Source organism: Carassius carassius, chromosome 19 (genome assembly GCF_963082965.1).
Source record: "Carassius carassius chromosome 19, fCarCar2.1, whole genome shotgun sequence".
Lineage (NCBI taxonomy): Eukaryota > Metazoa > Chordata > Actinopteri > Cypriniformes > Cyprinidae > Carassius > Carassius carassius.
Genome location: NC_081773.1, coordinates 10,669,961 through 10,814,139, shown reverse-complemented (window position 1 = coordinate 10,814,139; position 144,179 = coordinate 10,669,961). Strand labels below are relative to the sequence as shown.

Sequence of the window (144,179 nt, the reverse complement as noted above, 5' to 3'; positions counted from 1 at the left end):
TACATGGTATCAGAAAGTAAATACATATTATTTCTGGATTCATTTAATAAGGATTGCATCTAAACAGGATGTATTTTCCCTTGTAATATTTTTTGATAACTCTTACATATTATATTGCAATATTATTTGGAATATCCTTCAACCATCTATACAGAAGGTTAATATTTTTTACATAAAATGAATCAATCAATTTCTGAGAAGTTCTTCTGGTAATAATCAAACTGCTTATAACAATTAAATTACTTAGACCTACGGCAAATGGTTTAACACTAGCCGAATGTTACTTTTCAGAAGGTATGGGCCCTATGCAACACATTTATGTAATAATAATAAAAAAAATGCACTATAGCAAACAGTTCTACACATATTTTAAATAAACATAATTTGGGTGTACTTACAATATTACTTTTAACTAATAGTTGATGGAGACCTGATTTCTCATGAAGCACAGTGAATTCACACAATGTATTTACAGTATACTGCCCAAATACATAAATTAAACAAATATTTTTTTATTAATTATTTTAATGTACGTCTATTTTTTGTTTTTGTTTTATTGTAGGGAAACAGAGTAAGAGTAGGAATACAGTTATGTGGCTAGAACCTTTGAGAAGCAGGGTATTTTGTCAGTTTGTAAGTTTGAAAATGTTTTGCCAACTGAGGTCTTTAGGATCTTCAGCAAAAATATTTCTGGGTGCTTGAATTTAATTGCCGTTTATCGTTATACCAGTGTGTTAGTGTTTTCTCAGCTGCTGGCAGACTGGACATCACAGCAACCAAAAACAGATTAATTATGGAACTGAAGACTGAAATATCCACTCTGACATCCAGTGCTTTAAGTGGGCCGGTACGCACTGGTACTCAGTACCGCCACTTCCAAATATAGATGGTTTCAACGGCAACAACATAAACAAACGTTACTGTGCATGCGCGCTTTTGTGGCCCTAACTTAACTTCCGGTAGACTTCTAAATAGAATCAATAACAACAGTCAAGCCCCTCTAGAGTAGATATTTTTTGATAAACAAAATATGTTTGCTGCGTAAATCAGGCGGACTTAATGAAAATTCAAATGAATTCTTTGCGAGCAGATGCTTTAAAGCGCGAGAAATAGAGGTTTCCCCAGTAACAGCTGTAAACAAAGCAGAGCTATGCTCACAAACGCTGCTTTACCAGGCATATAACATGCAAGTCTTCCTTCAGAAATACAGTGATATAAAAACACCTGTGCCTCGTTTTGATATTTAAACATAAATGTAAGGAATTATTATTATTATTATTATTATTAAATGTGCAGTACGTGCTCATGTTTATTCAATGAAGCCTTTTGGAAAATCGTTCAGTTTTAAGATCGTGGCGAGTCTCCACAAATAAATAAATGTATGGGAAACACAACCAACCACCTGAGCCCAACTTCAGTCTACAGCGTTTGTAGATGGCACCGCTAGCCAGACCAATATACACAACACAGACCGGAAGTTAACTTAGGGCCAGGCGTGTGCGCCCGATGAAACCGTCTATAGCTCTTGAGCGTACCGCCACCTCTCCGTGCGCCCAGAACGTGCTTTTAGCGTACCGGTACGCTCATTTGGACATCTGTTTTAATAGAGGTTTTAATCTTTTGCCTGCGCTGCCGCTTTCAGAGCGCCCTTAACAATGCAAGCTTCCTTATTCGTCCCACCAAGAGCAGAGACTACATTACCCATACACCCTTGGGTTTTACAAATGAAAAGTGCATCCGTCACTTTTGCCGCTGTCAGTAACAACTCAACGTGGCCGGAGAGGATGTGTGAAACGCACACACGCGGCTCGGTAAAAATTCTAATACAGTGAACAACACTTATTATGCTCTCCGAAAAATTCGGGACAGTCCCGAAATCTAAACTGTTGTCCCGAATCCCGAATCTGGCCCTAATTGTCCCGAAAATTATACTAAAGCAAAATCTATAGTAGTTATTGTCTGATAAACATTTCAAACTGTCTGCGAAGGTTGAGTCGTCCTGCAACCAGCCCCCGCCGGCTGCTCATTGGCTGCAGCATCTTTTTTCTAAGTTCTAAAAAAATACCGTAGGCGGCTAGGCACAATTTAGATATTCATTTATCTAATTAATCTATATGCACAAAGGCAATACAACCTTTTTGTCCCCTTTTTGTTTTAAAGCTTGATGAACAGAGCAAGTTGCTGCAGCTGCGAGGACGCGTACAGGAGTGATTGACAGGTCACGGCACTGTGTACAAAAAATATGTTTAAGCTCATTAGCGTTAGCGTTACAGAAAGGTCTGATTTACGCACTGTTACAACAGTATTTTTATTTTTATTTTTATTTTTTTTACAATGACATTTGAGTTCATGATTTTAATGTTGTTGTTTCTTGTGGCAGACTAAAGAGTAATGACAGACGGTTGATCTTTGAACAAAAATGTGTTTATTTAAGGTTTGAAATTCATTATCTTTTATTATAGGCTACAAAGTCTAATATCATAAGCCCCCCATCCCATCACCCAAGACCGCTGACACACCCCTTACCCCCACCCTCACCCCCACCGTCCCGAATTTAAGCCAATCTCATCTGGTCACCCTATTCTAAGGGTATTTTTTCAAAATCCGTTAAGACATTTTATTTATGTTCAGTAGCTCTTTCTAGCTCAAGCAAATCCACAAACTAATAAAAGGATTTATTATTTTTTATAAGGTCGTCTGTTGACTGCTGTATATAAAATCCCTTCAATATAGCTGTTGTTACCTCAGGGGATGAGGGGAGTAATCAAAAAAAAAAAAAAAACTATATATGTATATATATATATATATATTGGGTATAATAGAGTACCGGCACCTCTTTTGGGCCACTTAAAGCACTGCTGACATCTCCCTCTGCAGTGCTTATTCTTTACTAAGTTTTTGCAACAACTTCTGTATAATGTCCTTTTTTTCTTACAAAGGTAAGAAAGAAGAGTCATTTCTGGACACTGTAAAAAAAACATGATTTTTGAACGTGAAAATTGAAAGTCGTGATATTTGCCAAGTATGCTAACCCATACTCTGAATTTGTGCTCTGCATTTAAAGGCAGGGTAGGTAAAAAAAGTATAAAAAACTTTTTTTCCAAATTTGTTTAAACTTTATTTATATATCAATACATAATTAAAATGTAAGTACTCTAAAAAAGAAAGTATAAAAATCGAGTGTCTGTAGAACTTTCACGACTGTTTTAAAGACAACTCATTATTTCCATTCACTCCACCCCCTCCCTTCTGGGCTCCTATAGATTATTTATCGTCTCTACTACGGCTCGCTAAGTAATGTTATGTTAGCTATATTACGCAGCTACGTGTGCTAATAACACATGCTTCATGAAAAAATAAACAAAAAAATATGTATGATCAAAATACAAAAAGAAAGATTTACCTGTCCAGCAGAAATAAAGCCATCAAGGAGTCACTTTTCAGCCCCTTGAGTTCCCTCAGTTCTCGCCATCGCTGGAAAGCCATGCCGATATTAACTCGCGTTTTATTTCTTTGTTTATCTAAAGACGTTTTGTTCATTGCCTTTTCTTGTACTGTTACTGTCTTCCTTTTTTTGCCTGGTTTGCCTTCACTAACTGCATAGGCCGGTACTCTGAATTTTGCTTGCTGTTTCTCTGCCATTGTTTTGGTATTCCTAGGATCCGTGCCCCTTGAATTCCTCAAATCAAACGTGCGCGCGCAAGTGGGCAGGTCATGTGTGGCAAAAGGGTGGTTGCCATGGTTGCGAGAGAGGGACAGTCGCCTAAACCAATCCTATGTTCAGTGTCTTGCTCAATAGCACTTCAACCATGGATATTGAGGCTGGAAGAGCGCTGTTCATTCCCGGCATTTTGGTTTTAGAACAGAGCTGAGTCATATACATCCGTGTGACACTCATAAATACATTTTAAGTTCTGTCATTAAAGTTAACATTAAATACATTGCATTTGTTGCTGTTACTAAGATGCTCATGAACATTTATTTATTGGTAAACATACATATCAGTCCTGTGTTTTACACTGTGCTCATTTGACATCAAGAATTCGTCATTTGTGTCATATTTGTGTGTGTCAAGTTATTTTAGCTTTTTGTTCTTGTTAATTATTTCACCATTGGGTAGGCTTACTTCTTTCCTAAAATCAAGTCCTTTCACCAGCACATTTAGCACATCGCATAGACCAAACTAAAAAAAATCCAGTTCACTAGAGAGCAATGTCTAGAGCCTGTCTAAAACAAAAAGAACTGTTAGATAGACTATAATACAGATATCAATGGCACATGTCTGAATGGAGATGACTGAGAGCTGTTCACTGCTCACCATAGGTCCTCTGTCCTCATCCTATGAAATATGCTTCTGGCAATAGCCTCTTAACCTGTGCTCCAGATGTGCTGTGCCTATGGACAAAAAATCAAAATAAGGTCTAATCACCCTCTTTGCTACAGTTTGCTGCTCTCCCGTATCCTATTTCACAGTTCAGTGATATCAAACCACTGTGGCTCCAATTTCAACCAAGAGGACTTCAGAGGGATATGTTTAAAAGGCCACACGCTCTCATGTCTTCAGTTCCCACACTTTTGGTAGCTGTGGGTCAAGAGATTGCACAATATGATATGATATAGGACTGATAAAACCCATTGTTATCTGTAACCACAAGGCTAGATCATCATGACATTTGGTGTCAAGCTCTCATTTTAAATAACTTATGGTTGATATAAAAAAAGAAGTCATACAAATGTAAAAGCTACACAGAGAGTGCACTGAACTCTCTGGTGGAAGAGGTGGAAGAAACGTCTCAGGTTACGAATGTAACCATGGTTCCCTCTCGAGCCGCAAAACCGATCCACCCAAATCTGGCCAACCTCTCTAACTCTGCCTCAACACCTTGGTGTGAAGGAGCCATTCCCCGAGCCTCAGCCCCTGCCTCAGCAGGATATCTGCTCTCACAGTGCGTCTCAAAACAGTATGTAGTACTGGAGCGCTCTGAAAGAACCGAGAATCAGTCTCCCAAGAGAGGAGGACTCCGAGCTCCAAGCAGCATGCTCATAGGTGACCCTTTCAGAAAAGGGGAGCGCTGCTAAACTAGCGCGAGAATTGCCCACACAGCCCCCCATGTTGAGGGGGCTTGAGGTGTACAATAAGTACACACCGGTTGGATGAAGCCCAAGGAACACCGGGGCTAATCATCTCAAGAAAGGGAACGAAGTGGAGCGCGTAACATTTACCGTACAGGATTTTAGAAAGTGCGCAGAATCTTGCGTGTACACTTACCACTTTACGTGGATTTCAGAAAGTGCGCAGAGTCTTGCGTGCACACTTACTACTTATGTGGATTTCAGACAGTGTGCAAAGCGTTAAGGTTACCTGGCAACCACAGTATGTGGGAGCTCACATTCAGAGAGACCTGTGAAGCCTGCTACCTGATAACCACAATATGTGGGAGTTCACCTACAGAGAGGCCTAGACAGGCCTACTACCTGTTACCAGATAACCACCTCAAGTGGAAACTGAAAGTAATATGGAACTCGACTCCAGGGAGGCCTGGTGAGGCCTACTACCTGACAACCACAAACCGTGGGAGCTCGCTTTTTAGTGGAAACGCACAGTATGTGGGAGCTAAATCTCCAGGGAGGCCTGGTGAGGCCTACTACCTGGCAACCACAATATGTGGGAGCTCGCCTTCAGAGAGACCTGGTGAAGACTACTATCTGAAAACCACAATATGCTATTTAGTGGAAACGCACAGTATGTGGGAGCTAAATCTCCAGGGAGGCCTGGTGAGGCCTACTACCTGGCAACCACAGTATGTGGGAGCTCGCCTTCAGAGAGACCTGGTGAAGCCTACTATCTGAAAACCACAAAATGCTATTTAGTGGAAACGCACACTATGTGGGAGCTAAATCTCCAGAGAGGCCTGGTGAGGCCTACTACCTGGCAACCACAGTATGTGGGAGCTCACCATCAGAGAGGCCTGATGAAGCCTACTACCTGATAACCACAATATGTGGGAGTCCACCCAGCCCCTCATGTTGAGGGAAGCAATGCTTGAGGTGTATAACAAATACACACCGGTTGAATGAAGCCCATGGAACCCAGGGCTAATCATCTTAAGAAAGGGAATGAAGCCGAGCGCGTAACCCCTACAGTACAGGATTTTAGAAAGTGCGCAAAGTCTTGCGTGCACACTTACCACTTACGTGGATTTCAGACAGTGTGCAAAGTGTTCACGTGCACACTGACCACCATGTGGTTTTGAGAAAGTACACAGGCTTAGCGTGTGTACAGAAAGGTTCCCAAGCATCGCGGAGGCGCTGGATCGCACGGGAGAGGTGAGCTCCAACCCTCAAGCGAGGGGAGCATCACCTGAGGCAGTACATACAGAGGACTCCGTAACTACCACCTCCCCGGATGCGCCAAGCGGCCCCTCAGGGTGACCTGGCCGGACATCCATGGAATTCCCTGCAGTGCTGTGCCAATTCTGATGATCAGCCAGGCTCCTCGGGAGGGGGTGTGGGATGGACAACCGCAGAGAGCTTGCTTCCCACGCGTGGGTCTCACATCCGCGGTGGGTGTCGCGCTCCGGGGGGGCGGAACCCACGCAGCGCGGCCGCCTACCGAAAGCCTGTGATCTTGGCCACCTACTCAGAGCACTGTAAAGGAAACTCACAGAGTTTGTTAGTAGACATATAACCACCAGCAACATAACATCCATAAGCAGGTAAAGCAAGGGTTACGTACTCACCCACCCTCCTGTACTGGAGTCCCGCTTGCGGGGCGCCCCCTTCTGGTCCGGACCATCAGTAAGGCGGTTACTATGAACATAGAACCAACCAAAATATCATAGGTCCAGGAAAGGAGACTGTTATGTGAGAGACTTTCCACCTAACCTCGATCAGGTGGAGAGCTGGTGGCTACAGGGGAATTAGGCAGGGGAGGATAAAAACAGAAGTTAAAACAGAGGTTAAAAACATCTGGAGCTACTATGTTTTTCTATCGCTCTGATCCGGGCGAGGACGCTGCCTCGTCTGAATCACGTCCCTCAGATCCTGCTTACCTCTCCGTGACCCGCGGTTCCTCTTGCCCCTGCCCTTAGGCGGGGGAGGAGCGCGAGCCGCGACACTAGCCTTCTGCACCTGTCTACGATCCTCAGATCGAGATGGGCCAGGACCCCTTTGTTGTGTGGGCTCGGACCTGGACCTTCGTGGAATGAAGGATTTAAAAGCAGCTGAGCGCGCCCTTGCCTCCCTGTACTTTTCGACCACCATCTCGACGGAGGTACCGAAAAGCTCAGAAGGCGAGACCGGAGCATCAAGAAGAAACCACCTTTCTTCCCTCCCGATGTCTGCCAGGTTCACCCACAGATGTCACAGATGGCCGCCATAGACCTGTCCATGGCGGAGGCGGCCTGCTTGGTAGCCCGGAGAGAGAGGTCTGTGGTGCGGCGCAGCTCGGCTACCTGCTCAGGTGGAAGGCCCTCGCCTGTATCCAGGTCCTTCAGCAGGTCAGCCTGGTAGGCCTGAAGCACCGCCATCATGTGCAATGAAAACACAGCCTGACCTGCTGCCGCGTATGACCTGCCATTTAAGCGGGATGTATCCTGGAGGGGCTTAGATGGCAAAGAGGGAGATTTAAGAGAGGACGTTTCCCCCACAGAGAGATAGCTAGCCAGCTCTTTTCTACAGGGGGCATCCTCTCATAGCCTTTTTCGTGCATGTCCTCGATATTAGCATAGCTCGTATGCTGAAACCGATGGATGCGAGAGGAAAACGGCCTCTTCCATTCCTTTTCGACTTCAGCATGCAAGTCAGGCAAGAATGGAAGGCTCACCTGGGCTGGAGGGCTATGGTCAGACAAATAACGCTCATTGAGGCGACCTCGTGACGTTACCTTTCTGGCACGCTTCCATGGCAAGTCTAATTTTGCCGTGGCGCAATCCATAACCTCTAACAGCTCCTCATACGCAGGGCAGGAGGATTGAGAAGGCTCAGCGTCAGCTTCTTCGCCACTCTCAGACATCTCCTGCTCTTTCTGGGTAGAACCCAGCAGAGCACTAACTTCAGTGTCAGAATGGGTTAATGACAACGCATCCTCCTCCCGAAGTTCACTCTCGTTCGCCGCCGGAGAGTGTGAAAGGGAAAGTCCCTCTCTACACTCCTCAGCGAGATCCACCTGTGATCCCCACGGGTCCTGAGCCGCGGGATCCAGATGACTGTCCCTCTTTCCTCGAAAAGAGAGAGAAACGAGAGCGGAGCTTTTTCACAGAAAAACGCTCGCAGTGCACGCAGATTGCCCCCTCAAGGACATCGCGCGCGTGCTCTTCGCCCAAACAAGAGACGCAAAGAGTGTCTGTGTCATCGGGTGTCAGATAACGCTGACACAGATGCACACACTGTCTAAACGCCTTGCTAGTGGAAGCTATGATGATAATAATAATAGATCGCTCTTACCATTTTGGTCGTTTCTCAGATGCACGCTTCAAACAAAACAGTCAATGAAGACGAAGAAGATGAGTGACGGGTCCTACAGGCGCGTATTTATAGTCGCGCTGGTAGTGACGTCAGAGGCTGTCGCCGGCCAACACGTTGGCGTTTTTCAAAGTATGCTTCAGACACGGGTCACGACGAGGTGTTCCCCATAGTGTCCCCTCAGAGGACACAGTTCGAAGTTCCCTTGACAGGGAACTGAAGTGCTTCAGTGGCAGAAGATCCTTACTGGACCACTAATCAACCCCTCATGAGAGCCACTGCTCAGCTAAAACTACCACATCTAAACACACTCCCTTCTAAAATAAACATACTTTCACACTGTTTTATACAACAGGAAGTAAAAATTGCATTACTTATACACAATATTGCCTGTTCCTATTTTTGCTAGCAAAGCCACCAAATAATTGACCATTGCATCTCTGAACAAAACAGCATTGGTTTTCGATCCTGACTGTATCGTTGTTCGTGAAAGAAATGTGAATGATTCAGTTAATCACTCATGAAGATCACTTGAGTTTAATTCAATCCATTTTAAGGCATTGAGAAATTATTTTCAAAAGAAAAAAATACTTTAGTTTTATTAGAAATAGATTTAAAGGCTAAAGGTTTTAAGGTTTTTTAAAGGTTTTAAAGGCTAAAATTAGTGACTGCAGGAAAACCTACTGCTAATTCTACTACTACTAATAATGATTATTATAAATGTTTTCATCCTATTTAGGAATAAAAGCTTTCATTTATAGTAATTAGAAGTTTTAGATATTTTGTGTAGAAAAAAGATGATTGAATGATAAAAATGATAAAAATAGATATAAGGTATTTATTTATATATAAGGTAAGTCATCTTAATTAGTGTCATCTTAATCTGAACTCACACAGCAGTCTATGTGATGACACAGTTGTATATCAACAGCATACTGTTATTTTGCAATGAGTCAAAAATATAATTTCTTTTTTTTTTCTTTTTTTTTTTCAGCATACAGTTATTTACATTGTCCACAAACCCTTAATATTCCAGAATATTCACTGACCTGAAATTCTAAGGCACTAAAAAGGGATTAAACAAACAAAATCTTGTCCCAGGGCATGATGTGGGTTTAAGCTGCCCTTAATGCACAGAATCTTTCAGGAGGATTAGAGCTGGTGTGGAGGTGTACTTGACAGATAAGAACACAATGTAGTCCCTCTCAGCAGGGAATACTGAACTTATTTATAATGAAAGGGCAAATAACAACCAGTTAATATTATAATTCATTCTGATCACATGTAAAATAAAAATGAATACAGCAAGACTAGATTGATACATATATATATATATATATATATATATATATATATATATATATATATATATATATATGTGTGTGTGTGTGTGTGTGTGTGTGTGTGCGTGTGTTTATTTAATTAATGTTTTTAATATTATTTTACTTTGCATCAAATTTCTTATAAAGACCTTACTCTGAAGTACTGTGCAGGGTAATCAGATCCCTGTATCACCTCACCACTCTGAAAACACTTCTGTTTTCTGAGTTTTGCAGATCAGTCATTATCACTGGGCACTTGTGCCTATGTAGTGATAATGGAGATTGCTAATAGGAGAGGTAAACTTTGTGACCCTGACTGGTGCTCTCTAACCCAGCGACTGCATCCCAAAGAGTAGCTCTCATTACTCAGCAAGCATCTGCCACCATCTTTGCTCATTATCCTCTTCAGTACAAGAGTGGCTAACTTCTCAGTTGAGTAGTTGCACTCAAGCCAACTCTCCAGTTCAGTGTGATCTCTGTGCAAGACAGCTACTTTTTTACAACAAATTGAAACAATGCAGCCAGTAGAAAATATTGCACATTAACATCTTTCAAACTGTTCATAAAGCTGCTGTTAATGAAAAGATAAACGGCCTCTAAGAGTGTTTTTTGAAAGAAGCTCTTCTAATAAGTGGATCTCAAAATTAAGTTCTTTTAAAAATTTCCCTAAAGAAAAAAAAAGTTTTTTGAATTAAAGACAATTCCTCCAGAAATGCCAATTCTGTAACCATTTACTTCACCCTCAACACACAAAACCTAGCAGGCACAGGACGTCAATATGATGGCAGGTTGATCTTGGACAGACGTTGCATTTTGTTTGAGAATGAAAATCGAGCTGACTTCACTATTTGACGCCAATTTCAAATTGACTTAACATTGGATTTTACACAACCTAAAATCAACAAATATCAACATTAGTTGACATTGGTAGTCGACATCAAATTAACACTGACATTAGATGTTGAATTGACAATGAATTTTGGTCTCCTGACATCGCAACCAAAATGTCAAGATACGCTCAATTAACTTCCATTAATTCACCCCCAGAGGTCATCATTCTCAACACAGACTCTCACACTACACAGTATTCCCTGGACTACATTTTCCATGCTCCAATTCACCAACCACATTCACCTCATAACTATCACACACAGCTGCCACCAATTACATGCACACAGCACAATCATCAGACATGCTTTATAAGCATTGGACTTCCTCTCACACACTGCAGAGTATTGTTCTGCGTATATCCCTCTCCTAGCTATAGCTGTGATACTAAAGCTTTTCCGTGTTAGTTCTCCTAGGGGGCTTTCACACTGGCAGTTTAGTGCGGAACGGGGCAGATCGCTAATGTGAACACTGTCATTGGACCCTGGTGCGCACTGGGGTACCGAACCCGAGACTACCTGGAGAAGGTGGTGTGAGTTCGGTTGCTCCCGAGCTGTGACACAGTTCGTGTGAATGTGCAAGCAACATGGACTCGGGTGCGCACTTGTTCAGGAAGTAAAGCATCCCACGCATGTGTAACACTGTCGATATCATTTTTTCCTCAACACACGAGAGAGCAGAGGTTGATTCCACACACTCCTAAAAGTCAAAATGAAATTAATTAAAATTAAATAATTAAAATAATTCAATTTAATTATTATATTGTGCATAATAGCACCAAAATAACAAAAAATCACAACTATGCTCAGTCGCGTTGTGTTCTCCGTGCGCTTTCCGTGTGCATTTGTGATGATGTAAGGTGACTGCAAATGCACCTGGGTTCGTTTCTAGTTTTCATAGTCTTTTTTCAGTTCCTTCTTTTCATTCTTGTTTTCATATTCTTGTCTCTGTTTCTAGTTTTCATATTTTGTTTCAGTTTCTAGTTTTCATAGTTTAGTCTTTTTCTTGCCTTGCCTTGTTACTCGTGTTTTGACCCTTTTGCTCTGGATACTGGATTACTCCTCTTGCTTAGCCCTCTGGATATTGTTCGCTCATCGAAGACCCATGCTTGCCCTAGGATTATTCTTGTGTCTTGCCCTATGTATACCGGTTTGCCAATGTTTGACCCATGCCTGTTATGACCACATCTCTGTCCAATAAAAGCTTGCATATGGATCCGCACATCTCATCGGCTCCCACGTTACACTAAATATAACCAAATATCCACATCTTATGGCATTGTGTGCCTGCTGGGAAAATTTGGTTCTACTGCAATACAAAGATCCTGATAAGCCCCTGTATAGTTTTTTGAAGGTTCTCTAACTTTCTCTTACTCAGTTAGTTTATTTGCGGAAAGGATTCAAGACTTTTTAACCCAAGAAAAGCATAAAAGTGATTCAAATCATCTTTTGCCATTGAAATAAATTCCAATTCATAGCAAACATATGAGAGTGGATTTTAATTTAAGGAGGAGAATGGGATTCCTCTGCTTCTACATAGCACCATTCAACAAAGGTGCTATATACAGTAGTGTTTCCCCATGATTGCAAGCCAGTGAACAACTTGTTGTGCTATTTATTCCGAACCTGTATGAGTTTCTTTTTTCTGTTGAGCACAAGAAAAGAAAGCAATTTTTCCATTCTATGAAACTCAATGGCTACATCAACTGTTTGGTTACCAACATTCTTTATAATATCTTTTTTGTGTGCAGCATGTTAGTCTATAATTTTATTTTTACATTTGTTAGGTCACCACTGAGTTCCATTGTAAATTCTATGTCCTAAAACAAAACCAAAGAGTTAGAGGACATCCATGAATGTGATGATTTCTGAAATAAACGTTTGCCAGGGAATCCCAACAGGCAGCTGAGAATGGGCTAATGACAGCAATTAGTGATTATAAACACACACAGCCTTATTCCCAGGCATTATCCATCACCAAAGAAACAATGTCTTCCATCATGGGAAAGTCCTTGATTGTATCTGTTACGTTCTACAGACTAATTTTATTCTGTATACATATGTTGTATGTCTTCCCAACCCCCCATTGCCTTATTTCTGTGCAGGTAAAGCCAGGTGAAGGTGATCTCCTGGACTGAAGGATGCTCGTTTGGGGAGTGGTCTTGTCAAAAAAATGTAAAAGCCTCATTGCGCTCAAGGGAAGAGAGTGCGTGTTTCTTTTGTTGTTTTGGGGCTTTGGCTAGTAGTTGGTTGTTTTTAAGCTTTGCTGCTGTTCAGTTGTGAATGAGTGTAAAACCTTTCGATTTAATTATTTGCCTTGCCGTTAACTTGTAAACATTGTTACATTGATATAGACACTAGTTTCTTTCTGTATTTATTTTGATACCAGTTGTGGAAACGTATCTTCTGTTTTCAATATATATATTATAACATACCAAAACGGGAAGTTCTAGGGAGTGGGTGCCCTCTTTTTTTATTTTTTAACTATTTTCTCCTGTTTAAACTAGAGAGGGAGTAAGGGAATTATATTGTTGTTTATTTCCTTTTTATTTCGGTTAGGTAAGTGTAGACTTGGTTTTTTTACTGTATTTTCTTTGGGATTTTCATCCACTCCTGAAGACTTAATACTTCCTTGTTTGTGTTACATCAAATAAATTGTTGTATCACAGTTATGTTGTTTATTTTTTTTTTACTTTAATGTTGCTTTCCCCTATCCTAGACTGGGTGGAACGTAACAGTATCATTCTCTGATAGCAAAGACAATCAAAACTAATGGATCTATTTTTGTCATTGATACAAATGATGCTATTACTTCTTCTCTAATGAGAACGTGAAATAGTAAAACAATAGTAAACTCCAACCTTAGCACCTATTCTTTGGTCCAATGATTTTGAACTCAGACTGTTTTTTTTCCTGCATTTGGAAATCAGCACCACCCAAATGATGCAACCAACAGATAAAGTAAAACAGTTGTGCGAATGTAATATTCCATGTCTACATTTTTTAAATGCGTCCCACAGTGCCTAAGCAGTGTGGACCTGTTAAGATAGCAGTGGTCTGAGCAGGTTAATCTGGGATTTTGAGCCAGTGATCTAAACCACTTCAAAATGCCTGAAGGATGGGATGATGACTCTCAATGGGATGATGCGCATTGACATGACAACCACTCTGATCTTAGTACCCACTGCATTTACAGCATGGGTCCAAGAGACTGAGTGCAGGGCTGAGCTGAAAAACTAACCAAAACACAACATCAGCGTGATGTTCAGGCCCTTTGGTTATTAGTTCATTATCATTATTCCAGTTCAGTTTTGTTTGATGTGCTTGAAACAGCTGCATTCCTGATTCTTTCACAAAAACGCTTCACATTGCCTGCTGTCAAAGATGCCATTAGCAGTTTGGTCCTGGTGTGATGAAGAGTGGAGACCAGATGGAAAACGCACAGATGCAGGTGTCTGGGTTTAGATTTCACACATTCCTCAATAGATGTAATTGCAAATATGCAATGAAATGAGAACACTGAGAAGCTTCTTCTAAAAACTAAAAGAAAGAAGAAGAAAAAACTCACACTGTGTGCTGTGCTTTGAATTTGTATTCAAAACTGGGAAGTGAGTAGGTTCTTTTTCAGTATTTTTAATAAACTCTGATCTCAAGAACAGATCAAGTTACTCAGTGCAAGGTTATTTCCTTGTCACTGCACTTTGGGTAGAATGATGAATGGCTCTAGAATTTCTACATCCATTGAGATTTTTCAGTAATACAATCCTATATAGTTTAAGAGAGGTGAAATGAGCACTGGCTACTTGCATTGCATTAAACTATGGTAGTATTTACACATTTGTTTCTTCAAAATATGAAAATATAAGTACACTTATAATATATTACAGCTGTCAATCAATCAAAAAATCATACAGATTTCTGTAAATAAGTGTGATATTGCACCCAACATTAAATTTTGTAATCACTTTATTTCTAATCACTGTATTTTCACATTGGAACTATTTTTTCTGTTCATATTAATTATTTCATATTTTAAGCACTTGTTTATAGTCATCTTTTTTTTAAGTACAATGAATCAAGTCCAATATACCAGATACCAATACTGATGCTGATGTCTCTCTAAAGAGAATGTAATTATTTATAATAATTATAGTATATTATATAAATATATTATGAACAATGTGACACAATATTCACAAACCCATTAAAATAAATGCTACATTTAACTTTGCTTTTTTAAATAGTGTGTTGTTTCTGTCTTTTAGCTCTCACTGTTTGAATAATTGCTATCAATTAATTTGTCCCCCACTTTAAAATTTATTTTGCACATTTGTTTTCATGATAAATTTGCACTCTGTTAGCTAGTTATAGACATCTCTAGTTGTTCTATATCCCATCAGGAGCCATACTAACCTGACAGATTATTCACAAATGCCGTTATTCACAAATCACTACAGATTGTACTCAAAGTGAAGGCAACAAAATCACTTAACATAACGGCTACAAGCAGATGCCCAGCATGACCCAGGCAGCCTTGATTGGAACTTCCACAGCCAAAGATCTTGAGCATTCACACAGTAAATTTTACTTACAAAATGTACATTCGTACCAGCTGGATTCTCATTATGAACAAAAAAGACCTGAGGCTGATCATCAAAATGTGTCTTTAGTGGTGAAGCACATACCCTTGGTTGAAGGGGATTGTTCTGTCCTGACTGTAAGGGAAAGAACAATGCTAAATGCAAATAAAAAAATATTTTAATATATATTTAAAAGTTGAATTGACATATTAACAGTTAACAAGGAAAATGCTTATCTTAATTTGCTTGCTGACGTTATTGACTTATCACATGTGCTGTAGTTTAGGCATCTTTTATTCACACTGTGGAAATAAGTTTGCATATTGTTGGACTTTTATCTTAGTATTTTCCATTTTCATTTTATTTATAATTTATTATTATTATTTCACTTAATGTTTATTTTATTCAAGGCAACAAACATGTTTTATCGTGGTTTTAGGTAACTATAATGACCCTGCCTGGTGCTTGACTTGAATTATTAGTACTTGATTAAGCTATGCTTGCAACATTTGATATTGCAGTGCCAAGCTTGACAACACAACCAAAGCAAGGTTGCCTTATTCAGACATCATGCTTTAAAAAGTTTTGAATTCAAAGGCGTCTGCATGCCTTAGCAAAGACATGACTGTTAATCATTTTTAAATGAATCTTTTATTATCAAAAAAGTCCTAAAGGAACATAAATACATGTGAAAAGGGGAAAAACTGTAATTTTGTTGTCTGTAGCTGTAGTATTTCCAACAAAAAATAAATAAACGTTGCCAGGGTGATGGCCAAGGCTAATCATATGCATCAGCACTAAAACTGCCTTTAAAAGCATCATTTAATTTTCTCCACATGGCCCTCATCTCCCAGGACATTCAACAGTATCTCTCTGATAACCCCAAGCAAATCCGCAGTCGGTTTTGCATAAGTATATTTCTATTATGTACCCAAGCAGGGACGCTTTTAAGCTCCTTGCACTGCTGTCAGCTGGAGAGACAATTGACTTTGAAGTCAACATCAGTTTGGCTCACAATTATAGCATGCCATCAGATTAATTCAAAACAGATGTGATTAATTTACAATGTCAATAACATTAAGAACAAAATGGACTGTGTGGAATTGGATAACATGGGTGAAGTTTCTGTCAGTTTTCCTTTCCCTTTCACTTTCTTTTAAATTATCACAACATGGCCGCATAACTCCTCTTCCTTTCCTTATCAGCATTATACCATAACCAAAATCCCCCCCCCCCCCCCCCAAATGACAATTTTAATTTCTCTATTTCTAGTCCCTGTTTTTATTGCCATACATTCAAGCTCATGGTAATTGTGCATGTCTCTGATTAAACACTTAACTCTATTCATTTTTTCCCCTTGCCTATCGGCATTAAAAATGCATCCAGTCTGTTTTTTTTTTGTTAAAAGCATATTACGCAAGACTCTAAATATATAGCTGTCCGCTGTGGCAACTGCAGTTTTCTTCGCCTTTCAACAGGGACTCGAGAAGCTTTTAGTGGCTCAAATGACCCATCCTCTTTCTCCAGCCATCAGCACTGTTGGTCAAAAAGCATTTACCTCTCCCTGGCCCTTCATCCAGAATAAATCATAACTGAAATGATAATATCTGTGAGTGAAGGGAACCTGAATACACATTTATTTTTATTATTTTTTTGTATGTGCTGCACATTTCAGTTTGTTGGAAATCACTGTAAAGGACTTTCTAAGAAGAAACCACTGCTGGATTTGCCAAAATAAATTATTTGAAATATAAAAGGAAGGCACAGAAGTAGCTGAATGCCTTTGAAAAAAATCTGATAACAGACTAACATTCAAAGGTTGACTGGTTTTAGCTGGTCTTCCAGCCTAGTCATAGTAGGTTTAGAGGCTGGTTTTAGAGGCAACCAGCTTAAACCAGCTATGACCAAGGACAGAACTATTAAAAGGGTGGTTGATTATGATTTCACTTTTTTAACTTTAGTTAGTTTGTGGCTGATAGAGCACAAACAACATTTTTTTTTAAAAAAATAAATCATTGTTTAAAGACTATAAAAAAGGTTGGTAGGGACTACAACAAGTTTCTTCCCGGGTTTGCAACATCACTAACTAATATGTTTACATAAATTCCTGCCCCCAGGAACATGAAACTCCACACTGGGCCAGCTAACCAATCTGAGCCTGATTGTGTATTTCTGAGGGAGGGGCTTCATAGAACCCAGAATTCAAGAAACCGTTTTGAGGAAAATAAAGGTAAAATATGTGAAAATAGTTTTTTTTTTTTTTTTTTTTAATGAAGCCTGAACACATAACACACTGCACCCCATACACACAATCAAGCCTTATAAAAAAAATTGGATCAACCATCCTTTTAAATGTAAATATAAATGTAAGAAGAAATGTTTAATTTAATGACTACAGTCATATGGTGTAACCAACCACAAAGGAAAATATGAATACCACATTTTCCTTACATATTTAGTTGTTTTGTAATTTAATCATTATTTTCAACAAAGCTGTTAAATATATTATTAAAAACTAAAATATATATATTACAAGTATCATAAATTATTACTTAATAAAAATCATTACATCTTGAACATTATATCATCTCACATAAAGCTCCAATTGTCTATTTAACTGACCTTGACACCCTGCATATATATCCCTATACTTCCATACTATATAGTTGGTGAAAAAAATTATTTTAATGTCACAAAAACAAAAAACAAAAGGTCACAAATGACCTACTACTACCTCCAGCAAGATTGTGAAGTGCACATCAAAGTCATATTTTTTTTTTCATTATTGTATCAGTACAGTTCTACCACCTTTAAATTTTTTGCTTTGTGCTCCCTAAAAACATTAAAAATCCATTTTAATTCTGAATTTAAAATCATCATCATTATAAAAAAAGGAATGTTTGATTAACTGTACGTATAAATTGCATTAATGGATCATCTTATGCCACTTAGTCAAAGAACACTGCAGTAATACATTTACATTTTAATTTAGTCATTTAGCAGACGCTTTTATCTAATGCAAGAGTCAGATGGTCAAATAAAGATGGAAGAGATGAGTTTTAAAGCCATTTCTTAAAGAAGTCTAGAACTCAGCTGCTCGAACTGAGTTGGGCAGGTCATTCCACCAGGAGGAACTGAACAAAAGACCAACAGCTACAAGTTCCATCGCCATTCAGCAGGTGACAAATAAAGATGAATGAACACTTTTAACTGTTTTATAACACCTGTTTCAGACCAGTTAGAGCTTCACTGTCACTGTTGTGCATTTGCCATGATTTCTGCCGAAAAGTCATTATGGGGACACAACATGGTGCCATGCTTGACTGATTGATATGAGAGTAGAGCATTCAGTCACAGCAGGGCAGGGTTTTAAGGGGTCTCTCTGTCCGTCTTTTTCCTCTCTTCCTTCTTCAGAGCAGATCTGCCTCATGCCACGTTGCCTGCTGCCCTTGACGGCCTATTAGATGAAAAACAGCCGTAATTACCTGTCATCACATACCCTGCCCTTGACCAAATGTGAATAAAAGTGGTTACCTCGTTTAATCCCATGGTTCCATATTTTGCAAAGAAACAAGTGAACTGCTACTTCCTCTTCCTTATTGTTATTTTGTCAAAAAACTGATTCAAGGCAACAAAAATTCACAATTTTTTCAAGCTGTTTCAGAAACAACAGCAAAGCAGAGCGAACAGCGAGTTAAATAACATGTACCTCTGTAACTGATTTCACCTTCAGTAGTTCTTAATTAAAAATGTACAAACAATTTTAAGGTCACAATAACTAAATGGGCTAGCTAAACCAGTATGTGGTAAGTCATACTACCTGTTTGTCGGTGCAAAAGAAATCTGGGGAGTGTTAGGGAAACCTGTTTGAAAACAGTCATTAATTTTACAATTCCCTTTGGTGCCATTTGTAGAGTAGAAGCGACACAGCTCACCTTTAAACTCACCAGTGGTTTTGTTATGTAGCATGTGATGAATGGCGACGCCAGGTACTGTAGTCACAGGAGGGTTATGTGACATAAGATAAAGCATGAAAATATACATGCACTAATATCAGCCATGAACTGAAATATGTGTATGACCTTTGCATCATTAAGAAGCTTGAATGTGTAGTCTCTTCATTAAGCAAATGAGTGATTGTATGCTAATGACTGTGCAAAATCCAATTTAATGGGGATCCGTCTCAATTTAATTGAGCTTGGAAAGACCCAGAGAGCAGCTGCGCTGTCATGTGTAATCCTATGTTCTTGTCACAGATAGAAACTCAAATGCACAAATATTCTCACCCTCTCTCTCTCTCTCACACACACACACACACACATACATTCACTTCTATCTAAATCAGGCCACTGAACTGTTTTTACACAAAGCTAATTATAAGGACTACAGAGTCACTCAAACCTTTTGCATTTCAGAATAAAAATGAATATAAAGAAATGTAATTTAAAAATCCATATTTTATTTATAAATTGACTTTCCACTTGAATATGTCTTCGAACAACTCAGGCTTATTGGAAATACATTGCTTCTTGCATGCCATGCGAAACATTCAAAGGAAATAAATGTCAAGTGGGTAAAACTTAAAGTGCATCATGTTTTATCCAAAAGATTGCTTGCTTTTACAACAATTGAGCTCTTTTATTGTGACTCAATTTTCCCATTTCTCGTAGCCAAGCACTTGCAATGCAGTAAGGTGAGCTACTGAGCAAGTTTACTGCATCAGGAAAGCCACATACGGTGCTAGTTATGTGAAAATATATTAGTTTTAAAATGATGCACTGTGGTACTTGTGTGTGAAGTCATTCTGCAAAGAACCATGCAAAAATGTGTCTTTATTAATTAACAATCTACCCCATGAATCAAAATATATTGGTCTTTTACTGCCACTAGTGTTCATTTCAGCTGGAAATGTAATTGAATGAATACTTTAGGTATATTTTTGGAGTTTCTGATAAATGTTTTGTTAGTTAACTTCTGGTGACAAAATTGTCCCCGAAGTAGAGCTAAATAAACACACACACACATGCACTACAAGAAACAGATAAATAGAGCAAAAAGCCATCTGCCTGACCGTTTAGAAGGGAGGCGACTTGGTTGAATCTCAACAAATCTCACAAGATGGGGAATATCATCAAAAGAACATGCAGAGATAAGAGCCCATCTGCTTCAGTCTCACAGCTCCAGAACCGGCCTTTCCTGCCAGCACTCATCTCCTCTATCTCTCACTCTCTCTCTCTCTCTCTCTCTCTCTCTCTCTCTCTTTGCAGCCTTCAGCTGTTCTTTAGTGAGCTCAGTATACAACAATGTATCACCAGAAAGGATGCTGATAGACTCAACTCTCAAGGTTCTGAACAGGTGAGGGTAAACACTCTGATAGCCATGGAAAACCCTTGGCAATGTTTGTCCAAAAGTGTGTGTGCACTGCAGAATGGAGTGTGTAGCTCTTGTGGCAGTATGCCCAGGCCAGAAGGGAGCAGGTGTAACAATTTTTGAATCAACCATCCTGAATAAAGTTAAATCAAACTGACTATTCATATCCAAAATGAAAATCAAGCTATAAAAAGCTTATTTCACCACAAATCATGTTTAATACTTATACGGAGGTCTTACAATCAACGTACGTCATTATTACACCATATTGGACAAACATGCTGTTATTAGAAGCACTTTGGGGATATTTTTGAGACAAGTGCACAAGCTTTTGCTTATGGATTAGTTGAGATGTGCTCACAAAAGTCTAAAGAGCATGAAACAAAGGATTCCATGAATGGTTAAAAGGGTGCTGCAGGTGTAAGCCATAGAAGGGCACGCTCGTCATTCATTTCTGTGTCGTTTACTTGTATCCAGGCCAATGTCAGCATTGATTTGTCAGAAGAAAAAAAACAAACTGAATGCGCCTCTTTGCTCCACTGTGTTTACCTGCTGTGAAACTGAGAGCTTTGGGTTCACTTCTTTGTTCACTTTTTTGAAAATGTCCTATCTACAGCACAACGGCCGCTTACATGTCTTCATGCTGCTTCATTGGTCTGTTCTTCTCCCCATGGGTCTCATTTGAGGAAGCTGCCTGCAATTCAATTGGAAAGATGTGCGCAACTGTTTGATAGGGCTGAACTAGCAGGGATCCAGTGGTCCTCTGGGCTTTAATCTGCCAAATAACATTCGGCCCACAATACTTTAACAACCAGCATGAGCTTTTATTTCCTCTTACACTTGCACGTAAAATTGCTGTTTTGAGCTTTGGCGACTTTTAATGACTTAAAGAAAGTAGCGCCCAAAACACCAGATGTCTGCTGCTTCTGGAATGTGTCTGCAAAATGCATAGTGCAAAATGCAAATGTTTTTATTAGTTTAAACTTTATTTCTGAATGCTCAATTATATATTATGTTAATACACTTTTGTTAACCAGGCATCAGGCAACTGCATCTAAAATCTTACTTAACTTTTTCTTCTTAATTAATTTTTCATCTGATTTGCATAAAGTTCAGCATTTTTTCAATGTTTTGATGCCCTCATGAATGGCCACGCTTTATTGTCATTCAGCTCCCCTAAAGAAATATGTAAAATGTACTCTCTGTGCCACTTTCTGTTTCCCCAGTTACTGACTGAATTATGTGCTGTGCTGAAACAGATGTCCATGCAGATGTCAAGTTAAGGTTTGTGGAGAAAAATTATGAACAATGAGCTTGTGCCGATAAACAGAACGTGCCAGAATAAGGAAAGTTTATAGCATATCTTTTATGAATGGGCATTTTGTATTTCACAAAAGTTTTACATCAAAGATCCCAATTCCATTAATTCACAACTCTCTTCTGAAGCGCACTGTGGATGTTCAGAAGCAATGTTTAGCTAAGCCGCATTTTGAACAGATTAGGAGTGGAGAGACAGTTCTCGTTCTTTAAAGATGAAGTGTGTACTGTATTTTTCCTATCCTAGCATTGTATTCACTGACAGCTAAGTAAGCCAATTGTTAGTTGATTTCTACAAATGTTGTTCTATTTGTTTGAGCATCAGTACAATGAAAAACGTTGCCTTAACTGATTGCACCAGTGCATAAGGCTCTTTTTCAGTGGCCTTGTATTTTTTTGTATTTGTATTTTTCTCATATGGAAAAAGATAAAACCATTTCCTTTTGAGTGTGCTCTAAAAATCAACGTCATTGCATCTTGACATGCAGTTTTGTTCAGTTAAAGCTTCAGCCCATTTCCTAATAACTCTCTCCATGATCACAGCACCCTGATCCTCCAGAGTCTAACAGCACAGTGACATCCATCTAGAATCTGTGAAGCACAAACAGTCTTTGGCCAGCTGACACCGCATCAGAATATCTCTGTTGGATTATTGTGATTGTATTCAGAAATGGATCAGACAGCAAGTGGAAATTCTGAGGCTGATAATCTCTAGCTTTTGACAGAGAATTGATGATAAATTAGATTGTGTAACGGTGTGAAAAGCCGATGAGGAGTTAAATCAGGATACATGTGAAGGATGACAATAAAACAGCACTACCTAAAAGACAGGCTAGTTATTAGTATGACATTCATATTTATTTGCCGGACCCTTGGAGTATTTAGGGCTTTTTTTAGGACAATGTGACAAGAAATTTTTTAGATACATTGGATAATTTTTTAGCTGTATATTAAACAGTCTAATCACCCATTATATGAACATACACAGTAATGAAATACCATTTCAACAAGTTGATAATTTGATGAGGCAAATTTATTTTTGTCATGTTATACCCCAAGGTTCAGCATTGATAATTAACACCGCAGAACTCAACATGCAAATTTAATGTCATTTTAAATAAACTAATTCTTAAAGTTACAGGAGAAAGAGCAGAGAACTTGAAGGTGAGACTGTGGTTGTTGTCGTTGTGTGTGTGTGTGTTTAGATAATTCTACATACAAGCAGTTTGGTCTTAATTAGATGTACTTCTACAATTCTGACAAACTGCAAAATACTGTGCTTAGACAACAAATTATAATGGAGAATGAATGTTGTTAAAGACTGCGGGGAATGGTGGTATACTTTAGAACCCAGACAAACAACAAAGATGAGAGAAACCCAGACAAAAAGCTGACAGAACAAAAAATAATGTGATAAAAGCAACTTGTTCACTCTTTATCATTCCCTCTGTAATTTAGGATTTCTAGGCATCTTGTAACAAGTATTAAACATCTTTCACTCTTGCATTTAACATTTATTTGACCCCCTGTAATAATCAAAACTCCATAACTATGGGAAGAAGGAGGCGGGAACCGGCGGACAATCAACTGAAACTTTAATAATCAAAATAAACACAAAACAGCGCAACAGCCCCTCGCGGACAACTGTCGTGCACAAATAAAAATCAAAACAAACTAAAACCCAGGCCTGGTCCTCTCTCGTCCTTCACTATCGTCGCTCCTGTTTTATATCCTTCCATCTCCTCCGTGGGACTCGAGACCGGTGGGTCGAACAGGTGTCGTTCATTTCCCAATCACTCCACCGGCCTCGCTCGTTCCCACGTCCCTCGGCCCCACCCCACTTGTCACATACCCCCATCGCCCCTCGCAGGCCGGGGGGTAGTCCAGAGACTGCGCTCTACCCCCCCCCCCCCCTCCCTCCAGGGGGGACCGCTCACGGGGACCTGCGGAAACCTGGGGGTAGGACAGACGAGGCGAGAGAAAAGGAGATGGAAGGAGGAGCGACAGAGACGAGAGAGGGGAGAGAGGAAAAAAAAATAAAAATTCCGGTTCCCAGACGCACTGCTGCTCGGCCCTCCACCAGCAGGGTGAATCTCCTCCGCGGTGCCTGGCGGTGGCACTGGACGGCCCTCAGCGGACGGCACGACACTCCTCCACCGCCCGGTGGACGGCGACGGCTCCTCCAGTTTTGGGCAGCCGGCAGGAGTCCCCCGTTCCCTGCTCCTACCCGTTCCAGCGGATGGCAGCAGGTTCCGGCGCCGACTCCTCCGCTCCCTCACGGACGGCAGCCGCCCCTCCACATCACGGGAGGCCGGCAGCGAGCTCGCCCGTCCCCGGCAACTCACTCCAGCCCACCGCCTTGAGCGTCCATGGCGGCACACTCCTCGCCTGCTCGACTGCACCGCGGATTCACCACAGCGGCGAGGGATCTTCAGCAGCGCGTCCCTCCTTCTCCCAGGCTTCGGCACCACTGTAATAATCAAAACTCCATAATCATCGGGAAGAAGGAGGCGGGAACCGGCGGACAATCAACTGAAAATTTAATAATCAAAATAAACACAAAACAGCGCAACAGCCCCTCGCAGACGACTGTTGCGCACAAATCAAAATCAAAACACAAACTAAAACCCAGGCCTGGTCCTCTCTCGTCCTTCACTGTCGTCGCTCCTGTTTTATATCCTTCCATCTCCTCCGTGGGACTCAAGACTGGTGGGTCGAACAGGTGTCGTTCATTTCCCAATCACTCCACCGGCCTCGCTCGTTCCCACGTCCCTCGGCCCCGCCCCACTCATCACACCCCCATTTCTTTTTCTCCAAAGAAACTTCATTTTTTTCAATTGTTTAAAATAATTAATATCTTCTCCTCTGTTCTGCCCTCCACACTCACACACACTTCATATGTTCTCCTGTTTACTTTTTAAATGGTTATTCAGGTGGACCGGGATTTGAGTGTGAAGGGAACAGAGAGGAAATTTAGTGCCAAGCACTGTGTCATGAGTTTTATCACACATCTTCCTCATTAAACTCACTCAACTAACTGCAGCTTCAGCTGTCTGGGGAACACACATCTTCTTTCCTCAAACAGGCTTTCCAAAGCCTAACCAGACATCCTCTCTTCAGCATCAAGCCCACAACTGCTGACAAACAAGAAACCCTACGAAAATTTCAATAAGCAATCAGGCTTAATGAGCAAGAAACGCTCACCCAAATGCTCCAACCTTCAAAGTGACTGCTGAGGATTATAGAAGAGAGAGATTTACATCAAATATGGCAAATATTCAGAAAACTCAAGAGTGCTGAGGGAAACACATACAGTATACAGAATACAGCATTTATAATGTATCACTGAAAGATCTTTACTGTAGCCTTTTACTGTCTTACTGTCTTTTTTTTTTGTAAGTATCCACAAAAACATATAAAACAAATATTGGTGTTATAGCCATATGTTTTTGTGCCTCAAAAATCCAAAATTAGAGAGACTTCATCTAAATAAAGTGCTGTAGTGTTTATGTATTTTTTGTAGGCCAGACAGGAACTTAGCACTGAAAAAAAATAAACTAAAATGATAGGATTTTGGCTTTTTGAATATTGCAGTAAATAATCTCTTCTTGACCACCTATTCAGTCCCTTTCATAGCAACCGCAAGAGTGGTATTATTGATGCTATTTGTGCTGTAGAGTAAAATGTGAAAATATCTTGAGCTTGTGTTAACAGACCTTATTTCAGGCATTTAATCAAACAAATGACTTTGGGCTGGTGGAAAGACGTCATCCCTGCAGCACTCGGTATGATCTCAGCTAGTTTGTTGAAAACTGGGCCATACTCAAATCTGCTAAAACAAATGGAAGAAAGACAAATCCATTCAGGTGCTCTCAGGGTATGGTAACATGACAAATACCAAGATTTCCTTCAATATGTAAAAACATTATGAAAACAAGAAGTCCTCCATCCTTGCCATCAAATTCATTGTTGCACTAAATGCAAATGTTATATTGCTAGAAGATTTGAGAGACCAAGTATGGCACCAGAAATATTGAGATCAGTTTCTCAAATTTAATAACTTTTTATTGCCGTATTAGAAAAATAAAGAACTAATATGCCTATGAGCATAGGAGTTGATGGCCCCTGAATTCATGAAAGAACATTATAATGTCCAGAGGCTGGGCATGAGTAACTACAGTTTCTGAACAGAGCATGAACTGTCATCTGTTTACAAAGTCAGTAAACTTAGGAGACAACCTCAGAACTGAGAGAGGACAGATAGATAGGTGGACAGTTATTATCCATCACTCATTCTTTCAGTGTTGATTAGGGTTTTACTTGAAACAGTGGGATTAACAGTGACGGCTCAAATAGGCTTGCATCAACTGTCTCAGGAGATGTTCAACAGGATTCAAGAGAGCAAACAGGAGAGACAATTTGTCTCTGTCCCATGGGAAGGTTTACTGATTAGAAGTGGATTTGCCAGTGCTTGGACAGAATAGAAAGTTTTTCTGATGCAAAAGAGCAAGACAATGAGGTAGAAACAAATTGTTTTTCAGATTGCCTTCATTGACTTTGGAATCAAAATCATTAATAAACTATGCTTCATTATTGTTATTTCATGCAATACATATGCAGTTTTTTTTTAGAATATAATATAAAATGATTTACACAATGATGATATTTCAATATTAATTAAATCTATTGTACTATTATTTTTTCACAGGCTTACAATATTTTATTTACCAGATACAAACTTTTTCAAATATCAAACAGAAATTATGCAAATTTTGTACCAAAAGTCATAATTTTTATTTTTGCTATTTGCATGCAATACATATGCAATTATTTTAAAGATGTTAGATTTCAACAACTATTTAATATATATTTCATTATTCTGTTTTAAAGGTTTATAATGTTATTTTATTTACTGCTATCACTAAGGATAGAAACGCATCACCAAATATGGTTCAAAACATGTTGCCATGGGCTTTATATCTCATATTTATTGGAGGGAAATAGTGAAAATTAACAGTGGAGAGAACTTCTGAGATGCTGAAAAATGGTTGAACTAAAATAACTGCTCGTTACAAAAGCTCACAGAGAATTTGTTCGCTGCTCACTGCTTACTTCGGAGAAAGAAAAAAGCATTTTTGCCTGTACATTGATAAAATGCTTGGCATTTAAGAACAACAGCGCTGTAAAGCACAGATTGAGCCCACATCAGACAATCTATAAAAGCACACAAACCAAATCACCAAAACAAGCACTTAGCACATCTGTCAAAAAACATAATCCAGCCACAATGGCCTTCCACTTATCAGCACAAAGCCCATTAGTATTCGCCGCCAGCGAGCATGCTGCTCTTTCTCATGATAATAGACTGGGGGTGGAGAGGTGATGAGAGGGAAAACCGATGGCGTGCCGTATTCCAGGTCAGTGTGGCGCACGTCCCTGTGATGTGGAAAACCATCTGCTGAGCCCCCATCTGCACAGTCTACAGCCCCATTTACATGGCACTTCATCAGCAGAGTTGTGTTTGCCAGCCCAACCTTTCCCCACTGCACTCGGCCATTCAAACACAAATGAGTCTGCCATATTCAACTCCCTCGAGAGTTTGACAACGGCCGCTGGGTTTTGTTACCATTTCATTTCCATATATTGAATGGAGGAGAAAATTGCTCGATTCTGGATCTGAGATGAAATGAGAGGGGGAGAAAGAAAGAGAGAGTCAGGAAGTACCTGTGAAATATAGCTACTCTACATTTGCATGCTTTATGGCTGGCTCTACCTTTAACGGTTTAATGTGCAGCTTCGAGGCAAAGTATTTCTACAAATACATACATTATGCACAGTATAGGGAGAAGGGGCATCAGAAGTGAAATAGTAAAATTGGTCAGTCCAATTCTAAAAAAAAAAAAAAATGGAAATTAAATTCCAATATCATAATAATGCTATAGCTGTTGGCTCATGAGTGTGAGGTGAACACAATGAAATTTGCACACTTTCAGACAAGAATGATCCATATAAAGATGACAGATTTGAACTGAAATGTTGAACTTTAAATCTGATAAAGGTATGTAGTTTACAAATTACAGTATTTTTTGTATGTTTTTTTTTTACTTTTTTTTTTTTTTTACTTTTGTGTTTGAATTTAACTGAAAAGTCAAAAATAGTTGGTATAATGGCAGGTTTCATTGAGAAAAATCACCTCATACAGAGGGGACACAAAAGGTCAACATATTCAATGAACTATATAGATTAATAACATTCTAAAACATATTGCTCAAGCTTTTGGAAAATGTAGAATCACAGCAACAAAATACGATTTTCTAAATATGACTACACCAGTGCTATTTTAGCATTGAGATATTATTATAATAAAATGTACATAAAAGCTGAATGGAAAATTTTGCCCCATATTTATGATGACAGACTGCCTATGCCTGCTTAGCCCAATATTTATCCTACTTTCATCACTCTATTTTGGGTATCTTCTGTTAAGCACTTCGAACAATGGAACTCTGAAAAGTTACCATTGTACTATTCTCTCCTAAATCGAGTTGCTCATTTGTCACAAGTGCTTCGCTAAAATGGAGTAAAACACTGCTAACATTTGAATATGGACCGACTGCAGATTACAGTAAAGTACTTTTGTTGGAAAAAAAACATTCACATGAATATTAATTATTTATATTTATATTTTCATCAATAATGAATAACCACTTCATATATTAACGAGTTACACTGCGAGTCCTGTTTAAGAAGCTTTGGACTTGAATGGAGATACAGATTTATGCCTTTTTGTAGTTATATTTCAGTTTCAAATGTATTTTAAAGCAGGATGTAAGTGGATTCTACAGGTTTGAAGTGGATTATAAAAACATACTAAAATAAAAGCATCAGTATTTATGTTGATCTTTTCTTTCGTAGTCATTTATCCATGGTGCTTCAAGGTCAGAGCACTTCAGGCTTGACAGGACATGACACTTCACAAAACTATTACCTTTATCAGATTCAGAGTCTCATATGACCGCTGAAGTCATTTACAAGAAGATGCACGTGACTCACACCATCATGAATGTATTCCTACCCAGGAGGGCTAATAACACACACAGAGCAATAAACAACTGCGCTATTGTCAATTCATAAGGTATAAATGATTGCCGGCCATCAAATGCACACAGGCCTCATACAATTCATATCAAGCACATTTGAATATCAATTTCAGCCTTTCTTTTGCAGCAGCATCCACCCATACAATTTCAATAGTATTCCTCTTCATTTGCATTGAGAATTTGACCCTGTCTCTTCATCATTGGTTTTCCTTGAAAAAGCACAGTTTGTGCACGGTTAGTATAATGAATGTCTGAATAGACTGTGGACTGGAGTCAGGGCCATGTTGAAGAAAAACAACAACCTCCAAAAAACAATCTTTGAGGAGAAGAGAAAAGCAATGAATATTTTACAGGGTGAGCGCAACGGAGGGCTCGGCGGGGTGACTCAGAGACATTTATGGAGCTTATCAAACCCAGATCTCCCACAGAGGTCTGCACACGGACCACAGACCGTTGCAGCTGTTTATAAGGTGAACTATTGGTGAGTTCCCGACCCAGTAGTGGCTTGATTTACCTCAATCAGAGGGATATTATTCCTCCAACGAAAAAGAAAAAAATTTGACTGTACTTCTGAAAATAAGAATGTTCAGTGGAGGGGTTTCTGCTCATGAGATTACAGACGTCATTCGACGCATGCGTCTGCTCGTGTGATTTCATTGAACTGACTCAGTGTGTGCTCAGTCTGCTGTGGGCTTATGTATTCAAATATTCATATTTTCAGAGGAATATGTCAACGTTGAAAAGGACACATGCAAAACGAAGCTGGAAAACCGAGAGCTCAAACCTGCTGTTCTGATTTTTTTTCAATTCTTTATACAGCACAAATTTATAATAGTGGCAATAAATGTCAAATCATAATTAAGATTGTATTTGTGTTTTCTCAGTCTAATTAAAGGAATATTTCACAGAGAAATGTAAATTCTGTCAGTATTTACTCACCTTCATGTTGTTTCATACCTGTATGGCTTCCTTTTTTCCATGGAACATAAAAGAAAAAAACCCACTCAAGAGACTATATGTTACGTTTATGAACTTTCTGTTTCCTTATTTGGTCTTCCTGTTCTTCTTTTGGTTTATTGATTGATCCCCCACCTGTCTCCAGTTCCCTCATCACCTTCTGTGTGCTTAAATACCCTGTCTGTTTAGTTCCTCCTCGTCCGTGATTGTATTAACACTTCTGTCTATGTATACTGTGATGTCAATGCTGTTATTTGTATGGATACCAGATATTGTATTGTTAGTGTAGTCTTCGTCTTCTAGTAAACTCCTAATTTTGATCCCAATCCTCCTCTAGCACTTTGTCTTTCGTTTAGCACACACCTATTTGTAACACTATATGCTATTTTGTTGTATGGAGCAGCATAAACATTTTTCATCACCTTTTGTGTTCCATTAATTTAAAGTCTTTCAATTAAGTCATTATGTTCATGTTTTGGGTGATCTGTGCTTTTATTGTAATTCTGTACGTCTTTGTAAAATCAAATATGGTCATACACAAGAGCAAACATAGTAGCATTAAAGTGCTGTCTTAAAAATGCAGTGTAAGGAACAGTGTGCTATATAAACATGACAGCACACTGTAAGGATCCACCCGCCAGCCCAAATAACAGAATCCAGTGGCCTGGTCGAAGGTTTAATGCGTATTTGGTCTTTTACTTGCGCTTCTGAATTTATCAGGATTTAGTTTAAATCCTAGTCTAGCTCCATGGTCAATCTGACTCCAATTTCATGTGATCATTAAATTTAGACAATGTTTCTATTTAACACTGATCACAAAGGTTGATTTATGTATCAATTTTGATATTTGATTATTCTGGACTCACTATACTTTCAATTATCCGCTCACTGGGGACCTAATGTCTCTTTTAAGTCTCACGCTAGTTTCACGTGGATCTTACGATCACAAATTCGCCAGTCTGATGCTAGTTACATATTGAAACAATTAGAAGCCAATTTAGAAAGGATAGTGCAATTGCGAATCACATTGTAACCACGTGGCAACTTTGCTCCTGCACAGACACTGTAGTCATATGGGCAACAACCACATGATCCACGCAGGAGACAAACAAATGTAACATACAGTAGTCACACATGTAACAGTTATTCTAATGTAAGGCACATGTTCTAAAATGTATAGCAAAGCACTCAGGTGTTTTAGAGAAACTTAACTAGACAATGTGCACAGGTAGTAACACAAACAACTATACAATGTGCTCTAAGGGCACAATGTGTTCAACGCGATTACATTTTTGAGTAAATAATAATATACCTGACTTCAGAAAGATACATAGTATGGAGCATATGAGATATACTCCACACTATGGGCTGATCTGACTACAGAATCGCCCCGTACTGTTTTGTCACTCCCCTTAAATACTCAGACCAGATAACAAAGAAATCCTCAAATCATTTGTAAAAAACATAACGGTCATTTTGGTTCAATAGGTTCCCGCAGTCACATAAGGGTCAAACCTGGTTGGAGTTAAACATTCTCAAAGACCCCTAAAGGGAGACACACCTCCTTCTCAGCAGAACACAATTCTACAAAAGTTCTTAATCTTTCTCATAATATAAATGACTATTGTGAAATTGAGACCATTTTACCAATCACACAGAGACCTTTAAAATTATACTAAACATGAAGTGGAAAAAACAACATTTTCACAAGATATAACATGGCATATCGATATTCTTGCTTTTGGAGGAGAAGAGTGAGAGTCAGAGGCAAGGAGGGGAGAGGAGAGGGAGGAAGGAGGTCGTAAATAGGTGTTGTTTGCACTCCTTGAAGATCTCTTTTCCAGATCAGTTTTATTGTTTTATTGCATGGCAGAATGGTATCTGTTTTCTGTGAGCTCCTGAGTTTTGGCTTGGCGAGTTAATTTCGTAAGGAAATAATTTAATTCAGGAGAAATCAGTCAGTATCTACTGCAGGTGATGTTTGCATCCTGACATCCCCTGAGGAATGATTTTTGATCTAACAGCCTGCAGTGCAAAAAAACTTTTGCTTGTCGTGTCTTCTGAATCTTCGTGTGGAAATATTTTGTCCTTGTCTAGCATTAAGGCAAGGCAAGGCAAGTTTATTTATATAGCACATTTCGTACACAATGGTAATTCAAAATGCTTTACATAAAAGAAAGTAAAATAATCATGAAGAAAAATAATAACAAAAATAAAACAAGCAATTTTAAAACTTTTAAAATGATTAAAACATTTATTTAAAATTAATTTAAAAACAGTTAGAAAATGATTTTACATAATAATAAAAAAACAGTGCATAAATATAGTGCATTTAGTTCGGACATAGCACAGTGCTCATTCAATAAATGCACAGCTAAACAGATGGGTTTTGAGTCTATATTTAAATGTGACTAGTGTTTTAGCACATCTGATCTCTTCTGGAAGCTGATTCCAACTGCGGGCGGCATAGTAACTAAAGGTGGACTCCCCTTGTTTTGTGTGAACCCTTGGTATTTCTAACTGACTCGATCCTTGTGATCTGAGTGCTCTGTTAGGTTTATATTCAGTGAACATATCTGCAATATATTTCGGTCCTAGGTCATTTAGTGACTTATATACAAGTAAAAGTACTTTAAAATCAATCCTAAATGTAACTGGAAGCCAGTGTAAGGACCTGAGGACTGGGGTGATATGCTCAGATTTTCTGGTTCTAGTCAGAATCCTGGCAGCAGCGTTCTGGATGAGCTGCAGCTGTCTAATGGTCTTTTTGCGAAGGCCGGTGAGGAGCCCATTACAATAGTCCACCCTGCTGGTGATAAAGGCATGAACTAGTTTCTCCAAGTCTTGGCTGGAAACAAAACATCTAATTCTTGCAATGTTTTTTAAATGATAGTATGCTGATTTAGTTACTGCTTTGACATGACTACTGAAACTAAGGTCTGTCTCCAGAATCACACCAAGATTCCTGACTTGATTTTTAGTTGTTTGACCCCTAGAGTCAAGGTATGCATTCACCTCGAGAACTTCATGTTTGTTTCCAAATGCAATGACTTCAGTTTTTTCCTTGTTTAACTGAAGAAAGTTCTGGCACATCCAACTATTAATTTCATCAATGCATTGGCAGAGGGAGTCAATGGGGCTGTAGTCAATTGGAGATAAGGCTATGTAAATCTGGGTATCATCAGCATAGCTGTGATAGGCAATTTGGTTCTTTCTCATTATTTGACTTAGTGGAAGCATATACAGGCTAAACAAGAGCGGTGCAAGAATTGAGCCTTGTGGGACTCCACATGTCATGGACGTCCACTTAGACTTATGCTCTCCTAGACTCACATAATACCCTCTCCCTTCTAAGGATGACCTGAACCATTTGAGTACCATCCCAGAAAGCCCGACCCAGTTTTCCAGTCTCTTTAGTAGTATGTTATAATCGACAGTGTCAAACGCAGCACTGAGATCTAGCAATACCTGCACCGATATTTTGCCAGAGTCACAATTTAAGCGAATATCATTTATTATCTTAATGAGTGCTGTCTCTGTGCTGTGATGCGGTCGAAAACCAGATTGAAAATTGTCCAGGTATCCATTTGAGTTTAAGTATTTGTTCATCTGATTAAAAACTACCTTTTCTATAATTTTGCCTATAAAAGGAAGATTAGATATTGGTCTAAAATTGCTCAAAATGGTATTATCAAGATTGCTCTTTTTCAGGAGCGGCTTAACAACTGCAGTTTTTAGGGAGTTTGGAAACGTCCCAGAAAGAAGTGAGGCATTCACCACTTCTAAAAGATCTGCTTCTAAGCAGTTAAGCACACTTTTGAAAAAAGATGTGGGAAGTGTGTCAAGACAGCAGGTTGATGATTTTAGGTGCTGCACTATGTCTTTCAGAATTTTGCTATCAATTGTTTCAAAAATAGACATAGTATCTTTTTGATATTGTGGCCGAATCTGTCTGACCTCTGCATTACTTGAGGATGTGCTAATCGCCTTCCTGATATTGATGATCTCAGAAAAGAAGGAAGCAAACTCATTGCATTTGCTGTCTGATAGCATTTCACTGGGAATCTGACTTGGTGGGTTTGTCAGTCTCTCAACAGTGGCAAAAAGAGTATGAGTGTTATTTAAGTTACTGTTTATAAGGTTCGAGAAGAAATCCTGTCTATCGGTGGCTAGTTTCACATTAAAAGCATGATGGCTGTCTTTATAGATGCTATAGTGAATTTCAAGTTTCGTCTTCCGCCACATCCGTTCTGCATTGTCTTTTCATAGTCTGAACTGCTGTTGATCTTCTCCAAACTGATTTCTGTCTGTTGTCTTACTGACTATTATTGGAGCAATATCATCAATAACATTCTTAACTTTTGAGTTGAAGGAATCAAGGAGAATATCAAAAGAGTCTGCAGAAATGCTTGGTGTTAAAGATATAGCCTCCATAAATAGTACACTTGTGTTCTCGTTTATGCATCTCCTTCTGACAGAGACAGATCTAGATTCAGTGGTAGCAGAGATCAATATATCAAAGAAAATACAGAAGTGATCAAATAGTGCTACGTCCTTAGTAACAATGTATGACACGTTTAGACCCCTACTGATGATTAAGTCTAGAGTGTGTCCATCTTTGTGTGTGGGTCCATGCACATGCTGAATCAGGTCAAAAGTGTTTAGAACCATTATCATTTCTTTTGTAGTTTTGTTTTCTGCATTATCTATGTGAATATTAAAATCCCCTGCAATTGCAAAACAGTCAAACTCTGAGGAAATCATTGATAACATTTCTGTGACCTCTTCAACAAATGCTGGAGAGTATTTTGGAGGCCTGTAAATAATGATAAACAGAAAGCGTGGAGCACCTTTCAGCACAATCCCTAGATATTCAAAAGACAAGTACTGACCAAATGACACTTGCTTGCATTGATAGACACCTTTAAATAGAGCAGCTACACCTCCACCTCTCCTACCAGTCCTGCAGACACTCATGTAAGTGAAGTTAGGAGGGGCTGCTTCATTTAGGACTGTTGCACTGCAGCTGTCTTCTAGCCATGTTTCATTTAGAAACATAAAATCCCGATTGTTTGTGGTTATAAAGTCATTGATTAGAAATGATTTATTTTTTAGTGAGTGAATGTTTAAAAGTGCTAACTTGATGGCAGTGCTTTGTGTCTTTACATCAATCTTAGTTTGATGCATAATAGGCCGCAGATTAGATGAGTTTGCCCTTCGGCTTGAGAAGGCCTTAGACTTTCTATCACGTGATAAAACTGAAATTAAGCAAGCAACAGGCAACACTGGGTTCCCGCTTGTTCTGTAAGCATTTGTGAATGTTGCTGCTATTATAGCGGGGACCCGACACATATCACTGAGAGCTTCTATCAGTTGTTTTTGGTTCACCTTCAGCAGATAGAGGGTTTGGGCCCTGGCGTTGTGGCAGCGGTCGAAGAGCTCTCAAAGGAACAGGGGCCACAGTCTTTGGTTGTTGGGGGGCCCGCCGTTTTTTTGTTGATATCTGAGGGCTAGCAGCGAATGAGTGAGAGAGTTTAGTCCCAGCATACACCAATTCACCATTTTCTGTGAGAAGCACAGAAGTGGAGATGCTGGAGAGAGGGATAATGTGTCTGGTGAGATGGGCTGTGTCTCTGGTGTTTCCGGTGGCTGTGATATGTTGTCCTGGCTTCCCTGGCTGTTTTCCAGAAAGTCGTCCTTGGGTGGTGAATCTTGTAGCTGTTTTGATATATCACAGTCTGTCTGTGAGGAGCTCTGTGGGCTGGGCTCAGCCGGGATAGTGTCCATCAGCAGTGCTTGTTTTGGCTGTATGGTGTTATCAGTGTCCTTGTGGGATATGTCAACCACATGATGGATCGGACCCGGTTTGTGTGTGCTGAATGGATTGACACACTCTGCTGAAGGATGACGGAGGGAGAAGTAGATATTGTCCTTAAGCACTCTAGCACCAAGTTTGTTTGGGTGGAGGCCATCCGGTTTAAACAGTTGTCTATGGCCCCAGAAAAGATTGAAGTTGTCGATGAAATTCACTCCTTTTATACTGCAAGATCTTTGTAGCCATGTGTTCAGTTCAAGCATCCGTGAAAACATATTTGTTCCCTTGCTGGGAGTGGTCCACTGATGAACGACTGAACTTTGAGTCTTCGAAGTGTTTCAAAGAGTTCACTGAAGTCCTTCTTAAGGAGTTCTGACTGCTCTTTCCGAATATCATTCTTTCCCACATGGATGATGATTCGATTTGCAGTCTTGTGCTTCATCAGAATGTTCTTAAGTTCCTTGTTCACATCAGAGATCGTTGCTTGAGGAATGCAGCATGTTGTTGTAGTCCTGCTACTCATGTTTCTGATAACAGAGTCACCCACTATCAGAGTCTTGGGCTCGGCTGCGCTCTGAGCTGAATGCCACTGTCTGCTTGACCTTGAGCGCCTGTTTGTAGCGGTGTAAGCTGCTGGCTGATCCAATAGATGTTTAATCATCACATTTGGGGGTTCCTCACCCGCATTCATAAATGCTTGAAATCTGTTCTCAAGATGTATAGAGGGTGGTAGAATACCAGTATTTACAAACCTTGTCATAGTCGAATCTGGGGTAGAGGAAGCGATGGCAGCAATACGAGAAACCCGTGACAATCTGATATCTCGTGTTCCTTTGGGTCTTGCTCCCTGTTTGAGCCATCGATTTGTGTGGCGATCAGTTTTGGCTTGTTCCTCTACACTTGGTATAAACTGTTGAGATTCAGAAGATTGATGGGACTCACTGGCTGAATGCTGAGGGGGTCCATGACGAGTGTTCCGTCTGTTTTGGAAGTCCAGAAAGTAACTTTGTTTCAAGAATCACAATCCTTTGTAGAAGTTTGCAGCAGTTCATGCAGCAAGTAGATCCAACAGGAGGCATTTTCTCTCTCTTCAGTTTGAATGTAGGCAGATGTCATCCCGTCTCAGGAATGTAAGCTGTTAGCAGTGGGAGACAAAGTCTTCTTTTTGTAGTATTATTCCAGTCCCAATGTTTTTAGTTTTAGCGTTTGTGCCAAAAATCTGTTGTTTGAGCACTGTGCTGATCTGCTGAAGTAAAAATCTTAGAAAAATCAGAGAAAAGTACAGAAATAAGAAGCAAAGCACAGAGCAGTAAGCTAGAACGTCCGAACGGTAGCAAAGCCGAAAGCTCACGAAGTAGTAAATGTGCTTCAAGTTATGTAATGATTTGAGCAAATACTACACAGCACATCTTGTGAAATGAATATTAATGATAATTTAAATTGTGCGGCATGTTAATGTGGGGTGTGGTATTACTTTCTAAGCGATCAGATTTAGAAAAAAAATAACCACCTACAATGCCCTAGTAACCACCCAGGAACCATACAACTACAAACTGAAAAAGCAGTGCACTGGCGATCGCCAAAAACACCCTAAATGCATCGAGGTTCAAGCATCAATCATGGGTCCAACATGACATTGAACAGTTTTTTGTGTTTGTTTGTTTTGCTTTCATCATCCACTAATGGAATTCAAAGACAACAATGTTAGAGAATTAATTTTTTTTTTTTTCAAACAGGCTAAGCTGATTTTGTGACATGGCTGTATGCACTAAAATATCATGACCTTTGTGAATTTCATCAGATATGACGTATCCATTGTTTGATCTGAGCTTAAGAAATCATGTTCAATCAAACAGAGAGTCAGCGTAAATCATCTCTCGTGTCTGTTGGTTAAACAAAATCTACTAAGTTTGATGTCGATTGCCATCTGGCTGGTTTCTTGATGGTTTCTTTCATCTGGGCAACTTTTCATTTGAAATTATTATTCATAATTACCATAAACGCTGTATCCTGAATCCACTTCTGTGGATTTCAAGGACATTTCAAGTATGATATCTTGATGACTGAGGCAAAAGAAAAACATTTTAGCTGTGTTTACATGGAAATTAGAGCACTGACAATACCAACACCTATGAAAAGCATTGTAATGTTAATGATGGTTAAAGTGGACCTGAAAAAGAAACCTTTGTACCAAGACACCTGTTAAACCTGGCAAGAGAACTGAAGGAAAGGATTTGGCAATCATGACCATAATTGCCAGGAGCATTTATGACTAATACCAGTCAAAGTAGCATGAATATAATTTGCATCAAATGTTTATGATGTGCTTTATTTATGTTCTGTGTTTTGGACTAGGATGAAGAAAACGCATTATGCTGACACCGCATAGGGTTCTGAATGGTCTTACGTAAGTTTGTGAAAGGCTTGAAAGGCCAGTATTATTCAGCACTTAAGAGTCAGCAACTATTAAATTATCAAAGACCAACAAAGCCTTTCCCTCTCCCAAACTACTAAGAATAGTGAAGCTAGCTGAATATGATAAAAGCACCATGACAGATTAAAGAAAAACCAATATGTCTTTATTGCACCAGCTACCATAGCTTCCTTGGTAGAGTAAATGCTAACAATACCACTGTAATGTGTTTGATTTCCAGGGAACACACATAATGAATAAATTAAATGTATCCCATGTCTGTTACTCTAAAAATTAAATTACTTTAAAAATTCAATATCTGAAGCACTGACCTCCTCCTGGATGACTCTGCTCTCTAAACACATGAAAACAGCTCCTTCATTGAGAATTAAATCTTCTCTTAGAAGGGTCTAAAATTCGACTTCATATATTGGTCAACTGTTTAGTTATAATGTGGCAAAGCAGGTTTAGGTGCAGAAGTGGGATTAGTTCTCCTTAAACCTGCACTACAAAATGTTATCCTCTCCATTGCCATCTGTGTTGAAAATATAAAATGGCAGGCTTAGTTTTACCTCCGTTGTGAGTCGACAGTCTCGACACTGCTCTTCTGCACAGATGATTCTGATATTTTGAGGGTGCATGGATGAATGTTATCACAATATCTTGCTAGCTACACAAAGATTTACTAAGAAGAAAATCCTACAAGAAGAACATCTGAAAAATATGTCATCGGAGCAAGTAGCATAAAGTAGCCACCACAGTAGCCTGACCATGATTTCTTTGTACTGACAGGACTATAAAATAATTCATTTGGAATAAATTAGCCCCAATTTCACAATTAATTTAATGCGATTTAACCCGTTCACTATGAATTACTATAGTGAATTGAGGTAAGGCAAGAACATAGTTTGCTCAATTATGGTATTTGGTTCACTTTTATATAAAAGGTTTTTCATATTGCATATATAATGACAGACAAGAACTGTGATTAACAGCAAATTAAGGACCATGTGAGGCGTAACAATGAGCACAGAGATTAAAGACAAATATAAAGTATAGTACTGTATTTATGGGTGTAGCATTTTCCTCTACATACAATATTTCTTTTAACACAATGAGTTTATCTTGTGAGAAAAGAGAGAGAGAGAGAGAGAGAGAGAGAGAGAGAGAGAGAGGTGTAAAAAGAACAATAAGAGCAAATATCACACAGTAGTTTCAATATTTTCAATAATCTCCACAATGGATTTGGAAGGGGACAGTAGGGTGCATTCATTCTGATCCCATAGACTTCCCGGACTTGAGTGTCCATCAGTGCTAAGTTCATCCTCTTCCTCAGACTCTTCCTCACAGGACTCCAGATAGTGTCCTCCCAATGCGTTGATCCCTGAGTCCTCGGAGTTGGAGGGCGAAGAGCAGTGGCCCATTTTTGGTCCTTTAACAGTCTCTTCAACAGTCTGCTGCAGTTTCTGTGGTGTCAGAGAGGCGGGATTTATTTGAGGTGGAGTGGGAGGGGCCTCCGTGTGAACTGGGGGCCGCTGAACGTAGCACATCTTGCCGTTGATGCGTTTGACAATGTAGTCATCGATAAACAGTTCAGCAATGTTGCAGTATTTGGGAGATTCGGGGCAAGGTGGAGGCAGGAAACAGGGGGAGATGCGGAGGAAGCGTTCAGTCAGAGAGATGGACAGATCGATGGTGTCGGTGCAGTCAGATGGAGCGGGTGGAACAGTTGTGCTGGGTAGCTGTGCCACATTGGTCATGGGCTGGTAGACATATTTGCCTGTACAGACAGAGTAAAAGGAGTTCATTACCTGGGTGTGTTAGAAAGTACATCGGAATTTGAGCATTACAATTTTATTATCTCATCAACACTGAAGCAAGCAGTAAATTGCTAATGAGCCTTTGAGAATATTTATGTAGCAAAGTGTGAATGTACTCACCTTCGGGCCTTCATATATATGAGATTGTTTCTTTATCTGATTTGGAGAAATGCATAATTTGCTCACTAATGCATCCTCTGCAGTGAATGGGTGCCATCAGATTGAGAGTGTAAACCACTGATGAAAACATCACAATAATACACTACTAATCCACATGATTTCACTCTAGAAACAAAAAAAAACATTAAGGTGTGCTTGATCTGTGCATATTTCTCTCCTGATTCAGATGAGAGGACTTTTTCACTGGAGAGAGCGATATTAATGATAGATGACTCATTTAAAGTAAAAACTTCTGAATGATTGATTTGTTTCTTACAAACATGCAGCTTTTCACTTCACAACATGTTAACTGATGGACTAGAGTTCATGTGAATTATTTTTGGATTATTGTGATGTTTTTATTAGCTGTTTGGACTCATTCTGACAGCACCGAAGATGATCAATTTGATGTCAAACTGATGTGAAGCTAAATTTCTCTAAATCTGTTCTGACAGAGAAGCAAACTCATTTATATCTTGGATGGCCCCTGGGTGAGTAAATACTGAGCAAAGTTTTATTTTATTTTTGGGTGAACTGTTCCTTTAAGTATTACTGAGGCATCCAAAAAAAAAAGTTACTATGCATTGCATTAAAACTCACAGGATGCATCATTATGTACAGTCTCTTGCAGTGCACTGCAGTATTAGTGCCAGACCTCTGGTCTGAATGTCATCATCATTTACAAATCAATCGGTTTTGTTTCCATTAAAGCACACATATCAGTATCTCACACAGAGAAAGTTATTCAAAAACCTGTGGCGTGCATCTGCATGCCGATGAAAACTACTGGCGCACACCAGTTAAGTTCATCTTTGGATTTGCTGTCATAAAAGACAGCAGATCAAAAAAAAAATTCAAATGTATTTCATGGAAACATATTTCATTACATAATAATAATAATAAAACAACAACTGTGCACATTCAGAGTAGTCAGAGATAAAAATGAATAATCCAAATATTATGCTGTAATCCACTGAGGTTGTATTACAGTGCAGCAATACTGCTTTCACAGAATTAATTAACCGGGCTTATTCTACACGTTGTAGCATTTTATTTTTTTATCACAGTCCACTAAGAATGTTAGATAATGTTTCTGGCAACCAAAAGAATCATGATTTAGTTATATGATGGTTTTCCTTTGAATCTTATAGTAACTATAACGCTTCTATGCAAAAATAACCTCTGTTGGTGATTGGTTAACCTCTCTGCGTATGAAATGAGAAACAGTCCCACAACCAAGCTGTTGAATGTTGAATAGGCTTTGATTTTTCTTTTCTTTTTTAATAAGCGGCAAGTTTATTTTTTTACCAAAAAAAAAAAAAAAAAGATTTATTGTTAGATAATGGTTCAGGGAGCATGAGGAATCATTTTCATGCATGAATTGGCCACCACAGAGTCCTGAGCTTAGCCCCACTGAAAGTCTTTGGTACACTCTAAAAATTACCCAACTGCTGGCTGAACCTATTGGGTCATATATTGGGTTGTTTTTTTTCACTGTTGGGTATTTTTTGGTGTTACCCAGCTGCTGGGTTAGTGGCTGGGTCAACCTCAGCCCATCACCGGCTCGGCAACACACCAGCACAAGGATCAGCTCTATTTTGAAAGGGATAACAGAGAACAAGAAGATGAAAAACTTGCATCAAAACATTACATGTATATGTTTTTATTTATAAAATGCTTGTTAAACAAATGTAAAATGTATGTAATACTGTAAATTCTATACTAATCAAAAAACAGACAATTCAATATGTCTTATGTTTTTGTCAATGGGTGTTCTTGCTTATTAATAAATGTTCATATTTTGATTATTACTGTTGCCTCTAGTAATTCTGTGTGTGATTTCCAAAGACTTTTCAATGGGATCAAGCTCAGGACTCTGAGGTGGCCAATCTTTCATCATTTGAGCCTGACGAAAGTTGACATCTGGATTAATCTTGGAATATGGGCATGAGTACAGTGTATACTGAAAGTTTGATCAAGGGACATTTGTTTGTCCCATTTATCATTTTGTGATTCAGGAGGGCGCTCAAGCTCCCTTTTGTTGAAAAATTGTCAAAATGAAAAGTCCAGAGAGGGAGAGACATACGGCATCATAATGCTCATTTCTGTTCCGTTCCATTGCACACATCTTGCAGAATTCAGCCGGGTGTGATCAGGACATCTATGCCAACCCTAATCTCCTGTTATCTAAGGCCCAGATCAACATCCACTCATTCACTCATGGCCTTTGACAGGAAGTCTCTTGTCTCATGTCTCTTTGTCTAACCGTCTTTCTCACATGCTTAGTCTCCATCTTTCTCTTTCACATTAGCATCCCCTTAATTATAAAGAAGTCATCTCTACAGAGATAACATATGACAGCAACCCCATCCATCCCATTTACTTCTCCAGGAAAGTAGAAAATAGCAACTGTCAAAATCTTGTGTCTATTGCTGCAAACAGATGACTGTGACAGGTTTTAACTAAAAGTAGTAACACTACTAACTATAAACCATATTTTAAAACCGCATGAGGGCAGCTTTTCCCATATTTGAGAGAGTGTATAAAAATATAATAATAACATATAGTATATTTTTAATACAAAAAAATTCCAAATAATTCCATACAAAACTGCAAAAATGACTTAAATGCTGTATCATGCATGCCAGGCAGCTAGATGGTGATGTCACTTTGTAAAGAAACTCAACTATAGACTGAAAGTGTATACGCGTGAAGTCACCATTTTCACAAACTCACATTTTTATAGTTAATACTGAGACGATAACAGTATCACTTTCAAAAACTTTCAACTGAAAAAGGTTTGAATTTTCAAGCCCCCAAAACGCTGTTATTGTCTAAATGAACAGCCAAAACACATTAAAAAATATATTTTTAGTTGAAAATGGCCCCTTAAGATAATTGTAAGCACAAAAATATTTTTTTTAAAAGCACAAAACTAAATAGATACAATTTAGGTGCTAATATGTACTTTTTAAAGTGCTAATACGTACCATTAAATATTAAGATGAACAATTTAGGAGTAAATAAGGTATAAAGCACAAAATGATTGTAGCCATAAAATTTGTATATGATTTCTGTAATAAATTCATGAGTAGAACTTAATAAACATGTCTTTCCGAGAAGCGCAGAGACAACATAAGAAACAAAAGCAAAAGAAACTCATTACTTTCTAATGAGATTCCAAACATGTCCTGTGAAAAGTGCAAATGAAGCAAACTGCAGGAGTGGCGACTATCTCAACTCAGCGGAAAACAATTATTTTGCTGTACTTTTCTCATGTGCAATCAACAATAGAGGTTCCACTTGTACGATTTGGCATTCATTTACAGACTTCTTTCGATTCTTTGTTTTATAAATCTGTGGGACAAAGGACCGGATCTCCAAGCCAGAACAGAGCTCACAGAGGAAATCAATGTTTGACAGCTGGAGCTGCAGGCACAGCGCCAGAAACAGGAGGCTTCCTTCTCTACGTTTCACACATGGCCACATAACATCACTGAGCAGCACGTACACGCCTGAAGCACAGACGCCACTCTCACAGCTTCTGCTCTCTCACCACAGCCCTGGATTTGCTCAAAGTATGACTGAATACTGTCAAACCCAAACAGAGCTGAGCAAAGCTCACCATATCACGTGTGGTGCTGTGGAACAGCAATATTAATAAATCATCACAATGTACACCATAACACAGCAATGTTATGGCTCTCACTGCATCCTAAGAAGAGGTAAGCAGAATAAAGACTTTTCTACAATGGAAACAGAATTGCATTTAAAAGGATTTAAGTTTTTTGGATACTGAGCACAATCTCAGTACTCATTCAGTGGGGTCAGTACATTTTTTTAATGTTTTAAAAAGAAAGATCTCTTTTGCTCACCAAGGCTGCATTTATTTGATTAAAAAGATACAGTTAAGATAGTAATATTGTGAAATAATATTACAATATAAAAACATTGTTTTCCATTTGAATATATTGTAAAATAGAATTTATTCCTGTGATGGCAAAGCTGAATTTTCAGCAAAATTACGCCAGATAATGAGCCACACATGGGGTTGTGAATAGCAGTTACCATTTGTGCTAGGTGTCATTTCAAAAGTCTGCAACACAGTTATGCATCAGCTCCAGGATTTCCAGCCATGAATTAACAAAGCAGGCAGACTAAACAATACATAACGGGGTGCGCATGTTGTGCTTGCAATTTTATGGTACATTTAGTGCTTTTCAATGGCGCACCAGTCAGTAGTTATATCACAGGGCAAGTGTGCTGGCTGATAAACCACGAGCACGCATTAACATAATGCTTTGTCTCTATTGCAATAACGCTAGATTAAAGCTGTCATAATGTGCACAGACTGATAAAGGACATACACGTATTAAAGAAACACTGAGTGTCTCCAACCATCCTATAATCCAAATGCATGATTTTGCAACTTCATATCTCATGTGTGCATTAATAAAGGGGAAAAACTATTACACCATCTCAATGTATGCTAACAATGATGAAGTAGTCATTAAACAAAGACTGCATAACTGCATTTGTATACCAGTATTACATTGTGCATAGAGTGTGAATTTGTGATGATTACAGACATGCTTTAATCGATCAAATAAATACATAAATAGTGTACCCTTTCTGTGCTGTATAAGTAATCACAAACATAGACCAACAGCTGATCGGTTACTAAAAATAAGCTGGAAAAGAATGGACTTAATCTAAAATATAGAGGAAATCAAAAATCTCTGGGTTGAAAGTACTCTAAGGGCCATTGAGGATAATATTATTTTATTATTTGATGGCTGAACTCAATACAGTTCAGTTCCCCCGACGGAAGTGTCATGGGAGGGTATTTAATAGGTTTGATCAGTTCACACAGTTCTAAAGGCCTCGCGCTGACTTTTACCCTCCCTTAAACACAATGAAAGCTTTTACAATCACTCAGGAGCTGAACTCAGTCAAAGGGACGTGAACTAGGGGAAGTGAACATCCTGCTAAAGGAGCGGAGCTGTCGCTTCCTGTGTATACACCGATGGACGGGTCCAGGGTCATGTCAAGCTAATGACTGGAGAATATAGAGGTGGCGTCAATGTTCAGATGAGGTGATGTCTGCTTTGATAAAGTCAGATATAAAGATTTGCTGTGGAGATATTTGTGGGGAGATATTCATGGCTGACACATCTTGTTTACTAAGAAATTCTCAGAAACATATGTAGTCATATACTGCTGGACAAGCATCCAAGCGACACCAGACAGCAGTTTCTGATGACAGCACAAGCTCATAAATGTTCCCAAAGCAGCTGTGACAATAAATAAGAAAAACAGGTTGTGCGATCATACACACAGCGCATGGTATTTATCAAATAGATGTCATATTTGAAACCCTAGATTCATAAAAATAGTGAAGAAAATGAAATCTTGTGTTCACTATATAACCTAGTTTTCCTGCAAGATGATCGACAGCAGAATATTTCTTTCTGCTACATGTATAAAATGTTTGGGCAGTGATCTTTAATCATAATGTCAGCTGCATTATTGTCCCTTTGTTGATGTTTTTGTGTGACTTGAATGATACTATTTCTTATTTCAGTGTAGTAGACACTTAGTGTTTTATCAGGTGATGTATTAAAATAGAATGGAGTGGAATAGAATGCATTTGTGTGTCAGAAGGAGGCCACTTACAGTGACACCAGCCCAAATGGCAGCACCAGTGCAGTTTGAAACACTTTCCGTGGCTGTGTGTCGCGCAGATGGACAGTCCATCACAGGGGAGAAAGTCCGGTCTGCCTGCACAGCTTTTGGCCAGAGCTTGAGCTTCATCTAACTTATCACTCTTCAAAGCCTTTTGAGCTCCGGTGTAAGCCATGGTTACTGGAAGAGAAGAGACATGCAATGAAAATACACCGCTGAGCTCAGCGTTATCTACTGACTTAACATGCATTACAAATTGGAAAGTTTTAGTCTAAAATGTTAAGGGAAAAAAATGTGTTTAGGACACACTTTATATGAAAGTGCCCATACCAAATGTAGATTTTACATTATTATATAACATTACCATGCAAAATAATTGATGTTGTGTAAAATATTAATGTATTAAAAATAAATGAAGAACTGCAGAGTGTTAGTCTCCAATAATAAGAACTACAGACATATTTGAAGTTTGGTTTTGCTTACCTTATTCAGGTTTGAGCACTTACAGCTGATGATGATTTCCTGCCATCACACAATATCTGCATTAAACTTCCCACAACATCTGTATTAAGATCCCTGTAGCCGTACGGAATATGAAGAAAGACATTTTATCCATTTAAACTGACAAATAATGCGGATATTCCTTGGGTTTCATAGATTTTCCAGAGAAATGTCAATTGAATTGAGTTAAAACAACGATAGCAGCCAGATCTGTATTGAGGAACAATGGTGCACGTGACGGGTCCTGGAGCGTCCGCTATTTAAAGAGGAAAAACAGCTAATCAAAGCAGCACAGACTGAAACTTATGCAAAACAAGAGCCCGGTGGTGCGTGAGCTCCTCGCGCTGCTGTCTGAGAGCTGGGACTGAGAGTCGCATGGCACGCTGACAGATATTATACTGCACGCAGCGGCAGTGGCGACACGTGACCAGCAGAAGGCGCTATAATCTCCCTTATTTACATTGTAATGTAAGGTGTACAAAGATCCAAAAAACGAGCTTTAGAAAGACATTCTAAAATAGTAATATAATAATAAAAACAATATAAATGAAAAAATATAATATTACAGTGATCTTAGTAGGTAATTATTATAGGGGTTAAATCTGAGCAAATATATGAAATGTTGATAAGTTTTCGGCACTCTGTGGACATTTAAAACAATGTCGTAAAAATGCATTGTTTAATGATATATATTAGTGAATCTAGGTACTGATGCAAAATTCTGATCTGTACAAATAATTTGTGACCCTGGACCACAAAACCAGTCTTAAGTGTCAATTTTTTAAATGTGAATACATAGCCGAATAAATAAGCTTTCTATTAATGTATGATTAGTTAGGATCTGACAATATTTGGTCGAGATACAACTATTTGAATATCTGGAATCTGAGGGCTCAAAAAATCTAAATACTGAGAAAATGGCCTTTTTAAGTTTTTCCAAATGAAGTTCTTGAATCTTAGCAATGCATATTACTGATCAAAAATTAAGTTTTGATATATTTACGGTAGGAAATTTACTAAATATCTTCATGGAACATGATCTTTACTTAATATTCTAATGAGTTTTGGGATAAAAGAAAAATCTATAATTCTGACCCATACAACGTATTCTGGCTTTTGCTACAGATATACCTCAGTGACTTAAGACTGGTTTTGTGCTCCAGGGTCACATTTGGTCTTCATAGTTTGATTTCTAGACCGTCTTTGGACATAGTTCAAAGGGGTGAACAGGGGTTTAGTGGTTTAATTAAACAGCCTCAAAAATAGTTGAGTAGCAGCACAGAAGTAATAGCAATTAACTTATCCCTTGCAGCAAAGCACAAATCACATCAAACACACTACACCTCACAGAGCAGCTATTCCACATAGATCCTCAAAGCCAAATTAATTAAAAAGTTTTCCTCAAACTGAATGCACAGCCACATAAATGAAAAAAGCACATTAAGAAGTAATTCATCATAATGTTCAAAACATTAGTATTAATAGTAGTAAACATTAACAAAAGTATTATCACTTATTTAGCAAGGATGTATGAAACTGATGAAAAACTGACCATTAAAGACATTTATAATGTCACAAAAAGAAATTGTTCTTTCGAACTTATAAGTATAAAAGGTTCGACAAAAAATACTAAGCAGCACAACTATTCACAACACTGATAACAATAAGAAATGTTTCTTGAGCATAAAATCAGCATATTAGAATGATTTCAGAAAATCATGTGACACTGATAACTGATAATGGCTGCTGAAAATTCAGCTTTGCCATCAAATAAATAAATGAAATAAAATAATAAAATCTAAAGTAGTTATTTTAAAATGTAACAATATAATTTTTTTTTTTGATCCAATAAATCAAGTCTTACTGAGCATTGAAGAGATGTTAAAACGTTAAATCTAACTGACCTTAAACTGTTGATTAGTGTACACCGAATGGAAGTTGTTGTGAATGTGTATGGGCAGCTGCAAGCATCCGAGAACCATCTCATCCATGAATCCTTTAAAGATAAAATGCAACTTTTCTAATGCATTTTTACAGCAGGGTAAATGAAACACCAATGGGCCATGAGACCAAAGCTGTGCAAAAATGAAACTAGGTAATTTGTTTGGATTTATTTGGCTTTCTGCCAAAACTAAAGACATCTGCTCCTAAGAAATGCTAAAAATACAACACAGGAAATTAAAACCTCTTCAGGGAGAGATAATGAGAGTCGACGAGACTGGGTTAAGAGTTGAGAAATTAAATTCTTTATTAATAACAGCTTTTAGCAGTGTTTCAAAATGACAATTTGGCATGTTCCACTTTCAGAGATGGCTGTGCATTGTTTTGATATGTTCTCTCCATTTTTGAACAGGAGGACTGCCACAAGCCACAAGTTTTTTCAAAAGTGGACTGGGCTCCAAATGAGGCACATCAGGATGGGCTTGGTGATAATGCTCCAACCTCTGCAGCACTCTTTCCAGGCCCACCATGCTGGCGTAGAACATGGGCCCACCTCGATGCCTTGGAAAGCCATAACCGAATAGATAGATGACATCAATATCCTCGGGTCGGGCAGCTATGCCATCTTCCAGGATACGGAAGCCCTCATTGGCCAAGGCAAAAAGACATCTCTCAATTATTTCCTGATCTGAGATATTGCGCGGTTGAATGCCGTACCTGCTCCTGTACATCTCGAGGAGGTTCTGGATAAGTGGGTCAGGCTTTGCATTTGTTCCTCCAGGTTTGTCGTACATGTACCAACCACGACCTGTCTTCTGACCAAACCTGCCTTGTTCACAGACCATGTCTGGAATTGGACAGTACCTACGCCCTTGGCGCCTGCGTGGGGGATTTTTTGGGTCAAAGTCAGGACCGGTCAACCCAGATTCCTTCCGGATTCTCCAACCAACATCAAGGCCTGCAAGGTCAGACATCCTAAAGACTCCCATCGCAAAACCAAAGTCCTCCAGAGCCTTGTCGATATGTTCAGGTGTGGATCCCTCCTCCAGCAGGAAGGTGGCTTGATCCAGGTAAGGCTTTAGCATGCGGTTTCCAACAAAACCAGGGCAGTTTCCAACAGCGACACTTACTTTTCCCATCCTTTTTCCAAGGCTCATTGCTGTAGCGATGGTTTCACTTGAGGAACGAGGCCCGCAGACAACTTCTAGGAGCTTCATGACATGTGCAGGTGAGAAGAAGTGCATCCCAATCACCAGGTGTGGTCTGTCCGTCACACCAGCCAGCGCATCCACATCCAGACCAGACGTGTTGGTGCAGAGTACAGTGGTTGGTCTACAAACCTTGGACAATTCTTGGAAAACATGCTTCTTAAGTGCCATGTCTTCAAAGACAGCTTCAATAACAAGGTCCACATCCTTCAGGTCCTGTAAGCTGAGGGTGAATTTGAGGAGATTGAGAGAGGCACTCACTCCCCGTCTTTTGGCATCTCTCTCCAGCATGCCAATCACCATCTGCTTTCCAGTCTCCAAGAGTTTCTTTTCTGACTCTACAGCAATGACAGAAATTCCCACACGTGCCAGAGACACAACAATGCCTCTTCCCATAGTGCCCAGACCTAAAAGGGTGACAAATTGACGGTCAGTACAGAGTCAGACAAAACCACCAATTTAAAATAACATAGGCACAATTAGACTTGTTAATTGGCAGATGGTGAAACTGAGTAGAGCACAAAACAATTGTATGCATGATGGTTTGCACAGTGCCAGCATCTTTCCTCTGTGATAAGAGAACATCTCTGCTTTCTCAAACTTCAAACAAACAGATGTTTTCAACACTGCTGAAAATCAACATTAGCACACTAACTACCAATAAATGTGCATAAAGCGGTCCAAGATGAAAATGCTGAACAGAAATGAGAAAATGGTGGTTTAAAATTAACTATAAAAAAAAATTATATGTTTATAATAGCAATGGTTTCAATTAACAATATGGTTTTGTCCATACAATGAGAGTCAGTGGATCCACTTTTGTTCCTCAAATTATATTATTTTATAGTCAACTGAAGAAAGTAAGTCCTACAAGTTTGGAACATTATAAAGGTGAGAAAATGATGGCAGATTTTTTTACATATTTCTGTCTATCCCTCTACAATGCAGTGATATTTTATATTTATATACTATTATAGTTTTAGTAATATTTGTGATTAGCTTTTTTTTTTCATATTTAAATTTTCGTAATTGTTTTAGTGCATGTGTTTAGTAAATTTGTTATTATTATTATTATTATTATTATGTAAATACCATTTATGTTTTGTAAACACACCTTTATACTCTCAGGTGATTAATCAAGAGTCACATGACCTTTTTGGAGCCTAGGGTGTGCAGACTTTTGTTTGTTTGTTTTTTGGGGGGGGGGGGGGGGGGGGTTTGTCGACCACCTAATTTTGAGCATTTTGTGCTATTGATGTGCGTGCTTTTATTCTGTCTTTCCTCATTTAGTAATTTTAGTGCTTCAACTTGTTGCAGTCAGTTGCCAAGGCCAAGTTTTTAATCTAATATTTAAATTTTATATCAGCTTTATTCAAACTAACATAAATGTTTTAATAGTTTTGGTTAACAATAATAATCCTGGTACCATTCCCAGCTCTTTTGTTACCTATGATGGCTGCACTCCGGATCTCTCTGGGTTTGCTGTTGTTCCATTGCACTCCATTGGGTAGACTCCATTTCCCAGCAGTCCTCTGAGCAAAGAAACAGTACTGAAGAGCCTGGGCCTGCCCAGAGTTGAAAAGAGTGGCCATCAGTTCGCTCTCCCGCTTTATTCCCTTGCTGTAAGGCATTGTAGCGGCTGCCCGCACCGCCTGAATACAAGCCAAAGGTGCCATCACTCCCCGAGCCTTCTTTTTAACCTGCATGGTGACTGCTTCTAAGAGGGCATCCAGATCAGGAGGGCAGGGTGTGGTCAGCATGCTCACTCTTCGGGAAGACAGCGGTTTGCCTATTAATGATACACAAAATATGATGTCAAAATATAATGTGATACACATGTCAATGCTGAGTGGAAATTACTGAACCTTGAATATTGCATGTTCCCGATTGGTTTACAGGTTACAGATTAACAATGGAAAGTTGTAGTGATCTATATATGGTATTACAAAAAAAATACAATACTTAAATCATACAGTAATGAAACTGTCAACAAGTTTACCAACCAATATTCCAAAATAATTTTAGTAATCCATTAAGTTGAATCATGTCTGAAAGTGTATAATCATGTCACTCAGCACAGAAACACTACACAACACTAAACCTAGTGAGTCCTGTTCTGTCTGGTACACACTTCCTCATGCATGCACACACACACACACACACACACACGCACGCACGCACGCACACACACAGAACAGCCCATCAAAGCTGCATTTTTCTGAATTTATCAGGTTCTAAAGTTTGACTTCCTGCGTTACTAAAAGGATTATGCAGGGCGGTACTTGATTCAATATAGCTTCTAACTGCATTAGATTTATCTTCCTCTCTGGAATCTGGGTCACACGGATGAGACTTAAAGGGCCAGCAGAACAAGAAACCAACAGTTTTGTCCTGTTTTGAGAAGATAATATAAAGTATATTGATAGGAATGAGTATTTTGAATGGAGTTGATTCTCTAAATTTCTTTGGTGCAAATACTGCATGATTTTTCACTAAACCTAATTCACTAAGCTTCACCCATGAATTATCATGATGGCATTTTCACTGTACTGTACAATTGCTATGAGTTGTCCATTTCGTGTAACACATAAAAGCATAGGGAGTGTTCAGTTTGATGTCTAGTGTGCTGTGCTACACTGCATGATACAGATGTATCTGTGGTTAATCTGTGATGCTGTGGGCAGGACTTGTTTCACTAATGCTGTGATTTATTGCGAGTAAGTACTGTAGAGCTGGGTCAGATCCTGATAGGTGCATTTGACAGATGTTTTCTGTGACTGGAAAACAATATAAATCTCTGTAGCAATGAGAGCCGAGAGCGAGATTCTTCAGAAAGTATTTAGGGAGAATGAGTGTGACGCTTTTGACTACTTTTTACATGGTTCCCTGTTAAATAAGTAAAGTAATAAAATAAAACAAACACATAATAATCCTGGATCCACAAGTATTTGTCCCATTCATTGGGACATGGCATTTTAAATTAATTCTGTAAGTAAAGAGCAACAAGATGCATGACAACATTCCAACATTTGATTTGTGGCAAATAAATAAATAAATAAATAATTGGAAATCAGTAATAAGACACTCAGAGCACTTAATACACTCATAACATATTTTACGAGTAAATTAACGACTCTGCAGCATTTTGAACTCGAAAGCAATGATACAAAAAAGTATTGACTTAATTAGTAATTATGAACCATAAAAATTGTGCAATATATAAAAAAATATTTGTCATTAAGGCTGCATTTATTGAATAAAAAATACAGAGATTTTGTGAAATTATATTACAAAATTAAAACAGCTGGTTCCTATTGTAATATATTTATCCTTTGATGCTAAAGCTGAATTTTTAGCAGCTGTTACTCCAGTTTTCAGTGTCACGGTGCTCAAAAAGCATTTATTATTATTATTTTATTATGATGAAAACAGTTGCTGTGGTCCCACTTTATATTAGGTGGCCTTAACTACTATCTACTTAAACAGGGAAAATAAGTAGAATGTTCTTATTGTGTTCATACAGTATTGCAAAATAATTTTGCTGCTATTGAGGTGGGATACATGTAAGGTTATGCAGGTTTGGTGGTAGTAGTAGGTTTAAGGGTGGGTTAAGGTGTTAGGGATAGGTCAACAGTGTAAATAAAAATGTACTTTCAAAAATTTATTACAGATGTAATTACATGTTTTTTAAATACAAGTACAATGAAAAATATTTACAGTATGTACACAATTGTATCAAATGATTAATTTAAAGTAGTGCTGTCAGATGATTAATCGTGATTAATTGTATCCAAAATAAAAGTTTTTGTTTACATGATCAATAATTTTGGATGTGATTAATCGTTTGACAGCACTTATTTAAAGGTAAGTACATACAGTAGTAGTTAAGGCCACCTAATGTAAATAGGGTCCATTGCGGAAAGTGTGATACTTTTTTTTAGGAAAAACAGGATGTTAGAATTAAGAATCTTAATGACCCATAAACATTTGAACGGTACTGTGTGCATCAAGGGAGTGAGAGGTCTCTGCTGAGCTCTTTCAATGGAGAAAATACTGTTCAACATGATCTATCACATTCATGAGATTTAACTTCCATGCTAATTCTCAGCCATTCTCTTTAAACAAATTCTCTGTTGTCACATTTGAGGTAGAATCAACCTGTTTACATTCTAAAAGATTTGACAGTTTTGTACCATTTACAGCAGGTATTTAGCATTAGTCAGTGAATCTGTTTCCACCATACCTGCTCCGCAGGTCCATTTAGTTGACTGTCGTGAGGATTTGGCCGGGTTGATCTTCACTCAGCGTGTGATTACAGTGAGAGCATTAGCTGTAGCCAATCTTTAATCGCCCTCCAGAGCTTATCCTGACTCTAGATGAACCCTGATCTCTCCCTAAGAGTGTCACTCACAACATTCACATTACAAGGGATCTGACTGGCTCCCTCAGTCTCAGTGGGAATTTGTGGCCTGTAGAGTACAACGAACAGCTGCAATTACTGTAGACCTAGAAAAGCTGAATAATTTGACAGAAATATTTCAGAGTGTCCAGCAATCCTTCCAATGATTTAATTGCTCTCATATGATTTTTCATTACTGAGGAAATGGGGGGTCAAGAGAAGGTGAAGGATTGGCATTCATTTTTCAGAAGCTGCAGAGAGATTCTCTAATCGCTTTTTCAGACTGAGGGTGATTCAACACCCTCCAAGCGACAGTATAAACAATCAGTTTTTGACTCCACTTGACCACTTAGTTTTTTAAAGACAATCAACGATTCTAGTCCCCGAGTAAAAATCATTAGCATTTTGCATATTTTTAAACTAATTTGAGGTGATATAAAGACCATTTTATAATAATATGGAATTAAATCCTCAAGAACTTGACCTATTATTATGAAAAAAAGAAAACGTATAAAAATGTAGTTTGTTCAAATCGTTCCTCAATGCTCAGAGGGATCACAATTAATATTCTAATAATGTTTGTTCCTTTTCACATTCTTGAAAAATAGATCAAAAGAACAGAACGACTCTGAAACTCGTTGACAAGGATATGAAACATTAATTCTATTTGCTGTGACAAAGGATTTATCTGGTACGTCCCCTGACTCTGAATGCCTGCCAAAGACTCTGCTTCCCTTTACTGTTCAGGCTTTTATTATCCGTACTTCTGCTTTGCCAGCTCATGACATACCTACAGCTCTCAGGGCAAACTCCACAGCCACCTCACAAGCATTCTGTTCTGTGACCTGGTCAACGATGCCCAGCTTAAGAGCCTCCTGGGCAGAGATATGGCGGCCTGTAACATCAAACAATAATGCTGCTGTAGGTAAAAGGGAAATGAGCGATGTGGGGTGCTTTACTTGATTATTTTTCTGCTTAATATATTATGATAACAGGTGAGGAGAATCTCGTCATAATCATAAAACAACTGAAATCTGATTGCTCATTTGTTAAAGGATTAGTTCACTCAGAAATGAAAATAAATGACTCATGCTCACAGCGTTTCAGTCTTGTATGCTGTTATTTTAACAAATACGATTTTTAAAAAGAATGTTCATGCATGCCCCCCCCCCCAAAAGAAAATTTATATACCAATATACCTATAGATATATATGTGTGTGTGTGTGTGTGTGTGTGTGTGTGGTCGTCATAAATTGTAAAATGTTGTACAGAAAAAAGGCAATAGTGAAAATTCTTTCTGTTTGTGTTCCACTGAAAAAAATAAAAAATTCAGAACATATGTTTTGGAATGACATAAGGGTGAGTAAATAAATGACACAATTTTCATTTTTGGATGAACTATTGCTGTAAGCCCGAAGGCAAATCAATCAAAAACGAAATGCAATGCTGACACCTAGTGGGAAAAGTTTTATTTATTACTGAAAACACAATGTAGTTATTTATTGCTTTCATTTTTTTTTTTTTTTAGCACTTGCTAATTTGAAAATCTATTTAATTATTTATGAAATCTCTTTTGAATTAGCAGCAATGGCAGTTACAGAACATACAAAAAATAATTAGGGGACTGAATAATTTTTTCTTAGCCAATCAAAAATTTCAGAAACACTCTCCGCATGTCATGACTGTTATGTTTTCTACGAACGGTTGCAGAGAGGGCATGTGGTTGAAGTTAGAAAAGGGGCTGAAATCTGTTGGGGTGAATTGTGGGTGTGTCAGTAGGCTAAGTGTAGGATTTACCAGTGGTGATTATCTCTAGGGAAGCAGGAATGCCAATGAGCCTGGGAAGACGCTGTGTTCCCCCTGCAGCTGGCAGGAGGCCCAAAGTCACCTCTGGAAGTCCAAGACGTGCCTGGAACACATAATACATTATACACTACATACTCCGTGCATAAAACACAAAACAACAACCTTTCCCTTCTTTGGTAAACTTCAAATATTGATATCAAAGTTCAACCGATTAACTAGGGACATATCAGCACTAGACAGTGTTGCACAATATGTGCACAAGAATAAAAAAACAGTACAAAATGGTTTACCTTAAAGTGTGCAATACGATAGTGACAGACTAGGGCTAATTCAAAGCCCCCACCTAGTGCCACCCCCTCTATGGCAGCAACCACAGGTTTCTGTCCAGCCTCTATGGCATCCAACAAGGGTACCAACGGAGGTCCTCTTAAAGGGCCAGCAAACTCACGGATGTCTGCACCTGCACAAAAACACATCGTCATTAGATATTATTAGATTGTTTTCTTAAGGCTTGAACACACAGTGAGATGTATGTTTTCTGCATGAGTTTGACGGTGTGTGATCCTCAGTTGTATGTCCAGTTTCTCTCTGTAACTATTTACAATGTTGTGTGTTTTAAAGTCTGTTCAGATTTAAAAAGTCATATTCAGCCTTTACATAACTCAGCCAGAGGAAGTGTTTCATTGAAAGACTTTTATAATTATAATTATAATCTTCAACCTTAAATTAAAGCTTATGGAGGATGTTTATCTTTAATATTCTAACCTCCACAAAACCTTCCGTTCTCTCCGCAGATGACCACTGCCGTAACCTTCGGGTCATTCAGGGCATGCTCCATGCTCTTTGCCATGGCATGACGCACTGCAGAACTAAAGAGAAAGCAGATGTTCATTTCACTTTTGTTCATAAACTTAGGTGGGTTTATAGCAATGCACTTGACAAGTGGACATTTGTCTATGTGGACAAAACCATGAGTATACATCTTAGCATTTATAAAACGTTTAATACAAAGTAGTACATCAGGAAATATGATACAAGAGATTGTATATATTACTGGTTTTTCTTTTTTGTAAAAAAAAAAAAAAAAAAAGGATAATAATGCATTAAATGAATGCATTATGCTTTAGGAATAAGCAGGTTTACACTCACCTCAAGGCATTGACTGGTGGGTTGGTAAGAGTGATCAGAGCAACTGATCGTTTAACAAGTTCATATCGTGCCATTTTGTCGAGTTGAACGATGTTGTTGTGTGTTGAAAGAAACGGGGGACTTTGGAACTTTGGAACACAAGCAAACTCAGTGCGTCAGTGCAAATCACACCGACTCATTTAGTATTTGAGCTTGGACGTCGGACGTACGTGTCTTCCATGACATTTGACTTTCACGAAGAGTATAAAACACTGCAGCTTTGCCAAAAAAGTTATTTAAATAACATCTGGTCGCAACAGGGGACGGTGCTTCCATTCCCGGAAGCGAATTTACTAAATTGCTCATGAAAATTTATTAAGTAAGCGAGGCCCACCCAGTATTCTCTTTATTTGATTTGGTGAAAGACAAATGTAATTTACAATTTTTGAATTGACAAAATGTTAAAAAGAGCAAACTAAATAGTATTCTGAGTGGAACTGTTTATTTCTGAGGTAATTTATATTTTTATTTAATAAATTACATAAAACAATACCATAGAATGCTCTCAGAGAATATAATAAATGTTAATAGTTAAATATAATATTTGACTTTTTCTGGTTCTGTTTTGTTATACTCTGGCCATATGTTGATACATTTCTGTTTAGTAAACTGGCAAATTAGCGAATTCAACAAAATCGACGGTCTAGCTTATGAATATTAAATAGATCACGTGGCCAGGCACGTCAAGTATCCTACCAATCAGCGGCTATGAACGGCAGCGTGTATATATAAATTAATATTAGTGAGTTTGTCCTTCTCTTACGTAGAATTCGTAGTTTGCGGAAGTGAATTGGACATTCATTTCCTGTGCCCTCTAGTTACTCCGTCATGCGTTCCCTTGTTGGTCTGATCGTTGTAATATTGACGGCTACTTTTTACCTTTATCTTCTGTCCACTAATCTCCCCCCTGGACCTCAGCTGCCTAAGAAAGAGCATGAAGGAGAGTCGAGTACATCTAATGATGAGGAGGACAGCCCAAGTGAAATGAAGACTTCAGCCTCCAGGTGTGCTTCTCTTGCATGTGTGATAATGACCACTGTCTATCTGCTATATGCAGCTCTCACAGCTTATTTTTCATCCTTTATCGGAGGATGTATAGCTTGCAAAGTGTGAAAAACGTAAGTATGAAGCATTTCCAAAATGGATTCTCTCTATCTCCTACTTTTCTCCAGCTTTCATTTGTCCTTTGGCAGTGAAATTTGATCTGTTGTTGTTACCACGTTTATTCTTGAACAGTCCTACCTATTATTCATATCAGCGTTGTAGGTTTCAACCTCGCAAAAGAGTGATTCTTGAACTATCACCAGTGTCACTGAACCAGATGCATAATCATGAGAGATACTGTCCCTGCAAGTTTACTAATGTCCACCCTATCATGTGACTTTATTCTGGTCCAGGTTGAAGTTCCCATCAGACCTGAATGAGCTGAAAGAGATGGCAGAGCTGTTGCAGTTTTACAAGACCGAGCACACAGGATATGTGTTGTTACTCTTCTGCAGTGCCTACCTCTACAAGCAGGCTTTTGCTATACCCGGTTCCTCTTTCTTAGTAAGGAGAGTATAGAAGCATTATACTTAAATGGAGGTCAACTGCTTGAAAGAGTGTTCAAGCTATTTATTCCTTCTTGAAAGTGTGACATTTTCCTCATTTAGGCAAGTAGGGCTCGAAATGTGCATGCAATATTTCAACACTTAGATGTGTTTCAAAGAGCCTGTACAAATTCTGATGACTGTAATTATTTTCCATGTGATTCACCAAAAATCAAAACTTGTGAAACTCCATTTGTTTAAATGTAATTTGTAAACATTAAATGTAAATGTACAATATACACTATTAATGTTAGATACTATTTATACTTAGTTGTATTTATTTGCACCTCAGTGTGCGAACAGTCATTAAAAATTTTATATTTCATCAATACAGGTACTGTAGATATGTACAAAAAAATTCATAGGTCAGATTGAGCTCTAACACAAAGGGAAGAACTGTTCATAATTTCTCATATTTTTGTAGTTTCTAATAAACTGAGGTTTTATGTATTTAGTAGTTTTGGCAAACGACATCAAAACCAATGGAGGTCAGTTAGACAAATGGCAAGAGCATTATGTATAACGTGCACCTTTGATCTTACAACTTTTTTTTTTTTCACAGAACATCTTGGCTGGGGCCTTGTTTGGGACGTGGTATGGTCTTCTCCTCGCCTGTGTCCTCACTACAGTGGGCGCCACGCTCTGTTTCCTCCTGTCCCAGGTGTTCGGCAAACAGCACATTGTGAGACTCTTCCCTGGCAAAGTGGCCATGCTGCAAAAGAAGGTACATCAAGATGTCTGAAAGTACAACATACGAAGTATCATTGCTTGATTTTTGTTCATAACTTAACTAATTCAGACTTTTTTCCCAGGTTGAGGAAAACCGAAGTAGCTTGTTCTTTTTCCTGTTGTTCCTGAGATTCTTTCCCATGAGTCCAAACTGGTTTTTAAACATGACCTCCCCAATACTGAATATTCCCGTCACTCTTTTCTTCATGGCTGTCTTCATTGGTAAATGACAGTAGATGATATTTCAGAACATTTCCCTTAATGTTTGTAGAATTTATTTAAAACCTCTGTATTTGCTTTCAGGCCTGATGCCGTACAACTTCATCTGCGTCCAGACGGGATCAATGCTGTCTCATATCTCCTCTCTGGACGACTTGTTCTCCTGGAGTGTGGTGTTGAAACTACTGCTTATTGCCTGTGTTGCTCTGCTGCCTGGAGCTCTGATCCATAAATACAGCACTCGGCATCTCCATCTGGACGGCCTTGAAACAAATGGACTCAGTCAAGACAAGAAGAAGAAGAACAGATAAGAGACAGTCACTCAGCCTGCCTTGGCTGCTTTGTGGGTGGCTACTATTTGTATTTAAAATCTTTTTTTGTGGCCTCACATTTTTAAAAATGGAAATGCAATTTTTACATTTCTTTACTTGGAAGACTGCTCTGGTTTTACTGGCATGGGTTGTGATGTAAGTGAGAAAAATACTTTTTTTTGTTGACTTCTTTTGAATTTCTGTATTTATATGTAATCTTGGTGGTCTTGAATTCTGAATCCTGCCTTTATGTACGAGTCACAGAATTACTCATCTATTGGTTTTCACTTGCACAAAATTGGGTTTGGTTTGCACATCAGCTGTCTATAACATGCTTTTGTGGTTTAAAATATGTGAAATCGTGCTGCAAAGTAATGACATTTGAGGTATTTAATACAATTCTTCTGTATTTACAGACTGCAATAACATTTTGTATGTGAGTTACTGTCTTTGAAATCTCACAGCAGCCTTAAAAGTGACCTACCTCACTGAAGTTATTATATTTGAAATATGTATCTGAAATATTTAATATTTTACTTTCTTGGAGTACTTGTAAATATTAAAATGGAACATCGATCTGTAAATATTTACTATAGGTTGTGTTTCTTTATGGGGACGGAGGCAGTATGTGAAGTCCTGCCTAGTCACTCAACGGCCAACTTAATAATGGTGAATTAAAGCAAATCTTTTTCTATGTATCAGTGGCATTAGCAATGCTGGGAGCAGAATGCAGTATTTGTATTCACCGAACACCCACATCATGTGAGTAAAGTTGTTTATGATGTGATCAATCATCTGATAATAAACTCATTCCGTTACCTTCTTCCAGAACATTTTATAAAATTTTATCTGTGTGCTGTTCATTTCAAGCCAGTGTTCATATGCACAGGTGATCAATCTTATGAGTGCAGGTTTTTTAATTAAAGGAAAAAATGGCATCGCATTATGATTAGTGCAACTGTCTGACCAGGGAACAATGTCCTGTGTTTAGCAGGGAATTTAGCTCCAGCCTGCCTTGGAAATTACCAGGGCTGTCAAAAATCACTTCCTATACACTATCTAGAGCTGCACAGTTTTAATTAAGAATCTAATTGTGATTTTTCTGATTTAGAATTAAAAAAAATTGTGTTTCTTTGTAGGGCTGCGCTATTTTGATAATATATCACTATGGACAGAAAAATATAATAATAACCGTAGTAATAAAAATTATTACTTAAAAATGTAACAATTCCAAAAAATACTGCTTATTACAAAATAAATATTTAATTGTGAAATAAAGTATTAAAGGTAAAAAAATATTTTAGATTATAAATGTCAAATTACAATACTAATATTTATTGTGAAAATATAATCATTGTGCACTTATTCAATCCCATAATGCACCTCCATAACGAGTGTACTACTGATGTACACACAACAGCTAGCTGCTAAAGAATAACTTAACACATTAACAAGATGAACTTCAGACATGAGAATTTTATAAAGAATTTTTTATTGCTCAAATCCATGTTGATCAGCAGTACAGTTCACCTACATTTCAAAACAACATGGTTGTTAGCCAAAAAAAAGTCCCCCAAACCCATCTCACTACCCACAATCCAGCTGAAGGGACATGGCAGGCAGTGCAGCGAGCCCAGTCTCTGTTTCACACCGCTCAAAATGAACTGCCGTGAGAAGCTAGAGAGCTGCGTAGGAATGGATCTGCCGTGGTAAAGGCGCAAAGAAGTTTTCACAGCCTATGATTTGCATTGAATTCTCATGCATCGCTCTGATTTCCTTCTCTCGTCCCAAGTTAAACACGACTACAACGGTGCCGCCATACTGTGAGCAACTATAGCTGTGCCTGTGGTCTATTCTAATATCAAAAAATAAACATAGAACAGCACCTACCTTAAGTCTCCATTCACCCTAAAAGCTTTAAGGCCCAAAGAAGACCACGGTGAGATTTCATGCCAACACGACAAACAACAGCTATCCTAAACTGACCTGATTCGCTCACCTTATATTAGCTATGACTTTTGGCCTAAAGTTAATGCAAAGACCTCAATTCTTCCTAGCGTTACGTTACAGGATATCATAATGGATAGCGAGACAGCTTAATTATCAGACTACAGAGACAATATAACAGTGTGGTGTTAGTTAATGCACGTATTGACTAATGCTTCCTTAAAGTTAAATACTGATGCACACCTGACGAAGCCTCGAAATACAAACTCTTAAGAAAAGTTAAGAACCACTGTAGAACATTAGATAGGTGTCTAGTGACAGCGTGGCGCGTGTTACAGTAACAATAACAGTTCAAAGTGATCCGAGTTATCATACTGCTACACAAACCTGAACTCCATCAATGAGCAAACACCTGAGATTAAGCAGAAAGTCTATCATTCAGGGGAAATAATGGCCTCGTCTAGCTACAAGCCTTCACAGAGTCAAGAACCTTAAGAATCGTATTCAGCTTCTTGAGCGAAAAATTGCTAGAAATCAACAAACTGACCTATACTAGCAGATTATAGCTAACCTTTACCAATAGAAACACCTTCAGCACCTGATGTCTTCGCTACTCTTTGCAATTAAGTGTGGGCGAGTTGCTTCAGAAAGTAAAAAATGATTTACACAGGTCTACAGTAACACGCCACTATCAAAAGCGGTCAAAGGTTAGAACAGCTTGGAGTTAAGTCCACAGACAAATTGTGTGAACTACTGTATGAAAGCAAACCAGCCATCCCAAGTACACACACAAGGACCTAACATACAGTAGTGACTTTCCACTGTCTACCGTCTTGATTTGACATAGGCCTTGTTGTTTCAGCAGTAACACGCAAGGACTGCAACCGGCAACAGATCCACTGCAGATCTGAGGCGACAAAATACCTGCATTCGTGATTTTTGTGTAATTATGATTTACCAAACAATTATTCTGTGAATCACATCAAGAAAAAAAAGAGCTCTTTTATTATAATTTTTTTTTCTCCATTTTTTTTATTTTATATCAACCTGTTTTTGTTTTGTGAAAGGCCTTGATAAAAAAAAAAAAAAAAAACTTATTTAAAAAATTTGGTCAGACTGTAATTCCTGAATTTGGATGCATTTTTATAAAATGTAAAGAGAAAGCTGGCTTACGCCTCAGACAGCGCAGTTGCTCCTGAAGAATGCTTCAAATTAAGCCATTCTTGCTTGATATTCATAGTCTTTTTAACCATTTGTCACTGATCTAGACATCAGCACACAGTATCCACATTCAGAACCCCTTTCGGGCAGGTAAGTACCCCTCAAAGTAAATTCCCATACAGTTTTGAAAGCTTTAAGATCCATTCTTCTTTGTCAGATGGACCTGAAGACTTCATACTAGATCTTTATCTTGATCTGTTTTATTATTATTAAAAACAAAACATTCAAAACTTTCAGTTTACAAGGCATACAAAATGTGGGGAGGGAAAAAAGGGAACTTAAAAGATTGGACTGAGGTACCCTGACGCCTGAGGTAGATCACAATACTGACATGCGCACCAATCACATTCTGATCAAAGTGTTGCGGTGATTCATTACTGTTCTTACTGTTAGTATACTACCAATATTCATAGTCTACTTCCAAGAATATAAACACTTCCCTTCAGAATAACATGGCAGTGTTCCACCAAAAAAAGACTTGTTTTTTTCTGTTTGTTTCTTATTAATAGCTCTCATCACAAAATAGGAAAAAAAAAATAGATTCATAAATATTTCTCTCTCATTATATATATATCTATATACACACACGCATACACACAAATACACACAAATGGAAGCTGTGCGTATTGGCATAAACCTTCCGTCTGGAAGATGAGGCTTAGCTCTCATTGGGCGAGGAAGCAGTCTGTGATCACATAGACCGGTGACGTTTAAGGCCACGAGCTTCCATGGTCAAAAAGAAGAAAAAAAAAATAAAGGGATATCCATGCCTGCTCGTCCTGTTGAAACAGTCAATCAGTTTCCCAAAACAGCCCGAGTATTGGTTAAAAAACACAACAATAACAATCTTGCCGACTGACCAGCTTACTGAACATGACAGGGTGGTGCTCTTTCTAAAAGGCTGCTTATTTTACATTCACAGCTGTCATGCCGTTTAGAAAGCTCCCTGACTAAGAGATTTAAAGCCAAGCGCGGCCGTGTGTGTACCACAGGTCATAAGATGCCTCCTCGTCCCACATCAACCTGACCCTTCGATCACATCTTTTCGTCTCCTTTCGGCATAGATTAAGGCAGATTCTTGGTGCACATTGGATTTCATTCTGCCCGAGCCAGTAAAGGTGCGCTGTCTTTCAGACGCTGGTGCTTGCTTTATATTCTTTTCATACCCCCAAAAGCAAATAAGGGGTGTTGACTCCTAAGCCACATCTACCACATACCTACTCCGTCTCGTAATAACTGCCGCCACAAGAATGCGGTGGCGATGAAATGACTAAATGCAGAAAAACTAAAAAGGGAGTGTACGAGCTGGACAGAAATAAGAACAAAACTACCAATGATAAAAGCTTAAAAAATGAAAGATATGCACAGAAAGAGATGTTTTAACGGCATCCGTTGGCACGCAGAGGCTAAGTAACAAGAATCCGTTGAGCTGGATGGTGTTTCCCGAAAATGCAAACAGGCTAAGATATGAATATACGTTCTGTCATTTACATTTCCCAACTTTCTTGTTCCATCATCAAGAAATCTGAAAAACAATGTTATATGCGTACGCGATCGCATATGTGCACTACACGCCCGACGGCTTGTGCAGAACAAAAAGAAACGTGCTTCTGCTTTAGATATAACAGTAAATTTGTTCTAGTGTACTGGTTAGAATATGGCTGAGAATCTTTGAAATCGCAATCTGAGCATCAAAAAATAACAAAAAAGAATAATTATAAATCGGTTGCCTGCTACTGCTAGTGCACTCCCACACTTTACCTACCCAAGAAAACAGCAACACAACTCAGTTTAAATGAATCAGTGTACACGTGTTAATGGAGCTTCATATCTGTGTTAACCCTAGATTAAGCCAAAATTTTGAAGTTTATAAAGAAATTGACTGTGATGTTTCCCGTCCTGATAACAGATGTCCCATACCTATTCTTCTCAAGCTCAGGGTGTGTTTGAATGATAAAAGGAACACTTGTCTTCTTGCGCTTCCTTCCCCCCTCCCTCCCTCCCCAAGCTGGCAGTGCACTCAGAGCCTTCTGCCTGTGGCTCCTTCATCTCCCCCAGAAAGAAGTTCTTTGGTTTTGATCCCACGGCTGCTGGTCTGCCCGGCCGGTCCCCTTCGTCCGGTCTGGTCTGGTCTGATTCCAGTTGGGAGGGCTACATTCATTGGCAGGTACCCGCTGGGGATGCACTGATGGTCACTTGGAGCGGTGTGTCACGGAGGCGCTTTGCTGGTGCTTCTGCTCCTGTTGTTTCACCTGCTGGATGATCTCCCTGATTTTCCTCTGTGCAGTCTGTGGCAGCAGAGGAGAGTATGTTTATAGTGGTAAAAGTTTGATTTCAGGTTCTATTTAATAAGAGAGAGGTGGCTGAGTGAATTCGGCAACATACAGTAAGATAAGCATAAGCAAACAATTCATGTTTTGTCACTGTTGCATGCAACTGATAATCCCACTTTGCTTCCTGTCAGTTCTGATCTGTCCTGTCATAACTAAGGCAAAAATGCCAAACATAAATCTTAAAAATAATAATAATAATAATTAATTAATTAATTAATTAATTTACTGTCACTTTAAAAAAAATGTAATGCTGAATAAAAGTATAAATTGGTTACGTTAATTTTAACGACCCCCAAACCTAGTGGGTCAAACCTAGTTGACGAATGAACTTAAAAAATGTGACACTGGCATTAAACATCATATACATAGCTGTCAATATTGAAATGAAATGTACAAAGCCAAAAACAAACAAAAAACAGCCAATCAGAATATATTTGATGTTTAAAAAGTTATCTTATACCAATGAGATCTGACTTTAAACTGGGCTGTTCAGCTCAAGGCAACAGAATTAAAGAACAATCAGCTGACTACATATCTCCTAAAGTAATGCTGTTGACAGTCGTGGCTGGTTAGGATAAAACATCATAATAACATAGAAGAAAAGGGCACTTGTTTGCTGCTGCTTAAAACACAATGTGTCATGTTTTAAGAATTAGGATTGATCTCTATAGTAGTTACTGAACTTAAAATTGCAGCCCTTATAAACAATACATCAAGTTTAAAGTGAAAACTAACAATTGAAGTGATGTGTGAAGCATAACTCACCTGGCTGGCAAAAAAATGCCCACTAATTTTGACAAAGACCTCGTCGTTCTCATCTGGGGTTTGGTCCCGTGGCACTATGACCTCTGCACTGGTTAGGTTCTGCAGCTCGTTAACCTGAAAGAGATTCAGAGAAACAAGTTGATGACACCACACCACATAACAGTGCACCAAACAATAATGTCAGCTGAGCCTAAATGTGCAAACACTGTGGTTCAATCAGACTCATACAAGAACAAGCAGCACATATCCAGGTGCTCATTGGTACATCACGTCAAGACCAAGCAGCTGTGATTCCCTTGGGTAACAACTGCAACCCCTGTCTACTCTACAAATGACAGCCCTGTGGTCCGGGTCACCATGAATAGAGCCAAATATTTTCTAGAAACAAAACGTACAGTTCATGAAACATATAATAATCCTGACTGGAACCGGTCTCATTGATTTGGATCAGCCTGTCCTCTTCATGTTATATAACATAATATCCAAACTTTAGTAATAACCAAGTTTTTTCCCTTTAAAAATGCTTTAAAAAAAGCTTTCAATGGCATTTCAATGCTTTTAGCAAATTTGCTGTCCAAATTAAACCGAAAAATTAGTTGAGTACATATAAAAGGATTGGCAAAGACAATAACATTTCCATCATTTGCTCTGGTGGCATGTATTAGCTTTCTCAGGAACCCTTCGCACCACATTAACTTTGACTAATCAGTTCCCATTCTTTAACAATGACTGTTTCATTGTTCTTTGGAAAGCTATTATGGATTCTGAGAATAACTGTTAACTTTTGCAAACACATTTTTGACTTAGGAATATTGACTCTGCTATAAGAAAATTGGATTCGATGTTCTACACAACATTTTGTTCTTTGAAAAGGTGTAAACAGATAGTTTATTTTGAATCAGAATCCTATAGTATATCTGGCACTAGAAACAATCCCCTTTGAATAGAAAGTCTTACATTACCCAACTCAATGTAAATATGTTTTTCAGACACTGAAATAAGTACATAAATAAACAATCCCCATAGAACACTTTATTTCCCACCATTTTGTAATGTTTCATTCATTGTTTATTAATAAACACCACACTGAGGTGTAAACCCATTTCCGCTACTAGGGCTGTCGCGGTTAAGAAATTTCCCCTGCGGTTATTATGGGTGGCTCAATAGCACGATCTGCGGTATCACCGCCAGTTTTTTTTTTTTTTTTTTACATACCTAATTTATCCTGGTTTTGCTGCATACAAAGCTCTATCTTTGAGTTATGCAGCGTATTTTGTTGCTTTTTTAACTGACAGAGAGACACGTTTTAAAACATTTTTGTTTATTGTTAAATGCCAAACAGCAACAAGAACATGCGTTTTCCAATAATATTTTTTTAGAAATCAAAGAGTTCTAACATGTATTACACGTATTTGCGCGCGACTTTGGACAGCAGCGGAAATCTAGACTGATAATCGCGTCACCACTGGCCCACCAGGACAGTGGATTCGCGCTGGAGTCGATGCACTCCTCATGCAGATAGCGTGTGAGCTCGTTATCTGCTCACGCTCTCTTGGGTATGGGCACTGACGCGGAGGTTGTCCGTGACTACAGCAGGTATGCCTGTTACTTTCACGGCTGTATTTTACAGATTTCGCAAAGACTTCAGCTACTCCTAACTGTCGGCCGGTCTCAGCGGTTCTTTTTGATGTTGCTGCGCGATCTGATGCTTGAGGGGGCAGCTGCGCTGGATGACAGGGGACACTCTAAAACGCTTAACATGGCTTAATGTACTAAGACAGTGATATTAACAGACCAAACTCACTAAAAATCATACTAATAAAGTATACTATCTATAAAAAATCAGATGAGCCCTGAATATGAATGCAACTCGTTTAATAACACGTTAAGCCTTTTCCTCCGATAGAAAACCGTTATAAGAAAACGCTTAATGTACTAAGACAGTGATTTTTAAAAACCAAACTCAGTAAACATTATACTAATAAAGTAGTATACGATGTACAAAAAAACCCCCAAAAAAACAGATGATCCCTGAATATGATTGCGAGTCGTTTTATAACACGTTAAGCCTTATGATGGTTTTCTATGAGAGGAAAAGGCTTACGATTTGAATTCATATTCAGGGATCATCTGATTTTTTGTAGATAATATACTTTATTAGTATGATGTTTAGTGAGTTTGGTCTGTATTATCACTGTATTGGTAAACCAAGGTAAGCATTTTTCACGTTAAGCGTTTTAGAATGTCCCGATGACCTCAAATTAGATTTATTGCCGCATCACAGGAACCTTTTTGCAGCAAATTTAGCATATCGGCTCATCCATATTCGCTGGCTCGCCCTTTTCATTGGGTTGAAAGCCAAAATGTTCCCAAACTGGCGACGTGACATTTGATTTTGGGACGGGATCGAGCGCCTCCCATCGTTTCATCCAACCTGTCCTCCAACCAATACGCCCGTATAGGTCGTTTGTCCAAATCCCTGAAATACGACCCATCAGAGCGTATACTACAATTGCGCCCCTATTGGCAAAAGGTCGTTTTCATATTAATGTTTTCTACTCTTTTATTTGCACTCTGATTTGCGTTTCATGTAGCTCAGTTGGTAGATTATTGCGCTATACATTGATAGGTAATCATGCTACCATGGGTTTGATCCCAGGGAACGGATGTGCACGAAAATGTATGCTCAATAAATCATAATTTAGCATGATTTCTGTGAGGGTTAGGTTTAGGGGTGGGGTTAGGTGTGGTCATTCGAACGAATAAGCCACCTAGTAAAATATGTAGGAAATACTGTGAGATCGGTGTAAAAAGCCCACACATTGCATTTAAATAAACGTGCGTTTTGATTGGTAATGACGTTATACGTCATTTCATGACGACAGACGCAACGCGATACTGTCATTATTTTTACGCCCGCTAGAGAGCGCTTAACTTTAAAACGTAAATATAGGTCGTAATAAGGTGCTTGCACAAACGACCTATATGGTCGTTTTTTGTTGGAGGACAGGCTCGTTTCATCCGGCCTATTCAAAACAAACGAAGTGCCATAAAGCTACAACGGCTCGCGAGAAAATTACAGTTGTAACCATATTGTATCATTAATTTATTTAACATTGAATGCACAGTGACAAATTGAAAAAAAAACAAGAAGGCCACAGCCTCAAAAAAAAACAAAAAAAAACTGAACACTGCGGTTTCTATCTTTCCTCTGTGGTTTGCTTGTCAATAGCGCGGTATTACAATATTGCGGTTATCGCGACAGCCCTATCCGCTACTATGAAGAACATCACTGAATGTTCTGATCGTGCTTACAACTACTGTTTTACCATATTCTCACCGTTTTGCCACCTTTCCCAATGACCCTCCCAGCTGCTGAAGAGGGCACTTTTATATGTGTCTCCAGCTTCACTTCTTCTTTCACAGAAAAGAAATTCTCTTCTTTCAGTTTCCCAAATATCCTGCCCTGGGCCTGAAATGCAAAAGCAAAGACAATGTCCATTGTACAGGGGCATTATAGGATTACAAGAGAGCTAAAGGATATAAGTTATATGTATTTGATTCCTTTACCTTAAACTGAGCTTCTGGTGGGCCAGTGATGATGACCATCCTCTGAGTGACATCAGTACTCTCTGCAGGTGCGATCTGAACATAAAAAATAACACATTTATCTACACAAATATATGAATCAACATTATTTTCTGACATAATCAACAACATGCCACAAATCCTTTTATTTCTAGAGCTTCATCTGAAGTGTGAACCAATCAGGTTCAGAGATAGTTCAGAGATATTAGGAGATACTTTAATTGCTTGAAACAGACACCTAAAAATACACATGAACAAACACATACTGAATTATGGGTGGTGAACTATCTCACCCCTACTGTTTACCCAGCAACCCACAAGACTGGTTTAATCAACAGGGAGGTTACGGATGATTGGCTCAACCACACTGAGGCACTATGTCAAATCTGAGCATGATATGGTTAGATTCAAATCAAGGATCTCAGCAATAGGACACGGAAAATTTGATGGATTATTGTGCTTTACATAACAAAAACACAAAAAGAACTTTCATTTTACAGATTTGACATGACAGCAGTGGCGTTCCAGTAGGAAGGAACTCCTACCTTAATAGAGGCTCCTGCGAATCGTGCCAGTTGTTTAATATGTTGGCCCTTCTTGCCAATAATAGCACCGACAGCCTGAGTTGGAATAAAGAGGTAGACCACCTCCTGTTCGGGAGCCTGCTTTGAGGAGGGCAGAAGAAACATGCAAAATATTACATCCTCTTATTCAACAAGATTAATCCATCTGAGCATGTCTTGTAGAGTCATCCTTCTTAAAAGTGGTTTGGAAAAACGTCACTCTGTCTGTTTACTGCATTTAGTTTCCCCAAACCACCCACAATCCCACTGAGATACTGTTCACTTCAGCGCAGCCTGGAGGTCAAGCCCTGAAGGTTCACATAGGTTTGTACAGAGGCAAAAACAATCCATTCATCACTCAAATCGATGTTGAGGACACAAACCTCTTATCTGTTTCTAAAGGGCCTTATCTGCCTGACACCAAAGTGTAAACCATAGGAAACCGATGACTCATTGTTCAGACTCTCAGCATGAACCACAGTGAAAGACTGAAGATGCCAGAGAGCTAGTTAAAAGCATTTCAAGTCAACACCATTAGCTTGTGGTGCTCAGAGACAGAGATCATTATTTTGTTAATAACTACTAAGTTATTAAAATGACATAAGATGTTGCTGTTGCACTGGGTTACAGTAAAGCTGATAACTGTGTCAAGATTGGCTCATTAACAGATCACAGAAAGGGGGGTTTGGAATAAATATTGTGTAAAATATGTGGGGAGTTTTTTTTGTACATCATATTTAATAATAATTAAATTGTGTTGCACATACAATAAAATATACATTAGCATTATATCCGCCATCGCACTCTAGATATCAATATATGCTGTAAATATGATATGACATAAAATTGGTTGGCTGGAACACTGTAAACAGCGATCATCATCCAGAACCAGAACAATCCATTTTATTGGACAGTTTTAGTACTCACTGTGTGCTGGTGAGAGATGGCACTAGCAGGCGGGACACCGTACATCCCACCCAGCTGTGATGAGGGACCCTAGAACAAAAGAGACGCAATATGCAAATGTTTTACATCGAACATTTCACCAGCTCTTGTTTATTACACATAAATAATGAAAAGAAAGGAGATGTTCCTTAAAGGGATCATTCACCAAATGAAAATTCTGACATTTATTACTCGCCCTCATGTCATTCCAAACCCGCAAGACCTTCGTTCATCTTCAGAACACAAATTAAGATATTTTTGATTAAATCCGTGAGTGCGCAGCAGATACTGACATGGAAGAGAAGTAATTGTTGAATAAAGTCATTATTTTAGTTTCCTCTGTTCACAGAAACTATTCTCGTAGCTTCATAAAATTACGGTTGAATCACAGATGTAACGTGGACTATTTTAACGCTGTTCTTCCTACCTTTCTGGGCCTTGAACGTGGTGGTTGCATTGCTGTCTATGCAGGGTCAGAAAGCTCTCGGATTTCATCAAAAATATCTTCACTTGTGTTTCGAACTTGAACGAGGGTATTACGAGTTTGGAACCACATGACATTTTTGGGGGAACTATCCCTTTAAGTTAACCCGTCGGTCCATAGGTTCACTTTATGCTTTCTAATTTATTTTGCTTAACTTTCCTGCTGATTAGACCATCATGAATTGTAATGCAGCTCCAGGTTTGTGTAGGTTAAGTGCTGATCTATTGTTTAAATCAACAAAGAAAATTAACAAACTAATTAATTTAATTAAAAAACTAATTTAATACAAAATAAACTTTAAAATTTGGAAAAAAGAACCACCAGCTCTAATTCAAACAGAGAAAGCAGACCGAATGACAGAGACAGAAGAATCACTAAACACAATATATAAAAGGAACAGCTAAATGTGACATTCACTATTATGGACTTAAGTCTTCAAAAACACAAATATTTAAAATACTGTGTTAATTTGTTTCCACATTAATTTGGAGATTCAATGTAAAAATATATTTATGATTAAAAATGTTCATGTTAGGTGCAATATCATGTTGAACTACAGAAGCCTGCACTATTAATTATGGTCATTTTTAATAGATCTTCAGCACCTACATGAAAATATTCTTTTAAAAATAGACAATGCCCCATTTATTAAATGCAATCTTTAAAAATATATATATATCTTTATGATACAAGTGTTGTGTAACTGTGTATCTTGTTTAATATATATATTCCTTTTAGATAGTAGCAAAATATTCTTTGTAAATCTCAACTTAAACATAAATGTAATCAAATTAAATATAAAACTAAAGCTATTTGCCACTGCCAGAGCATTAATGTTTTTATATAAAACATTTTTTTATAGTTTGTTATTGAAAAACAGGTTATGCTCAGAGTCCATAGCCTCGATTATAACATTATAATGTGCACCTTTTGTGTAGAGATCTACACTCCCGCGGGATCCAATGCAACAGAGTGCGGCGTGGGACAACACTTGATGGGCGAGTGCGTAGAGACTCGTGTATGTGCGGGTTACGGGAGAATAAAATGATTCGTGGGACTTCAGCAAAATAGAAATATTCTAAACATAAAATATCTAGAAACATATAAATTGTCATCTATTGCACAAAAGCAACAAAAACAACTTATATAAGATAGAAATGATTAATGTGCAAGCATAGGCAGTTTCAATATATAACACGTGTTTGCAGCATTGAGCAATGTAGACAATACAGGAATATCTGTCGATTTCAGGAACGCAATGGCCAATCAAAGGTGTTTAAGTTAGAATCCACTCACCACTAAAATGTTCTTGTGCAGTGCTGAAAATTGTGTGCTTACGAATCCTCTCATTATAACATACACAAAGTGTAGACATTATGAAAGATTCACTGTGCATATTCTCATTGTGTTATTACAGAGCTTGATGAGATTGTGATGAACTGAGATGTTAGCTTTTTAGTGATAATATGGGAGCGCTGCTCGCATTCTGCCATGCCAAATTGTGCACGCAACAGCCCATGCTTGCTATTCTTTTGAAAATAACATTGAACAGTGGTTTGTGAATGTTGATGCTTATCCTAAATCATTTTAGCAGGAGTGTTCATGTGAGCGAACTTTCCCTCCAAAAGCTGCCATTCCTCATTGGCTCACTCAAGTCCTGATGGTGTGACATTGTCACCCTTTATAGATCACTGATCACCAGATCAGAGAAGTTGTTTGAGATGCAGAGCTGAGAGTCCTCAAGAACCCAACCTAAGCTTGTGCCAGGCTTTCAGCCTAGTCTTTCCACTTCAAGATCCTCTGACTCAAACTGGTCCTTTTTCATCAACCAACTTCAGCAAGGATCAACTTAAGCCTTCAGATTGCATCAGGACTCCCTTTCAGCAGTGCAAGTATCAAACTTAGTCTTATTAATTCATACAGTAAGTATCATTTGCACTTTTTTACAAAGGTGTTTGAACTAAGAAACTTTGAACTATGTTTCAGGCTGTAGATCTGCTAAATATTAATTGGATCCTAGCTTCATGTCTTTATTTCTCTTCTCTTTACTGCTTAAGCTTTAACCCTTCTTCCTATGCCAACTGTATGCGTGTGTGTGTGTGTGTGTGTGTGTGTGTGTGTGTATGTTAGACTGGTTTAAGTGTTTCTGTAGTTAATAAAGTCTTACTTGTATCACACTTGATGTTGTTCATTGTTTGCTCATAACTGGAGTCCCTTATCATGCAGATTTTGGCTACATGCTCTGAGTAGTATTGTACAGTAAGAAAGTTGTTTTCCTCAAACAGGAAAGTAACGTTCTTAAAATTGACAGACAGTGGACACTGAGATGTCAAGTAAATACTTACAGCAGATCTAAATATTTATAATTAATCATAACTAGTTATGATTGATTATTCATATTTCCCCTTTGAGCTAATTCGATACAGCGTTAATTAATGCGTTAGCGTGATAATGATGCGTCAACTTTCCCAGCCCTAATATATATATATATATATATATATATATATATATATATATATAATATATACTGATATTACCAGCTAGCTGGTGATAATACTAACTTTGACATTTAGAAACAGTTTGCAAGTATGATTTGTTATTGACATTAAATGCTAAAGTCACTAATGTAATAAAGAGAGCTCGATTCACTGTAACCAAAGAAGTGCAACAACAAAAACCTGCTGTAACAATTTAAAATAAATGACTAATCAAGTTTTACAGTACTTCTGAGGATGCCAAAAATCAGTGAATATTCATTTAGTAATGAGTGCTCTCTCACACACCCACGCACTCATTCTACCTTCATTAGTTCACGGTGTACAGTATATACAATGTGACTAAATATCAGGATATAGAGCACCATTTGATTTGCACTGAGAATTCAGATTAAATTTCCATTTAATTCCTGAAATGGAACTAGCAAACAGAAAATAATGTAGTACTTCAAATTTGATTTCAATGATTTAAATAAGTTATCAAATAAATTCCTCTTCTTGTTTTTAAACATACATGTAATTTTTTTTTATACATAATGCAATAAAAATATCATCAAACTCAACATTTGGGGTATTTCCACAAATTCACATAATTAATAATAAATGTTTAAAATGCAACCTACAGGAATTTGTTGTGTTGTGTGTCTATACTACACTTGATTTCTTCTTTTATCAATTTTTATATATATATATATTTATATACTATACTAATTACTTGAGACAGTAATGTTTTATACATATTATACAAAATAATATACATATACATTCTTATAAATATATATTAATAATTATTTGTTATATATATATTAATTGTTAAAATCTGAATGTTGACCTGCTACATGTAACACATTCCTGAGGATGCTGTAGTTCTATACTGTGGTTTGTACTCACAAGAAAAGGGTTGTAGCCAGTTGGGGGTACAGGTGGGACGCCTCTGGGCCCAGCAGCTGTTGGCAATACTGACAAACCGGTTGAAAAGATGCCCAGTGCGCTCAGGCTTAATCCAGGGATAAGGTTGGTTTGTTGCTGCAAGACATCATGGATTATGAATGATTACTCAGCTATCATATTCTATGTGATACTTACTCTCATTTGAGTTAAACAAATAAATTAGAAAAAGTTAAATACACACAGAATTCTCAGTTTCACTGTATTTCTGAGCTGTATGAGTCTTGTTTATTTGTTAAAACGTCTTGTAATATTGCTGCCGTCACGCTAGATGGCTCCATCGACCCGATGCATCATGGCAAAAGCTTTTAGATAAGAGTTTGTTATGCTGTTTAGTCTTGACAGGGAACTTCATATGTCAAATTTTTCATGTTCTGTCTGATTCATCTGCTGCGCCTCCTTCATACAAAGGGGAATGAAGGTTACAGGGATCAACTAACAGACAGTTTCACACGAAACTGTCGCAAAAAACACTTGATCCGAGCATGAATAATTCACCATATGCCTGACTGAGGACTGACTAATGCGTGAGTATAAATGAAACCGCATAAATTTGATCTGTGTAGTTGATAGAGGCCTCTTCCTCATCTGAAGATGAAGAGAGGCACTGGATGTGCCGGTGTAAATGAGAATGATGATGCTAATGTTGCAGTATTTGCTCTCAGTCTACGGCTTCACCTCCCTCAGACATTGGCAGTGACGTCATGCATGTTAACGGGGAATGGTTACATGTGCATGCACGTCTGTGTGAACGGCTGTTGACAGGATGACAGCGCGTTCTCCGTATGCACAGCAGGGGACGGACTGACTCAAGGCTGTTTCCTATAAACACAGTCAATAACTGAACATGAGTAAACAGACGAGGCATTTAACTGCCTAGGCTTCTATTAGACGCTGACTAAAGGGTGACGCACAATAAGCAGCTTTTTATACAGAGCATATCAGCATCTAAGGTTGGAGTTGAATCTGACATACTGATTACGGCATTTAAACAGTGGCTTAAAGATGGAAATCCCATTTCCTGTGTTCCACAAACACTTACGTTAATAGCAGCAATGTCATTCTCATAGGCTTCCCTCAGCTTTTTCATGATCTCCACTTCAGCCCTACAACAGGCCTCGATGCTCCCCTTCACTATAATGGTTCTCTCTGGGTTATAAATAGTTAAGTCCTGTAAACTGTGGAAAGAATCAAGAAAGACAACAACAACAAAAAGTTAAGTAAAATCATTGGTACATGTTTAAGATGCATACTACTTTTGTTCTGCACTGTTCCAGTTGAGGGTATTTTTAATTAAGCAAGGCAAGGCAAGGTTTTATTAATTATTATATTGTTGATATTAATTAAAATAAAAGTTTTTTCTTAATTTGTGACATTTGTCATTATTATTATTATTATTGTGTGCATGATGTGATCATATTGGTAATTACTATTATTATAATATTAAAATGTGTTTCAATCATAACAGCAGTCTGAATGGGTCAATTATCTTTTGCTTTTATTATTATGATCATGACTATTATATTGTGTGTATAATGTGATCATAATGGTATTGACTAATAGAAAGTATTTAAATTATTGCATCAGTCTGAATGGGTAAATATCTTCTGTATTATTATCATTATTATTATTTTATCATGCATATGATGTGATCACATTGGTTTTGACTGATATTGGGATTTTTTTGTAATAATTACAGCTCTCTAAATGGGTCAATATTTATTATTATTATAAAAAAAAAGAAATGGGGGGGGGGTAATTAATTATTCCTATAATTATTAATTGCCAATAGCAAGATGGAAAGCAACAAAATGTGTCCCAACTTTTTTATTTTTAATTGATCATTTACAATAATTTATTTTGTGCTTTTATGTGGTTCATGCTGAATGCACAAAGCGAGCACAACACCCACGTTCCCAAAATTTTGGGACCCCCAACCATTATGGCATGATTTCACTGAAGCAAAGGATAACAGAGATCTGACCCACGTCACAGAAAGACATAACACTAATTGTTTGCACTGCATCGCTCTTACTATATGTCGTTCTTGAACTGAATACCAAGACAAAGTGTAGTGCATCCCTGCAGTGATGAATACAGTCATCCTGAATCAACCTGGAAGTAAGTGGGACTCCAGGTGAAGAGCAAGTTATTCGAATCGGTATTGATGAGCATTGGTGAATGAGGCTGCTTTTAGAGGGACAGCGATGTAATGACGTCAGGAGTCCTGGTTAGGGCTTAATTGGGTGACTCACTTCCTAAGCTATCTGTGTTCCCAGCACACACTTATTTCTGGGAAATACATAAGACCACCTGTACTCTGATGCTCTGAACCAGATCCCAGCACTTAGCAGCCCATTACAAGAAGTCACATGTTCAGATCATGTTTTGATCAATACTGCCAAAGCAAAACACCATATTTCCTATTAAAACAACTCTCCATTGTGAACCAAGTAATCATGTATGTCTCCATACAGAAGCAGAGGAATATGTTCAGCTGAAGTGTGACAAAACATTATAGATTTTGACACAACAGTGAAACAATTATGAACTTCCCTTCCAGTTGAAAGCCATTAAATGCAACAGACACTTACGAGGAGATGGTAATCTTGGTCTCTGTATCCTCTTCAATCTTCTTCAGGTTCCTGCCCTCCTTCCCGATCAGTCTTCCGACCAGACTGTTGTGGGCCAGGATCTTCAGAGGAATATCCTCAGTTCTACAGAAGCAAGACCACAGGTTGGCCACCACAGAGATGTATTTAAATTGGTCCCGTGACTTCAGAAGATTCAGACTTACACCTTCGTGTCATCAGCCTCTTTCTGCATGATGTCCATGATCATGCGGCATGCGGCCGAGCAGCCTTCAGGAGTGGAGTGGATGGAGATTGGCTTCTCTGCCGCCCCCGTGTTCTCCTTACGATGGATGTCCACTCTATCAGCACGGGAACATGAGACAAAGCTTCATAGAGAGCTGACAATGTCATCAAGCATGTGTTTAAAATCTTTTGGAGTTAATGCTTACAGCCAAATCTGATGAATAAATGTGACATATTTCCAGGATATTTAGTGTGCAAAAAATATCTTATCAACAGATGATCTTAGCAATGAATATCATATATTAAATAAAATACGTATTCAATTTAAGCAATTCTGTGTACATTACCATTTAAAACATTTAAGCCAATAATTTTAAATTGGCATTTTAATTCAGCACGGATGCATTAAAATGATCAAAAGTGACAGTAAAGACATTTATAATGTTACAAAATAAATGCCCTTTTGCTCTTTCTGTATATCAAAGAATCATGAAAAAAATCACTGTTTCCACAAAAATATTAAGCAGTAGCACAACTAATTTCAATATTGACAATAATAACTAATGGTTCTTGTGTCTAATCACGTGACACTGAAGACTGATATAATGATCAAATTTAGTTAAGAGTATTCAGCAGAATAAATTTTTACATTTTAAAATAAATGTTATGTATGTAATGTAATGTAATGTAATGTAATATTTGGCAACATTATTGTTGTTATTGTATTTTTTTTTATTGCAGCCTCTTTCAAAGACAAAAAAAAACATAAACAACTGTAAAACCTAAGATCAAATTGGTTAACATCAGTTAATAAATAAACGAATGAACCAGCAGTGAGCAATATATTTTTACAGAATTTATTAACCTTTGTTAATGTTAGTTCACACTGTATCAACTTTACTATTAAGAGATACAACTTTTGATCTTCAAAGCTGTATTTGTAAAAGTTCAGCTTCAAAACTAAGGTAAATTCTGCAGAAGTAATGCTCATTGTTAGTTCATCTTAAATAATGTAGTTAACAAGTGAAACATTCTTGTAAATGTTTCCAAAAAAATCTTACCAAGCCCAAAGTTTTGAATGGTAGTGTATATCACATTTGTAATTAATACATTTATTATGCAATTAATTAAATTGGTAACACTCACTGTTACAATATAGGTTCTCACTATTAACTAGTTGCTTATTAGCATGCCTATCATTAACAAACTGGCTATTTGTTAGTACTTATGAAGCACATATTCTGCATGACCATATTCTCCATCTCTAATCCTACCCAATACCTAAACTTAACAACTACCTTGCTTACCATTAATAAGCAGAAAATTGGTTTAGTAATGTATTGAGGCAAAAGTCGTAGTTAATGGTTTGTTAATAGCGAGAATTAGACCTTAAAATAAATTGTGACCATTATAAAAATAGATGTTGTACTGATATTAACTCCATTGCACTGGAAGAATTCTTCTGAATCTTATTAACCACAGATGTCTCTTCCATACACTTAAGGATCTCACTCTCTCACTCACTTAGACTGTGTCTGTTTGGTGATGTTTTTGATGGTGAGCCCCTCCTTGCCAATGATGGCTCCCACAAACTGCGTGGGCACCAGCATGCGCAGGGGGAAGTCTGGCTGCTTCTGTCGGGGCCCCAGGGAGCCTGCAGAGGTCCCAGGCTGGGAGTCCTGTTCCCGTGGTGTCCTTCCACCCCGACGATTCCGGGTCGCAGGCAGAGGCGGAGCAGCATCCATATCCAAAATATAAGATACTTTAAAGGAGTAATCCTCAAAGGTCTGCCCTGTTAACTTCTCAACAGCTCTGAAGACACAGAGTGGGACGATTATCAGTAGAATGCAATGAAAGTGTACAGATGGTTTGTTTTGTACTGCTATTTTGCAAATCAAAAAATAAGGCAGGGCAGCATGCAGGTGTATAACCAGTGGCAGTAAAAAAATACGCCAATCATTAGAGCTTCTGTAGAAAAGCATTACGATGAAGAATTTATTTATATATATATATATATATATATATTTACTATAATGGGACTGATTTATTGAAATATTTTGGGATACAATTTTGTAATGCAATTACATACTTGTAGTTACTTTTTTTTACATATTTAAGTAAAAGTATTACATTTTATGCCACTTGTTATATTAATATTATTTATTTACTATTATAGTATTTACAATATTTTGACTAAGCTTTTTTATATTAAGTTTATTTTTAAGTTTATTTTTAAGATTCTTACATTTTAGCCTCTTCTTTTGTTGAATATGTCACATTCACCACTGCTGTTTCTGTATCAGTATTAACTGCAAAAAAAAAAAAAACATTCAGAGAGAGGAGAATTTATGAGTTAGAAAAAGGGAGCTCAATCATATTCATAGATGTGAAATGCTTCTATATTATGTGAATAACAGTTTTACACTAGTGCTGTGAAGAGCCACTTGTGTGTCTCAGTGTCTGCATATAAACTAAGGATTACTGTGCCATGACCAGATGTGTACTTCAGAGGACAAGCACAAAACAACCCTGACGTCTGTAGATCAAAGCCATCTGTATCATCTAAACACGTACACAATTAGGGAAAGACCTCCACTTGAAGAGTTCATGCAGCTATACGCATCCAACAGCTAACAATAGCACGCTGTATTACACTCTCTGAAGAGTGTGAAATGGGGCTAAATGAAGGTTGTTCCACATTACAAGAATTCCTCTTGGTTCATTTGAATAATTACAGACAGAAGCCACTGCAGAGACAATGTGCATGTGCATGGCATTTTTAAGAGGAGAGCCTGCCTTTTTATTGATTAAATGAAGTTGTGTGTCTAGAGGACCAGACAGTCTGTCTGGAAGAACAGTGGAAGTTGAGTGGGATGGCTGGGCAGAAATCCAGAGCTTCACACATGAAGAGAACCACAAAGCCTTGCTGTAAGACAGCTCTAGTGATCAATCTCAGAACCAATGAGTGTCACCAAAGAAGACACATCACTGAGAAAGTGCTGAGAAAGAACGACGAGAAGTAGCAATGCCCTTACATCATGCCGAGACAATCATATTTATTTCATAAGATGCAGCACGCAAGTAATACAAAAACACTATTTGTAAAAGATTTGTTTTATAAATGATGCTGGAATTATAATTATTACTATAGTCTTTGATTTCATTCATTCAGACTGGATTGGGAATTCTGTTTTTGAGACAATAACCTGTTTCCATCAGCCTGTTTTTATGTGCATTCTGATATATCACATCAGAAACGAGTGATGGAAGCACTAAATTTTTAATAAAAATCCTTTAATTTGCAAAAAAAGTGTTGACGCTCCGATTGAGGTTGTTTTTTACTTGTGCAAAATGGATTAATGCAAATAATGGGAGATGGAAACGTACAAACACAAAAAGTGTGACTTAGCGCTGTGGGATGGGATAACTTCACTAACTAAATGCAGTAAACCAATCTCGTTCCATAGCATTAGAAATGTTGTTATGGCCATTTTTGAAATGCCTTAGCAAAGTCTGTCATCAAAGTATTTCTGTATAATTGCCTCCCAGAACTGCGTTCCCAAACAGCAGGCATCTACCTCCGAAAGGAATGACTGCATTACTTTGTTTCGTCTACTAGCTCTGAGGTGCAAGTAATTTATTATAAATGAAAATTACTATATTCAGTGGCTTCTCCTACTTTTCTTAGTGATTTATAGTCCCATTTTATCAGAAAGTGACGATTTTGTTGTCTTTGACTCAATGGATAGAAACAGAGCTTATTTGCAAATGTTTTATGCAATATGTCTGGATCTATTAACTTTCAATGCAATTCATACATACAATAGCTGGGATAGCTAGGATGTTTTTAACATCATTGATCATTTCACAACTTAAATTCATTATATATTTTAATGTTAAAGAGTTAAAAATGTGTCTTAATATGATGAAAAAAAAGTTAATTGAAACTTTCAAGAAACTTTTTAAATTAAAAAAATGTTTCACTGCTTATTATTATTATTATTATGACAAATTATCCAATAATAATTTTTTTATCAAAGTTAATTAAGCTGAATTACCCCAGAACTGGTAATTCAAATAAAAAATTAATGAACAAAAGCAGTATAGTTAAATCTCACATATATTCAAGGTGTTAGAACAAGATTTTTAATTGATTGTTAAACCACATAACAGTTTTAAATTAAACACTTAAAAGTAAACTTGTCTTGGAAATCGCAAAAAAAAAAGTTTTCAAAACTATATGAAACCAACATAAATCGAAATAGTACATTTCTAGGAACTCTGCATATGTCAAAAATCAAAAAGGAACTCCAAGGCACTCTCAATTACAAAAGTAAAAGCCTTTATTGTTATGGCTTGGTCACATTAACCTTCTAAAAAACTCCAACGCGTTTCGGCTACATGCCTTCCTCTGGGAGTTAAACTCTGCATATGTGTTTTAAACAAAATTTCTGAAACGTATTCCTTTATTGTTGACTCGTGCACATTCTGATTATTACTAACATGTTTCCTAAAATGAGCGTGTCTTTGTCTGGATTATGAACAGCTGTTTGTTGTGTCTGATATCAACATACATTGATTGGTCATGTCAAGCACCACTGTAACAACATTAATTTAACACACAGATAAAATTATTTTTAGTCACTAAATCAGAGAGCCTTCTATCAAATCTCAAGTAGTCGCAGTAGTAGTAGTAGTAGTTAATACCAGGTATACCTGTCTCATACCTGTCTCAGCTGTGAGTGAGAAAGAGACTGCAGGCGCCTACCTCCCTACACACGTTACAACTGGAGCCTCGCCACTTCACGACTCACTTCAATCCACACACTGCTCATGTCAGCCAGAGCAGAGTTTATCCCTCTGTCTGTGACTTCCTCTCATTCACACTCAGTCGCAGGTGCCCTGCCTGTGTGCCTCCCTCTCACGCGCTCTCTCATTTGGCAAAGACAATTAAAGAGCATCAAAACTGAGACGTCTCCACTGGCAGCATGTGTTGAAGTGATTTAAGCTTGGATAATGTGTGATCTAAATGCACTCATTGTCTCTGTAGTCCACAGTCTGTTAGCAATTTAGACTCATCCACACTACATCAGCACATGTGCTGTAAGGCAAAGTCCCCAACAGAAAACAATCTTAATGGGTTCATAAATAAGCAATTCACTTATACTGTAAATATGAATTTGATTTACCATCCACCTGATACAAGCTGCAAACATGTTGATTACAAAAGTATTTGAAATTTTTTTGATGTAATTTAGCACTGCTTGTCAACTATGCAAACAGAAAAAAAACTTAGTATACTATACATGTAAGTATAATTACTTTAGACTCTAGCAACTCATTTACCTTGTTCCACATTTTCTACAGTACCATACTGTGCTAATAGGCTGTCAAAAACCTGCAATGAGAAGAGAAAAATCAGTTACAAACACAAACAGCAAAACATCTCATTAACTGTTTTTAGATTGAATACCAAAAAATAGGATATGGAAAATAAAATGAATAGTTCACCCCGAAATGAAAATGCCATCATTATACTCACCATTATGCCAAAGATCAAACCCTGTGTGCTATTCTTTTTCTGTTTAACACAATGTATACATGCACTATGGTTTAAAAGTTTGGTGGAAGTCTATTATATCTCATTTATTTGATTGAAAATGCAGTAAAAGTGTGATACTGTAAAAAATTGCAATTTTAAATGATGTTTTCTATTTAAAACATTTGATAACACTTTATTTAAGGGTCTCTTCCCTAGTTGCTTATTAGCATGCATACTACTAGAATATTAGCCGTTTATTAGTACTAATTCAGCACATATTAATGCCTTATTCTACATGACCTTATTCTACATCCCTAATCCAACCCAATACCTAAACTTAACAACTACATTACTGACTAATAATAAGCAGCAAATTAGGAATTTATTGAGGGAAAAGGCATAGTGAATAAGTGTTCCCCATTCTAAAGTGTTACCAAGCATTTATTATTTAAATCAATTTGAAGGTAAAGCTGAATTTCAGCAGCCATTATGCCAGACTTACAGAAATAATTCTAATAGGCTAATTAGGTGCTCAAGAAACTTTCGTACTATTATCAATGTTGAAAACAGTTAATATGCTGCTTAAAATTTGTTTTTTCTCACGTAATTATTTGATGTATTCAAAAGAACAGCATTTATTTGAGATCGTAATCTTGTGTAACACTAGTTTTTTACTGTCATTTTTGAAAAATCAAATGCTTCCTTGCTACAAATGTTTCTTTAATTAAAAAAAATCTTACTGACCCCAAACTTTTGAACAGTAGTGTAGCTCTCATCACACAAAACATGACCTGTTCATGCTCAGATTCAAAACTGGTGTGCAAATGTCACCAGATCAGCCACTTGTGTGAGTACTAATTGCTCATATGAGCCAGGGCTCACTGTGATGATGTCATCAGGATTTACAATCGGGTCACCAGGGCTGAACTCTCTCCAGTGTACTTGTGTGTATGGGTGGAGCTTCCTTAATCTAGTGTGAGTTAAAGAAAGAAGTGCAGCAGCCCAGAGGACACAGACAGAGTCTTGACCACACACACACACACAGTTCTCTCTGCCCGAGCCGTTACACACTCACCTCCCACTGGAGATCAGGAGGAATGTTCCGGATCTGAATCTTCCGACTCCTGTGGACACAGAAAGAAAGTGACAGTGAGACAAAAAAGAAAGTGAAAGGGAGATACACAGCGGTATTCAACATAGGTGCTACAGCGTGAAAACATACAGGCTGCCTCTAGATCAGATCCAACAGAAACTAAAGAAACAGTGGGACAAAACTATAACTTGAGTTATCCACTTGTTCTGACATGAGAAACCATAACCTCATTCTTGGAATATTGTGAACATGGTGATGATTTCTAAATGCTTTTCCCTTGAAACTATCAAAGACTGTGTCATCTCGCAAATCATTAACTAAGACAGAAAAAAAATATTAAGTGAACCAATTCTAATCACTCAATCAATGACTCTGAAAACACTATAGTCCAGCATAACATCTTTTATATTTTCAAATGTTTTAGCAAAAAAATAAAAAATACTGCTGTTATATTGCTACGTTTTGTGATATTGATATACAGTATATAAAAATATATTGTTGAAATTATTATTATGAAAGTATGAAAATATTGTTCATTTTTATGTTAAACGTGTGAAAAACATGCCTTGTATTATTTTTATATTTAGGCTAAAATGCTGGTTCCTCTGACTGAACAAAAAATTACTTTGTATAAACTATCGCAGAGCGAATATACACATATTGAAAAATATGATATCAAATATCATGATATAATATGCATTAGCCAACTCCGTCTTCACAACATTTTTTATATTAAATATTTGTGTGCATATGAGATTTTACACTATTACTTTTACACAATGGAAAAATACATTATCGATAACTCTATTGTTAAGGTATTTCTAAATCTAATGGATAACAAAAACAATGTATTCTGTATGAAATGGAAAAAAAAAAATTATTATCAGCTTCCAATTTCGACATAATTAAGCCAACAATTAAAAAAAAAAGTTTAAACTTGCCCATGTTGGAGCATTTTTAATATGGTTATTGTACAGTATTTTGATAAATCCATTGCCTTGCTGCCAATGAAGTCCAAAGTCTTTCTGCACCATTCTAAAATTTGCTCAAATCCTTTAAACCAATCACAAGCTCATCGTGTTCACTGTGGGCAACCGTCCAATGACACAAGCTCAGGAGAGAGAGAGCGAGAGAGAAAGAAGTGGAGTAGTAAAGAGAAAGCAGGTCTCATTCACTAATTTGCACCAGAGGAATTTGACTGTGTCTGCGATCCTTCATTCGTCGGGTCCGACGCTACCCACCAGCCTGTGAGCGTACTGACACCAAAGCCACACAAACCGCTCCACCGCAAGCTGTTAACAACTACATTAAAATAAGTGGAACCGAGCTGGCCAGAGGAAGAGATTTAAAGACAGGAAGAGAGAGGGAGAACCAGATCTTCAGAGACACTTTCACTCTCCATTCATTAGGGCTCTTCTGCAGGTAGACTTTGATAAGAGCAAGACGAATGCAGAGTAAACAGACGATAACAGTGCACGCAAGAGCCTTACAAAGATGCGCCAATCATTATTTTTCACAGTCCCGGACAGGAAGAGATTAAACTCATTCTTTCAGACTGAAGTGAATACACTGAAATGATGCCTGCATTTTCTCACCCTCTGCCCAGCACACTCTACATGGATTCGAGCACTCACACGGCTCTGTAAACCGTGACACTTCCTCAAGCCTGAACCCAGCTCTTCAGCTTCGGCTAATGCTGTGGTCAGCAAACTGTCAATCCTTTTAAGCCTGTTGAGAAGGGGCAATTTGGGATATCCCATTTGAGCATGGCGGTTCAGCTAGCTGAAGCCTCCAGCTCTTCATCCTGACCCTCCAATTAGAGGTTCAACTGTAACACCACATCTACAGCGGACAGATCGGCTTCACTTGATAAACTAAATTGCTCATATTATAATCAATGATGCTGTCTGCAGTGGAGAAGTCCATTACAGCTGGTTGTGACACAACTTGAGTTGACAGGCATGTCCTTTGTAGTTCTGATGCACCTGTAGTGTTACTCCAGCCAAGCTATTATCTCAGTCTACAAATAAACAGCTTTTCCTTGCAGACACTGTATTTTAATGAATTGAATGTTACAAAATGTATTTGTTTCTGTTCTACTAATTTAGATAATATTTTTACAAACCATTTGTATGATACAATTCAAAAGTTTAGGTCAGTATCATTTTATTAATAATATTTGATTCAGCAAGGATGCATGAAATTGATCAAACATTATAGTAAGCACATTTATAATGTTACAAAAGATTTATATTTCAAATAAATGCTTTCTAGTGATCAAAGAATCTCACAAAAAGTAGGGATGCACCGGTTGACCGGCCATAAATCGGAACTGGCCGGTTTTCGCTTAAAATACGCGATCGGCAATCGGCCGATTTTTCCGGAAGTGCACTCGCGTGCACTGACTACATTGTAATCGTTCACTATGTCATTTGTGTGGAAGTATTTCAAAATCTGTGCACAGGACACAGGCAGCCGATCAGTACTGGAAATGCAGAGTTTGATGTCTGAGGCACAGATAGCAGGAAGTGATCAGCCATTGGTGTACTGGCGCACAAATAAGAGCCTTTCCTGCGCACTGAAGCTGCACGAGCATATACTGTACCGGTCCACGCCCTGAACACGCGTAGACCGTGAAGAGAAGTTCAGCTCAACTTCTCACGTGTTGGATGAGAACTTGCATACACGTTTGAAAAGCCAGAAATAAACGTCAGTTCTGCATTAGGATGATTATTTTTATTTTACCTTAAAATTACATAGACTTGATTTGATTTAAAAATCACCTGCTGTAGCACACTGACAAAAAGTTTCATTCATCCAATTAAAACATTTTAGGGTAATGATTCACATCTATATTTGTTTACTTGAGACAATAAGTTATTTATTGTTCATTAGCTCAAGTAAAAAAATATAGATGTGAATCATTACCCTAATTTTTTTTTTAATTGGATGAATGAAACAATTTGAATCTTTGTTTTATTCGCACCAACATTATTTGATTTTAACATTTTGGAAAATGTATTCATATAGCATACTTTTATTTAGTCTCACTGGTTAAAGACCTTTTTTTTTATTTAAAACCAAATTTAAAAACTAAAATACTGAATGCTGATTAAGAAACATGTTATTGAATGTGTGTTGATTGTGTTGTTTGGATTATAGAACTATGCAGTTGTTGCCTTTAATTTCACATGGTTACAGTTAATCTTTTAATTTAAGGCCAGTTCAATGTAGTTTCAACCCAATTCAAAAACAAAAGCTAAATGCTGATGTCTGTACCATCTATGTTTGTATTGAATGTAGGCTACTTATTGTGCAGTACTTGTGTTAATTTCAGATGGTTACAGTTATTGTTTTCAATAGCCAAAAGCAAGTTTGGCCTATTAAATACCAAATATCTTGTTTATGCACACTTTCCTTCTTTCTTGTTTGTTGCTTAAAAGATAAAAAACGGAAATCGGTATCGGAATCGGCCAGTTTGCTTGTAAAAAAATCGGTATCGGAATCGGCCATGAAAAATCAAGATCAGTGAATGAAACTTACATTTTAATATGGACAGTCGTGGAATTTGTCAAAGTTAGCATAAATTAATCAAATCAAATCTCCATATGGACCAGTATCTGTAAATGTTAAGCCGCAAAAGTTGTTTGAAATATGAATCCGTGTTCTGCACGTCTCTGTGTGAATTAATGAATGGCTGAGACGTGCGGGTTTGTTTACTACATAGACTGAAGCGCATGTCGCTTGCATTAATTTCAGCATCTGAGCACAGTGCACCTGTATTTGATGCTCTGTAAACTCTTTGTAAAGGCACACGACTCACCGTCGCTTTACTGATAGCGCTGTTTCTCAAACATGCAAATAGAGAGAGAGCGAGTCTTACCACGCTGAATCGACACGCTATATGTAAACTAATCACAATAAATAAATCACAATATTTCTTCCATGTTTTAATTTTAATAACAAATCCCCTTTATTTACCAAAAATAAAATGTGTTTAAATTTCATAAATTAAAAGACAAATTAAATTTGGGTGAAAATTGTTTACTGTTTTTCATAATTATATAACTTGTAGAAAAACTTTAAACACAATTGTAAATAAGTATAAAGAATGGCATTGGTTTTATTTTTAGTGCTAAAAAGGTATTTTTTTAATTAGCATATTTTTGTGTTTTGCTTTGGTACCGAAATTGGTACCGAGAACCGTGGATTTTCACTGGTATCGGTACCGAATACTGAAATTTTGGTACCGTGACAACACTACATATTACTAATCAAAAAATATGTTTTGATATATTTAGGGTAGGAAATTTACTAAATATCTTCATGGAACATGATTTTTACTTAATATCCTAAAGATTTTTGGCATAAAAGAAAAATCTAAAGAAAAATTTTGACCCATACAATGTTTTTTTGGCTATTGCTCAAAATATACCCTAGCAACTTAAGACTGGTTTTGTGGTCCAGGGTCACATATGTAAGTGCAATGCATGGTAGTTAAGGCCACTTAATATAAAGTGGAACCTTTTATTTTTATTGTCAGTGGTCTCCCCTTGTATAAAACTGGTGAAGGCTGGATCACTGAATCAGAGGAAAGAAGCGGTTTGTTTCTCCATCATGCCTTGTGTTGAGGTCCAAGTGCCGACGACACAACAAGTGAACAGCTTCTTTTCTCTGTCTGCTCACTCTCTCCCTCTAACCACCATAACCATCCATGTTCTTTCCTTCTCTTCTCCTCCTCCATCTCTCCATCTCTCCTCCACCCTGCTGGGGTGGAAAAAGTGACAGTGCTCTCCACAACTCTTCAGGAGCTCCTCATTTTCAGCATGCCTGTGGCAGCACTGGATTACTGAGCCCTTCCTGGATGTGCACAGGCTCAGACGCACACGCCCTGCACATCACAGGAGGATCCTGGTAAACCTCTGCCTTTCTTGACATTCTTAAATGACATGCATATAAGGACCTTAAGCTGTCCACGTTGTCTGAGATGTGGCCTGGTGCATATGCTACATCACCTGCATGATGGTGCTTGCATGGGCAACACAATTTTGAGTCAAGCTTGCATCATTGCATTCTTGATCTTGTTTCCTCATTTGCCAACATTTTTGGGTTATTTTTTCCTTCATGTTCCCCATAAATTATGTGTTGAAAAAAAAAGGTCAAAAAATGAAATAATTGTACTAAATTGCTTATTTGGCTAATTTGAGAAATTTATTTTCAATTAATCAGTATCATGGAGAAGTTATGTAAATGTATGGTCATTTGCCCATATGCAATCATAACATTTACTTTTGTGAAAAAAAATATGCATATTCATTCGTACTTCACATTATAATGTCATAATTCATATCATTTAAATAAAATTGATAGTATGTTTTAGTGCTTCGCTTTTCATTTATTTAGACAAATAAAGGCTTTTTACTGGTTATCAGAAAATATTAACCAGAATTTTAATATTGTTGCATATGATTACAAACAAAATAAGCTTTAAATTAGTACATAGATGACCAAAAAATTATAATAATTACAAACTGTAATAACAAATGTATTTTTTTAATATTTTAATATCTGCTATACATTTAAAACTTATTCATATATACCAAATAAAAACTCTGTAAGCTCTGACCAATTTTAGGTATGTTTTTCCTTTTTTTTTTATATAGTACAGATTTTCAACCCATTTATCTGCCAATACAATGAACATAATATTATCCACTGGTAATGGTCACAATTTTTACATCCATAAAATAATCATTAAAAAAGTCACACAGAAAAATCACACAGAAACACATGCACAGAGAAGCAAAACTTGAATTTTGTATTTGTCCCACTCACACATATAAATAATGTCATAAATGAACTCAAATGAACACACAAACACTGAAGCAGATTCTGGATCTCTTAGGATCAATTTATGATGTGCCATCAGGAGGGGGTAGGTTTATTAGTTTGTTATTTTCGAATCTCTTCAGTGAGTATTTGTTTATATTTATGTGTAATGGAGCAAACCCAATGCCTTTTGAAACCAGTCTCACAGTCCCCTTCACCCCAGTCCAAAACCACCAGCACTAGAAGATGCAGGCTGAATGCACTGCTTACCATATGTTTGTTGAACGAACAACCAAGCTGTCTGCTGCTGGTTTAGAAAGGGTGCCAGACAACTAAATAAAAAAACATGCTTCTCAATTTCTGCCTTTGAATATCTGAGGGTGGCCACGTTCATTTGAAAAGCTAATATTTACAGCAGCCAGCTGCAGCGAGCAAGCTAGAAAACCAAGTCGGCGCACACTCTAGCATACAGATCCTCACATCCACGCGGATGGTGCGAAGGAACGTTCGCCGTGCAGCAGACGGGTCAGAAAAGGACCATTCACCTTGGGCCAGGACCTCTCAGACCTGCTAACGACCACCATCTGATCATCCCTGTCAGCCAGACGAAATGTTATTCACCATACATAAATCACCCGGCCACAACGCAGGCACGTGAGCAGGGGCGGCTTACTGGGCATCACACGTGTGCCGACAGAAAACAAGCCTTCTGCCTTTCCTCATTGGAGGATGAGAAAGAGGTGAACCTCACTGCTCTCTAATCCTCTGTGGACACAAAGAAAGGAAGTGGACTGATCTGGATCCATGCACAGGAAATGAGAACAGATCAGCAATCAAAAAGCGACTAACAGTTGGTTTGCATGTCTTGTTGTGATGAATTAAAAAGGTTCTCGATCAGCATGAACTCCGTCTGCTCCTGAGACATCTACACTGAAGCTTAAATACTACATGCTTCTAAGAAGGGCCAAGGTTTGGCTGGTTAGGAGGCTCCCATTAACCCCTCCAATTTGAACATCATGGCGCTTTTCCACTGCGTGGTACGACTCAGCACGGCATGGCTCCGCTCAGCACGGTTAGCGGATCCTTCGCTGGCTGTTCTGATTTAAATCTAGCAGTTGTGTTTGTGTAGCAAAGTTAGTGACACAGGCAGTGACGATTCTCTCTGGCCAATCAGTGATCAGCAGATTTGACACATCACATTTTGGTAACAATACTGTTCATTTGGAACCTCAACCGAGGTGGTACTAAAAAAAGTACCAGGTTCCAGGTACTGTACCCAGTGGAAAACCCCCCAAAAGTGAACCCTACCGAGCCGTACCATGCCGTACCATGCAGTGGAAAAGTGCCATTAGTGTACATAAAATAAAGATCTTTGGTACCAATAATCATCTTTAATCCTCATGCTACAGATCAACAGTAAGCTAGAAAAATACAATATTTTGCTAAATATAAACCATGCCATTCATAATATTTTTACTTAACTTTTTAATGATGTCTTATTTAATGTATGTTTAAATCCGTCATGAAATCAAGTTTTTATATCGGCCACTGACAGAATATAGACACAATCACATTTTTAAAAAGTTGATATAAACTGTCTTATGTGCAAATCAGATGTATACAACTCATATTTTATGTTTTAAAACATAAATAATTGTTTTTAATAGTTTATACTCTGTTGTTAATTTGAACCTTTAAGGCCAGATTTACTAAACGGCAAATTAGCGTGAGAGCTAATTCCAAAACAGCGCTGATGGGTGAGGAAATTTCTGCAGGTGATTTACTGACAAATTAAACAAATTAAAGAACACAGACACAACATCTCATTTACATATCGACCAACAAAATATACCAAGTGCAGTGCAAATTAGCATAGTTTACCAGTAATTTGATGAGTGCAAAAGCATTGATGCGAGTACCAATGCCAATGCGAGTAAATCCCATTGAGTGATTCATTTTAAAACTTTCCACCCATAAATTTTGTGTCTGAAAGGGGAACTCCTACAAATGAATATTCTATAAGTTCAGGCACAAAAATAACTCTGTCCATGCCTTTTCAGTGCCAATTCTTTACTGCGCATCTTTATTAAATCCTGACAGTATTGTTTTAATGCCAAAATATGGTTTGTGCTACCAAAAGCTGTTAGTAAATCTGGCCCTTAAAACTGGCAGGGTTTCCTTGTCTACTTCACAACTTTTGTTTAGACACTTTTTTTCCTTAAAATTTTTTGGACCTGTATTATACCTGATATCCAAATGGATTAACTCAAGAGTTTTGAATAAAATTGGGAAAAATTGTCAATATCCAGCCCTACCATTTATTGTTGCATCTTTGAATCTAAATCCATATTAGTCTCATGGGAGGAGCAGACATTATGATGGGTAACATCCACAGGAACAAAAAATGCACTCATGCAAAGATGAGACATAGTGTCTCCACTCCATATGGGTCGCAGGACACATACACTCACACACTCATAAGGGTGTGCAGAACTGACACCAGGCGGCAGCTCACAAGCCACAGACGGCCAATGTTCCATGTCTGTCCTATACATCCCACAGTGTGGCCTCATAAAGACTCAAAGAAGAAGAGCTAAGTTGGCAGTTTCAGGAACGTTTGCTCCCTCCTCAGATGCATGAAATGCAGCCCTACTTCAAATGTCTTGTACTTGGGCTGTAAATATAAGCAGCTGCTTTAAAAAGAATTACATAAATAGTTTAATAGTTTCGGATTCATATGAACTTTAAAAATCACAATGGGATCCCCTCAGTTTCAGGAACCCCTATAAAAATGTGCTGGTGTTCTTGAGATTTTTACCGATTCGTAGGAGCACATAGAAAAGATGGGAAGAATGTTGACCTGCAGTTCTTGAGAGTCAGGAAGAACATAAGTGAAAGTGTATAAAATTTGCTTTCTAAAGACTGGTCACAGTCAGTTTATTCTATAGATAGTTTTATGTTTCTCTACCATTGGAAAGTTTTTTTTTTTTTTTTTTTTAAGAAACATACTTTTCTTCAGCAAGAATGTAATAAGCAAAAGTGACAGTGAAGATTTTTATAATGTAACAATATATATACATTTTTTTTCATATAAACAGTTCTTTTGAACTTTCTATTCATCAAAGAATACTGATTTTAATGTATGCATTTCTGGTCAAATACAACAGCATAAGAACATACAGTAAGAGACTTTCAAAAACATTAAAAAAAAGTTTTTAGTCATTTAATGATGACTACAAAAAAATATTTAGCATATTATATTTTACAGAATTTATAATATTTTTAATTATTTTATATTTAAATATGGGCTCTGTGGCTTAAAATTCTGCAGTAATAGTATAATACAACAAGCATTCAGAGTGCAATCAGCTGAGGTTAACACCTCAACAGAGGGTCACTCTTCTAGTCAGATAAGTTGCTGAAGATGGGGCTGCGAGTACTTTAGCACAAATGTTTTGTCTGCCTTGAGATAAACACAAATGACTTCCTCCCCTCTGTTACAACTGACTGAGCTTTCAGTGTTTCCTGAAGTCACTACAGAATTTCTCATGACAGGAACTAAAACTCGGAACTGTCCAAGTGTCACTAGAACACTGTGTACCTTTCTAACAGCAACAGAAGAAAAAGATTATGCCATGCATTTCAAGAATAAACTCATTGAGTGCACAATTTTTTTGGAGAAGCAACATCTATTTTGAAAAGTTGGCTCAAAAATCCAGTCATCTCTAAAGTATGAAAAACAATTTATATTTAATTTCTCAGATCGGAATAAATGTACCCATGTACTCAGATTTACATTTACCACAGAGTGTAAGGAGAGAGAACTCCTGCCAAATAAACATCACAGAGTAAGGCAATGTTTTATACAACGTGCTCAAATGACACCAAAAACATTCAATGTGATGAATGTGACCTGTGACAATGACGTTTATCGATCACTGCAGAAACCTTCCTAACTATTCTGATCTATACTGCCCTTTATTCTGTGCCTTAGACATTCCTATAAAAAGACCATTGGGGGGGCAACACCATCTAACCCTCTCCATCTCTTTCTCATTTGCTGTGGCTCACTCTCAGAGCGAAGGTTAATTGAATGCAGTGTTTTCACCTGCATGGCTGAGATCCTGCGTGAGGCAGATGCTCCTCGTGGGTAAATGGAGGCAACAGTTTCCTGAGAGGCCCTCTGCTGCTGTCAATATTCACTCACTCAAACCAGCAGTCAGACAGTCAAGCTCTTAGGAGCCACTCATGAACTCCTAAACTCAGTTCATGCAGGAAAGGTTTATGCAGCTGTTTAGAAATCTTTAGTACTTGGGTTGGTTCAACCAAAAATGAAAATTAGCTTGTGTTTTACTTACACTTGATGCATCCTATGTTTATATGACTTTCTTCGTTCAGACGAATCCAGTCAGAGTTATATTAAAAACTGTCCTGGCCATTCCAAGCTCTATCATTGCCGTCAGCGGGTGTTGCAATTGAACAGTTCACAAGTCATCAAATAAAATGACTTTTTCTCACTTCATCTATCTGTCATACACAGCAGCCGTTACGTCGAATGATGTGGTACGCAGGCATTGCATGATAGTGACGAATGCAGAGAGAAAACAAAACAAAACGCCGTCACGAGTTAGAAGCAAAAACCGAGGATTTGCAAAGAAATAAACTGAGGAGAGGAGACTGGTTTTACTTTGCTAAAGTAAGGAACTTTGCTTCCTTTGCTCCTTTACACAAACTCACAAAACTAGCATATCTAGTTTTTATATCACATAGGTGCTGCATCATCTGCTGGAACGGCTTCCAGATATGTTTATTACGTTTGAAATATGGATATTTATCTTATGAAAACACATGCACTGGCTACAGAAGGCCTTTATTCATTCAGGGTTGCATTTAATATCAATTTAACATGTGGGGTAGGGGTCTGGGTACAAGGTTGTAAACTACTGGTCTAGTCAAAGTATTTTATTATGTTCAAGCATTTAACATACTTTGAATTAATGATTCTCTGTTTCAGATTGGACAAATCACACCATTTAAATTAGGGATGGCCCGATCACTGTAACTAATTAAATAAAGTTAAATCAATCCAATTATATATATATATTATATATACACACACACACACACCACACATACATTAAAGGGATGTGGATCTCCATAACTGAGGCCGATGTGATAGGCATCTCTATGTATACCCAATGATACGCTACATTAAAGATACATTTGAACCAGCTGCCGATGTGATTCAATGTCATTCACCCCTTTTATGATGCAGTGCAATCTGATTTCGAGTTGATTAGATTGGTCTAGCAAATTAATTATGCTATGCAATTTAATATTACTAGAGTAATCGTAGACATTGGTAGATGTAATCACTGCAATGGTAAACATTGTAAACAAGCTTTGTGGTCACAATTATGAATGAGTTACTACTTATATAATCTTCTTGTATTTTATATGTATAATAATCAGAATACCGTATTTTTCGGACTATAAGTTCATGTAAAATTAATTTTGATAAATAAGTCGCACCTGACTATAAGTCGTAGGACCAGCCAAACTATGAAAAAAAGTGTGACTTATAGTCCGGAAAATACGGTAACTGCAACATAAAGAAGAAAAATAGATAAGTTTAGAAAGCATGATGCTCACGATGTCAGAATTAGGGTTGGGCTGATAGACGGTGCATTGTGATCCCCCCCTTTACCCCCAGCAATCTGTCGCATCTTAAAGGCGCAATATGTAATTTTTCTGCTTTAAAAATAGCAGATATCACTATATCTATGTTATATATATTTTTTAGTTGTGTACTTACATTATCCTGACAGTTTCCACGAACTTTCAAATCCGGAGAAAATTATAGTTTAATTAGAAGACACGGCACGTTTCTTTATTTCCGTTTTGTCGCCCGTCTATGGCGTCATATAAACTTTGACCCCTCTAGTTTATCTAACTTCCTGCGGAACCGCCAAATACAAAGGTGAACAGAAGCAAAGACGAGACGAAGAAGAAAAAGTAGTAGCTAGCCTTGATCGAGACTATTATATTTTATATTTATATTGTTTATATTCGTATTTATACCTCAATCAATAACTTAGTTATGGATCATGATTATGCTTTGCCTGCACGTTCTGTGAAGCGCAAACGTATGGGTGAAATAAATGACCCGAGAAGGTTTTGGGACAAGAGAAGCAACAAGACACGGGTAAATATTGGAGGTTAATTTCCAAGATAGAGAGAGCTTCGTGACAAGCTGAAACTACAGAGAGATGCTTGCATTCTAATAAACAGGTATGCATCCATTCAGCTAACTATATCTATCCGTATATTTTGTGAAACTTTGATGTCTTGTGTAAAACGCAGACGGACTAGCTCTCATGTAGAGTATAATGTAAATCTACATTTGTTCTATATCTAGCTGGATAAAGTAGCTTCAAATGAAGTTCACTATCTTGTTCGATATCATAGTATAAACGTAATTATAATTATTAACGAAAGGCAACCGTGTTTTTTTAACATATATTACTACTAGCTAGATGGAATATTGGTTTGATAGGGGTCTGATAATTCATATATCTCTCCGTTCGAAAATACGTGATTGTCAAAATACTAAGACCGGCGTCTCTGCTGCGTGCCAGAAGCGTGGCGCGCTGCTGCTGCTGTAGGTGACATAGAGGGAGACCGCTGACAGACCAGGCTCTTGTCTTCATGACAACAACATCTATACTTCATGTTGAGCATAAATATAAAGCCTACTGATAAAGGAAACCATCAACAGTATTGACGGCAAAATAGACTATGTTTGACAGGTGCAAAATTTGAAAATCGTTAATTATTTATTTATTTTTTTAATTACATTTATATCTGAATTTATGTCAACCTATAGACTTTCAAACATCAAAATGTCATGAATTTATATGTATTTGTGTACAAAATTACATATAAACATATTTTCCTATTATATTTTGCCTGGAAACGCTTCCAACACGTGCGCGTGTCGCGTGAAAAATAGGCGTCGTTCTATTTCTAGCATGCACGTGTTTTCCGCACACACGTCTCAAGCAGGCAGTCTGCAAGCTCTAACCTATTAACATGGGAGCCGAATTAAAAACTGACACGCCACGCAGCTGAGACGCTTGCGCCACGCATCCAGTGTGTCGCCGGCCTCAGTTAAAATGAGTGAGGAATGTGGGGAGCGACAGAGCGCGTGTTCCAATGAACAATAACTCCCATGAGCCTACGCTCTTTCCCGACGTCATCAATGTACGTCTTATGTTATTATTTTGATTGAGTGACCCCTGGTGGCCAAAAATCCCATACTGTACGTTTAATACCGTGTTCGGCACAGCCCCTAACAATCGTGAATTGTTTAAAAGTGCGCATTAATTTTGTTTCACAGAAGCTTGATAACATGTGAGGCTCTAGAACAGACCTCACTGGTTCTGTCGCATCATGCACGCACATTTGAGCGTCTTTTTTAATAGCGGTTGGCAAACTTACTGGAAGGTGCACACCACCACCTATTGCACGACACCAGCATGACAGCTAAAATAAAGGAGTAAAATGAGATCAGGCTTAGGATAGCGTTGATACAGATTAGTTAAAAAATCTCAATCCCAAATGTCCTAAAAATTTTAATTGTCAAGATTTACTCAGGTCAGCTGCATGAAGTCATGACAACATAAGGGTGAATAAATGATAATTACATAATTTTCATTTTTAAATAAAGACCATTTTTGAAAATGTACTTTTCACAAATCCCCTCCATGAAATGTAATGTTATACAACAAAAAAAAAAGTGAGAAAAAAAGTTTCATATTTTCAGTTAAGCTGCAGGATAACTGACATAAAATTTGGTCATCACGTTTTCTGCCCTACAGTAATCTGAAACTACTTCTTACAGAAATATTTTATTTTTGAATGTTTAAATATTTATAGATTAACCAAAACACTATTTTAAATGTACTCTGTTAAACAACTTCAGGCACTTTGTCTCCCCTAACCATTCTCATCTCACCCGTTGAAAGTCCTCCCTGCAGGCAATACTGACAGTCAACGTTGAAATAAATTAATATTTTGTGAAGCCAGTAACAGCAGTAACCAATGACTAGGTAATTAGTGTTTCTATACAGTAAGTATGTGTTTACCCTGCAGGAGGATGCAGAAGTTATTAATATTAATACTAATAATACATCTCCCATAATATACACATACACTAAACCATAAAAGAAGTGAGACAGATTTCTGACAGTCAATGACAATGTATTTCACAACAGTTAATCTTTGCAGTAAATACAAATGCAGACATATAAGATGAACATTTTAGTCCAGTGCAGACACTCTTGCTACTGCTTTACAGAGTGCATACAAGATTATGTTGTTAACTTCATTTTACAACACAGTGCTTACTGCTGCAGGCGTAACTACAACTCGAGCAGCTGCACTGCAGCTCACTCACACACTCACACACAGATCACACAGCAGCACCCTGAGCAAGCCCCACCCACTGACTGGCACAGCCTATCAGAGAGCACTACACTATCTTCCAATGAGAGACAGAAGAGGCAAACCAGTGGCAAGAGTACGGTCAGAGCGATTGGTCACAGTTTTCAAATTCACAAAACTGACACTTAAAATGACAAAACTTTAAGTTATATTTAAACTAAATTAATTATCATTTCATATAATTAACACTAGTCACAAAAAGCTAAAAGAATCAATCGTGATAATTTAATATAGGGACCATTTCTCACTATTGACAAGTTGCTTATTAGTATGTCTAGAATTAATATTTTGGCTTTATTAGAGCTTATAAAGCACATATTCAATTCAGCATGACCATGTTCTTCATCCCTAATCCTACCTTATACCTAAACTTAACAACTACCTTACTAACTAGAAGTAAATCAGCAGTTTATCAAGACAAAAGTAATAGTTAAGGTTTATAAATTGCGAGAATTGGAAAATAAAGTGCAAACTAATTATAAAAAAATATATATTTTTTTCTAATTACTATAGTACATAGAACTAGTAAATAATAAAATGAAAATAATAAATAAATTTCATTTCAGAAATCATTATGCATGCATTATTTAATCTCTTTAAATTAAATAGTGTGATATCTTATATATTGGCATTATATTGTCCATCGGCCACCCTGCTCTCTAATAATAAAAAAAATCTACACATCGCTCTATAAAAGCACTGTAGACATTTACATGAAATCCAGCATGGAGCCAGGAAAGCAAGACAGAAATTACTACAGCACACTGTACCCTGCAGGTACACTGTGTTCACTGTTTGCTTAAATGTTTAGCTGAAGAGATCACAGGTTTTGGAGGAAGGCATTGTTAGTGCACTGATGCATTAAGTAATCAGCGTGTTGGGAGTTTGCTTTCAAAGCATGGTGCAGCAGAGTTGTTGTTAGGTAAATAAAGGTAAAGTCTGCCAGCTGTTTCCAGTACTGCTCCATTTTATGGGTCAGTCACACACATACAAAAACCTTGGCAACACGAATCTGCAAGTATTTATCAGTTATTTGTGCTTTCATTTTCCACCGGTAACCATGATCTGTTTGTTCTCCTGTTTGAGAAATCCCTGCTCTAAATAGCGGCCCCATTAGAGAACACAAAGAGTTCTTCTGGTAAGAAGCTTGGCCACTTTGCTCCAGGATATTAATGGTTGAGACAGGAAGGAGTGTTTACATGAGGCATCCTCACTGCTAAAAAAGCTAATAGAGTTGTCCCTTCAATAACATGAAATGATTAATGTCTATCTAAATTACAGCTCGAAAATAATTCTAATGTTTTAGTTGAACTAATTACACAATGTGTCTGTTAATATGCATGTCAGTTAATACAACAGCATATAATATTTGCTGAGAAAAGCCTCTAATTGAACATCATTCAATAGTAATACATTATTGTCAAAAACAAAAGACTTTTGAAGTCAATTCATTGTTTATTTCCATCACTGCTGAAGACAACCTTATTAAACAAGCCTAAGTGGATTTGCTGGACTTAGCTGGTCAGACCTTCCTATTGGGTGGTTTTACAGTGGTTTTGGACCGGCTAACCAAAAAATAGCTTCAACTAAGTGCATATTCACAAAAATATGGTACTTCAAGCTCTGACAATAACAACTGTATCACTAATCATGTTACATTGCCTGCCCTACACTCTCAGAAAAAAAGGACAAATTCGTCACTCTACAAAAGCTAAAAGTTACATCTTTATGCTTTATCTACCCCTAAAAGGTACATAATATTACTTTAAAAGAATATTCATACCTAAAGTGACCATATTAGTACTTTTCAAAGTGAACTGCCAGTTTTGACAGTTTTGTCTCTTCAGTATCAGCAAAAGGAAGCAGTCTTGAATTAATCAGGTCTGTGGAAAATCCTAAATCACTTCTTGTCATACTTTATGTGACTTCATGTAACGAGTAAAAACTTGAAATGAGATTGAGTTACCTCATTTAATGCGTTATCCAGTGCCTTAGGCTCTTACTGCTTAGAAAATGCTTTTATTTTTCTTCAGGAATATGTAGCCTGTTTCATTGGGATTGTCAGTATAAATAATACTGAGAAACATGCATCATGGGGATGAGAAGTGAAACAACAAAATCTTATGCTACTCAGAAGTGCAACATATTCAATTAATCATATACCACATTCGTTAATACATTCCACATCTGTCGTATAGTACAAAATCATCTGACTCAGAAGCTTCTAATTTGATATAGAGCAAATATACTGACAACATGTTGATCCGAGTATTTTCCCTGAATTTGTAATTGTGATTATTTGTATTTACAAAAAAAGAATGATAATAGCAGATATTTCTGTGATTTTACAAAAAAACAAACACACGGCTGACAGAAAATATTAATGCAGACCTGTTGATGATAAAATATAGTCAAGGCTTTCTCAATATGTAATTATTGAATTATTTGTTTGATTATTTGTGCAGGTCTAATCAAAAGGCCAACAGCAGAGGAGCAGAACCAAACTGAGCAACTGAGAACACCAACAGTATTTTAACAAGACTTGGGCTGAAACGATTCCTCAAGTAACTCGATTACAAAATTTGGAATGAATGAATCCAAAATAGGTCATTGCACTTACATCAAATCACGATATGGACTAATATCTGTAAATATTAAGCCGGGACAGTCTATTTAAATATGAATCCAGCATGTTCTGCGTGTCTCTGTTAAGGAATGGAGCAGAAGCGCATCTTCCTTTATCACACACACGGAAGTGTGCGTGACGCTCGCGGTAATTTCAGCATCTGCTGTCTCACTAAATAAGGACGTGAACACATGAACAAATTCTCCAGAACTGCACTGACAGTCACTTGATGAGGATTTGACCGTTTGATTTGAGTAAAACTAGCATCACATCACATACACAGAACTGTAAAGGTACGTAAACCCGTCAAAATAAAAGTCCTGTTTAGTTTAAAAACAAGTACTTGCCAGATATGTATTACTATTGTTCAGCAGAATGTACATAGCCTACTACTAAAAAAAGGTTTTTAAGGTTTAATCACACATTTCTTCCATGTTTTATTTGTAATAGTGAATCCCCTTTGTTTACCAAAAAGTTAAGTTTGCTTAATTTTCAATAATTAAAAGATTAATTAAATTAATGTTTTATGTGTTTAATGTTTAATGTGCATCTCAGAAAATGCTTTATTTAAAACCCCAACTGAATGGCACTTAAATGCACTTAATTTATCTGTCAACTTTATTGTCATTGTTCACAGTACAAGTACAGACCGAGAAACAATGGTTAATAATTAAATGTTTATTTTTGATGTATGCATTCTATGCATTTAAAAAATAAAAAAATAAATTCTAAAAAAACTTAGTTGTTAATTTTAAGAGACCCAGGAGTCTTATTTTCTCTTGCATAATTAATATTGCACTTTAATTAAGCAAAAACACATTTTATCCGATTACTCAATTAATCGATGGACTTTTTGGTAGAATACTCGATTACTAAAATATTCGATAGCTGCAGCCCTAAACAAGACATGCAAAAACAGCAAAGAAAGTTGTAGAAGGCATTTTAAAATGTTAGTGTTGACAAAACAGGGATGTGTGAGAGAGACTGCAGCTCATCTGAAACCCAGTTGGCGCAGTCAACGGGCTGATGATAGCATGAACTGCCCTTGGCAAGCTTGTGGTTTTTTCTGAGCCTGCGCTGGCACACTGAGACAAGTTTCTCCACTTCATAAAGTGATGTCCATCACAATCCACCAGTGCACAGAGAGTTATAGGCCTTCGAATTCAAAATATAAATCTCTCTGTCTGAATACCATATAGCAGTCTGACAGTCTGCAAAAGGAAGACAAGTACTGTCCAGCATCATGAGATGTTACAGAAAAGACCTAGTCCCGCAACAAACAAATACTCATATGTTTACAATGCAAAGCTCTACCAGCTTATGGAAATTATGCTGTAAAAGCAGATCATTAAGACTGCAAGTATTATGATGCAAGAACTACAGTACATTAACATACTGTATGCCTGCCTACATTTATTTATGAACAGCAACTGACCCTTCACTACACTCCGCTCCATTTAGTCACAACAAGCTTTGAAGAACGTCCCATAGGGCTGAATCTGAGATTGCTATGAAAAGTGCTATGTTCAGTAAAGCATACTCAATAAGTGAAAGCAACAAATGGATATTTATGGAATAAAGCAACAAAACGAAAGGCCTAGCAAATAAAAACCTGATACCTGATAAAAATATCAAGCTTACCACTAATGTTCAACATGTTAGCTCTCATGTTTAGCACATATTCCAGCAACTTCAGACAGTAGATTATCACTGAAACACTGATTCACAAACTTCAGCCTGTGAAAAGCATCACACATCTTCATGTTCATAGCAAAAAAAAAATGTTATATATATATATATATATATATATATATATATATATATATATATATATATATATATATATATATAGAAACAAGCAAGGACATTTATGTCTCTACATTTAACAAAAGGAGCAATAACGGTCATCCACGGTAAAACAACTTTTTCACCTTTAGGAGGGACACTGTTCAAAATCCTTCGATTTTTAGACTAAACTAATGAAGATGTACCTACACTTTACAGTAAGATAATTACCCAAATTACACATGCATAACTGGATTTATCATAGCACCATATGGCAGCACCAACTGCTATTCAAACAGTCTGCTCTGAGTTTTACTTTCATTTTCACTTGAATATTCTAGAATTTAAACAGGCTTCTTTTGGCATCTTCATTTGAGCATGAAACTTAAAATAAAATTTCAGTTATTGTAGTTTTCCAGTTATATAGTGCATTTTCAGTACAAGTAATAAATAACAAGTAATCATCAGTTTATAACTGCAACATTAATTAAAAAAATAACGTAAAAATAATACATCAACATTTAGATTACAATCTTAAAACTTTGAATTATATCTCTTTTTTTAAGATTTAGGTGTCAAAGCTTTTTTTTAATCTTTTTTTCAATTTTACATATTTACATGGTTTCTTTTGTAAAACGAATAATGAAAGTCACACGTGAGGTTGAGTAAATGATGACAGGATGAACTATCCCTTAATGGGTACATTTACAATAACACACTTTTGACAATATAATGCCATTTTTGTAAATCTAATTTTTAAAAACCAAATATAAATCAAATAAATGGAGTCTTGAGACCACAAGAGACTTCAGATTTAGGCTAACTCAGACTCCAGTTTAAAGTCCTCATGCTTGATTCAGACTTGTGAATACCTCTGGAAATCTTTACAGGCATCAAATCTCATTGTCAGATTAGCCACAAAAATATTATGTCATTTTGGAAAAGATTAAGTTGCTTCAAGTGTGGAAAGATTTGAACCGTCACATAAAAGTGAGTGCCGAGCAGAACCTGAGTGGTTTGCCGTCTTACATTCACAGGAAATGACAAACAAACGTCTTGCTCTCAAATAAGCAAGACGTGATAGAAGTCGGCAAATATTGCATTTCTAAATATGCTTTCAGTAAGTTTGCCGTGGTCATTTTCAAAGCACTGAAACTCAGTGCTAACTGAAGTCATTTTGTATCCTAGCAACATGTCTGTTAGGGAACAATATCGCTGAGACAGTTAGCACTGTTTGCACTCTCAAAAGAGAGAAAGAGAGACTTTAATGAAGGACCAGATGGGTCAAATGGACGTAAATGTCTTTTTAGATTTGAGTTTCAACAAATTCACGTCTTTGGTCTGTCCAAGGCCACCGCTTAAGTCCACATGTTATTTTTCCACAGGGGACTGAGTCAACAACATGATCCAATAAATTCTGAATGAATCACTTAATGAACTTGTCAGCTGAGCCACAAGTCAGTACAGGGGAATTTGAAATGAATGCTTTGTCACGGTTTGTGGCTACCATTTTTGGTTCCTTAGATTTCATGTTCATCTTAAACACTCAATGGCTCAAGTGTTATGTAATGTGACAGATCAAATTAAAAAGGACGCAGATGCAAGTTCAAGGAAATGCAATCAATTACGTCAAAGTGCGGTGAATTAATTTATTTTAATGAATGAGCAGCAATGGTCATTATTTAAAGTATTATTGCATACCAGGTGAAATGTAAAAATATATTTTCTATGTGTATGAAACATTCAAAAATAAAAGTTTTCTCTGCAATATTATCAAGCTTTGGAAAGTGTGTTTTGTTTTTATCAGGGTCATTCTTTGTTGATCGCCTGAATGTTTGTTGCAGAAAAATATAAGTGCGCAAATGTTCTGTCATTTTTCACAACACAGTCAGCTCGTGGTTAAGTCCACCAACTTATATCTCATTTACAATAATTTTATTTATTTCTGTTTATTACTGTCGTGGTTTATATAAAAATAGAAGATAATAAAATATATTACAATTAATAACATGGGTTAAACTGCACCGTAACATGGGTTAAAAACAAAAACCCCATCACTCTCCTTCTTGGTCAAATAGCCATTGATGCCTTCAGTGTGACTCTACAATTTTCATAGTCATGAAAATAAAGAAAACTCTTTGAATGAGAAGGTGTGTCCAAACTTTTGGTCTGTACTGTAGCCTATATATACCACTAGCATATGTAATAGCCCTAAATCTAGCATACTTGAAAAAGACACAAGCTCTTTATCTTTAACATGCTGGGTTTGTTGTGTTCAAAGCATCATATCAGAACTCAACCAATCACATGTATATTTTGACAGGCCATTTAGCATAATTTGGTCAAATTTTTGATCTTTCTGCTTCAATTCTACTTTCTACTTTAATTCTGTGTTACCTGCTTTAAATTCATAAATAATTATACAGTTTATTAGTACTTTCTGAGTAAAAATTGTTTCAAAGTAAATCCTACATCAGTGTATACAGACACTCCACTCCACATGACCTTCATCTTCAGAGCTGCTCTGAAAGTTCAGTAGCGGTACAGTAGAATGTACTTATCAAAATAATAACACAATTTATTAAAACTAGAGATGCACCAATCGAATGGTTAGGGACTGGAATTATCCAATTTTCCATCAAGTCTGCCGATTCAGAGTAGGGCTGTGCAGTTAATCCAAATTAATTGACAAGCTATGCAATATTAAAACAGTTCAAAGCATTCAAACAGAAGACGCGGAAAAACTCAACAGAGAGTTCGCGTGCCAAGTTCAGTGCGCACACGGAGAGCCGTGCAAACACCAAAACAAGCTATTCTTTGCTTCCTCCAGCGCCTGAACGAACTAATAAACCTTGGCAGTTAAAAATAAAAGCTCAAAAAGACATGAACCCCAGCTTCGGCCCTGTACACCGATCGCACTGCTTCAAGTAGAACACACAGCTGCTGCTGCCACCTTATGACACTAGATTTACACTTCAAATTAGGTAGTCTGTCTTCGATGACAGTAGCTCATTGGAAAAGGATTGAAAATGCCCTTCAGTTTGTTTGCACTAATAAATGCTGCTGCCTGCTAGCTGCCATCACCAATAAAACCTTCTTCCATGTTTGTTTGTTTTTCTATATCGTCATAAATATTGTTATCGCAAATATTTTTGAAATATCGTGATATAATTTTGAGGCTATATCACCCACCCCTAATTGAAGATGATAAGCCTTTTTAAATTATTCAGAGTAGAACATTTTAGACAAAGAATTGAATTGTATTCTGATCCATTCCAGTTTGGTTTTATTTCCAATGATTGCAAATGGCCTCTCACTAGCATGATTATTTCAAGGGGCTCTTTCTCTGTCCCCGGCCTGCAGAGTCTGTCGAACAGGCTAAATATTTATCAGGGAGAGTTTCATTCAATGTACTCATTGACTGATTCCCACAATGAAGGCTGAAGCAGAGGCGTTTCAGTCTGCAAGCGGGTGACAAAGACACTGTAGAAAAACGGTGTAACTGAAAGACGTGGCTGACATCGTTTCGTCCATTGTCAAATACACCCACAACAGACTATCTGTGAGTACAGCACAGGGCATAGAAGCCCTCATGACTGAGCTTTTTGGCTTACTAATAATGCCTGTATATATGTCACCAGCACTGTAGTAGGTAGACTGTTCTTCACCTCTGAAACACTGCCCTCTGCCAGTGACTCTCAGAGCCAGTGCAGACATGCAAACCAAGAGAAGAGCCCTTTGGAGAGAAGAGCCATTTGGACAACATCAGCTAATGATTATCCCAATGTGACTCAATGAGAATTTAACCATCATCAGATCAAACAGCACTTTTCAAAACAAAATTTTCACATAAATTGACTGGTACAAAATGTCAGGTTGTATGGTGATGGTCGAATGATGATGACTTTTGTGTGCAAAGATCATACTTCTTATTAATGCGTCATTAACACATAATTTTTTTTTTAATTAATATTATTTACAATATAGTTTTATCTACCTGCTATGACATAAAGGCATTTCTTTATGCAAAATGTATTACAGTCTTTATATTAATCAAACAGCAACAACAAACAAATCACTCTTGATTAAAAAGCTCTTGCAACTTTAATAAAGAATAATTGTTAATTTATACAGTCCAATATGCAATGCTGTTTTACATTTGATTAATTTATTCAATTTCTGTACCTAAAAACTTATGCTAGACCTACCTAAAAAAAAAAAATCACTGTTTATTGTTTGTAGCTTTACTCTATTGTATTTATTTGTGCTGTTGCTTGTAGTTGGATAGAATATTCTTTTTCTTTTTTTTATTAGAAAGTATAGTTTTTCCATAAACATAGCACATACAGAACTGTACCGAAACCGTGAAACAAACCAAATTGTGAAAAAGTTGGACCGTGCCACCTCTAGCATGTGTGTGTATTTATATTTACATAAGACATATACTCAATACACACACACACACACACACACACACACACATATTACGTAAACAAAACATTTTATTTTGCATGAGATTAATCATTTGACAGCACTAAGTTTTATCAAATAAATGCAGCCTTGGTGAGAATATGAGTCTTCTTTCAAAAACATAATAAACTCTTACCTACCCCAAACTCAACTGCCACTGAGATGAATGGAAATGCCAACAGGCAGATTTCTCAAGGCATTACTCTTTGGAATCTACAGGTAGACACTTTGGAAAAATATTTTTTTCTAACAGCAGCATAAATACATTATAGAAAAAAAACTGACATTCTATAACTACAGCTTGACCTTCTGCTAAAATTGAGAAGACACTATCCATTTGAACATTTCCACACCCGTCAAAGGTACATCAAATTAGGCAAACATCTCACAGTAATACTGAATTAAATTATTACAATTCCATCAAACCTCATTAGTATGTTCTCAAGACCTGTGGATGGCTGTGATCCTCCATCTCTCTAGTCCACTCATGAAGGACTGCCTCTTCATTCATAACTAATCAAACAGTGCAAAACAATACTCAGAGTTGTGCCCAAAGAGCTGGTGGGTGCTGACTCACGCAGGGCTTTCTGATGACGTGTTGTTGATGCCCTCTCAATCATACATATGGAGAGACAAAATGTAAATGGATGGTGCACGAGTGGGATTCATGAATAAAAATCCCACTGACAAAGTTTCACAGTTGCGTAGGGGAAGATCCCACAAACACCAGAGACATTGTGCTCTAAATGCCAAATGCAGAGATGCAGACGGACTATGAGGGATGGACAGTGACAATTCAATCAGCAAGTTTCAAAAGAATACAACATAACAAATAAAACAAAGCCACACGCAGAATTAATACAACATCACACAGGGAAAAAAATCATTGTAATCATTATAACAATTTAGAGATCAATTTTCCCTTTTCTTCTGAGAAAAAAGATCCTGGTATAATCGTAAGAAAGTATTTTTAAAAGATGTCAATAACGTCACAACCTTTTCACAAGTTTGCCAGTAATTTGAGTTGTGCTACCCATTAACTTCAGGGCAATTTAAAAATGAATTTAAAAGTGTCCGTGTTAATAAAAATTTAGAAAATTATAATTTTAAGCACACGTGCCAAGTAAATGTACTCTTTGTATTCAAATGATACCATTATAAAAGTTTAAATTGAATTACTCTAAAACGTCATGTGGTGGAACCATCATGTGAAGTCATTTTATCTTTGAATACCTTGAATTATTTTTTTTCAACATACATCTCTGATTTGACAATCATATTTCAAACAGAAATTAGCTAAATATTTTTAAGAAATAAAAGATCACCCAAAATGTATTTAAATTCAAAAATTTTAAATCTACTTAATGCAGAAAACAAACATTAATAGTTGTGGACAAAAATTATTGCCAGTTAACCTTTAATTTACATTTAAAATATATAGATCGTGCTTTTATTCAAAATGACTTCCATTGCATTCAAGGTATACATTTTACCAGTTCAGGAATTCCATGGGAATCAAACCAATAAACATGTGCTAAAAGTCTGTACTCTTACATAATTCACCAACAACTGTCTCAGTTGTGCCTGTTTTGATTCCTACTAAAAAGTTTTAAAAACAACTTCTTAGACAAAGCTGATACTTAAATAAAACGAACTCCACGGGTTTCCTGAGCCATGAAAGAACAACCTCTGTGCAATAAAATTTTCCTTTGGGACAAAAAATAAATAAATACATGCACTTTTACAAAATGCAATGTATAATACAGGATCCCTTTCATCCATCTTTGACCTCTCATGAAAAAATAAAGAAACCCTCCTATTTGGTTGCCATGGTAACCATAGGGTTATTCTGCAGGAATCGCTGTTGGGTATAGACTCTGTTCTGCCAGAACAGTTGGAGCACTGATAATATTTGCAAACACCGCTGGGTGAGGAAAAGCTCCCTTTAAGGGTATGGTGCATTCTCTTCTGAACGCTGTAAGATGAGGCAGCGTGCCCTTGATGCAGCCGCAATGAAATATTTACAGCTCCTCTATATTACACATATTTTTTGTGACAGTTGCGCAGAAGGACAAGATGAATGCCATCGGGTTCAACTGACAGGCATCTTCAGTGGACCAACAAACGAAGCTTCACAGTAACACAACCACGAAGGGTCAGGAGAAGAATAGGTTGTATGAGACAAGTGGTTCTGACCAAGCCTGACACCATCTCACCAGCTCTGGGGGCTAACAACTGCTCCAACACGCACACACACACACACACACGCACTAGGGCTCAATCACAGAGTGAGACAGTCAGAGCCGAAGTGCAAGACGTGGCACCTGCTGGGTTCTCAGCTGCCCGTTTCCCCACCCAATAGCAAGACAAACCCCAAAGCAGTGCCACTGTGCCATATATGAACGTTCACGCCACAGTAGCAGCCTTCTCAGCTGAGATATCCCACAAGCCTCTACTGCAAAGCTTGGCTTCCCTCAAGCCAAGGCTACTGCGGATGTGTATCTCATAGAGTATCTCAATATAAAAGCACATTTTCATTTCAATGTAATTCTAAAGCATTTTAAGCAAGATTTGGATATGGACAAATCAGATGTAACTTGTTCTGAAAAATGTGTGTGTGTGTGTGTGTGTGTGTGTGTGTGTGTGTGTGTGTGTGTGTGTGTGTGTGTGTGTGTGTGTGTGTGTGTGATGCGCATCTGAGTGAAATGGATTATCAGTATTGGATGAAGGATGGTACATATCCAAGCTTGCTTCTGTTGTAATAAATGTCCGAGATTTAAGCTGACTAAATGCAAAAGATCAAAACGTGTCACCAGAGAGAAGTCTGTCATTTCATTGGATGATCCGAGATCCACAAGATTATGATGCTGTGCTTACATTGATAATATTACAAGGTCAGTTTTTTTTTTCTCGCTTGGATGAATCATTCACAAAGAAAATTTGCATTTGGAAATTAAATAGAATAGAATTTTCACTTCATGCCGACTTTAAACCTCAATTCAAACAAGCAGGAAATGACTGCAGATTTGTTTTGAAATGGCATCCATTCACGTTAAGCCTGAAGACTTTTTCCTCAATGCAGCCACCTAGACAGATCTCTGAAGATTAAATCTGAAGATTTACTGTACGTACAGGAACAGAGTCCTGAGTCTGAGATTATAGTCCACCACCTTTCATATGCTTCCTGACACCATATGAACAGTTAGAGACAATGTTTTTAAGGTATACATACAATGACAACAAATAAGCCAACTCGCAAATGAGCTACAAACCACTAACTGTCAGCCCCTTTGCCACTCCACTGACAAAAATCCAACATTACACCTGTTCACAGGTTCAACAATGACACAAGAAATCAAAACAGACCATCTCTTTTATAACGCTCAACAAATGAGAAACATTATCATTAGCCCGCTAGTCTATAAACAAACAAACTTGATAATACTGTGAAGAGAGCAGCCAAAGCCGCTTCACAAGAGATTACAGCATAAAAGCTTCTATGACAATCATTCTCACATTCTTCATGATATAATCCTGGTCTTTTCTCTGCTCCCTTTATAGCGATAAAGGGATTAACAAATGAGGAATTATGCGTTACAGTATTTTAATTTCAAGGAAGGCGAGGTAATAGAGGACACAGAAAAAAAAAAACAAGTACAGTAACACTAACATTTCAATAAAAGAAGCACTCAGCGCTGGTAAAACAGATTTGCTGGTGTCCATGAAAAGAGCAGCAATGTGGTAGATTAGATTTATTTGTGCCTCTGCATTTGACTGACAGAGTATTAACATTCACAATAGCGAAGGGAGAAGCACCTATGCATAAAGTGTATTTTATTTTTTTAGTGTGTGTGTGTGTGTGTGTGTGTGTGTGTGTGTGTGTGTGTGTGTGTGTGTGTGTGTGTGTGTGTGTGTGTGTGTGTGTGTGTGTCTGTGTCTGTGATGCGCATCTGAGTGAAATGGATTATCAGTATTGGATGAAGGAAGGTACATATCCAAGCTTGCTTTGGATATGTGTCTGCAATCTCTTTTTTAGGTTTTAAAGATCTAGAGTGACAAGACAGATAATCTCTAATCACTTTAGCAAGGTAATCACATTGACAAACCAATATGGGGATTTTGAAGTGCCTGTTGTAAACCTCTGCAAATTGAGACTCAAGATGGACAAATAGTGATTTCAAAGAGAACAAATCACTTGATATTCTATTTGAGCATGGCTTTAGACACATTTTGATCATGTGAAACAAGGAGGACAATGCAATGAATTTCATTTGCTCCGAGTTTAAACATTACTCATGTTTTTATGACAACAAATATAACTTAAAAACTGATGCCTTAAACATAAAAGCACGTAAGCCATAACAAATCTGAAAAAAAATGAATTTTTAGCATGAAATCCTCTGCCATATAATTTTCAGAAAAAATAAACACTCAAGCGTACATCAAACATACACAGTCTTGAGTCACTGCAACAATCTTTTATGATTTTACACAAATACTCCAGAATGTATTACAGAGCATTATAGGTCATTTCTTTGTTTGCCATAAGTGACACTGAATAAAGCTGTGATGGGGGAAAGGGTATTACTGAACAGATCCTAATGCCCCTGGGCTTTGTGACTAGTTCTCTATTGAGAGTTCAACTTCATAACCCACTTTTCCAGCTACAGATCTGTTCTTAGCCTTTATCTCAATCTATTCAACTCATGAGCCAATAAAGAAAAATCATTTGAACTGGGTGGATCATTTTTAGCCATCAAATCTACAATCTATCCTTTTTACAGACACCCTTAGATACATTTATAAAACAGATAAGCAGAGTTATTGAGAATTAAAGCAAAAGGAGTAACTAGTTTATTCTGCCTGTCACACATCAAATTATAAAGTAAAATCTATCATGTTCAACAGAGTATGAATATACTTACACAACAAATAATTGATCGACTGTAATAGAGTAAACCTCACAGATCAACAATTACACAGTAACAATTTCATTTCATTAAAAAAAATTAATAAATCATAATTCCTAAAACAAAATGCATTATTGTTCTGCATTAAACCAAATTTTCTGTCAGCAATAAATAACTGTTCAATACACTACAATTTAAATATGAATGTTTGTTCTGCAAGCTTCAAAATCATATTTTACTGTTTGGATTTGGCTAAATAACAATTATTTTATCAGATCAATAGCAAACTGAATTGTTCCTAACAAACTAGACAATTAAAATATCAGGCTTGCCACCACCCATACGCACAGCAACAAGACATGACAAAAGAAATTAGAAAATATTTCTAAACCTCTCCTGGTAGTTGAGAAACGAATTAACAAATTCACAAGAACAAGAAAATGAATGATTTTAAACTTATTATAATTATATACAAAAAATATATATATTAGAAGAATGAGAGAAGCACATTTGAAACTAGTCGCAGCATTAAATGTCATCTGTTACATACATGCAGCTCTGCTCTGCACTATATTTTTTCATGCTTCCATCGCCTTACTGCAAACACACAGGACTCCATAATAAAACATCACATGAAAACAGGGAGAATCCTGCTCAGTAAAGCACTGCTTAATGTAAGCCAAAATGTAAGAATCTAAAAGTAACATTCAACAAGGGAAAGTGCAGCTGCTATTCAAGACATTTTGCAAACCCATAAAACCACTGCAGTAGAACTTTCACAAACTCCATGAAAATACTGGGACATTTCTGTTCTAAATAGATATGCAATAAAATATTTATTTTTAAATAATTATCTTAGAAATTATTCTTTATTCACACACTAATAATTAGTTATACAATTTATTTTATATGAAAACCTGTGAAAATAATAAATTGTAACAATTGTTACAAAAGTGCTATATTATTAGAATGAGTTATTACAATTTTATGTAAAATTTATATTTCCTTTTCAGACAGCTGAGTAAATGCTCAGGTACAAGGTGAAAACTTTTTCTCATGAAATTCTGACACAATCAAACAGTAGTTTATAACTTACACATCAATAATATACCAATTTGGCAAAAACAATACTTGTTTAAAATGTATGTATCTATTTTGTCATATTCTAATCTGATCATTTAGATTATTATTTACATTGTATTGGATGCTATATTAAAATATATTTAAATGTAATATTATTTATCAAAAACAGCAATGATATAACTACTTAATACAAATCACAAAAAACATCAGCTGCCTAAAAAGCATGTTTGTTTTTAATTATTTCTGTAAATTGTAAAGTCTGTTCAGCAAATGCACAATATACCATAATAAACATTCAAACTGATGTGAGCTAATACAGTCTCTTTAATTTTGTATTTATAATATAACGTCTCTTAAAAGAAACCAGTTTATCACGAGAGTTTAATGTCAGCATGTATATCAATTTCTAAAGTCTTACAGAAAAAAAGCCAGTGTTAAACAACTGCCAAACAATAAAATAACTGATAGGCTGTTATAATTTATTAAGGCAACAACTCAGTGTATATATAAAAAAAATTAAGAATCAGATATATGTAAGATGGCATAGCCTTAAACTAAATGCCATTTTCTTAAAAGCTGTGTTACATGCTAATGACATGACAACGATTCAATAATTTATTTACATTTTTAAAGAGTAGGTCTTCTCCAAGGTAATTTAACACAGTATGGATATATAATTTAGATATAAATGCTATAAACCGCTGTTACTAAACACACTCGATATTAAACACAGAATACACCAAGGATTCAATTAAATATCGTTAACATTAACTCAGGTTAATACAAATAATCACAACAGCAAAACTTCACGTACGTTATGTGCTGCTCCACTGAATATCACGTCACATGCGTAATGTACGTTATATTAGCAATGCTCAGTAATGTTACGTATAAACTAAAATGCACTCTAAAATTACACTGACGTCAAAAATTACCGAGATACCTATAATCACGGACAATGTGGGCATGGGAGACTGCAGTATCATATCTAACACATACGCGTCTTGTGTGTGAGGGTTATATTACGACAGAAATGCATCCAAATCTCGCACATGTGTAACCTGAGCCGCTCCAGCTCGCTTCAGATTACACTGAAAATTCTAGAAGCACTCTGGAACTGCGTTCAACGTTCTAGAACGAGCTGCACACACGCGTTCTGCTCGTGCATGCTGCTTTCAGTCATGTTAGGTTGACTCTAGCAGCAGCATGGCCGACTCTTCCAAATCAAAGACTGGCCATCTTGACTGCGCACTTTGTGCAACACGCTCCCCGAGTTACACGCGACCCTCTGATGCGCCAGAGACCAGTATTAACATGTTTGACGAAACAACGCTTCTACACCTTTATAGCAAGGTGACTTTTCGATTTAAGCGTTGCGAGTGACGCCTTGTCTGACAAGGAGAGGCCGTAACAGGAGCGCTTTTGACATGAACTGTAAGTCTGTACATGTAATTTTACACAAGCCCTTACATCTCAAGGTTGTGGGTTGTTTTCTAGCCATTTCGATGCCGCCCTCCCGTGGAACACAAACGCAGGGCCTATAGGGGAAATCACGTGGACCTCGGAAGGGCCTAAACATGCGCCATGAGGTCATGCACAATGATCTTGCTCTTGTACAATTCAAGCGTAAGAAAAAGGGGGAATAATGTCAGGTTTCAGATATGTTTCGATTAAAACTTAATTTCCATATTGACATTTACTACCTGGAGCTATTGCATGTAAAACACGGCGTGTTCTTACAGCTTTTTTAATTTTATTTTAATTTATCAGGTCAAATCTAATAAATTATGTAAAGAAACTCCCAAAATCATTATTATTTTCTACGCCTGATACATGAAGACAGTGCTTTAACAGTTTATAACTGAGGTAAAACAGCGTATTTTGAGTCATGGCCATAATACTGTGCCAGTATGAGTGCTTATTAACCCTGACAAGAAATCTATTAATTAAAAATACAAGTCAAATAAAATGACCTGACAAGAAGAACATGGCATTCAAAATTAAGGTTACGCCTGAGGAACAAATGCACAAAATAACCTAAAATGGAAATGTAATTTCCCTACACATCACAGCTTCATAAAGACAAAACACTGCACAGCCAACTTCCAGATGTCAGTTCATGCTCCTTTCCACTGCAAAAGCATAAATAAAGCAAAATTATTACCTTAATTTTTTAGGAACAGAGTAGTCGACCTCGATCACTTTCCCATGTAATTCAACTTTCCCTGCAAGCGAGAAACAAAACAAATGATCACAAAATTGCATTCCTCCAGTACATTATAGACACTCCTAATTATGAATTTCAGAGTTTTTACCCCGTTTATAAAACAAACAACCGTGCGTGCGACGTAAATACGTGGGATACAATCACACGTGCAAGTCTGTGCTTATAAATGCACGTCGTCGACGTATTGAGTTTTATCATGTCTACGTGTAAGGTGTCTACATGTAAGGTGTAATATTTTTACCTCATGTCCTATTATGCGAGATGCTTGATGAGCTGATACGATATGAAGAATGGGCAGCCATGCTTTCCACTCCCACTAACCACATACGAGCATTGAGGAGAGTTTGAAGAATGGGAGGTCAAAGGATACGACTCCTGCCTAAATTTGCCCCGTTTCTTCAAGTAGGTTTGGATGTGTACTTTTCTGTTGCATGCACAACGACTCGCGAGCGTGGAAGAAGAATATAGAGGTGTTGTGCTGTGCATCTGTTGTGTATGAGTGGCCTGGCGCAGCACAAAAAAAATTGGCATCTCACCTCCGTACCCCCCAGCTACCTGTTTATTAGCACTTTCCTCCAGACCCCCATCACCCACCTTTAAGACACCTCGTAAAAACATACCTGGACACCATAGGAACATGCATGTGACGCCTTCTTCTCGCTCAGGTCGCTCGCTTCTTTTCAATAAAATCAAGACAAAAAATAACTGGAAAATAATTATGCCTGCCACCCGAGCATCAGACCCATCCGATACATTCCTATGGGCCGTCGGCTGAGAAATCACCCCCGTTCAGCACCTCGGCTAGGCAAAACAAGCGTACATTTAAAGATTTCTAGCATAAATTAAACTTGTATCGCGCGTTGGAAGCGAGCGAGCTCGAGTGTAATTGAGCTCGCGGCGTTCATTCGCGCAGTTGCGAAGAACGAGAGCAGCGCGCGGCTGTTGCGCGAGCGATACTTTTTCTTTTCTTTTCCAAGAAAGTCATTTACGGTGTCAGTCCAAGGTATATATATAACCGCGACTTCGCGCGAGTTGAAAAACGCACTTACCGGATAGAGTCTCGATGGCTTTAATCGCCCAGTTCTGGTCGGGGAAGTCCACGAAGGCATAGCCGGATTTAAGCAAGACCTGGTCGGTCACGGGAAGCTTCCTCTCGCCGAAGAGCTGCTTCAGGTCCTCCACGGTCACCAAAGGACTCAGATTACCCACATAGAGTTTGTTCATGGTCTATACTAAAAATCTGTACGTCCAAATATATCGGCGCGCGCGCGTGCAATGGATTGATCGAAGTAAGGAAAATAATGAGAAAATAAAATAGAAAAAAAAATAAATAAAAAATAAACGTGCTGAAAATCAGCAGTCACCCCCAGATGCAGCCGGACCCACTGCTACATGTACACAACTCTGTTCCTGCTCAAACTCTTTTACTGGGATTGAAAAAAAGTGTCGTTACGTTACTCTGTTGCCAACAAGCGCCGCCTCTAAATAAAACCGCTCTTAAATATCACGAATTCACTTTTGAGGTTTCAATTTGCCACCATAAATCATTGGATAAAGTATAATGATAAGACTCAGTAAGCAACACAGAAGGGTTAGTTCATTTAAATCCACTTACAGAGAGAGAATGTCTCTTCAAGTCTATATATATTGTAATAACAGGTTTACAGCCATTCAGCTTGTGTTAATAAACGGATGTATGCGTATTTAAATCATTTTCGGAAACAGCTTTCATTTCCATTCGTGATTGACAGCTTGATTGGCGAATTTAGGGTGTTGTGGATTGATGGGCGTTTTCTTCTGTCCCTTGTGACAATAACTCGTTGTTTGTTTTATAATGGTGTACTGTCTTCGTGTTTGATTCGATATTTAATCTACGATTAATAATTGGGACTGTAACGGTGTAAGCACAGACTCTAAAGAAAATAGCAGCTGGAAAAAGGGACTTTCTCTGGTAACGCCCATGTCAATGGAAAAGAAACAGGAATGTGAAGAAACCTTATGGAATTATGATTTAGGAGGTGCATGAGCGTTATATATATATATATATATATATATATATATATATATATATATATATATAATGCATTGATTCCACTTATGTAGACCGTGGTAAGAGCCTTCTAAAGAGAACTAATTTTTGAACAATCTCAAATAAAATTTTTATTCCATGTGTGTGTGTGTATATATATATATTCCAAATTAATAAATTGTTATTGAATATCCAGATGATTTCATTTATTGCAATGGTATGCTGAAAGTCAATCTGTGGGGGGATTCTAACATAAGGTCTTTTACCTGAAATTTTGTTTGCACCCCTCTGCCAGTTTCTGTATTTAGAAGACTATACATCAAGAACAGGATTGCTCTGTATTGCAGTATACTGGGGTTTTCTCCTGTGTCCCCAAAACATTATTTATCAGAGCTCCAAATCAGACCCTACAACATTATAGGTCTCCAAATGCAGCTGTGCCGAGTAGCAAAAGTGTTACAACAGCTTAATCTTTCCTTATAACACAATCTGTGACTAAAAAGGGACCAGTTAATGTCAGTTTGTGCTGCTTAAAAACACCTTAAATATATTAATGATGCTGATTTCAGAACTTCAGAAACCCAATTAAAATCACTCCAAGAGCCAGGCACAGTAAAAGTAGGAAATCCCAGATTGGTCAGCTAAAGCAGACACCCACACCATGTCCAAATTAATGCTAAATCCCGGAGTACTTTAAACTACATTTTTACACATACTGGAGAAGTACTTTAGATGATCCTATTATTACCAATATATTCTCTGAGGTACTGAGACATAAATTGGAACAGAGCTCAGGCAATGGTGTTATAGCATTTCTATTCAATAAAAGTATTAATTTCACTGTAGCTCAAGGCAAATGTCTTAAGAGAAAATGTGTATGCATTGCATAAATATGCAGTGGATTCATCTCACTTCTGATTCTGAACACTACAACAAGGATTTCAATAGGGTTGAAACAGATTTCAATGCTCTGAATGATTCAAGCAGAAGCTCACATCAGGTGGGAGGTATAAAGCAGTTTATTGCAAGACCACTGCTAAGCTTAAAACGCATAAAAACATAATAGGGTGTGAGCAGGACACTTTATCATATAAAATAAACGCAAGTTCAGCATCAGATCGGAAAAAAACTAAACCAAAAACCAACTGTGCACAAATACTCATACTGGAATATCCAGATCAATCAAAGACATGTGAAACCTTCAGGCAAGAAATCAAAGGGATTGATTTTAAAGTACATCCGAACTTATGTCACCAGAAATCAACATCTACGTCAACAATAATGTCATTGTCATCAACATCCTCTTCAGGGATGGCGAAAGGAGTCGAACTTCACTTCAGTAATGACCTGTAAAAACAAATAAAGGTTTACTTAATACTTGGTTTTATTTTACACAGTTGAAGCACTCTCGAAATATAAAGCCAGGGAGACAACAGATGTAAGTTATAGTGGTAGTGTTTGTGCAGTACTTACGAGGGGAGTAGGAGCGAGAGCGTGATCTTGACCTATACGGTCCTCGGCCGTAGTAGGGAGAGGGAGATCTTCTCCTGTGAACAGAGAGCTGAGGTTTAATGCAAACGGCAGCATCTACAGATCGCAACAAAGAAGTGACATTCAAAACTGTAGCATTGCATGCCATTTAAAAAGGTAAAAGGCATAGTACACATGCTTCATGTTAAAAAATACTTTGCTGTCTGCAAAGTGAACTGATGTATTATGCAGTCTATGGGACCAGGGGTGTATTCCAGAAAGCACTGTCAACTATACCATGAACTGTCGGTTCATTAACCCCAAACCTTGCTTACTCGAGGTACGTGGTTCCAAAAACACGTCCGGGAACACAGAGTATGTTCCTGGTTAAGACTTAAGACATTCTCAACAGAGCGAGAATCGCCTAGTCACTATGGAAACGGACACTAAGAAAAAGCACACCATGCTGTTTATTTCTTCTTCTTTTGTTCACTGGTCGTTTACATGCTTAGTGCATAGCGCCACCTAATTGTTTTTTTTTTTTTGAGAATATTAATTATATTGTTTGTTTGATGCTTATTATATATTAAGTCATATCAGATATGTCTCTGATTTAGAATTTAGACATTATAGAAAATGCAGATCCATGTGAGATGATAATATAAAACGTAACAATATATAATAAATTACCTTATCATAATGTTTTATAATTTATACAGATAACACATATGCCAATAAAATAAATAATCATATTAGAATAATAGGCCTATATTACTTTATTACTTACATTAGCGCTTCATCATTAACATATCATACAAATTATATATATATATATATATATATATATATATATATATATATATATATATATATATATATATATATATATATAGGCCTACATATAGTAATATTATATAATGTTGTGCGCTGCTCGCTTATCCTCGCACATACCTGGGTATGTCACATAACCTGCTTTTTGGAATACACCCCAGGGCTCAACAGTAAGAATAAGCAGCTGTCCTGAAGCCAGTCTGTGAGTGTGTGAGTGTTTCAGGCCAGATGAATCAACTGTCACTTGCCCTATTTGACCAGTGGTGCTCATCAACTCTACACTTTACCTTCACTAATCTCATACAATTTTTGTTTTTCTAAAATCTACTGAATATAATCTCTGCTCATGTAAAAGCTATGTGTACTGTTATTTAGCTTTCTAACAGAGATTAGCATGTTCAAAAAATATGATTTGTGGTATTCCTGTAGGCACCTACTAATTATAAACTGATTTTAAAAAAATAATAATTACCTTTTCAGGAATTTTTTTTTTTACTTTATAATTATAGCTGCATAGCATTTAGATATTACTGAGAATTAAAAACCTTAAAATCAATGTCAACATTTTTGTAAAGAAAATGTATATTGAAAGAGGACTTACTCTCACCAAGGATACATTTTTTATATAAAAAAATACAGTTAAAATAAGTCAATAGTCAAATAACATTACAATTTTAAATAGTTTAAAACAATTTTTCCTGTAATGACTAAACTGAATTTTCAGCAGAATTATGCCAGTCTTCAGTGTCCCATGATCCTTTGGAAGTCATTATATGAGATGATTTGGTGCTCAAGAAACTTTTTTTTCATTACAAAAAAAAAAAACTTATCTTTAAACTTTTCTTAGCATGGTAGTGTGTTTTACAATTTACAGCATATTTAACATCAAATATTTTGTAGTGAAATGAGTAACAAAATCATCTGGTTAAGCCCAAATCTAATCCACTCTCCCAGCAGGGAGGAATCCTTATTGTTGAGCAATGTAGGATTGTGGGATGTCTCTACAAACACATACTGACTGTTGAACAGTAGGGGAACCACCTGTATGACCTGCTGTTGTAGTAGTCACGGTCATCATATCGATCATATCCACGCTCATAGCTTTGATCATAGTAATCACGGCGACGGCTTACACTCGGGCCTCCGCCACTGCACACAAGAAAAATGATTTGAATTCAACATTGATCACTGAAATACACAACACTGATCAAGACCTTTTACCATAACAGAGATATTCAGTTATCAGCAGGCATGGCTCATCAGTAAGAACAGAGCCCCACCAAAATATTTTGGATAACAAACAAAATATGTTTGCTGCGTAAATCAGGTGAACTTAATGAAAATGCAAATTAATTATTTCCGAGCAGGAGATGCATAAAGTGCGAGAAATAGAGGTTTCCCCAGAAACAGCTGTAAACAAAGCAGAGCTACGCTCACAAACGCTGCGTTATCAGGCATATAACATGCAAGTCTTCCTTCAGAAATAGTGATATAAAAACACCCGTGCCTCGTTTTGATATATAAATGCAAGTAATTATTATTATTATTAAACATGCAGTACTTTATGTTACTCATGTTTAAATCAAAGAAGCCTTTTTGAAAATCGATCAGTTTTTTTCTAAGACACTTTTTGTTCATAAAAGTCATATGCGAGTAGGCGTCAACTATCATGAATATCATTGTGATTTACACCTGAGAAGACAAAGGCCTGCATAATGAGCTGCATAATGAGCCTTTCAGTCATCTGTGTCACTGAGAGGGAAGAGATACAAGAAAGAATGTAAGGACAAAATAAATCTATATAGTTTTATGTTTGTAGTTTATTTAGAATATATTTAATTATCCCACAACATAATTTAATATCCACTTGCGAGTGCAGGTAAAGAGTTTATTAGGAACAATCAAAGCTGACTTTCAAACTGAATTTTTTGCATCATTACTCCAGTCACACAATCCTTCAGAAATCCTTTTAACAATCTGATTTTCTACAAAAAAATGTATTGTTATTATTATCATTGTTATTATTAATGTTGAAAAAAGCTGAGAATATTTTTTCAGGTTTTTAGGGGGGATAAATTGAAAGAACAGCATTGTTTGTTACATATGTTACAGTTACATTTATATTATTTACATCAAGCTTTTGAATGGTATAGTATTGTATATTGTTATTGAAACTTCATAATATTTCACTTGATTATGCTTTAAGTCAGTAATTATAATTTGGAAAAAGTCTTTGGAAAAAGTCTAACTAGTAAAATGTTTACACGTTATGTGAAAACTAGTACAAGTATATAAATAAATAAAAAGAGACTTACTCATGTTTATGATCTCTGCTGAATAAAGTGCTTCATTCTTTTTTTCTGAGGAAATCCAAATCTCAAATCCTCAACCACATCACATCTTTTTGGGGTGAATTATGTCTTATTCCTCTCATCGCGAAGCAAACAGTAAAATAAAAACTTGAAGAACAGCCTCTCTGCGTTGTCTTCTGTTGTGTGGGCGTTTTCAAGCCGCGCGCTTCAGTGAAACATTAGAATCTGAATAGAGCGTGGTCAGTGTTGGGGGTAATGCATTAAAAGTAACGCGATTACGTAATCAGATTACTTTTTTCAAGTAACTAGTAAAGTAACGCATTACTTTTTAATTTACAAGAAAATATCTGAGTTACTTTTTCAAAAAAGTAACGCCAGTTACTTTGTATTCCCATTTTTTGACTGACAAGCCTCCTGTTCCCATATTGGGAGAAATCAGAAGTATGGAGGCGTTGTGTGCGCTGTGTGAACATGATGATACTGTAGTTCTAGACTAAATGTGAATGTGCATTAATTCATCCCACTCACAAAAAAACAAAAAACAAAACAGATTTAGTATTCATCAAAATTAATCAAAACAGTGAAATGCAAACTCAGAATATGACGCAAACCTGCAATAGCTAAATATATTAAATAACACAAATGTATCTATTCCCATTTTATTAACAGTGTCTTTGCTGCTGACCTTAAATGATCCAGTTCAACCATACTAATAATTTAAAAATGACTTTAGATAAACTAACAATTGTGCTTCATTGTTTTTTTTTATTGCTGAAGAGTGTTGAACCTTCTTCTCCTGTGTTCTACTGTACAGACGTGAATTTACTTTTCCTTCAGCCTGAGGTTTATTCATTACACTTTTTGGTGTGAAAGGGCTTTTACATTTGCTATAAATAGAACTTCTTATATTAAAAACAATCAAGCCCTGCTCATATTCAAAAAAGTAACGTGAAAGTAACGCAAAAGTAATGTAACATTACTTTCCATAAAAAGTAACTAAGTAACGTATTTAGTTACTTTTTTAGGGAGTAACGCAATATTGTAAGGCGTTACTTTTAAAAGTAACTTTCCCCAACACTGAGCGTGGTCACATTAGAAGATAATGAAGGGAGACATGAAAAACGGACATCGCGTTGTTTTCATAAGGATTACTTGATCACAGAATATTTGTTTTTGGCAGCACTTGTTTAGTTTAAAAGTAGACATGTCAGGCTTTCTATAGATATATCTCCCATGTCTCTTTGTTGAGTATTCACTAAGTTACAGTTCATTTTAATGACGCGTGTCTAAATGAAGATCAGCGCAGACAAAGGCTGCAGACAGCACACTTTGTTTGTTATCTTTATTTTATAAGTGCACAAAGTTTTGTTGTTATGTCTGTATACAAAAAAAGTAGAGCCTTTACAGATTCGATTGATGTATTGCTCTTATCTGTACGATCAAAACTGAAAGTGTAATTTAATTTTTTTTCGGGGTTATCAGGAGAAAATGACTCATAACGCGTATACGCATTAATCGCAGTGTTGGGGAAAGTTACTTTTAAAAGTAATGCCTTACAATATTGCGTTAATCCCTAAAAAAGTAACTAAATACGTTACTTAGTTACTTTTTATGGAAAGTAATGTGTTACATTACTTTTGCGTTACTTTCACGTTACTTTTTAAATATGAGCAGGGCTTGATTGTTTTTTAATATAAGAAGTTCTATTTATAGCAAATGTAAAAGCCCTTTCACACCAAAAAGTGTAATGAATAAACCTCAGGCTGAAGGAAAAGTAAATTCACATCTGTACAGTAGAACACAGGAGAAGAAGGTTCAACACTCTTCAGCAATAAAAAAAAACAATGAAGCACAATTGTTAGTTTATCTAAAGTCATTTTTAAATTATTAGTATGGTTGAACTGGATCATTAAAGGTCAGCAGCAAAGACACTGTTAATAAAATGGGAATAGATACATTTGTGTTATTTAATATATTTAGCTATTGCAGGTTTGCGTCATATTCTGAGTTTGCATTTCACTGTTTTGATTAATTTTGATGAATACTAAATCTGTTTTGTTTTTTGTTTTTTTGTGAGTGGGATGAATTAATGCACATTCACATTTAGTCTAGAACTACAGTAACATGTTCACACAGCGCACACAACGCCTCCATACTTCCGATTTCTCCCAATATGGGAATAGGAGGCTTGTCAGTCAAAAAATGGGAATACAAAGTAACTGGCGTTACTTTTTTGAATTTTTCTTGTGAATTAAAAAGTAATGCGTTACTTTACTAGTTACTTGAAAAAAGTAATCTGATTACGTAACTCGCGTTACTTGTAATGCATTACCCCCAACACTGATTAATCGACTTCAGAAGGTTAAACAGACTGCAAGGAATCGGACTCACTATGTTGGTCTGCCCATGTATATTCCTGGAGTAGGTGTGTGTGGCCTCTTGGTAATCGAGTAGTCGACTCTGATTCTACGGCCATCTAGTTCCATACCATTTGCACGCTCCTTAGCCTAAAACCAAAACAGACTAGAATAACCCATACTGAGCACACAACAATTCTTTCTGCTTAAAGCCATTAATCCCAATTAAGTCTCTATTGTTGCCCATAAAATAGCAGTGAGAACAGTACATTCTGTACTGTACTTAAAAAAAAAAAAAAAAAAAAAAAAATTGGTAAATACTGCACCTTTGCTACTGACAAACTAGTGTTTTCAAATATGCAGCATACTACAACCAATACATAGAAATGTCTAATTAATTGACTATTTAAAGCAATAGTTCACCCAAAAATGAAAATTTGGTAAACGTTTACTCATTTTTAGGCTATCCCAAAAGTAAATGAGTTCTTCAGCTGTCTATCATAACAGATTTCTCATATTTTGGAGGCGAAATATTCCTTTAACCGTCTGAATCAAGCAATTGGAAAAACTACGTAAAATTATCAATTAGTGATTTCAGCAAATACAGATCATTCTCATTTCTTGTATGAACAAAGCAAACTTTTTGCTTTATGGAAATCTATACAAAAGACAGCTGCAGTTTATTAACCAATCAAATTTTTCAGCTAAATTTCATGTTACTATTCAGCTGGAAAAATTTACCTCTTTTGAATCTTCTCTGTTCTCAAAGTAGACAAAGGCAAAGCCCCTGGAGCGTCGAGACTGCTGGTCATACACAATGCTGACATCACTCAGAGGGCCAAACTTGGAGAAGACATCCCTCAAGTCTCTCTCTGTGGTGTACAGGCTCAGGCCAAACACTCCCAGGCAGCTGTTTGGGTCTGGGTTTGCCTAAAGGTGAAGAAAACTTTACAGATTACAATATAGCACTATGAAAACGCTGCATAGAGCATCATGTATGGATCCGACTCGTTGTGTCACCCGATCTCCAAGGTGTCGTCTACGGTTGGACATAGGAGAATGACTTTGACTGCGGTGCGGACGATATTCACTGCTGTACGAGCGGCTGCGTGAACGTCTCCGGCGAGAATGAGAACGGGAACGACTGTAGTGTCGGCGAGAGCTCCGATGGGAACGGGACCTGCAGAAAGATGGAGTAAAATGAAAAAGAGCACCGTTAAAAAACAACAGACAGAGAGACTATCAAGTTACCAAGTGATAAGTCCGGTCTTCAACTTCTTAGACAGACAAGAACCTCCAGCTTCAATTTCATTATATATCAAGTTGCTACCAATGCATGATGTCAAAAGATCAGCTGCAGTGTGCTTAAAATCAAAGTCCTGGATGGAGAACCTTTTTTTTATTTTTTTATTAATCTGGACCAAACATCGTTTCTACTTTTAACTGGAAAGCAGCAGATGTGACTTCTACTCTGAAACTCTGTGTACTGGGAATTCCACTAGTAGCTGAGCCACAAAGACATTTCAACCTTTTCAAATGACATGTAGTTTTGGACTTATTCAAACGCAACAACAGCTGTTTACCCATGATTTTTTTTTTTTTTTTTTTTTTGTAAACCACTTTGAACATCATTCCTTTTATTCACGGTGCTATACAAATAAAGTTTATTATTAATTAATTAAGGACAAGGTGAAGACCCTTGCTTTCCCATGTAGATTGTTTGACCTAAAAAAAAAAAAACTAGAAATCCTCACCGAGTCTTGGACCTGGAGCGAGACTTGGAGTGGTGGGATGCCTCTTTCGACCGAGCAGGTGAGCGACTGGCTGACTTAGCAGATCCTCTAGGATTTGAGCTCCTAGAGGTCGAAAGGGACTCCTAAACCAACCACATCCAAATCATTTTTGAGCCAGAAAACATGGTAAAACTGAGAATGTTCAACTAATTACTGTATGCATATAAATGAGTCTGAGACCATTCTAGACTAGGATAATATGCAGTGGCCTTTTCCCTGCAGGTTCAGGAACTAGTGTTAATAGCCTAAAATTACTTTGAAGCACTTAGAACATTGAAATTGGTAGATTTTTGACATGTAATGAATTATTACTTATGAAAATTACTACCTGTAAATCTGTCATGCTACAGGACAATAGTAACTATTGTAATACAAATGGACACCAGAAGATTTTTGCATGCACGCATGGGACAAACATACTAAAGAGTTACTTAACGCTGTGATCTTATCCCAGATAACTTCTGATCTTAACTTCATAACACATCTTTTCTTCTTTCTTCAGTTTCAATTTCATTTCTGACTTCATTCCTCTTCCCTCTTTTCTCTCAATGCCCATAAATGCTATATGGGGACTTCTTTTGCTCCGAAAATTAGCATGCACTGAAAATTCAGCTTCAAATTATTTGCATTAACAACTTGACATTTGACTTCATCCAGATTTTTCTTCTTCCAACCTTAACCTTAACAAAAAAACAAAAACAAAAAGGATGAAGAATGTGTAAACACCAGACATCACAACCAACAGAAATGAAAAGTGAGCTTGAATATCCATCATGAAGAGCAATTAGATACTTACAGGTGCATCCTGAGCCTTGTGCATGCATGCATATTACTCCAATTACAAACTAATACTTAACTGCATTTCTTGTTATATTAAATAAAGTAATTCAAGTCAACTTGAAGGATTTGAAAGAATAATTCTGATATGCCTAATACGTTACATATCAAGTCTACTGTTCTGTTACAATATTAGCAAAATACTAATGTCGTTATAATATTAAAAGTGCACGTGATTTTGAAACGAATTAGCATTTTGTGCATATGAGATTAACTTTAAGGCTCAGGATGAGCTTCTCCCGAGTATTAGTAGCAAGTGTTACTCATACAGTTTATATCGAATACACGCGAAGACAAAACCAAATTTGGTTAAAACAGTTATGTAAAAAAAAATTGCTTTAATATTGCAAAAGCAAAAACTGACGGATAAAGATCTTTCTGATCTGAAGTAACGTTATATTGTCGGTCTGCTAGTACTGAAGCTGGCTAACTTAACTTACTTTAACCGATATCCATATAATATGTACAAGTTATATCATTTTATTAAGTTTCTAAAGACGTTATAAAATCATTGCATTTCTTCATTAATAAGATCAGATCAGATTTTACAAAATGAATGAAGCCAGTCTGACTCAGTCCTGCTGGCTAGCACACAATATGGAAGGCATTTCTAGAAAAAAACATATAAGAGCGCGTGCAAAAAACAAACAAAAACAAAACAGTACAAAAAATACTAACGTTACATACCCGCTCTACGAATTCCTTCTCGGCGTCACTCATTTTTGTTTAGTATGTATTACGCTGCAATGGTAGCACTGCACGAGAAATTAAAGATAATGAAACACAAATAGATAGAGTGCCAAAACGCATAAACAACGGATCGAGCGTCTGGTAACGCTTTTCTCGGTCGTAGAGGCTTCATTTAGAAACCAGCGTTTCCACTCCCACGGAGCAACGTCCGCAAGAGGGCGTCGAAACAGGCTCCGTCGAAAATACTACACAGATAAAAGCTTATTGTCAAAGCCTTTACATTATTTATACATCTATAATAAACATACGGTTTACACTACCAGACCTGTATTCAATTCATTTTGCATAGAGCAACGGTTAAAAAAAGAAATATACCATCCGACTGGCATCAAATGCGGGGTGGCTGTTCCTACTTCGAAAAGATTCTTTACTACTCAGTAAGCAAGGACCTGATTGGTCGATATTTAATAGAGGTAACTGTGCAAGACAACGATTGGACGGCGCTGATAGTAATTTTTCCCACATTCACTACACTAGAAATTATATGAATGGGAAACTGTATTTGTTTTCTTCACCTGATTGTTTGAAGTAACGGTATACTCCAATACTTTTTTAAAAGAGTTATTTAAGCGTTATACTTAGAAATTCGCATTTTGCTGCCTTAGTAGTCTATGTTTTGTTTTATACACAACAGCGAACATCTTTTTTATAAATGATTCATATTTTTAGAAAAACAGCAGGGGGGGCAGGGGGGATAATACTAACATAAAAACAAAAAGCATTTATTTTTGTTATTACCTTTCTACATTCACAAACACGTATTCTTAGTTCTTTTAAAGCTATAAATTATAATTTTAAAATAACAAAGTATTTCGACACACAATTTCCCTGTTTAATACTGTAAAGCTGCTTTGACACAATCTTCACTGTAAAAGCGCTAACGGTATATAATGGTGACCTGACTAACATTTATATTGAGTTTCCAATAGATGGCGCCAAAGATCCAAAATTGCATTTTTGTGTAATTATTTTAATGAGCGTCAGGAGAGTTTCTGCCATCAGATTTAAACGTCTTTTAAAGAGCGACTTTTTATAATATCAAAAAATAACACAATAAATAAGCACGTGTAGAGTGAAGTATGATCTTCATTAAAAATGTGCATTGGCACAAAATAATTATTTTGACAATAATTTTCCTTTAAGCCCAAGACAGGATGAATATGGCCTGCATTTCTTGACAAACCCAAAAGGATAATAAACTTACTAAAATAAAAAAATGAAAATTGTTTAATGCATCAGTATGACTTATATTGCAATATAATGCGGCACAGCCCACTAATAATTATGACAAACAGAAAAAAAAACCATTGTTTTACAACACAATCAAGTTCTAAAATAAGTCATAGTTATAACATAAAAAGAAAATAGTCTGTGTATTATTGAAATCCTTGTTTTCTTTTTTTATTATTATTTATCTATTATAAATAATGTCTTAATTATATTTATTGCATATGCTTGAATACTTCAATTTAAAGGCCTTCTAATAAAAATAATAATAATAATAAATCATTAGCTTACAGACAGTACAGTACAGTTAAATAGTGTCTTTGCTGGCAGATAAAACTATTTTTCCAGTCATCCATAAATTGTTATCTGTCTTCATGTGCAGAGTAATGATGCATAACCACAGGACATAATGACATTTTAATCAACAAAGCATATTGATGATCTGTGTGCAAATAAGTGCAGGTATAAGTCTTCTGAAATGTGTGTTTTTACGTGTTTTGTGTCGTTCAGGCGGTCAGTGGACTGTTTTGAATGTTAGTGAAGAGATTCATCCTTCAGCTGGTTTCAAGGTATGTCATTAAGTGCATGTGTTGAAGTGTCATCATGTGATTAAGTTTTGGATAACATTTGAATTGAAGAACATCTGCTATGGGGGTTCACTTATGTCCATGCTTTGAGTTGCTGATTCTGGCAGCTAGTCTCCCAGCAGATACTGTCCATATGTCTAGTGCCACTAGATGGTCCTTAATTTAAGGACTTTAGAGTGAGCAACTCTGGCACTGGAGTAGATGAGGTAGGAGCCATCGGTTGTGTTAAAATATTCCCAATCTCTGCAGCCATTGGTTGTCAGTCTGTGCACCGGGATAAACCCCTCATAACCCTGCCACCTGCAAATCACACATTTATAATGTTTATAAAACATTTGGATAGTATGCATTGCATTGTCAGATTGTCAATTTACTTAAAGTTGCAGTGTGTCATTTCAGAACTACTAGCAGTATTAAACAGAATTGCTGTCAACTTGTCAGGTACAGGACTGCCTGTTTATAAAAAAAATAAATAAAAATAAAAAACTTTTGCCTTTACATCTTTTTTTCATGCCTGATTGAGTGCTGACATAAGAAGTTTTTTTACTATACATTTTGAATAAGGCTATAGAACAATTTTAACACACTTAGAATGACATTTTTATATATAGAATATTTTAATGTCTTTTAATATGACCCTTGGTAGTACCATAATGGAGCAGTATCGTACAGACCAGTGAAAACTCTGGGAAAACGTACACTTTGACGAACACAGAATTTCTCCTTTTTAGTTCAATTCAAATGTTTATTGTCATTGTAACATTTAAAACGGAATTAAAGTGTCATCCAATTAGTGCATCACTCATAATCAATAAAACATAAAAACAGCTAAAATAGTAAACATAATAAATAAAACATACATATAATATAATTTCTATTCTATTATAGTTTTTGTTAATATTTAATTTTTATATGTTCTTGTTTTTTACCTACATTTCATTTTAAATATTAAAGTTTTAATAATTTTGTTAATATGTGTATTAACATGTCAATGAATCTAGAATATAAGAAAGTTAGTTTGTTTGAATTAAATGACAAATAATAAAGAACTTTTCCATGATATTCTCATTTATATATATGTATATATATATATATATATATATATATATATATATGTACATATATATGTAAATGTTTCCCACTTAAACGTAAGCGTTATGCAAAAATGTGCAATATCCTTATATTTATTTGTTACCCCTCCATCCTAGAACATTCCTGCATCTCACTCAATCCTATTCCATTATCATTTATAGCACAATTGTTTATACACTTATTTATTTGCCAATTTGTAATTCTCCTGGAAATTTTTTTTTTTTTTTTTTGTCTGTGTGTTGTTGTCTCTGTTTACTGGAAGCTTATGTCACTAAAACGAATTCCTTGTATGCGCAAGCATACTTGGCAATAAAGCTCTTTCTGATTCTGATTCTGATATATATATATATTAGTGCTATCAAATGATTAATCACGATTAATCACATCCAAAATAAAAGTTTTTGTTTCCATAATATATGTGTGTGTACTGTGTATATTTATTATGCATATATTAATACAAACATAATACAAAAAATGTCATGTTTATATATTAAATATATTTATATATAATATAAAATATAAGAATATGAATATATAAATGTATAAACATGTAAATACATTCTGTATTTGTGTGTATTTATATAATGCATAATAAATATACACAATATATGTACATATATAAAGTAAACAAAAACTTTTATTTTGGATGCAATTAAATTTGACAGCACTAATATATATATAAAAGTTCTTTATTATTTGTCATTTAATTAAAAAAAGCTAACTTTCTTATATTCTAGATTCATTGCACACAAACTGAAATATTTAAAGAGTTTTTTTTTGTTTTAATTCTGATGATTATGACTTAGACTAGAGCTTAGGAAAATAAAAAAATCAGTATCTCAAACAATTAGAATATTTTCTCAAAGATCAATCCAAGATCAAGATCTCCAAAGCAGGTTTAATTATGCACTCAATACTTGGTTGGGGCTCCTTTTGATGAAATCAGCATCTCCATAAAGCTTGTCAGCAGATGGAAGCATAAAGTGCTCCAAAATCTCCTGGTAGATGGCTGCATTGACTTTGGACTAGATAAAACACATTGGAGCAACACCAGCAGACGTCACAACACCCAAATCATTCCTGACTGTAGAAACTTCACACTGGACTGTGGATTCTGTGTCTCTCCAGTCTTCCTCCAGACTCCAGACCTTGATTTCCAAATGAAATGCTACATTTACTTTTATCTGAAAAGAGGACTGTGGTCCACTGAGCAACAGTCCAGTTCTTTTTCTCTTTACTCCAGGTGAAATGCTTCGGATGTTTTTTTTTTCTGGTTCAGGAGTGGCTTGGTTCTAGGAAAGTGACAACTGTAGCCCTTTTCTTGAAGACGTCTGAGTGTGGAGACTCTTGATGCACTGACTCCAGCTTCAGTCCACTCCTTGTGAAGCTCTCCCAGGTTCTTGAATCGGCTTTTCCTGACAATCTTCCCAAGGCTGTGGTTATCCCTGTTGCTTGTACACTTTTCATACCACACTTTTCCCTTCCAGTCAACTTTCTATGAATATATTTTGATACAGCACTCTATGAACAACCAGCCCTTTCAGCAATGACCTTCTGTGGCTGACACTCCTTGAGGAGGGTGTTGATGATTGTCTTCTGGACAACTGTCAAGTCAGAAGTCTTTCCCATAATTGTGGTTGCATGTTCTAAACTAGCCCAAGAGGTACCCAGTAAATTAAAAAATAAATTTACTGGGTACCTCTTAATTAATCAAACTAATCAAGCTCAAAATGGAATATTAAAATTTTTTGAGATACTGAAGCTGTAAGTTGTAACCATATATACTGTATATATATATATATATATATATATATAAATACTGTGTGTGTGAGTGTGTTTATATATATATATTATTATTATTATTTTATTTTTTTTGGTAACTAGCTGAAATAAAAATAAGTTTCATTTTTTTCTTTTCATATTCTATTTCAGTTAATATTTGTTTTATTTAAAGTAGATTAAAACATTTTATGGTTTTAGTTCTAGTTGACTAAAATAACCCTGGTGCAATACGAGAGCTGTACCTGTATATAACACTATTAAGAGAGTATGAGTTTCCATCGTAGGAGTTGGCGACCACCAGGAACTTGTCATCTCCCACAGTAAAATACTCCCAGTCCAAAGCACTGAAAGACCCAGACAACAAAGTGTTCCTTAAATAAAAACATTAAAACTGAAAAGTAATGTTTTTTTCTAATGAAGACCATACAATTCACCTGTTCGTTTCAATCTCCTGAAACTTGATGAAGGTCTGAGATGCCATGCTGAGCTCATAGATGGTGGAGTTGATGGAGTACAGAATCTTGCCCTCCTCCGTCAGCATCTGACTGTTGGCCACAGCCAAGAAGACCCTGTTTTCAATCTGGAACATCTCCCAGTCTATCGCCCCAAAGGTCTGTAAGAAATGCATGCTTTTGCTCAGACAGGTGTACTTACTCAAGTGACTGTAAAGACATTTATAATGTAATCATGTATAATTTATTACTGATCAAAAATGGTTTCAAAAACACTAAAAACTCCAAACTGATTTGCAGATCAGGGAACAAAGGGATGTGTATGTCCCCTTGCTGCTTCCATTGTGATGATGATCATGCTGAGAGACGATAAAATAACAGTTTCACTCACTGTAATGAACTGATAAGGCTGAAACATCCCTCCCAGCCAGATATAGATGGTAGAATCAATGACTGTAGATCTTCCATTGAAAGTGTTAGCGACTGCGAGAAAGGAATATGGGCCGATGGTGAAAAACTCCCAGTCATAAGCACCAGTCGTGGGGATTGTCTGGTTGACCTCAAAAAACTGAGTAACTGGGTTCCACTTGTAGATTACACTGTCAATATTATGGTTTCTCTCCCCTGTGGACAAAATAAAAATCAACATATATGAGCCTGGAAACAGTTCTTCAGCCTCATTTTAACACAGAAATGGTTCAGTTTGGATGGGTTCCAGCAGATGCAGGTGTATAGATGGGGCCTGTATGGTTATGAAGTGCTATGAAAGGTGTCTTTTATGCCTGTGTTTCCGCTTTGATCAATGCCAGAGGCACACGTGAGAACATCACACGAATGGATGAGCATAGTGTGCTCTCGTGAGCGAATAGACATCAAGTTCAGAATCAAAGTGAACCACATAAACAAGGAGACCTTTTAGCCTTAAAAAGATTTCCTTGATGGTGTTTTTGTTCCGATTGTGTGCCTCAAAGACCATAGATTTGTATGAGATTTGTATGGAATTCAAGTTTAATCTTCTTTTAGAAATCATATAAATGAACTTCCTCCTCTTATTGTGCAGCAGATAAAACCTGTTGACTTTTACAATTTAAAAGGACAACAATAACGCCACATGAGATGACAGATGTGCAATGAGCTGTTCTGATAAACATTACCTTGTCTATGATTGGCCACGGCGAGGAAAGTTTCATCTTGAATGTTGAAAGCCTCCCAGTCACGAGCACTGTGTGTGTTCAGTGTCTGATAGCGAATAAATTTCAGCTTCCTTGAGCTCCACTTATATATCACAGACTGCTCCTGGTCTCCTGCATCCTTACTTCTGCAGTTAGCAACAACCAGGAACTTCTGTCACAGGAAAATGATTGTAAGAAAACATGTCAGCAGCCTCAGTAAATTAAAGGGCACTGTGATGAAAAACAGAATTAAATTGTAATGAGTTTTGTACTTCATAATTGTAGGTGCTTTCTGCATCTTCAGAGGCTTTTTCATTATCCCAGACAGATTTCAAAGCTGTGCTGATGGGAATATTTTAATGAATTGACTAGCTCTGAACTTTAGTTTAATGGTGCACTGATTTATCTTTTAATAACTGGTCACTGATGCAATTACAAAGCCTTCCACCCTCTATTTCACCTTAAATTGAACATGAATCATAATTTTATCTTAGACTTCCAAGAAGAAAAACATATGGATAATTGCACTGCAGGTATTAACAGAGTCCCATACGGCTTTCTAACTCTTTACTGTAATTATGCAGTAAGTTACGGTGAAGGGAAGCAGGAGGTGTCTGCTGTAAATTTTGGATACAGCATCAGACAAAATTAATTTATGTTATTATGCACATGTGATTTACAACATTAAAACTTGAGAGCCAGGTTTCCAGCCCTTCTCTCACTTGAAAACCACATCAAAAATCACTCTAATGTGTAAAGAACAGCTGGAGATGAGCAAACAGACGTTCTTTACTCTGAACAATCTTCTGATAGTGGCCTAGCAGCTGTTCCACTTGGCAGACCCATCAATATCACAGGTTTCCTTTATACAACAGTTCGTTTCGGTCCTCAAATTTGAGTGGCTTAGCAGCATTCCAAGAGTGCTGATGTATCAGTCCAACAGCACTCAGAGTTTTTACTGTTTGTATTACTCCGCTTGTCTATGTTTGCTTCAGATATACTGTAAGTCTTTGTATTAGAGTATTTGTATCAGATATGCCAGTAGGTGATGAAAAATGACAAAAAGTCTTTAAAAGTGATTCACCAGTCATTGAATTATTCTACCAACCAACTTGTAATTCATCCTGAATGCCACTACTAGGCAGTTTGCAGAGCAAAAATAGACAAATTAACCTACAATATGTTTACTAAAATGTAAGTTACTCCATGTAGACTTTTATTCATTGTATAAAAGCAATAAAAGTCCACACGCACCTTTATGCCCACTGTGAAGTACTGCCATGCTTGTGCATCATAGGTGCTGATGTTTTGATATCGTTCAAACCTCCCATCTGTCCATTTGTAAATTCCTGATCCAAGGTTGGAATCACGGTTGGCGGTCGCCATGAAAAGTCCAACAGAAGTGATGTGGAAAACCTCAATGTCAAATGTCTCAGAGTTGGTAAATAAATCCTGGTGATCCTCCACGTAGTCCAGCTTCTCTTTCACTGCAGAGATGCAATTTGATAGTTAGATACCTGAGCGGTTATAAATAGAAGCTGCATTCATACAAATAACAGTTGCAAATTACGGTTACAAAATCACCCTGCAGCATATTGAGCCATGTAATCCCATCACAGAGAAACAGTCCTCTCTTCAGTGTGTTAAACCACAGCTGTCCCTCCTCTGAGTGTCCACAGGGAGGAATCACACCAGCAGTCACCTGAACCTCTGCCTCTGTGTCAAATAAACAGAGCTGTTCAGTTTCAGAAATTATGCCATCTATATTAATGAACCCTGTATTAACAGCTTCCACAGATGAATGGTAGGATTTATTATAGTTTTTACAATCTCTGAGATTCATTCTCAGAACTTTTAACTCTGGATTATTTTTGACTGCTTTACCACAAAATACATTCAAAGACTACAAATTACATGAATTCCTTTCTCACAAAAACACAACCATCACCACAAGCCAACATGCACATTTTCATACTCCTTTCAAAACTGTTAAACTTAATTTCTATGCTGAACAAAACAGCTACATTGCTACATGTGTTGAAATATTTTCTATTAAATACTACCAAAACAAGCCTAGCCTACGCAAAAGGGGACAACTTGTGAATAAGTTTGTTCAGTAATGTGAACAGGTGACATTTACTGCAGTAAATTCTAACAGTAGAGAGTGTCATTCTTGTTTTACAGAAGAAAACATTGTGAAGTGCTACCTGTTGTGTTTTTAGGTCAGTGCTTTATGAATGTAAAGTTTGTTTGTTGGGTGACAATACTAATGGAAAAATCAATTGATTTGAGACATGTATGAAGTGTTTTGGTAAGTTTAGAGCATTCTGAACGTGAAATTAACTGCTTTGCCAAAATGAAAGCTGGTAAGGAGATCTTTTTTAAAAATTGCTCAAGTATTGAGAAATCTGTCTCACATAAAACTGTATGAATGTAATATATATTGAAGCCTAAGTCTGCCTACATTATATAAGGGGAAATAAAGCAAAAATGGCCTCTCACTGCCCTGTGTCATGTCTCTCAACAGGCCCACAGTATAAAGCATAACAGAGAGCCCTGCACAACTGCACCCTGCTTTCAAACACCAGCACTTCTTCTGAGCCACAGAGAAACTCAAAGCACAAGGCTGTCAGTCAATGTCAGCAGATCAGTAACAAGCCTCTGAGATAGAGTTACTCACATCCCCATACAATCACAGACCTGTGTTTACAGCTAAAACACAGAGCATTCCTAGAGGACGGACTCCTGCAGATTTAAAGATATCCTTAGTGGACATATCCTGCACAGAAACCAATCTATAACACCTGCACCTAGATTAACTTACATTTAGATTCTTACTGGTTAGACAAGTTTACAGGTTCAAAATATCAAGTTACTGAATGAAGACTTGCTAACACCTGCATGCAAATGGAAACCATACATGATATTGTGTTATCAAGGTGATACTCTACATATGTGCCAGCGGAGTACTTTTAGTGATTACTGTGCATACTGACATGCAGCCTATGATTCCAGTGTTAATGTTTTTGTAGTCTCACCATAAGGCTGGAGGGGAAGGTCAGTGGATGATGGTTTGATTGGCAGGTGTAAGAGGGCCTGAGGAACTGAGAGCACGGACAGCCGGGGCTCAGACGAGGGACAAATTTGTGAGGTAGCATCTGAACCAGGTAAAAAAACTAGCTGCCGTATCAGACCCTGCAAAACACAGTGGAATGAACTGATACATTTAGATTTCATGTGCATTGGGAAATCTTATTAAAATGCTAAAAGCCTTGAAATGAGTTTTGTACAGAAAAAAGGCCGTTCCATCGTCTTCTGCTAGCAATGAAGAATGTGGAACCAGTTGTATCTAGATCATCAGGGAAAGGTCTTTCAAGCTCTCTGTTTGAGACAAAACAGGACATTTTATAAGTTAATGCAACAAAATTATATAGTTCAATACATAAATGTACAAATGTTCTCCCATTTTGACTCAAATATCATCTACAGCATTCCCAAAGAGAGTCTTACAGTTCTAGAGGTGTGCCACAGTCCACAGTGAGAATTGTGTAGCGTCCCGTCACTGCCAAGACCACAGTGTGCCAGCGGTTATCATCCAGCCCTACTGCCTTAAAAGTGATGCGTTTCCTGCTACCCTGACCCTTCTGTAGCAAGTGGAACTTGTTTTGGGACAGACGCAGGCCGAGGAGCGGCTCATCTGAATCTCCCTCCAACAGTGTGAAGATGTATTCACTCTTCTGCACATCAAAGAGTGAAGACTGATCACTATCGCCATTCAGAAATCTACAGCATATTCTGAGGAAATGGCTTCTGAAGGTTCTTTGATGTTTTCAAACTTAAACTCAACAATATCTTTATCTTTTTTTTTTTTTTTTTTGCTCTCACCTCAGGAGCCATTTGTGGGATTTTCAGTGTGACAACGATGGAGAACTCAGCGGGAAAGAAGAAACAGTTAATGAAGAGCTGAGAGGCAGGGAAGCTGAACAGCTGTGGAGATCCAGAAAACTGAAATCCACGAGCACCTCTGGACTGGACCATGCGTATCCCATCCTGAGTCCTGCCAGACACAGGAAGCACCCGGGACAGGAGGTCCAATGGTAACAGATCTGTAAAAGAAACTCACATTAATTTATCATAACATTTTGAATGCGTTATACTGTTTGTTTTAATGAATTATGTGCATTCAGCAGCAATAAAATACCACAATGATAAATAAATACACATGAAAAATTCATTTAAGCTGGAATTGCCTCATTATGTGAGAAGAAAGAGACTGTAGTAATATATAATAATAATAATAATAATCATAATAATAATAAAACATAGTGGACTCATGGCATCATGTATTAAAGATAAAATAATCACTTTATCCAATGTTTAAGTGAATAATATAGCCGACAGCCTTACTTACTGGAGTTCCATAACTATTGACATCTCTCTCACAGTGTGTGTGTGTGTGTGTGTGTGTGTGTGTGTGTGTGTGTGTGTGTGTGTGTGTGTGTGTGTGTGTGTGTGAGCAAATCAGGCATTTGACACAAAGCACTGTGAAGCAAGGAAGGGGGAGATTAAAAATCTTTCCCATTTGTGTTGTTTTACTACTTACACAATTGTTTAAAGTATAAAGCATTGTTATTTACAATACAAAGCGTGGTTTTTAATCATAATTTTAGGGGGGACAACCCTCAGATGGGGGGGGTCCTGCCCCCAGCACCCCCCCCCCCAGGGTTTATGCGTATTGTAAAATTTAATATTTTTTAGATTGTAGTAATATTTCACAATATTTCTGTTTTACAGCATTTTAATCAAATAAATGTAGCCTTGGTGAAAAAAAGAGATTTCTTTTTTTTTTATATATATATATATATATAATTATAAATACCAACCCAAACTTTTGAACACCATAACACTGTTTAATTGATTTACAGGATTCTACAAAAATTATTTAGGGCATATAAACGAAAGATTCAAAGGGCAAGTGCTCTTGTTTTGATTCACTTCAGTAAATCAAAGAAGGAAATGGTTAAAGTGAAGAACACTTTATGGATCATATTTCAAAGACAGCGAAGCAAAAGGCATTTTGGAAAGCAAACAGTGCTTTTCAAAATACCTCACATTTAGATATACAGCTCAGTGATTTCAGGATGCTGGTACAGATTACACTTCAGATGCAGTGGGTCTGTAAGCTGAATAACTCATCTTGAGCTGCTGATTCTGATACTGTAACTCGTACTGGTAGAATATTCATTTCAATTCTACAATACACTCAACTTGAGGAAATTTTTGAATAAACAAACATTTTAGCCACATTAGCTGTTCAGCATTGTTGATTATTAACAAACTCAGCAAAGCGTGTGTGAAAAGCCTTGCCATGTTTTATTCTTTAGGCTATTTTATTCTGCTTGTATAATGTTACCATAACAGTTGCTTATCCTGTTAATAGATCTGCATCTGCCTGTGAGTAGATTTAGTTAGAAGGAACACTAAATCTATTCCTGTTACATTATAAGCCCCTTTATGATTTTAATGTTATGATGAGATGAAAAATGAGAGAGGCAGTAATTCCATAAACATCTGGTTTGATGTTTTATCACAGCTTTTTGGATTCTCTTCAATGTAATATCAATTGTATCAGGTGTTCTGGCCATTTTGTGCTTGCTCTGTCCTGGGACCATATCATATTTTCAAAGAGTTTATTCAAATAAAAGCAATGATACCGAGATGTAAAATGTTCTGTTTCCACATAGTGTCACTAACAAATGTAATTTGCTGAAGACATTTGCCCAGCTAACAGGGAATGTTCTGATAACTTTTGTTGATGTTCTGGCAAGGTTCTCTCAAAGTTATGAACAACTTCGGTTCAGATTTATTTTTAATAATGATCTCAACAAAATATTCTTTATATTATCCACAGAATGTTTTTCTTTTAAAATATTTTAGTTCAACATTTATCTAAAATTTAATAATGAAATCAATGTTTCATAATGTCCATAATGTTTGCAAAATAATAAAATGAAATGTTTTCTTAACATTAATGCATGAACAAGAAAAAATTATTATTTCAAAAACTGTACATTTTGAACATTCAGAATTTTTTTAGAAATAATATTTTCATAACTTAATGGGAATGCAAGCAAATGCTCTTAGAACATATATTTGTTAGCTAGGTGCGTCAAGCAACAGTTGTTACAAACCAAGTATACATAGTTTAGAAATGGCCCCTAATTGTCATTCTACGGAGCATGAAGTCTTTCAAATGAAACCACTGTACAACACCAGAGTGTTTTACATCAGCACCTGGCAACCACATCTAATCTGTGTCTTCTTTTACACCTACATCCCACTGGGAAACAAGATATTCAGAGTGGCTTATCCTGACCAAGTATATAACCAAAAAAAAAGAGAGAAAAGAGTAGAGTATTATGTGACAGTAAGAACTGATTGACATTGTCGGAATTACAAGAGCGTTTTTTTTTCCTCCCATGACCGTCTACCTTTATTTAGTTTTCCGAAATGGTTTACTGAACATAAAGCCCATAATCCACTGGCAATTCGGTAGAAAATCTGCAATAATTACAAAGGATAACAAGACTCACATAGTTTCTTTAACAAAGGGGACAAGCTGTGACTGAGACTAGACTTTTTCCAAATAAAATCTAATAAAAATATAATTTTAAAATGTAAAAAATAAAAATGCTTATGGATTATTCTTCCATAAAATGCTTCTAATGTGTTTGTTTATAGTTGTATTTATATATTAAATCAGCAAGTAGGCCTGACCTGTGCAAGGTCTCCATGGTCCAGACTGGCAGGTGATGATCCAGGAGAGGAGCACACAGGCCAGCAGCAGCAGCTCCGACATCAGGGTCTCCACTCTCTCTGCTCCATTCACACACAGCCAGAAACAAAGTGATTCTCAAAGCCCAGAGACCATCCTTACATCCCAACAAAACAAATCACTGTGAGGATGAGAAGATGTCCAGGTAACAGCTGAGGTGTCACTCGATTAAACTGGCATCTTACTCACTCCAGAAGATGCTGCTGTCCTCTGATGTCCCTTTTTTATTTTAATAAGCATTACAATGAATGCATGATCAAGCAATGTAGAATACAATGTCAATGCATTTTGCGTTATCAAATCCAAACTTCTTTTGTTCAAGAGAGTCTATCAGAACTCCATGGCTGTGAAGAACTTCCTCCTTGAACAGTGTCCGGCTGAGGTCTCTCTGCTTTGCTGTACATGTCAGTGTGCTATGAAGGAGAGTGTAAACTTCACCTGTGAGTTATGAACAGGGAGAGGTGTTTTACCCCACAGACATTTAAATGAGAATAAGTCAACTGTAGAAGGGAGGGGTCGGCGTTAAAGAGAGGGAAAGGTGGGGTGAGTGAAACACACAGGAGAGAGAGATAGATAGAGAGAGATAGAGAGAGAGAGAGAGAGAGAGCTTTTTCCAGCTCTTATCTCATGTCTTCAAGGTGTCGTGAGGAATTCCCCAGAGTCGTACATGTGTGTGTGTGTCAGGTTGCTCTTGTTCTAAACTGCATCGCTTGTTGCGATGGGTGTGATGAGCACCATACCCTGAGGACCCCTTGTCAAGGAAATCTCCCTTCAGTCAATCGTTTCCTCACCTGCATCTCAACCCATCAACCTGTGTCTTCAACAACACCCATGTGGCTGGCTGGAGGGGAAACAAGCGCTGGATAAACAAATGTTTACAAGGAAATACGGTTAACACTCTTCTAATTTGATAAACACACAATGCACAATACAGTCTAATATACAGCAATGCGAATTCAGTGATTGTATATCATTCAACTAGACCAAAGTATGTGAGTGAAAGTGGAGTTGTATAATTTTGCCTGAAGCAGATATTTATAAAACAGTAAAATAAATATACTGTAGTAATACTGTACCAGTACAATTAAAAAATTGTTTTTTATAAAAACACTGACAAAGAATTTTATATAATTATTATTTATTATAATCATAATTTAATAAATGAAGTTAGAATATCACAGTAACTGCATTGAAACCCTTTATTAAAGGGGTCATATTATGCCATTTCAAGTTTTCCTTTCTCTTTGGAGTGTTACAAGAAGTTGTGAATAGATAAGATACCAAAAGTTGCAAAGTAAAGTCTCAAATCCACATAGATATTCCCAACCCAGTCTCATTGGAAATACGTGACTCTGCCTACATTTTTGCAAAACCTGAAATAGGTAACTTCAGGTACGTTTCCCTTCACTTTTTGGGTGAAACGTCCACTAGAGGCACTGAGTTGGATAATTTTTTCTCTTTAGCAGATGCGTGTTTATTAATGGTTATAAAAGCGAAAATATCAGTAAATGAGGGTTCAGTCTTCTTAGTATAAACTCATTTTAATATCAATCAATTAAAACCACACTTTTAAGTTGCCAAAAATGCGTGTCCAAGGATAAATGTCCGATCGCTGACCATATTTTCAGGGTGGATCTCACTTCGCTGAGGTAAGTTACATTGTTTAACATTACCGAATGAGTAAGTTAGGGTATTGCTTTGCAAAAGGAACAATGAATTATAAAAAACATGTATGTTTTAGCTTTATGTGTTTTACCTCTGTACACTTTTTGCAGCGCCACAAAATACATACCATCATGTACGATATTGCTACAGTTTTTAAACATACACATCCACTGTTTTTATGCTTTCGATATATTATTATATATTCGGCTTACAGTTAACTCATACTCGGTGGTGAGACACCAGAGACACAAATTAATAATTGCTCGCCATTCAAGAATAGTTTGCCAAATAGTTTTGTGTGGTTTGGTACGTAATCAACACGGTCATATTAAAAAAGATTGTACCCTTATTTACTGATATTTTCACCTTTATAACCATTAATAAACACACATCTGCTACGGAGAAAAATGTATGCAACTTAGCGCCTCTAGTGGATGTTTTACCCGAAAAGTGCAAGGAAACGTACCTGGAGCTACTTATTTCAGGTTTTGCAAAAATGTAGGCAGAGTCATGTATTTCCAATGAGACTGGGTTGGATAGCCTGGCAATAGACAAAGAAACACAGGGTTATTAAAGGGAAGAAATTAGAAGAGCATTGAGAACAGGTGGCGAACAATTAAGGTTAACAACGGAGAAACAAGGAGGGCGGGGAAAACTCAAATCATACAGGCAGACGCAGTGAGCTGTCAAACCATCCAAACACACATTCACAACCCCAAAAGGCAGGTGATTAGCCCCGAACCCTGACAGTACCCCCTCTCCCAGGAGCCCCACCCGACGCTCCAGAGAGGGGCCCACCTCGATGGGTTTGACAAGACAAACAGAAACAACCTTTAAGGACAGGACAAAACAGACAGGATAGCCCCTTCAGATGGCTGACAACTAGCAGGAGCATCCTCCGAGGGACTCGTCAGAAGCAGCAGACAGCTGGTCTGGTATGATCTCGTGGTCGCAACCTCTAGCAGGAACAACCTCCGCAGGCTTGACAAGGCAAACAGGAACACATCTCCACGGCCATGACCCAACTGGCAAAG

General features: G+C 37.2%; 6 protein-coding genes across 10 annotated transcripts; 1 reads left to right on the top strand and 5 right to left on the bottom strand.

The window, feature by feature from the left end:
• Positions 1 to 39,131: 39,131 nt before the first annotated feature.
• On the bottom strand, positions 39,132 to 46,822 carry zgc:162707 (UPF0524 protein C3orf70 homolog B). Its single transcript, XM_059499808.1, has 3 exons — positions 46,372 to 46,822; positions 45,880 to 46,068; positions 39,132 to 40,004 (listed from the first exon to the last, which is right to left on the bottom strand). The coding sequence occupies exons 2-3, from the start codon at positions 46,061 to 46,063 to the stop codon at positions 39,427 to 39,429; spliced, it is 762 nt and encodes a 253-aa protein (XP_059355791.1). The 5' UTR covers positions 46,064 to 46,068; positions 46,372 to 46,822; the 3' UTR covers positions 39,132 to 39,426.
• Positions 46,823 to 48,612: 1,790 nt separating this feature from the next.
• Positions 48,613 to 57,221, bottom strand: ehhadh (enoyl-CoA, hydratase/3-hydroxyacyl CoA dehydrogenase). The gene is made up of 7 exons (XM_059499807.1): positions 56,893 to 57,221; positions 56,509 to 56,612; positions 56,034 to 56,203; positions 55,735 to 55,846; positions 54,728 to 54,832; positions 50,986 to 51,327; positions 48,613 to 49,945 (listed from the first exon to the last, which is right to left on the bottom strand). The coding sequence occupies exons 1-7, from the start codon at positions 56,964 to 56,966 to the stop codon at positions 48,693 to 48,695; spliced, it is 2,160 nt and encodes a 719-aa protein (XP_059355790.1). The 5' UTR covers positions 56,967 to 57,221; the 3' UTR covers positions 48,613 to 48,692.
• Positions 57,222 to 57,692: 471 nt separating this feature from the next.
• Positions 57,693 to 59,779, top strand: tmem41aa (transmembrane protein 41aa). Its single transcript, XM_059500781.1, has 5 exons — positions 57,693 to 57,935; positions 58,329 to 58,479; positions 59,083 to 59,244; positions 59,333 to 59,471; positions 59,553 to 59,779. The coding sequence occupies exons 1-5, from the start codon at positions 57,760 to 57,762 to the stop codon at positions 59,777 to 59,779; spliced, it is 855 nt and encodes a 284-aa protein (XP_059356764.1). The 5' UTR covers positions 57,693 to 57,759.
• A 4,537-nt stretch (positions 59,780 to 64,316) lies between these two features.
• Positions 64,317 to 117,374, bottom strand: igf2bp2a (insulin-like growth factor 2 mRNA binding protein 2a). 4 transcript variants are annotated; one of them, XM_059499803.1, is made up of 16 exons: positions 117,004 to 117,374; positions 115,892 to 115,952; positions 84,502 to 84,550; positions 83,231 to 83,282; positions 80,130 to 80,193; positions 79,409 to 79,696; positions 77,866 to 78,000; positions 77,663 to 77,785; positions 76,111 to 76,246; positions 75,012 to 75,146; positions 71,124 to 71,192; positions 70,179 to 70,298; positions 69,616 to 69,690; positions 69,386 to 69,517; positions 66,046 to 66,159; positions 64,317 to 65,235 (listed from the first exon to the last, which is right to left on the bottom strand). In XM_059499803.1, exons 1-16 carry the CDS (start codon positions 117,176 to 117,178, stop codon positions 65,140 to 65,142), a joined length of 1,824 nt encoding a protein of 607 aa, XP_059355786.1. In that variant the 5' UTR covers positions 117,179 to 117,374; the 3' UTR covers positions 64,317 to 65,139. The 4 variants fall into 4 exon arrangements, with proteins under 4 accessions (XP_059355786.1, XP_059355787.1, XP_059355788.1 ...); XM_059499804.1 differs by having other exon boundaries at positions 70,179 to 70,295; XM_059499805.1 differs by lacking the exon at positions 117,004 to 117,374 and adding an exon at positions 116,575 to 116,909.
• A 1,605-nt stretch (positions 117,375 to 118,979) lies between these two features.
• tra2b (transformer 2 beta homolog) lies at positions 118,980 to 128,404 on the bottom strand. Of its 2 annotated transcripts, none has more exons than XM_059499801.1 (8): positions 128,271 to 128,404; positions 126,708 to 126,829; positions 125,974 to 126,133; positions 125,695 to 125,883; positions 124,988 to 125,103; positions 121,326 to 121,433; positions 119,457 to 119,530; positions 118,980 to 119,330 (listed from the first exon to the last, which is right to left on the bottom strand). In XM_059499801.1, the coding sequence occupies exons 1-8, from the start codon at positions 128,301 to 128,303 to the stop codon at positions 119,320 to 119,322; spliced, it is 813 nt and encodes a 270-aa protein (XP_059355784.1). In that variant the 5' UTR covers positions 128,304 to 128,404; the 3' UTR covers positions 118,980 to 119,319. The 2 variants fall into 2 exon arrangements, with proteins under 2 accessions (XP_059355784.1, XP_059355785.1); XM_059499802.1 differs by having other exon boundaries at positions 121,335 to 121,433.
• A 936-nt stretch (positions 128,405 to 129,340) lies between these two features.
• tspearb (thrombospondin-type laminin G domain and EAR repeats b) lies at positions 129,341 to 141,912 on the bottom strand. Its single transcript, XM_059499350.1, has 12 exons — positions 141,423 to 141,912; positions 138,531 to 138,751; positions 138,156 to 138,382; positions 137,936 to 138,026; positions 137,684 to 137,840; positions 136,230 to 136,361; positions 135,900 to 136,132; positions 134,628 to 134,817; positions 133,865 to 134,097; positions 133,456 to 133,634; positions 133,264 to 133,365; positions 129,341 to 130,447 (listed from the first exon to the last, which is right to left on the bottom strand). The coding sequence occupies exons 1-12, from the start codon at positions 141,502 to 141,504 to the stop codon at positions 130,294 to 130,296; spliced, it is 2,001 nt and encodes a 666-aa protein (XP_059355333.1). The 5' UTR covers positions 141,505 to 141,912; the 3' UTR covers positions 129,341 to 130,293.
• Between the last annotated feature and the right edge of the window lie 2,267 nt (positions 141,913 to 144,179).

Coding starts and splice junctions, on each gene's coding strand:
- ehhadh (XM_059499807.1), bottom strand. CDS start 56,966: ATGGCACGATATGAACTTGTTAAACGATCAGTTGCTCTGATCACTCTT. Junction 56,613..56,892: donor CCACCAGTCAATGCCTTGAG/GTGAGTGTAAAC, acceptor CTTTCTCTTTAG/TTCTGCAGTGCGTCATGCCA. Junction 55,847..56,033: donor ATCGTATTGCACACTTTAAG/GTAAACCATTTT, acceptor TATGTGTTCCAG/GCACGTCTTGGACTTCCAGA.
- tspearb (XM_059499350.1), bottom strand. CDS start 141,504: ATGTCGGAGCTGCTGCTGCTGGCCTGTGTGCTCCTCTCCTGGATCATC. Junction 134,818..135,899: donor ACTTCACAGTGGGCATAAAG/GTGCGTGTGGAC, acceptor TTCCTGTGACAG/AAGTTCCTGGTTGTTGCTAA. Junction 133,635..133,864: donor AGCCTTATCAGTTCATTACA/GTGAGTGAAACT, acceptor CATTTCTTACAG/ACCTTTGGGGCGATAGACTG.
- tmem41aa (XM_059500781.1), top strand. CDS start 57,760: ATGCGTTCCCTTGTTGGTCTGATCGTTGTAATATTGACGGCTACTTTT. Junction 57,936..58,328: donor ATGAAGACTTCAGCCTCCAG/GTGTGCTTCTCT, acceptor ATTCTGGTCCAG/GTTGAAGTTCCCATCAGACC. Junction 58,480..59,082: donor TACCCGGTTCCTCTTTCTTA/GTAAGGAGAGTA, acceptor TTTTTTTCACAG/AACATCTTGGCTGGGGCCTT.
- zgc:162707 (XM_059499808.1), bottom strand. CDS start 46,063: ATGGCTTACACCGGAGCTCAAAAGGCTTTGAAGAGTGATAAGTTAGAT. Junction 40,005..45,879: donor CCATTTGGGCTGGTGTCACT/GTAAGTGGCCTC, acceptor CTGTCTGTACAG/GCAAATATGTCTACCAGCCC.
- tra2b (XM_059499801.1), bottom strand. CDS start 128,303: ATGAGTGACGCCGAGAAGGAATTCGTAGAGCGG. Junction 126,134..126,707: donor CGCTCCAGGTCCAAGACTCG/GTGAGGATTTCT, acceptor ATCTTTCTGCAG/GTCCCGTTCCCATCGGAGCT. Junction 121,434..124,987: donor TACATGGGCAGACCAACATA/GTGAGTCCGATT, acceptor TCTTGTGTGCAG/TGGCGGAGGCCCGAGTGTAA.
- igf2bp2a (XM_059499803.1), bottom strand. CDS start 117,178: ATGAACAAACTCTATGTGGGTAATCTGAGTCCTTTGGTGACCGTGGAG. Junction 80,194..83,230: donor TGTAGAAAATGTGGAACAAG/GTAAATGAGTTG, acceptor TTTTTTTTGCAG/TTAATACTGATACAGAAACA. Junction 76,247..77,662: donor ACCAAGATTACCATCTCCTC/GTAAGTGTCTGT, acceptor TTCTTTCCACAG/TTTACAGGACTTAACTATTT.